General features: G+C 40.0%; 3 protein-coding genes and 1 long non-coding RNA gene across 24 annotated transcripts in view; 3 read left to right on the forward strand and 1 right to left on the reverse strand.

Moving 5' to 3' along the window:
- Positions 1-532: 532 nt before the first annotated feature.
- LOC146761560 (uncharacterized) lies at positions 533-1,332 on the forward strand. The gene is made up of 2 exons (XR_014944249.1): positions 533-652; positions 1,178-1,332. It is a non-coding gene; the product is annotated as an uncharacterized LOC146761560 (long non-coding RNA).
- Positions 1,333-4,115: 2,783 nt separating this feature from the next.
- On the reverse strand, positions 4,116-14,560 carry E2F6 (E2F transcription factor 6). 6 transcript variants are annotated; one of them, XR_001554438.3, is made up of 8 exons: positions 14,287-14,560; positions 11,625-11,673; positions 10,458-10,674; positions 8,227-8,475; positions 7,750-7,865; positions 7,028-7,177; positions 5,554-5,701; positions 4,116-4,810 (listed from the first exon to the last, which is right to left on the reverse strand). XR_001554438.3 is itself a non-coding variant. In XM_085542178.1 (7 exons), exons 1-7 carry the CDS (start codon positions 14,350-14,352, stop codon positions 4,806-4,808), a joined length of 759 nt encoding a protein of 252 aa, XP_085398304.1. In that variant the 5' UTR covers positions 14,353-14,560; the 3' UTR covers positions 4,116-4,805. The 6 variants fall into 6 exon arrangements, 2 of the variants coding, with proteins under 2 accessions (XP_085398304.1, XP_085398303.1); XR_014944245.1 differs by having other exon boundaries at positions 7,013-7,177; XR_014944246.1 differs by lacking the exon at positions 8,227-8,475.
- Positions 14,561-21,056: 6,496 nt separating this feature from the next.
- On the forward strand, positions 21,057-93,769 carry GREB1 (growth regulating estrogen receptor binding 1). Of its 6 annotated transcripts, XM_015859465.3 has the most exons (34): positions 21,089-21,294; positions 36,918-37,163; positions 46,373-46,529; positions 48,217-48,336; positions 49,078-49,254; positions 56,261-56,443; positions 56,734-56,865; positions 57,470-57,595; positions 58,367-58,489; positions 59,322-59,459; positions 59,639-59,824; positions 60,474-60,824; positions 61,325-61,453; positions 62,907-63,032; positions 63,484-63,681; positions 63,773-63,953; positions 65,207-65,399; positions 65,969-66,105; positions 67,204-67,543; positions 68,934-69,049; positions 69,733-69,932; positions 70,905-70,994; positions 74,990-75,606; positions 81,941-82,043; positions 82,200-82,358; positions 83,775-83,917; positions 84,251-84,412; positions 85,404-85,608; positions 86,229-86,403; positions 86,937-87,155; positions 88,705-88,840; positions 89,309-89,509; positions 91,077-91,215; positions 91,975-93,769. In XM_015859465.3, the coding sequence occupies exons 3-34, from the start codon at positions 46,373-46,375 to the stop codon at positions 92,136-92,138; spliced, it is 5,826 nt and encodes a 1,941-aa protein (XP_015714951.2). In that variant the 5' UTR covers positions 21,089-21,294; positions 36,918-37,163; the 3' UTR covers positions 92,139-93,769. The 6 variants fall into 6 exon arrangements, 5 of the variants coding, with proteins under 5 accessions (XP_015714949.2, XP_015714951.2, XP_032299581.2 ...); XM_015859463.3 differs by lacking the exon at positions 36,918-37,163 and having other exon boundaries at positions 21,057-21,294; XM_032443690.2 differs by lacking the exon at positions 36,918-37,163 and having other exon boundaries at positions 21,148-21,294; positions 48,220-48,336.
- Positions 93,770-99,318: 5,549 nt separating this feature from the next.
- LPIN1 (lipin 1) overlaps positions 99,319-144,179 on the forward strand; it is a 64,355-nt gene continuing 19,494 nt past the window's right edge. For 2 of the 11 annotated variants that reach the window (XM_015859437.3, XM_015859438.3), the window contains exons 1-13: positions 99,319-99,634; positions 113,234-113,290; positions 129,385-129,585; positions 130,921-131,016; positions 131,441-131,775; positions 132,163-132,282; positions 133,168-133,275; positions 137,125-137,251; positions 138,909-139,218; positions 139,804-139,897; positions 141,119-141,306; positions 142,405-142,498; positions 143,407-143,476. In XM_015859437.3, the coding sequence (XP_015714923.1) occupies positions 99,554-99,634; positions 113,234-113,290; positions 129,385-129,585; positions 130,921-131,016; positions 131,441-131,775; positions 132,163-132,282; positions 133,168-133,275; positions 137,125-137,251; positions 138,909-139,218; positions 139,804-139,897; positions 141,119-141,306; positions 142,405-142,498; positions 143,407-143,476 (1,881 nt within the window). In that variant the 5' untranslated portion in view covers positions 99,319-99,553. Of the gene's footprint in view, positions 99,635-113,233; positions 113,291-115,505; positions 115,616-123,595; positions 123,675-129,384; positions 129,586-130,920; positions 131,017-131,440; positions 131,776-132,162; positions 132,283-133,167; positions 133,276-137,124; positions 137,252-138,908; positions 139,219-139,803; positions 139,898-141,118; positions 141,307-142,404; positions 142,499-143,406; positions 143,477-144,179 lie in introns of those variants that run through there. The other 9 variants (XM_015859440.3, XM_015859443.3, XM_015859444.2 and 6 more) reach the window with 6 other exon arrangements.

Genomic DNA, 144,179 nt, shown 5'->3' on the forward strand with positions numbered 1-144,179 from the left:
CCATTACATCCATTATTTAAGTGAGAATTACCTGCACAAAATCCAGAAGTACAACAATTCAATTCCATGTGTAGTGTATACAGCTGACTTGTATCCAGTTAAAGCCATCACCACTTGCTGGTAGTGCAGCCATGTGCTGAATGAGCATTTCTGGACAGAAGCCATGAATTAAGTGAACAGATATCAGCTTGATTAGGTTTTGCTTTCAAATGTGGACTTGGAACTAGATGATCTTTGAGTTCCTTTCCAACCCAAGCTTTTCTATGAAAAGCTTTTCAGGTGTTATTGAGATTTAGGGTATTTTTTTTTTTCCATGTACAGCCATACTATTTTCTCTCCAAAACATCGCTGCAGTTTTGCAGCCTTCCCTCTTTATGCTGCAAAAAATAGCTCCCACTTGTCACTTTTCGCAGTGGCCCAGTGATGGTGGGCACGGAGCCAGCTGAGGGAGCATAACTCCATGGGAAGTTTATGGGCAACCTCTGTGTAAACAGTTGTTGTCTTGTTTTCATTTCCAGGCAACAGACTCTCAGCGAGACACACACATTCACAGGCTGCCTGGACAGCTGTTGGAGCCCGTCTGTTCCAGCTGTAACAGCCCGTCTTTCCTCCGGGTATAAAGGAACAGTGTTTTACAGCTTGGAAGTGAAAGGTATTTTCATTTGGAAGACACTTGTTTTTAATACTCCGCTAAGTGGTTTGTTAATGTCACCAGTTTCACTGAAAAGAAGTACGATTCCAGAGCTTAAATCTGCTGTAGATTTTTAGAGCAGTCTGGAGATTTTCAGATGGAAGAAACAAAGAAGTAGGCAGTAACTGTACAGTCATCTCCAATTCTCTTTTCTGCTACTCACTGGCCCAGGGCTGTCACTGCTTAGAGCAGTTTCCAAATACATAAAATCCACTGATCCGTGCACTGTGACTGCCGACATACATGCAATTGAAACACTGCATTTATTCCTTTGCTTTTCAAAATTGCATTGTGCCATGGTTCCAGACACAGGACTGCAATTTTACTGTGTTTCCTCTATTAGCAATACTCAATGGGATGCATTTCATTGAGGTTCAAGTTCAAGAGCTTCTGATAAGAAAACAAGGGGGTGGTAAACTGCCCGTGAGCAGCTGCTGCTGCTGTGAACACCAAAGGGAAATTCTCCCTTTGCTGATGTTTCCACAGTTCGGGTTGAGTCCCAGCTGTCTCACTGCTGATTTGGTCGCGCTGTGTCTCAGCCAGGTAACTCGATCTTTACGGAAGTCTGTATCCAGCTTCAGCTTTTACTGTTAATAGCCGGTATAATAAACATGGGGCCTGCTGGCCTTGTTTTGCTCTGAGTTAGTAGGTATTTGCTTCTTAACTTGCTCTTAAAGGTTTGGGGCCATCTCTAATTCACGCTTGCCTTTAAAACTTTATTATCCCTATAAATTGTTGAGGGACATGGTTTAGTGGGAGCTATTAGTAATAGGTGAATAGTTGGACTGGATCATCTTTTAGGTCTTTTCCAACCCTGGTGATTCTATGATTCTATGATTCTAATTCTGAAATGATTTTTTTACTGACCTTTGAAGCTTTATTCTGAAGGATAACTTTTCACTTTTGGAAATGGACTCATTTAATGTTGAGGTTATTGTTTGTGCAGAGAAATATTATCTGAGATTTAGGAACCACGATGCCTCTTTAGAATTTGTGTGCCTTGCAATTAAAACACATGCAAAAAAGGGTTTTCACTTTCCCAGCTTGCTGAAACCTGGTATCTGATCTGACACGTTTCTGCTTTGCAAGAAAAACTGCATCTATTTTTATTTGATTTTTTCTGTGCCATTCATTTTGGCTGCATGTTGGAAAAGCAGCAGCAATCGCCATAACCTGCCTGTGATGTTTTGATGGCTATGGGTGAAAAAAGAGGCCCTTAGGAAACAGCAGCCATACTACCAAAATTGCTTCTCTGTCTGGGAGCGAATATCGCATTATCTAAAATCAGTTCTGCACGGGATTTGCATCCGAACCTGTGAAAGACTGAAAGCAAAGCTGCGCCACGAATTTCAAGAGCTTCTTGCACATTTTTAGATTCCTCCAGTATTCATTTGAAGTGCTAATGCTGAGTCTTCCTTTTGAAGAAGGATGCCATAAAATATGAGAGGCCTACAACATCAATAAAAGGTTAATGGTGTCCTGAGCTTTCATCTGTTGGATTTGCTGCTACAACTTCTCGGATTTAATGAGTGTCTCCTACAGCCTCATCACTTCATGCAGGGGTGATTACAGCCACCGCCGTACTCACAGAGCATGCAGTGAGAAGCTACTGCACAGCCGCGTGCTGACAGCCCATCAGCAGAGTGCAGTAAGAGCCACGTGTGCCATACATTTTAGTTTCTTTATAAACGAGCATCACAATCCTTTAGAAAACGTGGGCGAGAAAAGCCTTGTGTGGATTTCCACAGACCACACACGAGGTACGATGTGATTTAGCCTCAATGCAATTCTCTCAAATGCCTGTTAACAGAGCAGAACTGGAACCAAAACCAGCAGATGAACACTTAGTCCATTCCTTCTGTCCCAGCCCTGTGCAGAGTCCATGTAGCAAGGCAATGAAATCCACAATAGCTTGAAGCCTGCAGTGATCTCCACTGAAAGTTCCAAGAGCTGAACTGATTTTTGAGATGAGTGTAATTTAACTATGCTTCTATGAGGCTCTTCACACACAACACAAACTGATTCAAAGTGAAGGCATCTGCCGTCTTTTAAGTACTTTCCAGTGTACGCTACTAATTGAAAGTATTCTTCTCTCTTCTTTACAAGTCACACTATTTAGAAACTCCAGTTCACATCTGAAAACTCCAAGGAGTGATTCAGACCAAATAAGGTCTCAACTGGCAGCTTGTGGAGTTTGTTCCAATTACGGTGTCAGCCAAAGCAGGCCATTTTATAATTACAGATCTGGGCTGTTGTTCTTGCTGATTAATGCCTTTGGGTGCTCAGCCGTTCCTACAGAAGGAAAAGACAAAAGCGTTCTAGGAGCCTTCTCATTTATTACAGTCCTCAAACGGCCGACGGAAATGCCTACACATAAATGGGCTGAAAATAGACATACAGCCTCAACACCACTTTAATCTTAAGAACCTTTCAGACAAAAATCACACATTACACGTCTTCAGAGTGAGGTTCCACCACTTTTACTTTAAGTGAGCTTCGTAACTTGTATTAAAGGTCAGCATCACTCAGCTTTTCTGAGTCCAAGTCTAATCTTCCCAGTGAGTTAACTGGCCTTAAAATGAATTCTACAGCTAGAAAACCTGCATAGAGGAGGGAGGAAAAACAGAATCACTACAAATGTTGAAAGCAAAAAATCCCTTATGTCCCAATTAATTAAAGCACCTTCTTTCAAAAGCAGCTTTTCTTAACATCTGTAAGGTGGTTACCTTGCAAAAGCAGAGTTCCTTACTCTGCAGTTCAAAGCGCTGTATTGTCAGCTAATAAAACCCCAACCCTGCTTCACTGGAGGAGCATCTTCCTCACTTTGACCAACGTACAAAACATCTTTTCCGTTTGCTGTAGTGTCAACTGCCCTACCTAGTTCCATTTGTTGGTAGGAGACATTTAGACGTCTGTCAATTCAGCTGTCGAGATGCTGGCTGAAACGTGGAGGATTTTATTTGATGGGCTGTTGTTGATAGCACGTCATCAGGAGAAACATGCATCGGAGTCCTGGTATTTTAAAAGCGCCACACTTAGAAAATTATGGGATGTGCTTTTCAAACCTGTAGTGAAACGAGCACGGCACCTGTAGTTACAGTTAATTCATGTAGAAGAATGGTGAGTTGATCTTGGTGTGCTCCCCGTGCCTCTCACTCATTCCATCTCCTCAGCAAGAGTGAAAGTTAGAAAACAACCTGTGGGTAGGGATAGGGCCAAGGAGATCACTCATGGTCCAAGCAGCTGCTCCCCCAGCCCTGCTGCTCCACTGCAGGCTGCTGTCCATGGGCTGCACTCTCCCCTGGGTGCAGCTTCTTTCAGAGCACATCCAGTTGCTCCAGTGCAGGGTTCATAGTTACCCAGTGAATTTTAACATTTCAAAGTCAAATCATTGTGCTTTTTAATTATAGACTGACCACTCGAAGCTTTTATAAAGTTTACTTCTTTGCTGTACAGAGTCAGAAATGTAAACCATCTCATTAAATCGACATCAGTAACTGCCCAGACATGATACAGATATACAAAAAGCCATTATTTAAACTTCAGTGTTGGTATCACATTTAAGGCAGAACTGGATGCAAATAATGCAAACAGCATCTACACAGTGGCAGGCATAAATCTCATACTATTTACATCTTCTTCCTCATAACGAAGGCTTCTGATACATCAGTTCTTTCTTCATCTGTATTTAATATTCCTTTTTCATAGTAGTGCAGCCTCAGAACTGAAAAGTGCATTTTCTTTATTATATACATTTTCAGGTTTACAGATTGTTCCAGAAACAGTTCCTAAAAGCCTCCATTTTTCAAATTCCTTTACTGAAGGCGTTTTCCATCAATTAAAATTACTTTATAAACTAAAACCACCATTTCCCCAAAGCTCCATAGATCACATGCTATTATAAAATCAAAGCTCCTAATACCAAACCTAGGAGCCATTGCCTTCCGACTTGGGAAGATTAAATATTCCTGTGAAAGCGCTCAATCCGCTGCTGTTTTAAATGTAAAATACTGTGGAGCAATTCAGGTTGGCAAATGTGCAGTTCCAAACAGCTTTGGAAGAGCTCTACAACTCAGATATTTACACTGTGTGTTAGACTGGGTTGTAGTTCCTCTCACTCTGAAAATGAAGCAAAAGAAGAATCCAGTTACTGTTATTGTAGGGAACTTAGAGTCATTTCACAAGCAAAATAGTTAAAAAACAAAACAAGATTAAATAATCAGCTCTTCCTCTCTTCTACAAAGTAAAGTTGCTAAAAACTAAAGTACCTTTCATCTTCTAAGCTACTGCAATTCCTGTCACATTTATTTTTAAACCACAACAACCACAACATCCTGCAGCACTGGAGATCTTGACAGACTGAATCCAAGCCAATCTTGTTTTAGCAGATTAAAATACTCTGTTTCACCTCCTGTCTGCTCTCCTATAGATAAGGCAGCGATGAGTAACAGCAGCATCGGGTCTTGTTTGAAACACATCTTAACTCCCATGGCAACTAGTTTGTCAGCGAGCCGCTGGACTGTAGGTTGAGAACTCACACAGTGCTCCATGAGCAGAGCGCACAACGGTCAGCTCTGACAGAAAGCCAGTAATGAGCAGAGGAAGGAAGAGGGTCAAAGAACAAGAGCAGCTTGCTATGACTGCATGAGCCTGGCCCTTTGCACTCCTGTTGCCATGAAGGAATGCAACAGCATAAACACAACTTTCAGCTACATCCTATGCTCCCGCACACCTTAGCGCACTTAAACTATTTCCTGGGGTGAAAACTTACGCTGTTGTGTTGAAGTTGAAAACTCTAAGACAGTCTTTAAAAGAAATAAATAAAATTACACAAGGATAAAAACATAAATGGGAGATGTTACCTTCATCGGGAGGAACTGATGGCTCAGTTTCAGAAGTGACAGCTTCCTTATCTTCAGAAGTTTTGTCTCCTGGCTTCTCTTGTTCCACCTCACACAGATACACATCAATGGGTCCTTTTGTGCTCTTTACGTGTACTTTGATGCAATCCTGTAAAATAGGGACTTGCATATTAAGACAAAACTTACATATCAGTTATGTATTTCTGCACATATTTTAATCCCAACAGCCTAAGAACAGAACTAATACAAGAATGACATGACTATTTCAAGTTGTGCTACTAGTTCTATGTAAGTTAGGACTTGATTTTCAGGCTAATTGTTAAGTAACACTAAGCTAACAAGGTTTCACTTCTGACTGGCAACATACCTAATGAATCTGTTTAATCTCTTTACTGACCTGATAAATGGCCAAGGTTTATCATATGCTTAATAAGAAGAACAAAAGAACTCAGCAGTCAATGCCATGGACCAGAAAACAAATCAGAGCACATCAGTTTTTTATAATACAGCAAAACAAACTCTAGTACTGTTTTGCTTTAGCGGATGTCACATTGCAAGGCACAGACTAATTCAAATTCAATGGCTAGATTGAATGGCTAGATGAGATGGCTAGAACAGCATTCTCTCTAAAGGAAGGCCTTTCAAAGCCTGCTGCTTTTTGCTTCAGGGAGCCTCTGGAATCTTATTTTTCTCACCAGCATAGGATGAGACCCGTCTTCTTTTGCCTGTGAAATCCACTAGATATGGTGGATTTAAGTCTTCTGTTTTTACTGATCTGCATCTTCTTTTCCTAGGACAGGAATAGGTGTGCCATACCACGAGGAAGGGACAGCCTCCATAAAGAATACCTCTGGACTACCAGAGCACCAGAACTACTTCTTCTGTTGATCATATTGTATGTTTCATCCTTCAGAACTGCTCATCAGGCAGTAAAACAGCATTTACTTGCTGTTAAGAGTAATCAGATTATGCTGATATTGTTTAAATTTGCAGCTTGTAGAGATTTTACTGAACAAATGCTGGTTTCATTATCCTAATAATGACCAAACACACTGATACTGGAAATGAGAAACATTTATTACAGCCACTCCATTATTTCCAGTAAAACTAATGCAGTAAGGAAAGTTCACACATGTTTATTGCTTAATAATTTAAGCAAAACAAAAATCCTAGAAATAATTTTCTTAAGACTACTATAGCTACAGCACTATGTAGTGAAACAGAAAATCAATCAAGTACCAATATATATAGAATCACAGAATCACCAAGGTTGGAAAAGACCTGAAAGATCATCCAGTCCAACTGTTCACCTTCTACCAATAGCTCCCACTAAACCATCTCCCTCAACATCCAATTTGCTATACACGGCAGGGAAACTCCAAGTCAGTTAATAATTGATACTGCAAAAGTACTAAAAATAAAATCTAACAACTTTTTTTCCATTAAGAAGAAAACTTACTTCTTTAAAACTTACTTCTTTAGGAATCGGTATTTCCAGTCTGGTTTCTTCCGGAGCTTTGATTGCAATCACAATCTGCTTTTGAAATGCCTGAATGCTGCGGATATCTTGGTACGTCACATAAGCTAGTGTATACATTGGTCAAGGATTCTGTACAGTTATTTGCTAATGGGCAAAAGCAAAGAGCATGATGTTAAGATACGCTGAGCAGAACACCAATGGAAGAAAAGTGGTAAATAGTTCAGCTGATATTACTTTAACATTAGCTTTGTAAAACTAATTATTAGCTGACAGCTAGAATTTCTTTTTTCTTCAAAAAATCTTTCATGGAAATCAAGACATTCAATACTATGAACTCCATATCTGACAAGACAGTTCTCATAAATACTGTCCTAAGCAGTCTATACAGCAGAGTGAAAACTGTCTTGAAGAAATCACTTCTTTCATTTGGTATTAACAATACACAGAAATAATCTCCTGGAGAACTGGAGAATTACTTTCTTAACCCCAGAGCAGGTAAACCATAATGAAAGGTTTATCTGATATCATGCAGGAAATGGACAGGTTTCACATCATTTGAGCATATGCCTTTTAACATTCTACCAGGCACCAGAGCTCAGCCTTATTTTATTGTACCCAAAGTCAAAATACAATGTATATGTCCTATTAAAGTTACTAAATAAGTCCCACCCTTATTATCAAACCACACCTGAAAGATTAGGACATGATCAACGTACCATTATATCTTCATGGCAAAAGGCCACTGTCAGTCTGTTTTGGGTCCTCTTTCTCATCTCAGTAAGCAACTCAATCTCATTGGTAGGTCAAGATCTGCCCCTGAGACAACTTTTCTCTACAGTGGAGAGAACAAGGTGATGGTCAGGATTCTAAGACTACTGTCCCACTTCAATATTCCTGTTCCTTGTTACTACTGTCAGTAATTCCTTATTTCAGTAATACACCATTCCTCACCCTCACTGTCACCAGGATACTCTGCTTTCCTTTCCATGGCAAAGTGCCAGAGGAATAAAGAATAAACAGCCCAACTCCTGTTCTTCCCAATCTTTTTTCTCTCAATATTCTCCAGTGGAAACATCACACAAGTAGCACTTTCCCAAAGATCAGTCACATTGTACCTGATCCTATAGACCACGTGCCTATTATATACTAATACAAAATAACCGATTATCTCATTACACAATATTACTTCATACCTGTGATATGAGTCTAAATCTTCTGCAAGAACACCTGAGCACCAGCAACAAAAACCACGTGCTAAAGTAATGCAAGAGTTAAAAGGATATTTTGCATTTTCTTTGTCATCTGTTAGATCAAATAACTGATGAGCACAATCCTTGATTAATTCATCCAGAGCTTCTTCCATGGCTGACAAGTCAGAAAGTTCATCTTTAAGGTTTTGCCGTTGTGCTGCCACTTCAACAATTCGGTCAAGATCAGTACCTCTAAAAGAATATGAAAGTTGTCTAATATGCTGATAAAAAGAAAAGCCTGGTTATTGAATACAGAAAGGGTACTAATAGGAAACAACCAGGAAGTCTGGTATCCTTCACTCAGCTGAAACACGATGCAATGCTCTTTTTCATTTGATACTTTTTAAAGTAGTGTGTTATTCAGACAGCCTGAGGATAAAGGCTTTAAAGCACTTCCACAGAATCACAGAATCACAGAATGACCCGGGTTGGAAGGGACCTCAAGGATCATGTAGTTCCAACCCCCCTGCCTGGCAGGGCCACCAAACATACACCTTTACTAGATCAGGTTGCCCAGGGCCCCGTCCAACCTGGCCTTGAACACCTCCAAGGACGGGGCATCCACAACCTCACTGGGCAGCCTGTTCCAGGACCTAACCACTCTTCTAGTAAAGAACTTTCCCCTAACATCCAACCTAAATCTTCCCTCCTTCAACTTAAAACCATTTCCCCGTGTCCTGCTATTATCAGCCCTTTCCAAGAGTTTACTCCCCTCCTGGGAGTAAGTTCCCTTCAGGTACTGAAAGGCTGCAATGAGGTCACCCCGCAACCTTCTCTTCTCCAGGCTGAACAAACCCAACTCCCTCAGCCTGTCCTCATAGGGGAGGTGCTCCAGCCCCCTGATCATCTTTGTGGCCCTCCTCTGGACCCTTTCCAAAATCTCCATGTCTTTTTTGTACTGAGGGCTCCACACCTGGACACAGTACAACAGATGGGGCCTCACAAGAGCAGAGTAGAGAGGGACGATCACCTCCCTATCCCTGCTGACCACCCCTCTCCTGATGGAGCCCAGGATCCCATTTGCTTTCCGGGCTGCCAGAGCGCACTGCTGGCTCATGTTAAGTTTCTCATCTATCAGGACCCCTAGGTCTTTTTCTGCCGAGCTGCTCTCAAGTACCACTCCTCCCAGCCTGTACAGGTGCCTGGGGTTCTTCCGGCCCAAGTGCAAAACCTTGCACTTTGCCGTGTTGAACCTCATTAGGTTCACCCGAGCCCAGCTTTCCAGCCTGTCAAGGTCCCTCTGAATGGCATCCGTTCCCTCCACCGTATCGACTGCACCACTCAGCTTGGTGTCATCAGCAAACTTGCTGAGGGTGCACTCCATTCCCTCATCGATGTCATTAATAAAGATGTTAAAGAGCACCGGTCCCAAGACAGACCCTTGAGGGACACCGCTCGTTACCGGCCTCCACCTGGACATAGAGCCATTGACCACCACCCTCTGTCTGCGGCCTTTCAACCAATTGCTTATCCATCTAGTTGTCCACCCATCAAATCCACCTCCCTCCAATTTGGAGATGAGGATGTGATGGGGGACCATGTCAAAGGCCTTGCTCAGGTCCAGGTAAATGACATCGGTCGCCTTCCCTTCATCCACCAACGCCGTCACTCCATCATAGAAGGCCACAAGATTAGTTAAGCATGACCTTCCCCTGGTGAAGCCATGCTGGCTGTCTCGGATCACATGCTCGTTCTTTATGTGATCAAGCATGTTGTCCAGGAGGATCTGTTCCATAATCTTCCCAGGCACAGAGGTGAGACTCACCGGCCTGTAGTTACCCGGGTCCTCCCTGCTCCCCTTCTTGTAAATGGGAGTGACGTGACCCTTCCTCCAATCATCCGGGACCTAAGGCATCACCAAGCCGGCCATCCGCCGCCTGGCGCGGCACGGCGGCATCAAGCGCATCTCGGGGCTGATCTACGAGGAGACGCGCGGCGTGCTCAAGGTGTTCCTGGAGAACGTCATCCGCGACGCCATCACCTACACCGAGCACGCCAAGAGGAAGACGGTCACGGCCATGGACGTGGTCTACGCGCTCAAGCGCCAGGGACGCACCCTCTACGGCTTCGGCGGCTAAACTCCCATTGCTTAGTTAAACACTTCCAAAGCTATTGCTACCGAACATCGTTGCATTTTATTGTTTCAGAAATTACAAGTTTTCAAGCCAACTTACACCCACTGGATGTGATTCTTTGATCTTTTCTGAATTAAGTTGATCCCATCCAACACGCTGGTGATGTCATACACTCTTCGTTTCTGTACTCCAAGAGCTATTGCTACGTCGTTTAAATCAAGGACGCCATCTGGAGCATTTTTGACAAGATCCATGAATTTTCGAGTCAAATAAACCAAGGATACATCAAATCGAGGCCTTTTGACCTTCAGAGTTTCTGTAATGGTTTTGATAGAATATTTAGGGTACATCACTACAGTAAAATGAAATGTCTCTTAGAAAACAAGTGATCAAGTAGCAATGAATGTAAGTCTGAAAGAATGCAATTATTTACATCATAAAGTCCTTTAACAAGATGCAGCGTTTTTATCAAAATAGAAAACTCACACCTTCCAACGCTTATAGCTAATGTGTAATAATAGCTGCATCACCACATGATTTGTAGGACACAAGCTCTGACTATTAAATCAATATCAACAAAAACTCAGGCTAACTACAGGTAGTGTCAGGGCAGAGAACTGCAGCTGTAATACTTACTCCCAGACACCGCTAAAACAGTTCTTTACACCTTCTTGTCTCACACCATCCTGCATGTCTCCCATATAATTCTCAGGCATAATTTAGGAGTTAGCTTGCCTCCAGGGACTATTTCAGTCCACTTGGTTCCAGAGTCTAAGAATGTAATGTCTGAACACACTTAACTTGCACTGTTCTGTTTAGTCTTGGAGACTAATAACTGGTGAAGCTGCTGTTTAATTTATTATATGACAAAGATCTACAAATCAAGAGATACCAGTGTATAGTCTGAGAGCAGAAAAGGCACTCAACAGCTTGGTTAATGTTAGACTGTTATTTATGTACACCTGACCACTCCTTCATTTTAAAGCCCCAAAGTAGTTATGGCAAACACGCTCTCATATAAAAATCTCTGATGCTGGTCAATAAAAGACTGCAAAACATCACTGTTACTTGTGCCTTGTACTGCAAAGTATTTCATATCTTATCAGACTTTACCACTAAGTAATATTCCGGCCTAATGCTTCAACAGAACTATATTAGGTATGTTACAATTTCCCATTTGTTTACAGCATGCATCACCACTGTAAAAAAACACAACAAAAGAACATGAAATACTTCAAGGGTAACGCATGGAATGCAGCCACTTACTTTTTACAACTGGTACGTCATCATCTAAACTCAAGTCAAGCATTGGTGTCTGAGGAAAAAAAAAATCAAGGTGTAAGTAATGCCAGATGCAAACAGTAACAGGAGAACTGACAGCTCAACAGAGCAATGTGAAGGAATCTCACTCAGTAGAAGAACAGTAGTTGCAATTAGTCGTGGGTTGCTGTGGCTTAAAATGCTCCTTCAGTTACGTGTCTTAACACATGTGCCACTTTTGACAGATGGCTGATGGCTGCACTCAAGTTTATCACCATCCTTCCTGTATCGGTCAGTCCCAAATGAGACACAGCACTCCAGAATCACAGAATTGGTTGGAAGGGACCTCTAGAGATCATCAAGTCCAACCCCCCTGCCAAAGCAGGCTCCCTACACCATGTCACACAGGTAGGCATGCAGGCGGGTCTTAAATATCTCCAGAGAAGGAGACTCCACCACCTCCCTGGGCAGCCTGTTCCAGTGCTCCATCACCTGCACTGTAAAGAAGTTCTTCCACACATTCGTGCGGAACTTCCTATGCTGTACTTTCATCCCATTACCCCTAGTCCTATCCCCATGCACTGCTGAAAAGAGACCAGCCTCACCACTATGGCTCCCACACCCACAGAAGCAAATACTTGACAAGCAAAGGAGAACTGCATACACCTCAGTGCAGGATATACCGATATCTCATGTTTAGCCCACTGTCCATACAGATTCTCAGGTCAGGACAGGACTCTTCAGCAGGATAATTCCATAACATCTCACTTCCCAGCCTTTACCACATCAAGTTACACTTCCAGGTATAGGATTCAGACTTAATTTTCAAATTCCTTGTTCAAGTTGATCATCTCCTTGATGATCCATCCCTCCAGCCTATTCCCAGAGGTTTCTAACATCTCCAGCCTTATCTGTGTCTGCTTTCACTAAACCACTTCTTCCCCTTAGCAGCAAATTCACATTTTCCTTCACTCACCCTTCCTTGGCAGTTAAAAAGCTCCAGTCACCCTCGATGATGTCCTTACAGGCCTCCACCCCTTCATCTTTCCAAGCTGCCTCTCCCAATATTTCAGTGATGTGTTGCCTGAATAAGCTGAGTCCCGAAGTCTGCTCTCCCAAAGTCCCAAAGCACGTGCTGTGCCAGGGGAGGTTCAAGTTCAATACCAGAAAATGTTTGTTTTTTTTCTTGGAAAGAGTGGTGATCCATTGGAAAAGGCTACCAAGGGAGGTGGTACAGTCACCATCCAGCACAGCCACTCAGCCCTTCCTCACACCTTTCACCCAGGCCCCCACAGCACAATGCAGACATTCAAGCAGGCGGAGATCATACTGCATACTTCAAGGACAGCACAGGAGCAGACCTGAGCTAGATGACCAGGTTAACTTGGTGCTTAACATCACCAGAGTCTGATGAGAGGCTGATTGCAAATAGTGCACTCAGGTCTGAGAAAATACCTGAGAGGGAGAGAGCCCTGGACAACAGGGCACTGTAAAGAGTCTCTGTTGCCCTATGGTGTCCTGGGAGCACCCTATAGAATCTATAGGGCCCCAATTCCTCCGTTACAGCATTTACGGGATCTCTATGGGAAATGGTTTTAAGTTAAAAGAAGGAAGATTTAGGTTGGATGTTAGGGGGAAGTTCTTCACTAGGAGAGTGGTTAGGTCCTGGAACAGGCTGCCCAGGGAGGTTGTGGATGCCCCGTCCTTGGAGGTGTTCAAGACCAGGTTGGACGGGGCCCTGGGCAACCTGATCTAGTAAAGGTGTATGTTTGGCGGCCCTGCCAGGCAGGGGGGTTGGAACTACATGATCCTTGAGGTCCCTTCCAACCTGGGTCATTCTGTGATTCTGTGTGATTCTATGCTCCTATACTCCTGAATGCTCCCCCCACAAAGGCTCTAGAAGGCCCTGGGATCCCCCCTACAGGGCCCAGAACACAAACCCAACCCACAAGGCCTATAACACCTCTATAAGCCTCACGAGGCCACTCTGCCTCACAGCTCCCCATAGGCCTCGGCTGCCGATGCCACTTTCCGACCATCCTTCGCTGCCTTCCCAGCTTCGGTCCCAGCTTCACCACCTCCTCCTTGTCCTTCCCAATGGCCCCCAGCAGCTCTGTCTCCTCTTTCTAGTTCTGCATTTTTTGTTTTTGGCACCGTGTCAACTTGTTCTTTGTAAAGAGACAGAACCGAAACTGTTTTCTCTTTTAAAACAGCTTTTTAAGGGATTACATTTCATCACGTTCCAGATTTTAGCGCTTAAAATGTACTGGGTCTCTATTAAGTCCACCACTCAACTCTCTGCAGTCATATGTACCCATTAATTAGAAGCACTGGTGGTGAAGCACTCCTATTTTGGCTGGGAAACCAAGTTTTAAATCAAACCTCTCCACTCTACCCGTAAAGAGACAGGGGGGTTGGAACTACATGATCCTTGAGGTCCCTTCCAACCCGGCTCATTCTGTGATTCTGTGTGATTCTATAAAGAGCTACATTAGAAAAGCTCTATCCTGACGTCCTCCCGCTCCCAGCAACCCGCAGCGCCGTCCCTCCCCACACACCCCTCCCTCCCTCCGCAGCAGGATCCAAGCCCCAACCCAGCCCATCCCAGCCCCGCCCTCTGGCCGTTCCCAGGCTGTATTTCCATCCCTATTCCCCGCCCGCTCCGTACCGCGCTCAGACGCAGCGTGTCCGGCCGCAGCGGCCTCAGGCGCTCCCACTTGGAGGCGGCGGCCATGTTGGCGCGCCCCCTCCTCTTCCTCCTTCACGCCGGCGGCGGACTTCGATGAGACGGCAGAGCACTCAAAACCCTACCCGATGTTGCTGGGGGCCCGTGCGGGATAAAGGCGCCTCCATCCCCGCCCCACCTCCGGGTGGAGGGGGTGCCGGGGCCGCCTGGGCTCAGCGCTGCGGCCGCTCCTACCCTCCCCCACCTGTGGGCGGCCGGGCGGCGGATGGAGCGTTTGCGCATGCGCGCACCTGGCCAAGGTGACGCAAAGGCCGAGCACCAATCCGGTGCCGCGGGGATTTCCCGCTCTCTCGCAGCGGAAGCGCCGTGTGCATCGTTACCTCAGTGCCCTCATCACTGAGCGCTGTGTGGGGGTCAATGGAACAGGCTGCACAGGGGGATGGACGAAAGACTCAACATGAGCCAGCAGTGCGCTCTGGGAGCCCGGAAAGCAAATGGGATCCTGGGCTCCATCAGGAGAGGGGTGGTCAGCAGGGATAAGGAGGTGATTGTCCCTCTCTACTCGGCTCTTGTGAGGCCCCATCTGTTGTACTGTGTCCAGGTGTGGAGCCCTCAGTACAAGAAAGACATGGAGATTTTGTTAAGGGTCCAGAGGAGGGCCACAAAGATGATCAGGGGGCTCCAGCACCTCCCCTATGAGGACAGGCTGAGGGAGTTGGGTTTGTTCAGCCTGGAGAAGAGAAGGTTGCGGGGTGACCTCATTGCAGCCTTTCAATACCTGAAGGGAACTTACTCCCAGGAGGGGAGTAAACTCTTGGAAAGGGCTGATAATAGCAGGACACGGGGAAATGGTTTTAAGTTAAAAGAGGGAAGATTTAGGTTGGATGTTAGGGGGAAGTTCTTCACTAGGAGAGTGGTTAGGCCCTGGAACAGGCTGCCCAGTGAGGTTGTGGATGCCCCGTCCTTGGAGGTGTTCAAGGCCAGGTTGGACGGGGCCCTGGGCAACCTGATCTAGTAAAGGTGTATGTTTGGTGGCCCTGCCAGGCAGGGGGGTTGGAACTACATGATCCTTGAGGTCCCTTCCAACCCGGGTCATTCTGTGATTCTGTGTGCTTCTGTGACACATCACTGATACCTAAAAACACACACTTTCTTACGGGCAACATAATGCTCTCTAAGTATTCAATAGCAGAAAGTACAGTCCAATAAGGAATGAAGATTATCCTCTTGCTGTTATACTCAACTGGAGGCATATCTTCTCCAATTGGATCGATTTTCGACCCACCACCAGAGGGCGGTCATTCCATTTGCTGAATGGGATGTTTTAACATTCATATAACCTACAACAATGATTTCGTTAAAATTTTCTGGTTTCAAATGCAGTCTCCCCTTAAATGAAATCTTGCAGCTGGGCTTTCCTGTAGATGCATGTGTGCAATTGCAAAGATGAGCCAAAGCTAATATTGTCCTGAAAAAGTGAATAAGTATGAAAGCATTAAAGACAAATTATACATGTAAGTATCATATGGATGCAAGTATCTGTCTATATTTTTGTATATCACAGAATCACACAGAATCACAGAATGACCCGGGTTGGAAGGGACCTCAAGAATCATGTAGTTCCAACCCCCCTGCCTGGCAGGGCCACCAAACATACACCTTTACTAGATCAGGTTGCCCAGGGCCCCGTCCAACCTGATCTTGAACACCTCCAAGGACGGGGCATCCACAACCTCCCTGGGCAGCCTGTTCCACTCTCCTAATTTAATCTCCTATATTAATATGTCTGCTTGTTTAAACTTCCTTATCTCATTCAAATCCTGTTAAAGTTCTGACCTCTACATAATGATTATATATAAAGAATTTAAATGCTACCAAGTGATTTTTTACACTGTAAAATGTAAGAATTAAAATGTGTTTCTGGTAATAGTGCTTTCTTTCTTGTCCTCAGCTTAATATGGCTGGAAAAAGAAAGATGATGAAGGGCCTGGAGCATCTCCCATATGAGGAAAGGCTGAGTAACATGGGTCTGGAGAAAAGAAGACTGAGATCGAGGTTTATTTGCAGGGGGCACATGGATGAGCTCAGACTCTTTGCAGTGATGTGTAGTGATAGGACAAGGAGCAGTGTCCAAAAACTGGAACAAATGAAGTTCCACACAAATATGCAGAATGACTTCTTTACAGTGAGGGTGGCAGCAATGGAACAGGCTGCGCAGAGAGGCTGTGGAGTCTCCTTCTTTGGAGATATTCAAGACCCATCTTGATGCCCACCTGTGTGACCTATTGGAGAGTACCTGCTTTAGCAGGGGTTTGGATTCAGTGATCTCTTGAGGTGCATTCCAACCCCTGCAAGTCTGTGATTCTGTGAAGAAGGAGTGCCTTAACATTATGGGAAACTGAAAGGGAATTAAAATTATGGGAAATTATGGGATGTGATTATTTTCCCATTCTTGCAGCTACCAAAATATCTATTGATGGAAACATGTCCCCACTTACCCTTTCTTTGTCTGTGAAGGATATTATGGGTAATTAATATTTTTCCTTTTAGGCAGTCGAGTTTATTATTACCTTAGGTCATGCTTATAACATGAGTGACAGAGAATTTTTCTGCTATGTTATTAAAAGGCTTAAGAAGATTGAAGAGCCGGTCAGATACAAATAGAAACAAATAGTTAATAGGCACCTAAAATGGTTGCTTAAGATCAATAATGCAAAATAAATATTGACCTCCATCAGAAGGTGGATTCTTGAAGGCGGACTTGCCTTTTATTTGATCATTTCAGTCGCAATGTATCTGTAACATTTTCCATAAAGCAGGAGAACACTGTGGCCTAGTGATTATACCTGAATCAAAACCCTATGCTCATATTGATACCTTAACTGGAATGGTATGGCTGGCTCCTGGTGCTGGGCATGTAAAGTAGGCACTTGCAGTTCATGCAGAGAATCAGTCTTCTGGAGTAGCTCAGAATTTCATGGCTGCCATGACAACCCCTGGGCTATTCCACAGATCTATGGGCTCTGCTCAGAAACATGGGCTTCTGACACAGGTATGACTCTGCTTTGTAAGCTGGAAAGGCAATCACTGTCTTGTGCTTCTGGAATTTATAGTGAAGCTTTTCTAGTAAAGTTAAGGAGCTGTTTTGGTGTCCTGTCACGAGGAGTTGGGAGGAACTCAGATAAGAGGGAGAACATCAATTATTTGCTAATTTGACTCCACTGAGAGCTTAAATACTTTTGATCTAGGACCATGTTAGTGCCTTTTATTCTATCTTTGCAGTGGTGTATGATGTACATATAGTCTATGAAGAAGCAGTGAGAATTGTTAAGTGTGTCCTTAGTACAAGATTTGTGCTAAATATTGCTGACGAAAGTCCATAAATAAAGTTTTTCTGTTGTGACTACTTCAATATATAATAAAAGTGACTACATGATTGTATCTTTAACTGTGATGCAGTGTATTGTCTTAAAACAATTAACATCTTTGTGAAAGGCCTATGCTGCTGCTCAGTTATAGCACTGATGCTGTGTGAAGGTGAAAATTTCTCTTCTTACTCATAATAAAAACAATAGAACTGTGTTTTAATAAAAGGACACGGGAAAGCCTGCAAAAATCTTTGCTTTCTAAGAATATGAGATACTGAAATGAAATACTGAGATGCTGAGGGAGTTGGGTTTGTTTAGCCTAGAGAAGAGAAGAGAAGGTTGCGGGGTGACCTCATTGCAGCCTTTCAATACCTGAAGGGAACTTACTCCCAGGAGGGGAGTAAACTCTTGGAAAGGGCTGACAATAGCAGGACACGGGGAAATGGTTTTAAGTTAAAAGAGGGAAGATTTAGGTTGGATGTTAGGGGGAAGTTCTTCACTAGGAGAGTGGTTAGGCCCTGGAACAGGCTGCCCAGGGAGGTTGTGGATGCCCCGTCCTTGGAGGTGTTCGAGACGAGGTTGGACGGGGTCCTGGGCAACCTGATCTAGTAAAGGTGTATGTTTGGTGGCCCTGCCAGGCAGGGGGTTGGAACTACATGATCCTTGAGGTCCCTTCCAACCCGGGTCATTCTGTGATTCTGTGATATTCTGTCTGTGGTAATGGTCAGTAGGAACAGTCAGTTTCTGGAAGAGTTCAAGAGCAGAGATGTAAAGTAGTTCCCTCTCTGGAGTATCCAATTGTAACAGATGTTTTGGAAAATTAATGTACTGTATCAGCACTGCCCATTTAAGGATCTCCATGGAGTATCCGTGTATGAGGGCTGCTCCAAAAGTAATGCCTCCTATTTTGTTCTGCAGATTTGAGCATGTTTTCATGCCCATTTCTGAGCAATGAATGTTAGTACCTGGTACATTTTGTCCTGTTTAAACCAGATGCCAAGAGGTGCTCTTGCTTTCACAAAGAGAGGGGATATAACTCTATGCTACGATATGGATCTTATTGCAGAAGAGAAGGTGAAAGAACCTGATTTTTGTGTATCACATAATGAGTGTATGTAAGTAATGATTATATATATGTATTACTTACATCAATGCCATGATGTAAGAAAGTAATGATTTAGTAAGTCTGGATTAATTTTTTCTTAAATATTCCTTACTGGGCAAAATAATTGAGATGATTATGGCCAAGTAACTAAACTAATCATGTAATTACTTACATTTCAGTCTTTCAGGTTATACTTTTTTTGTGCTTGATCAAATCTGTATTAGTTACACTAGTTACTTAGCTTGTCCTAGCACTGAATGAAGGCGAAAAATCCGTTCTGATTCTTTTCACATTTATCAGATGTTCTACTAAGTTTGATGAGTTTGTTTTGATGTAGTAGATGCATTTATGCACAGTCTCCTTAGAAAGTGTTTCTCCAGCCTGTGAGATGATGCATGGATTACAAGCAGTGGTTTTGCTGTCTCATCGACCACCTTCAAATCACGAATGGATTGTGCCTGCTATTTACCAAATGAGACCACCCACACTGAGAAAACATGGACTAAGATAACCAGAGCTTCAAAGCAACTTGCAATTACTACATCTTTGTTGTACCAACTTGGTCTTACACTAAATAATTTGCTGGGTTTTTGCTTATATTTTTAAGGTATCTGCTGTGAAATTGCCAGGTCACAGACTGAAGAAATGGCTGACCTCCTGGTGAGAAGGTGTGGCTAATCCAGGGAGCTCAGGTGCAAGCAATACAGCAGAGTAACCAGAAGAGGTGGAGCCTGGAGCCACCTCTTCTCACCCTCATTTAAGGGTTAACAGCTGGGGGAGTAGTACCTCTCTGGACAGAGATTATAGATTCACAAGGTTGGAATGGACCTACAAGGTTGTCTAATTTAATCTTCCTATTACCACTGCTACCACAAGCCACTAAACCAGATCTTGTAGCTTCTCATACAGACGCCTCTTGAACACTGCTAGGGGTGGTGACTCCACCACCTCCCTGGGCAGCCATTCCAGTGCCTGACCACTCTCTGAGAGAAAAAGTTTTTCCTTATGTCTAATCTAAACCTCCTCTGGTACAATCTGCAGCCATTACTTTGAGTCCTGTTTGTTACCTGGGAGAAGAAGCCAAGCCCCTCCTCATCACAGCCTCCCTTCAGGAAGTTGTAGAGTGCAATGAGGTCTCCTCTGAGACTGTGTTTCTCTTGGACCATTACCAGTTGTTGGAAGGAGTAAGCTAATTTTTCTTCTTAATTACTGGTTATTGCTCTGTAGTACCAGTATCCTATTTGAAGGTACTGCTATCATCTTCTTTTGCCATATTGTACCCAGTTAAATCCAACATCGTGAAATGCCTAAAGCATCCTTACACATCACTAGGATGAGTCAGGTACTGCTCAAAACCTCCAGAGGGAGACCCTGCTCGCTTAACTTTTAAAGTTTAGCGTTATCAGACAAGATCTTTTAGAAGTCGTCAGCGTCACCTTACCTCTCTTCTTAGTCTCTGTAACAGAAATGCTTTAGAAGGACTGGCCAATTAGGTGTCTAAAATTAGGTCTTGAAAAAGAAAATGTAAGCTAGTAATAATTTTATGTACTGCTCAAGAGCCTTGTGCTGGTCACCTGAATGTGCTGTAGCCAACATAGTGAATGAAAGTGAAAAACAACAATTTGAATGCATATCGTCCAAGCTGAGAAGTCAGAGGGCTTATTACTGTGCTTTCAGTGATCTCAAAGGCAGTTATTGCACAGCTCCTCATCTTTAAGGAATGCCACCGGTTGTGTTTTCACTAATAGCTGTTGCATCATCAGATTATACTGAAATCTGGCTTTAGCAGGGAAAAAAAATTGGAAGCCCCTTTAAAATACTATTTATAATAAAGGCAGTGAAACAAAGAACGCAAGCAGTAGGCAAACTAGATTTGGGAGATAATTAGCAGCTTAGGGGGAACCCTTCTTTAATTTGTATAGATTTTTAAAACTAATCTCGTAGTGGCAGGCTTCAGCTGCTGTGGCTAGATTTCTTTCACACACAAATACAACCCCAAAGTTTCCAGTTTCTCCCAAAGACCTCCTCTTTCCCTTCATGTGGTATAAAGATGTTTATCAAATATCTTCTGTTTCATAACTATTTTTTATTTTATTTTATTTTCTCTCCTGGGGCTGCTGAAATTGTCTGTGCTTTAAACCCTGCAGCTAAATAAGGGGAAATAGTTGGGAAGATACCATATTCCGTGGGAAGCAGGGGTGAGGATGCATGAGGCTGGAGAGGAAAAGGCAGGGGGGGAGGGTGAGGGGTTCGTATTCTTGACCTTAGGTGGCTGGTACTGAGAGGTAGCGTATTGTGTTGAAGCACAGACAGAACTAGAGTTTGTGGCTGGGAAGGAGGGCGGAGGGAGGAGGAAGCTGGGACAGCGAGGGGGGAGGAGGAGAGAGCAGCATCTCTATCTATCTTTCTTTGCAGACCACGCTGCTAAACAGCCAGAGGAGGCTCATGCTTCCCTAATATCCATCACTCCCTGCTTCCAGCGTGGTCACAGACAGAACAACAAAGAGGGTCTCAGAGGTAAGATCCTTACAACTTGCAAAACTGTAGCATCTGCCAAAAGGAGGAAAAGGTTCAGCAACAATGCAAGAAAAAAGAAAAAAGATTATCAGCACCTGAGAATGCTGAAAAGGGGCAGGAGGGTAGCTGGAAACTCAGGTCCTCAGTGCGGTAAGGAAGTGTGAGCAGTAGCAGCAAGAACAGAGTAAAGAGGGGGTGGCGGGGCAGATTGAATTCTAGGGGATCGGAAGAGCAGCTAGTTATACTCAGCAGTGTGCAGTTTGTGTCCCAACTGTCTGTGTGGGAAGAGGAGAAAGATGGTAGAAAAGCTATGTGAGTGAATGCTTCAATACCTGAAATATAGGGCTAAATAAAGCTTAACAAAATATATGAATGGATAATTTATTTACTGAATGCGTACTTCTGGAGTGAACAAAACACTCCATTAATTTATGCATGAAAAAAAATGTAAATGAAATGCAGAGCTTAAGTCTAATATTGATTGAATTCTGTGAAAGTTGAAGTTTAGGGCTGTATTCAGTAGCAAAAAGGTGAAACAAGAAAAAATAACCAGACAAAGAAACCAACTGCCCAAATGAAGCATTTTTTATTGGGTCAAATGCAATATGCTGTTTGACAATTAGCGTAACAAAATACATGTGATAAATACACTTTGAGCTGAGAAATTCTTTTCCATTTCATCAAGGAAAGAAAAAAAACAAACAAAAATACCCACAAAAACATATTCTTTTTACTGTCCTAAAATGAAATTCATAATTATGTTTGATTTGTCCGCTCAGCCTAAAAATCAGTTTGAATAGGCTTAGAAAGTGAACAGTCTTAGTTTCTGGTTCTGAAAGTTTAGATGAAAGAGACAGAAATTACAGCATCTCTACGTTAGAGAAAATGTTGCTTGCTTCTTCTACTGTGTTTTGTTTCATTTACTTTGTTTTTTGAGGTATGAGTTGCCTTGATTTTGATCTAAAGCTTTATAGACCTTTCTGAAAAAGATTAGCTAATAATGGCAATGATGTCAATTTTATTAAAGATATTGAGACAACTACAAAGGGAATTAACAACCTTGTATATCTTATGACAAAGATCCTTCAAGTCTTTCCCCCCCCCCCCCTCCCCCCCCACTCTGGAACACTGAAATCAGTCTCCTGAGGTGAACATTCTGGAATATTTGTGCCTAATTGCAAGTTTCTGTGTGTTCATCTCCACACTGAGTAGCTAAAATAGCTGTAGTGAGTTGACCTGTTGTGTGAGTGAGGAAGTTAGAGCCACCATTGTCTGCTGCCTTGGGGAACTTGGTGATTGTGGACCTGATTAGGATTTGCTTATTTATCAGTATAAATTTCCTGGTATAAGTGTACATGGGTTTGATATTGATTTCTGTACTTCACGATTGTCCCATTTTTTTTCTAATAAAAAAAAGAGATACATAGTTCACATAAAAGGGCTTTTCTTTCACCACTTTTACAATGTTGTTAATTGCTGTTTCAAGGCTTAGACTTACATTATTACTTTTAAACAATAGCTGTCTGAGTTTGGCCCTTAAGTGGTATCATAGCCCCTGGAAACTTTCTTGTCTTTGCTGATGTGTGTACAAGAATACCTTTAATTTTTATTTTTTAATTTAAGGTTTGGGTGTTTTGGGTTTCTTTTTGGTGTTGCACTATTGTTATTTTCTGTGGCTTCTACTACAGAAATGGAATGTTCTCACTTTGGGAAGGTTTATTTGTGGTATGCACATAGAAAGCAGTAGCAAAACATCAAACAGTAGGAACCTAACAAGTCTACCTCAGCAGGTAAGTTTTGTTTGAAGCGAGTGTTTTTTTCCTCTCAGATAGTGGATATTGTTCTCTTAAAACAACCTTCTAGGAGTTGTATTGTTCTTTAAGTTTATAGGGGCTGGAAGCAAAGCTCCCTGAAGTCAGGAGGAGACATTCCAGTGACTTCAAATGGCTTTGGATCAGGCCTGTCACGTGAGATTAGCTCCTGACAGAGGATGCTATGGGCACAGGAGCAGAACAGAATGATTTAGGGCTGGAATTTCACTTGTGCTCTGACCATCTTTCCTTTGTGAATATCTGTTAGATACAATCTTATGAAGCAATATTACATTTATTTCATATTAAAAATGTCTGCATTGCTTTGTGTTGTGAATATATGGTTTTACAGAAATAGTTTTCTTACTTACGTTTTACAACTACTATCTATTTGTGTCTCTATTTCTTGTCTTCTGTTGAAGGATTCTCTTTGTATACAAGAGTTCAGAATCTCTTAGGAGAGATTTTATAATCTCAATAATGCTCTGAGTGATATACATAGTTAAGGGAGGTATTCTCTAATGTGAAACAGCAAGTTAAAAACAACTGTTTGAATTCTGCTTTTCTTGTTAAGGAGCGGGTTCTATACAAGAAACTAGAGGCTTCCAAAGCTTCCCTTAAAAAAAGAAAGAAACATCATATATTCATTCCCTCTAAAATCAGAGGAGATTGCTTCATGATTTGTGAAAAATTGCAGCCAGTTTGACATGTGCAGTTGATTTGCATTTGAAATTCATGTGTCTTACACACATTGAAAGTAACCACAAGAAAACCCGTGTAGTTTTGTAGAACTAAATGAAATACAAGCATTTTACAGCACTTCTTTGGTAAGGCTGAATTTGACTAGGAAGCTGTAAACTTTCAAAGGTGATTGTGTTCATAAATGAAAGCCTATCAGACTCTTAAACACTCCAGTGATGCTGGGCGTCATTATCTTCACGGAAAAATTGCCTTTGGTTCTTATTGATTGTGGCTCTTCTAATGAATACAAAGTCTGTGTGGTGAATGATAAGTGATGTGTCTGTCACTCCTTCCTCAACCTCATACAAAATAAGGCATTTACTCTCAGCTGGGATCAGGCACAACCTTGGGTTTGTTTTAAAAGGCACCACAAAGGGGCAAAAAGGAGGCTGGTGTAACTATCAGCCACCACCATGTGCATGCAAACATTCCTACTTACACAGACATGATTGCATCCATATATTACACACATACACAGGTTAAGCACCACATCCTTTACTTGAACTGAAAAAACTTTGCCTTTTTCTATTTAGATTATGGTTAATGATTCAGTCATCTGCAAGTCTAACTCATCCAAACTTCTCTTAGACTCTGGAATGGGATACTTTTATTTGCAAAGTAAATTTAAGTATGTCATTTATGCTTATGTTGTATAGATTTGTAGAGCATTTACACAAAAGGATTGCAAAGAACACTGACTTGATTTTTCAATTTGCCTTAATTTGCCATTATCCATGTGTTGCCTTTTGTGCTTAAATATTTACATGTGGAATAGAGGAAGCCTTAGAAGTGATCTAGCCAGTGGTATATTTCTGAGGAAGCAGAAAATTGCAATTTAGACATTGGATAACTTAGGAAAAAGAAATGCTGTAAAACAGAAATACTGAATGTCATATGAAGAAAACTTTTTTTCCCTAGCTAAACAGCATAACAGTCCTTTATGTAGTAAAAGGAATCTGTAATGTTGGAGGAATATCTTGAGTAAATTTGCTGTAAATAGAAATGCAAAATCGTAAAAAGTATATTTACATTGCAGTCATAAAAACAAACAGTACCGACGAGGAATTGTCATCAAAGATGTTTTCATAGGTTTAAGAATTCACCCTGATGCTTTGCTTACTGACTGTTTTCGATGTTAATCCTTATGGTATTGCTGTATGTGATTGCCTGCAAAATGTGTCCTTGTATACCTAGCTGTCTTCATTTAGAGTTTTATGGTAGGAAAATGTGGGTCTACATCTTCTGCTTTTTATGAATAGGAGAAACTGTGTAGGATTTTATTTCTACCACCTTCTTATCTTTTTTTTTTTATGAGGTTAAATATTTATTTAAAATCAAGGTAACGAACTGTTCCCATTGTGTGATGTTTTAGTTTCATTATGTAGTGCTTTGAAATTCAGTAGTTTCCAAGAATTATATCAAAACTGTTATTGCGATTTTGTTGTGCAGGTAATTGTGGGATAAATGTATTGTCTCCAAAAGGGTTCGAATGCTTTATAGACAGGATTAAAACACAGTTTTTTCTTCTATCAACTAGAAGTGTCATATGGTCTTCTACTGATTTGGAACCACATTTTCATGTTTTCAAAATCTCTGTGTTCCCAATTTATCTATGAATGAAAGATTAAATTAGCAAACAATACCTCACACAGAGAACAGTGGAGAAGGCCTTCAGTATCACTGCTGTAATAATTCAAAGTGTTACTTGTAATTGTGAAAATATTTTTGGATGGAAGAATGATTTTGAAGTTAATGAAAAGTTCTAAAGATTATTTCGTCCTCGTCTAACAGCTGTTTTCATTATGTTCACCCCAGAGGTAATGAAATGGCTAATTTATTATGTAAGTGTGTTTGTTTTCAAAGAAAACACTTGTGACTTGCTTGACTGCAACATGACTCTGGTTAAGTGAGCGAGCCAGATCTCAGCGGTGTTCTTGCACAGATGGAACTGTAAGTGATTTGTGCCCTAATTGTTCAAAGCACATGCAGGAGTATGTTGTGGACATAAGCACAGACATAAGTATATAAATCAGACTCAGTCTTTCCAGCCATCCATGAAAAAGTCACTTGTCACTCTCTTTTTGAGGAGGAAATGCATCTCATCACCTGTCTACTACTTTAATAAGTAGTTTCCAGTTTTATCATTTTATTTAATTAAAAATCTATCAACAGATATTTGCTATACCCTTCACTGATTCCCCCTTTGTTCTTCAATTCTTCCACATTTTTTTGTCACTTCATCTTTTGTACATAGGTGTTCAAATTGATGATAATTATGTCTGTGCTGCTCAGGAAGTCCATGGAATCCTAGAAGCATTGAAATTGGAAAAAATCGCTAAGATATTCTAAACAACCATGAAGCAAAATAGCATTAAACAGAAAAGAGATAAGTGTTCAGCACAAGACATTTGATACAATATCCAGCTTCACTGCTGTGAGGGTGGCTGAGCAAAGATTGACTTAACTGTGCACATTTTGTATCGAGAAGAGCTCACAATGACCTGCAAAATATCCCTTGAATTCTGTGAAACAAATTTGTCTGCTGAATCAGAGAGATGGTGTTTGGTAACCAGTGGTCTTCCACCAGTACTACAGTCTGTTCTCTAGGGACAAGCAGGGCCCTGCAATGCAGAATGAGGATGTGGCTCCACAGAGTGCTGGCTATAGTCATAATGCTGTTGCTGTAATATTGTGCATTTACTGTCTCACACAGTCTGAGTTGATTAGAATGTGTTGTGTCTTTAAAACATTGTTTCAAAAGTTATTTTTATGAATGAGTTGAAAATTGCAGGGCAGTAAAATCAATCTCCTTATGTTAGGCACCATTCATAAGATCACTTTGCTTGTTTGGTTGATCTGCCAAGGTTACCCATAACTACAGCCTTTAGTCTGTGAGGCTTCAATACAGAAGGCAATGTTACTTTGCAACAAGACTTTACCACAGTCAACAAAGTACAAATTGGATGACACAATTGCTTATTACTTTCTTAATCCCATATGTTTTTCTAATAATATTTCAGAAGGCCTAGTATCCTCTGGGTAATGTGATGCATCATCTTGGTTCATTTACCACATACTTCCAGTTCTATGACAAAAAAACATTTCTCAGCTGAAAAGTGTGCTACAGCTTCTGTAATAACTGAAGAGGTTACTGCTCCCAGTTCATCATTAGGGCACTTGTGCCAGGGTTTATCATAGCTGGCTGCCAGCTGAGCTGCTCACATGTGTGGTTCTTAATCTATTTCTCTTAAAATTAATGGAGATTATGAAGATTATTTATCATTTAAATATATAATTTTTTTTTTTTTTTAGTAAAGAGGATCAAGTGTTGCTCACAGGAGCAACTATGTAACTAAAACAGGCAGAGAAATGTATTCCATCAGACCAATATAGACCTCTATAAAAATGACTGTAATTTTATCAGATGATGCTGGCAGGACTAGAACATTTATTCATGGCCGGTGTGCATTGAATTTGCATCACTGATTGTTTAGTCTTTTCATATTGCGATACAGATAAGCCTTAGGCTGGTGCATAGATTGTTTCTTGGGTGTAGTTTATTATTCATAGGCAGGATTCAGTTAAAAGAAAATATAACATTTACAGACTTGTTGTTCAGTGGAGCTTTCCTTTAACCCTGATTTAAATATCAGCTTTACATTCATACTGGTTCTGCTTTGAGCACTCTATACTGAATCTGAATTTCGTTCAATCTGAAGACATGAAATTTATTTTTATAATATCAACTATTTATTTTAAAATAACTGCCCCAAAAAACCCCTCTGTTTTGGTTTAGAATCCGTTAAACCCAGTAGGATAAATTCTAATGCCCTTTGTAAGGCTCCCATCAGCATTTTGTCTGAGCACTGTATAAATTCTAACGCTTGTGTTTTTTCCCCCACTCTTCTACTTGCTTGTGTTTGCTTTATTATTTAAGGTAATGATTTAATATAATGAGAGTTTCTCAAAGCTGCAAGATTCGTGGTCATTCTAATGGTACACCGTTCCTTTTGTGAGTTGAGTTTTGTTATTACAGGCATCCAAATTTAAGAAAATAAACATTGAGTTAAGTAGATGATAGCAGGTGATTTAGAATTGGTGTTAAATCAAGCATTAACGATCCAAGTGCTTGCATGATAAGTTATGGATTGTTTTATTTTTAAAATGCTAAAAGAGGAATATAGGGGAAAAATAAGCATCACAATGCCAGTTTGGAAAACAAACCAACACAAAACAAACCAACTCAGTGCTTAACAGTTTACCATTTGATCATAGATTTTATTCAAGTTAGTGTAAAATAACATAAACTTCCAAATTTTCTACCCTATTTTGTCCTCATTCACATGAATTGTACTTCATGGGGGGCAGTAGAGTGTGTTAAAAGGTGATTGTCAAAGTACAGGGGGTGGAATATAGACACAGTAATTAGTTTGAACTCAAGTTTTGTGCATACTTACAGTTATAGATTACGGAACTCCCAGGAATGGCACAAAGCTGCGTCAAGAAAGGTTCAGACCAGACATTATGAATTGCTTCACTGTGAGGGTTATCAAACACTGGAATAGGTTCCTTATAGATGTGGCTGATGATCTGTACCTGTCAGTGTTCAAGTGGCACTTGGGTAATGTCCTCATTAACATGCTTCAGCTTTTACTTAGCACTGAAGAGGTCAGGCAGTTGGACGAGATTTGTAGGTCTCGCCACTGAACTACTATTGCATTCCATTCCGATCATCAATAAGTTTGTCTTTTAAAGTTTTTAAACATGTGATTTCATACGTATATATCTAGAGTGGGATTTCAGCAGGACTTCCTTTAGATGCGTGTATTAATTCGTGTGTGTAACTAAGAACTTCAGGAAGGGGAAGAAGGGTGCTTCTCTAGGAGTTTTCCCGGCTGATTGTGCAGAAAATATTGTTTGAGTGATGCAGGGAATGTATTGCGTTGTTAACTATATTAGGGGACTCCTACTGTTTTAAGCTTCTATTGGACCATTTTGTTCAATTTTAAGGGGGAAAATCATTAAAAGTACCCATGATCTCAGATTATTTCTGTGGAAACTGTTTCCTGTAAAACATTCAGGAAGAGAATGGGAAAATAATCCAATTATCAATCATAGCGTATAAGGAAGAAAAAATCAAAAGCCATTAAAATTATATTTCTTTCTATAGTTTAAATAAAAATATAGAAATTGATATAAATCTCTATAGTGTGCACACCATTTAAAATGTGTTCGTTTATTGAGTGAAGTTACATCAGCGAGCTCATGTATCTCAAAGTGGACTTCTGTGTAATGCTGACTAGGTAGAAATACTGTATGTGAGCACAGTGGGGTGTCATCAAGAAGCTTTAGACAGAGTGGTTTGTTAAGATAAAGAAGATGTTTGAGAACAGTTTCAAAAACAGAAAATTGAAGCAATTTCTTTTTTTTTCCTCATTGGCATTTTTTCTTCCCTTTTTTCTTCGTAAAAATCTTTTTAGTGTCCCCACTGGTACATTAGGACACAAAGTAATTATGAAAAGCACAAGAAATCCTGAGTTTATTGGCTAAATTTGGATAGAATTTTTGACATGGCCGACCATCCTTCAGATAAGATCTTTGTGTCAGAGTGCAGAGGTCAGGGTATAGAAGCCTTGGGATATCAAAAGGTGGTGAGAAGAATGGCTGGGATTTCCAGCAGCCTAAGAGTGCTCTTTTGTCTCTGGTGGTCAGTTGTCGAGGATGATGCCTGTGTACATCAAAGAAATGTCTAAACAGTGTTATCTAGGCCTGTCCTTTGCCCCCTGCCATGTAATGGGCCTCTTTTCAGGAAAACATTGGGAAAGCTGAGAAAGCGAGTTGTCCTATGCTAGTGCTATTAATTCAGCAAGGAAGCAGATCAATAATGTTTGCGCTAACCAGGAAAACAATCTGTTAGTTTATAAAAATTCAGATTAGCCAATCCTTTTTTTGTCAGTTGTATGAAAAACAAAACAAAATGTTAGCTGAGGCCGCATTCCTTAAAGAATTCAATTTCTGCCTGCTTTGATAATTATGGAGAATTATTCTGAAGAAAAAAAAACAGAAACCAACCAACCAAACAAAATAAGTGTAAAAAGAGCTGATATTTTGTGGTATTCAGACTTAAAATACTGAAAGAGTGATACCATCGTTTTCAAGAAGGATGTGCTTTCGTGATCAACAAATGAGTTGCAATAACAAAACAAAGCTTGTACCTAATATATACAACCCCTGTGTTGCCTTCTATTGAAGGAACAACAGCTGATTGTGTTTCCTTTGTGCTAAATGCAGTACAGAAATCTATTCTGAAAATGTTGCGAGGAAAGAAATTATGACTATTATGAATGTTTCCTATTTTTGCCCATGTGCAAATGGAGAGCACATGAATTGGCTCCTTTTTACTTATTTATTTTTGAGTGTATAAACCCTTTAAAACCTCACTTTTACAGACAGACACTGGCTACTGTGAGTTTTAGCGGTGAGCAGCCAGGGCAATAATCTGGGGCCCCAGCCAAGTGGGAGCTCATTAGTCTGAGGTGGGTGGTTATAGGGAGGAAGTCAGTCTAGAAATGAACTGGTACTTCTGGTTCCTGGCTTTTTTGTCATTTCACAACAAATGGTAGTACTTATATCAGTATGTTACGCCACTGTCATTCTTGAATTTAGTGGGGCAGTGTAAAAAGTTGAGACTTTGCAGATCTGAGGGATAGTGCAGCGGAATTTACAAATTTTGTTTGGAGATCCCTTTTTAGGAATATTTAATAAAACCAAGATTTAATTAAAAATAAAAGGATCCATGGCTGCCCACATCTTGCTAACTGTATTACAATATACTGCGAGTCTTAACTAATTGCAAATATCTCCATCCATTACTTTATTGAGGAGAATAGAACAAATGAATGGAGAAGGACAAAATCTATACAGAATGAGAGAGTTTTCTGAAGTGAAATCCAATTCTTTAGCTCAGTTGTGAATGAATTCAGAATGAATCTGAATTCCTATTGAAAGTGATTAATGTCTGCAAGTATCTAATTTCAGTAATGGCTTAGTTAACAGACACCTACTACTGATTAGGTCACTGCTAGCATAAAGCGATATTCAGTTATGTCATGAATGTATAATTTGTAAATAATAATATAGAAATCAAGGAAGCAAATAAAAATATAATTTCTCTCAGAAAGATTCACAGGCTGTCTCTGATGTTTACAGAGTTGCTTCTTTATTTACCTGTACTGGACACTGAGAACTTGCTGTGATGTAAATTCACAGTAGTGGTGGTAGTCTTCCCATATCACCATTTAGAAATCTACTTTAAAAATATAATTGAAGATATTAGAAATGTATATACATACATATATATATAATTTTTTTTTCTGTTGTAACCTTCTGCTAAGTTTTTCCGTAGACTGGAAGCTTTTAAAACTAAGTTTGCTTTTACATTTTGTTTTGCCCAGTTTCTGGTAGGAGAGTTGAACCTCACTCTGTAATGCAGTGACACCTCTTCCCTAATGTCGGGTTTAAGACAGAGTGGCCTTATGAGGAGGACTTTGTGAGACACTTGGGTTCAGGGAGCAGGACACAATGTCCCCCTGAAGCCTGTGGTTTTACCTTGATTTTGTTGTGAAAGTGTTTCAAATAAATGGCAGATAGCATTGCACGCTTTGTGAAACTTGCTGATAACTTATGTCAAAAAAAGAAGTCAAAAGCTTGAAGAGTTTCTGAAAGGAATTGGACAAATTCATAGAAGAAACATCTGTGAATACCAGTTAACCATCAGGATGAGGTATAAACTGCACTTCAGATCAGGTGACTACCAAAACAGCCTTCCTTTCTTGTGCTTCTTCCTGAAAGCTACTTGAAGCCACAATGGGAAGCAAGTGATCTTGTGGGACTTTATTATGTGATACAGCTCCAGTATTTCCATGCGCTAGGTTTTAAGTGAACAGCAGAATTCTAATAGGGGTAGGTTTGTAATACTAGTTGTCCCTCCCTTATTATGGGCTATAACAAATGAGGATACTCTTAAGCCTCCCATGTCAGATGTACACTGACAAAGACATGGGAGATAGGTGCCCTGTGAAGGATATGTACATTATGCCATGTCACAAAGCTATATTTTTCTGAAAGAGCTTTTATCAAATGTCTGGGAAGAAGTCTTTGTAAGAAGTTTTTTTCTTACTACTATTGGTCAAGTAATGTGTGTGTGTAAAATATCCCTGGTGCATAATTAGATCCTGGTAAATATAAGACAGTCAGCCCTTAAAGTAAAGAATTTTGCTCTTACACAAATTATGGGATAAATGGATGCTTGGAATAAGAAGAGTAAGCCCTTAAAGGCAAGAATTTTGCTGTTACATAACAGCTTGTTCCTAACATGTTGATTGGTACAATATGTCCAGTTGTGCTGTTTTAGAAATACCATTTTGTACTGTTCATGCTGTCTGTTAAGAGTGCTACTCCATTCTTATCTCAATCACATGAACTCTGTTCTTTTTTGACTTTCTTGATCATAAGAGTCTGTTCTCTTCTGCAGTAGTGAAGTACAGTGAGTTAGATTAAAATGTGGGAGCAGTGCCTAGGTTATTTTAAAAATGCCAAGAGCTACAAACTGACTGAATAATGGCTCTAAAGATATATAAATGAGTGTCTTAATTTTTGTACTGGGAGAGTAAGCAGTTTCTCCTTGTGTGCTGTTGATGTGCCAGTCATCATTTTGTTAGACTTCTAGTGGATGCCTTTCAGTCAGTTTTTATGTTCTGAAGGATCCCAGTCCATTGAAGTCTGCTAATTCTTTTGGTCTCCTTTCTTGTATTTCAGTGAGTCTTTTCAAGTTCTACTATGTTCTTTTTGACAAAATGGGCCTAAAATGCATGCAGTGCACTCCAGTATAAGAAGATAATAGATTCATCCAGTAGCACAGTAACATTTTCTGGTCTGCCTTCGGCTCCTTTCCTCTTAACTCTTAAAATCTGATTTACTTTTGTTGTTGTTGTTTGATTGTTTGCTAATGAAAGCAAAACAAAACATAAAACTTTGTTAGAATTTACTAATAAGGCCACTTGTTATTGAGTTATTGCTCAATATTGCATGCTACTGAGTTTACTTTTCTCAGTGAAGGAATTAACATTTCAGGTAATTTTTTTACTACAGGAGTCTATTGAGAATATAATTTCTAGTGCAAATATCTTGGATGATTGTGGTTTCAAATTTAAATACTATATTTAGTAGGACTATACAGTGTGCATTCGTACTTGACAGAAGGTATGTGGCAGTCATTATGAGGTATATAGCTGTGTCACGGGTTAAAACGTGGAGCACAAATGATATGAGGATGAGAAGCTTAGGGAACTGGGATTGTTCAGTTGGCAGAAAAGGAGGCTCAGGGGAGACCTTATGTCTTTCTGTAACTGCCCGAAAGGTGGTGAGTTGGTCTCTTCTACTATGTAAACAGCAATAGGATGAGATGGAATGGCCTTAAGTAGCACCATGGGAGGTTTAGGTTGGGGATTAAGAAAAATTTCTTCTCCCAAAGAGTGGTCAGGAGCTGGAATGGGATGCCCAGGAAGGTGGTGGAGTCACCGTCCCTGGAGGTGTTCAAGAAACATTTAGATGTGGTACTAAGGGACAGGGTTTAGCGGGGAAATATTGGTGGTGGTTAGGTGATTGAGCTAGATGATCTTGGAGGTCTTTTCCAACCATGGAGGTTCTGTGTTTCTTTGAAAATGGGAATGGAAATTATGTAATAACTGTAATAGTTTGCAGTGGTACAGCAGCATCACTATCTTTGAAGTTAAACGGTAAACAAAAGTGTATCGGAACACATACAGAACATGCATTAGTTTGACTTTGTATTGGCAACAGAATATAATGTGCCTGTTCCACAGCTGTGAGACGGTGCCACATCTTGTCTCCTGACCCAATGTACTATCCAGAATCCTGCATCACATGGTCTGATATATGAAGTCTTTCACAAGGACAGTGAAGAAAGCTGAGAGTTCTTCAGAGGTGTTTTTCTGAGCACTCAAGTGGATGTTACTCAGCCAGGAGTTTCTAAGGTTTTTGGTTTTTTTTTTTACCCCAGGATGACAATTTCAAGGGATGAAGGAACACTCTGAAGGAAGCGTTTTGAACAGTTAGAGCTGTTAATAACTAGGAAAGAACCAGTCAGGCTGTATCTTTAAGTTTTTAAGAAATAGTCTTTGAACGTTCGTTTGAGATTTTTACACAGGTACAGCATGACTGAACAAATAGCACTTCTGTGAGGTGCACGAATAACAGTGAAATGTGAATGAGATACGAAAGCAGCAACAGTTTCTTTTACAGGTAAGAGTGGTGTGGAAACAGTTGTGACGTTCTACAATACTCCTGTTGTGCACTGAGAAAAGTAAGGCTTTTTCTGGCAGAAATTTTATCTGTCATAAAACAGTGTGTCAGATTAATAATGCATTCTATTGAGAAGGAATGGGAGGTTTGCTTAGGCATGATTCATCGTTGTCTGGTGCAGTAATTAAGTCTGTTGCTTGCTTTAGGGTCAGCGTGACCCTGTTTGTTTTAATTTTTCAGTTCTGTGCAGTGGATGTTTAAGGAGGAATTATCAAGAGATAGCGATTTATTGGTTCCTGTAGATTTTGGCAAGTGTGTATTTATTACCCTTCGTTATTTTCTTTTTTTTTTTCCCTTCTCATTCATTATTGAAGTACTGATAACACCTAACTGGCCTTTTATTTTACTCTTTAATTACATTTTTTTTTCCCCTTAGAGATTTTAAAAAACATATTATCATGATTTGGATCCTTGTCAGTTCAGTGATGGGAAGAACTTATTCAGTAATAGGAAATACTTGTGTGACTTTAAATACAAAGCAATATTTAAGAAGATTCTTAGGTTCTTTAAAACATTTTCACATGAAAGATAATTCTGTTCCACCTACCCTCGTGCTTCATATGAAGGAAGCAGTTCACTATACTTGCTTCCCCAGTTTCCTTTACATTTGTTAAGTTTTTCACAGTGGATGCCTACATGTTATTTTGCTTTTCTCTTTAGTATCTTTTTATAAATCCTGTTTGTTTAATATCTAAAAAAATAATGAAGTGTAGTTTCCTGACATGCTTTTCCTGGGAACACTATTGGCGTAGCTCACAATCATGAGTATAACTGCTCTCCATGCATTAGAGAAGTGATGTTGTCCCCAGCATATAGCCGAGCAGTGGAAGGACATTAGGGGCACAGAACAATGACAAAACTTAATAAGTGGGTGAAAAGATTCAGAAAAAATTATACAGAATATTCCAAACTGAAATATGCTGAACCCTGATCAGCTCTTGCAACTCCAGGTGAACTCAGTGCCATCTTTCTGGACATGCAACTGCATAGAGGTCTTCATGTAGATATCTACAGCTGCAGCTCTTACTAGGAATGGACGTACAGTCAGTGTGATCTATGGAGCCAGGTGAATGATATAGCTAATGCTGAAGTAAAGCAACGGTAGTGGTTGGTCAGCTGAATAACTGCTCCATTGATCTTATTGAGTAGAGTGAAAAATTCTGCCTAGTGAACCAGTGCATATCCGTGGGCTGATTCCATTGCCTAAATAGTTATCCAGTTGCATCTGAGGTTCTGTGGTTTACTTGAGATGTTCACTGTTGGATATGACTGATGACCTGCCTCAGACAGTGGCAAATCAGACAAGTAATCTTTGTTTGTTTTTCTGCTATAAAAGTATAACTTTCTGGGGGGAGTAACTGCATGATCAGCTCTTCCTTTACTGTTCTGTCAATTCATCGCTTAAATTACTGACTCATTTCACACAGATTTGGCAACTCATTTGGGCAGACAAACACACACTTTTGACATACGTTTTGTCAGCAGCTGCATACTGACCAACTCTCACTGACTCTGTATCTCTCATACATAATTTCCATGCTCATCAGGCACTCTTGGCATTCCTGCTGTGAATACTAATCAAATACAACAGGACCTTCAATACTTACTCTTCCTATTTCTCCCCTGGAACTTCTTTGCTTATATCCAGCAGTCAGGCTGCTTATATATTCTGCATTCCACTACTGAACTACAGAATAACATATTATTCTTCTACTTCTGCCCTCTATTAATGTTCTTTGAGTGGTGTGGTGCTTCCAGCGCAAAGGAAAGCTAGAGATAGGCACAGAAACACATTAGACTTCGTTTTAGGCAGCGCTCTATGCAGCATCCTAGAGAAATCTGGTTCATGACTGCACTACAGCTACAGAGCAAGAATGTCTGGCTGGCATTAATCAAGATACAAATACATGTTTTCTGGCTTGTGTTATTGTTGACCTGGTAAATTACTAGAATAAGCTTCCAAAAATTATGGGCATTCATACTCATGCACGTGTATTTCTTGCAGTGTTTGTTCTCTCTTTGTATTTCTCTTAACTTTGGCAATGCAGTCTTTTAAGTGTCATCTGGTGATGTTAATATGTGCAAGGTTCGTGTCTGTGCATTACTAACAGGAAGCCAGACATCACTGAACATTTTTAAGAGACGAAGTGTTTGTTAAATGTTCTGCAATATCTGTTCCCCTGTGTATATAGTAGTATATTGAACACAGTCTTTCAAATTTTGTTTTCATTTCCTATGCTTTTATTCAGAAGATTAGAGGCACAGTACCAACACAAAGGTAATGTTGCTACATACATAATTTCTGTTAATTCTTAGTTCTGTTAGCAGGATGGAGTATCCACAGTATACACGTTATGCTTTCTTTAGTGCTTTTATCAACTGAATGCAAAAGGCTCTCCTAGTTCTTTAAAAAACCCTACCTTCAATCCTTCCAAAACCTGTAACAAAACTGTTGACGTTAATAATGCTTCAGACTGACAGATTGATATGTGCCTGGACAGGAGCACCATGACCCAGCACAGCACTTCTGTATTAATAAGACATAAAGTCAGACCGTTTATCATTTAGAATAGCCAGCACACAAATCAGAGAACAGCTTGCCAGGTTATACTGTCGTCTAATTACTTTGTTTTTGCTGTAGCTGCAGAATAGATAGCTTTGAAACCTTCCTGTGTTCTACTGTCACAGGAGAGTGTTCGTGTCATGGCGACCCGACTGAGTTGTTCAGTTGTGTACAGTGCTGACTCAGGAGCTTTAAGTGTCCTAACCAATTCTTCAAGAAGCAGACTCTTCTAAATCAAAAGAAGGAAAACGCCATAAAGATATAATCACTGACAGTTACCACGGGTGTAAGATGTTCAGCAGTACGACGAGAATATGAAACTTTGGGAGCAGCTTGCTGGATGACCCCGAGGAGCTCATGCTTTCATCACGGTACAGTGTGCTTTTCATTACCAGGCTAGTGTTTCTGTGCTGAAAATTACTGCTTAATGAAAACATTCCTATAACAAAAGATGACAGACAGACTAATAGTTCCTTACATTTGTGGCATTCATACGTACATTCAAACGTTGCAGTTGGGAGATATTTTATAACATCCAATTCTCATGTTGTAAGTATGTGCATTTTTCTACAGTCACTCATTTGCTGTTTTTTGGGGGTGAGAGAGCAATCCCAAGAATAACTCGGAGGCCTTTTAAAAATACAGAAAACAATCATTTTTAATCCCTTAAAATAAACAGCTTAGATCTCAGAGTACCAAGTTCAGTTTCTTAAACGGACAAAACTTGAGCTTTGAAGTGGTTCTTTAACTAAAGATGCTCGCTTAAGGTTTTTGAATTGCATATTTATGTTTATGAATTTTTCTTAATTAATGAATTTTCAACATGCAGTGCGTGTTGATCTCCTGAGTATACCGTGATGCTTTGATTTTTTTTCAGTGTAATAAATTTACCTAAAGAAGAATTTGCTGTCTCTTATCATAACCCTAGAGATGGCTATATGCATTTTAGCCCGTTTCCATTGTACATCTGTTCATCTTTGTTATGTAGAAACTGTGACAGTTTTATCATAGCGTATTCATTTAGAAGAAATCACTAAGGCCTTTCTCTGTCAAAGAAGTAAAGGCTCTAAACCTGCACAGTCCACATGTATATAGTGAGGGAAAGGGAAAGATCTGAGACTGCCTATGCTTCTGGAGCTCTGAAGCAGACAGCTCTGAAGAGCTTTTACTTCACATCCTGCCCTTCCTGTGTGCATGCAATGCCCCACATTGCTGTACTGCTTTCCCTAATGAGCACAGCAGGTTAGACTCAGGTTAAGGAAAAATAAAAGTGGATGGATTGAAAGCCTTGACAGTCAGTATGGGATGACTGTAATTTTATGTCAGATTCTGAAAATGTTCTCAAAAATAGTCTCTAGCATCAGTAGGTAAAAATAGTAAGATATGTCCCATCCGGTGATTTCTTTAGAATTTTCTTTGGGAAGCATAGATTTAAAGATAATCTTTTTCCTTCTGACTTGCCAGTCTGTTTCCAACTGCTTTACTCTAAGATGTGAAGTGCTGCTGTACTCAGAGGTACAGAACTTGTGTGATAGACAGTTATTGAAAAGAGAGAGTTGTATTTCCGTCCTGGGTAATGCAGAGAAACCTTCTGCCCTTACTAAACTGGGAAAGGGAATGATCAAGACCTGTACAACTTAGGGAACATTTTAAACTAATTTTCCACTCTTCACTTTGATCATCATTTCCTAGCATTGATTTGTGGCACCTCCTCTCCTCCCTTTCTCCTCCCTCTACTTGGCTTCTTCCTGCTGCTTAACAGGCTCAATTGGTTTTATGTATGTAATTCTTTTTTTAAGTGAGTTTGAAGGTGGTCTCGAACAGAATTGCTTTCATCCAAAGCCTGGAGCTGATCAAAGCAACACACAAAAGCCGAATGGGAGCCAAGGCAGAGCTGCCTGACCAGCCATAGGGTCAGGGTTCTGTGCTGTAGAAGTAGTAAAGCATATCAGCTGAGCTATACTGGGGGCTGCTGATAAGGGATTTTCTCTACAGTAACACCTGCAAAGTTTAGGAGATCTCAAAGGAAAATCAAATAAATCTGCATCAGATTACATTGTTTCCTGCAGAGGAATGTAAATGCATTTACCGAATAAAGTGCAGTGCTTAAATGTATTTATTGCCATATCACAGATCAGGCTTATTCCACTTGATTACAGCACTGGACTTATCCAATTTATGCCTACTTTCAATGAATTAGGCCAGCTGTCAATTTATTAAGGAATGACATGCATGATTGTCAATGAAAAGAAGGATTACCTGAAATCAAAAAAGCAAGAACATGGAAATCAATGATAACATTGTCTGAAAATAGATTTCCTGTGAAAATTACTAAGAATTGAGCTAATAATGAGTATTCAGTCATCTATGCAAAGTCTGATTAAGATTTCTGCTCAATTGTTTTTGCAGACGTGGGTGTTTTTTGAGCATCAGTTGCAATTAATGATTATAATTCTCTTAAAATTAGATTAGCAATCGAGCATTTGACTTTTCACCAAAGACTTCCTACTATGACTAGCTTGAACTTTGTTCAGCATTTTTTCTCGTTATTAAGATAAGATAGAGAACCATTTCTAAAGAAGTTATTCCTAATTTCCTAGGAAAGTTCAACTCGTGTGTGAGCACAGTCATACAAGCTTTTAAGGTGAAGGATGTTTAAGTTTTCTGTAGTCATAAAGGAAGATTAAACTACATCTTAAAATCAAAACAACCTTTCATCTTTAAATAACTAAAGGAATTTGGTTGTTATTGGAGCTTCTGTTTGCTCAGAAAGCCACAATGCAGGCTGTTACAGTTTAGATTCCTTCCCCTCTAAATTGCCAACGTGCCTGAGTCCGGATCTTCAAGCCTAATGCATTGCTGTGTATTTTAATGGCTTTATGGCAAGTCAGAGTGCTCTGTTTTTAGAGGAGTTTTATTTTTTCTTTCAAAGTAAATTTGAATCTGTATGAGAAGCTTAAAAATGTGTAGACATAGTCTGTAAATTCTTTTTTTTCTTTGTCTGTAAAAAAATATTCATGAGTCACTTCTGCTTATATTCCCTGCATGAATTAAAGGATTTTCATTGAAAAATGAACATTTTCTCTTCAAAACTAATGAGTGCTGGTTTGCAGTTGAATACTTTCACCAAAATAGGAAAATAAGCTGAAATTCTTGTCTTTCCAATGGATGAAAAGAATGTGAAGTAGGTTTTTATTAAGGAAGATCCATTAGAGAGTTTGATTTGCTGTCTGCCTGAAGGGAAGAAAAGTAGTAAATAGGGTTTTTACTGAGAATGCTTACTTCTGATTTGTCCCAATCTGTTTTCATCCCATTGATATCAATCATTATATCTGCACAAAGGGCAGATTACAAATTGGGCTTGATTTTTCAGTAGATTGGATAAATGGCATACATTTGATTTTTTTGCAGAGGTATCTGTTTTAACCTTAACAGTGATTTCCTGATAGTGATGGCATCTCTCCCCCCCCCCTTTTTTTTTACTTGTGTATTGAGTGACAAAAATGATTCTGGTGATTAACAGAAGCAATTTGACATGGGATCTAATGCTGCCAAAAAGCTTGGTGACTTCTTCCCTTCTTCGTAGGGCACTTGAAAGCTTGGCACCTTTCAAACAGTGCTCTTGTTCCAAGCTCCTGTTGCTTGGAAACATGAGTCATTGGAAGAAATCATCTCACTGCTAATGCAGGAAAAATTTTGTGCTTGGGATCAGTCTAATTTTCAAAATCAAAATAAGATACCAGGTAACAGAAGAAAAAGGAAGTGGTATATTGACCTGAGTCACAGTATTCTTTCAGTGTATTCTCTCTATGGAAATGAGTGTATTAAGATGGTGGAATTATGTTCTCTGTGACCTGCCATCAACCTTAGTCACAGCCTCTGTGTTTAATCATGAGCTCATTACCAAAAGTAGAATTAATAGGAAACTATTAAATTTAGTCTGATCTGCTCTTCCCATAGCCTTTCTAATACAATTCCACTGGAGTTATATGAGCTTTAAGATCTGGCATCAGAAAAAGAGCTGGAATTTCTGGAAAAATATTGGTGGTTTAAGTTAAAGCTTTAATGTTACCCTTAAAACATAATGGCCAAATGTGGTCTGCTGAACAACCATGACTTTATTCATATATGAAAGAGTGATCAGCAAGAGACTTTTCAGTGATATACTAGTTTAACTGCAATGGAAAAAATTGCTTCACAGACGTGGATATAAATCAGAAGATCCAAGAGTGACTGCTGATAATATCCAATTAGCACTACAGAGTTGAGCTAAGCAGACGATAATCGTTTCTCCTTATCATAAGGACTAACCAAAAAAAGTCAGAACCTTTATCAAGACTTAGATGAGCATCATGTACATAGTAAAATATTGGTCTGGAAGTGGTCTCAAATGAAGACATGTATTTAAGTGTTTCCAGTAGTATGTATTTGCATCATAACCCTCAGTTTTCTGAGCTCTTTTTTTCTTTCTCCTACTGCCAACTTGCCAGAGAGCTATCTGCTTTTCCAGCACTCAGCTATGAACAAGTTATGAATTTCAATAGAGAATGCTTCCAGACAAGTATTAATAGATTATGATTTGGATACTTAAACAAAACCTCATCTTATGGAATTTTTGAACTTCCTCTTGCTATAGCAATAAAATTATTTTACATAATGAAGCTTAGGAAGTCTGGGATAGATTAGTTGACAGTGAGGTGGACTGAGAACTGGCTGACTAGCAGAGCTCAGAGGGTTCTGATCAGTGATGCAGAGTCTAGTTGGAGTCCTGTAGCTAGTGGTGTTCTCCAGGGGTTGGTACTGGGCCCAATCTTCATCAAGAAGCTGAGTGAAGGGATAGAGTCAAGTCTCAGCAAATTTGCTGATGATACAAACTGCGAGGATTGGCTAACACATCAGAAGACTGTGCTGTCATTCAGTGAGACCTCAATAGGCTGAGAGTAGGGCGGAGATGAACCTAATGAGGTTCAGCAAGGGCAAATGCTGAGTCCATGCCTGGGGAGGAATAACTACATGCATGAGTACAGGATAGGTCCTGATGTGCTGGAAAGGAGTTCTGAAAAGAAGGACCTGGGTGTCCTGGTGGCCAACAGGTTGACCATGAACCAAGTGTGCCCTTGTGGCCAAGAAGGCCAGTGGTATCCTGGGGTACATTAAAAAGAGCATGGCCAGAAGGTTGAGGGAGGTGATCTTCCCCCTCTAATCTGCCCTGGTAAGGCTTCACCTTGAGTACAGAGTTCAGTTCTGGGCTCCTCAATTAGAAAATATGGTGTCCTGCTGGAGAGAGTCCAATGGAGGGCCACAAAGATGATGAGAGGCCTGGAGCATCACCCTTATGAGGAATGGCTGAGAGACCTGAGACTGTTCAGCCTGGAGAAGAAAAGGCTGTGAGGGAATCTCATCACTGTTTATAAGTATCTAAAGGCTGGGACTTGATGGGCTTGCACAGACTTTCTGTTTCTGATAAAGCCAAGGGTTCTTTTAGCAGTCTTATTTCACTAGCAGTTGTATAAAGCCTTGAATTAATTTCTGTTCTCTGATATCTATTGTTTTCCTTAGGATACTTCCAGGGATCTTTTCCCATGAAGCTGTTCTTTGATTCTGAGACGCTCATCCTGCTCAAGGTGTAGAATAAATTATGTCTGGCGTTGCTATGCTAGTTCTTCAATCTCCACAAAACATTAATACTCTTTTACTATAGACTATTATAGTGCAGGTGATGGCCGTTGTCTTCAAAACCTGATGATTTCAACTGCAGTTGAACCTGAAGATGAGTCTGTAACCAACAGGCAAAACTGTTAACTCTGAATTTTATTCTGTATTTCCTAGTCAAGTAATTGCTGTTTACTACAGGAAGGACTTCAGTTCTAAACAAGGACAGTTCCTTGTCTGGAACTGGAGAGCTTTTCTTTTGCAGTTAATAGTTTTACTTTTTACTTTCCCCATATACTTTGTTTATTAGGCTGAATGCTCAGTAAACGTTTCTGGTTGCTTAGCTGTGCCGTGTAGATCTTCATTTCATAGACTATTCTATCAGAGAACTAAGAGCCAAAGCTAAAGCCGAATAACTAGGAAGCCCCAGGACTCCTAGCATCTTTTAGACTGACATACTACACATGCATTTTCAGGTGTCTGGCATCAATCTTTGGCAGCATTCATCTGTTTGTTTCTAATACATTGTCCTGACCCACTTCAGCTGTATCTGCAATTGTTTCTTAGTACTCTCTGTTCCACAGAGTGCTTTCATCGATCTTTTTTGTCATGGTTGTAAGCAGCTTTCCCAGGTCCAGGTCTTCCTTCCTGTTTTATTCCCCCCTTTGTATTGACTAGTATTTTTCTCTGCATGCTCTCCATGGAAACTGGCTGTGACAGTCACTTACTCTTTGATTTATCAGTAGTTGGGGTCGAGGGCTACCCTTCTGTTGCCCTGTGATTTTTTTATTTTTATTTTTTAATAGATCTGGTTGCCATCTATGTTCATGGCTTGGAATTTCACATGTATTTGAAACTTCAGCCTGCACCACCCACTTGTATCCAAGAGAGGCATAAATTTGGGCTGGGAACGCTGAGCTCATTGAAGCAGGAAAATAGGACTCAAAGCTTTTGCTTCCTGGTGCCGCAGAGTCAGCAGTTTACAATTCAGGTGCCACAGTCTCGGCAGCTTTGAAGAAAAGAGGCTGACAACCATCACAAGGCTTCTCCCCTGCTTGCTTCATGGAAATCATCTCTCCCACAGCAGAGAGAGAATTACTGGGGCTCTGAATGACACGGGCTGATGTTGGCGAATCTCATGCAGTGGATAATTTCTGTTTCCAGCATTGTGTGCTTGATGATGTGAAATGTCTCTAAAATATTGGCCGTGCCTCCTGAAGCACGTTCCTGTGCTTTATGGCTGTGTCTGACAGTGTGACAGCCCACAGGTACGCAAGAACTACTTACTGCATGTACAGTTCCAAAAGGTTTCTGTTTTGTTGCACAAATCCATCCATGTAATTAAACTGGAACTGTAGTGGAGGAAAAACCGTGCCTGTGTTGAATGTGTTAATGCCAAACTTATCATCTAGTGATGTTAATTTCTGGAATCATCAGCATTAGAGATAGGACTTCTGATGTGTCCACTAGCGGTCTCTATATAACAAGTATGAAAGGTGCCAGTAAATGTGGCATCTGTTGCTATTCTTAAGAAACAGTACAGAATAATAGCTGTCTGTACCAATGGGAGATAGTTTATATACTGAAACACTGCAGTATTTTCTCATTCATCACTAGCAGATGCAAATAGTGCTAATAAGCAAGTCAGCCTTCACGCCTCATTGCTTAAAGCAGTTCTGCATGTGTATTTATGTGTGTACAATGCTTTTGGGTCATCTCAAAATGTTGGGTCTCCCTCTAGTTGAATTTTAAATCTTCCTATTTTTCTTGTGCTCTATGGAAGGTTTTCAAGAAGTAAATCAGTAAGTTTGGAAATCAGGTAGACCAGATTTCTTTGGTCATGCTAAGAATTAGTAAAATCCAGCCCCTTGTAAAGCAATCCTCTGCAACTGCAGTCAAACTTCTGGATATTATCTGAGGGCTGTATCAGGAATTGTTAAGTACAGAAAATCTTTTGGATGTTATCCAGTCTTTTTCTTGTTGTGTCTCTCTCTTGAAATATAGTGATCTATGTGAAGTGCCTGATAGCTGAGTGGTGCTTCCAATCCAGAAGGTATGACATTGAGTACTACCACTCTGAGTGCTTGTTCCTTCTATTTTATTTCTCTTTGGTCCAGAATTTTGAGTCTGTGCAGAACTATACAGTTCCTGTCACCCAAAACTGTGGAGATGGGTCCCTGGCCACCAGATTCCTCCAAACTAACAAGATCAAATATTATTAATAATTCAGGGAGAGATTTTTAAAAAGAATGACATCTGTTAGGCATCTTGATAAATTATTTGTCTTTATTGCACGGATGTTGGCATATAGAGATCGAAGGATGGGTTAAAATTAGGACTAGAATTAGTGAGTTTGTTTAGAAACAGCATTTGAGCCCTAAAATTAATTATACCAATCATGGGTTTTGTGCATACACCTCCAATACATCCTTTTAAGGACAATAATGAAGACAGGATTTCCTCATTATCATCAGCTGGGTTTGGTATAGGTGAAACAGTAATTAAAATTCAAAGTGAGAAGAGCCAGAGGGAATTGTCTGCTGTTTCTATTGCAAGAGAGGATGCATCCTCACTTCCACATTAGCTCTGACCATAGCTAATGTGCTTCATTTCATTATTTTTTTAAACACTTCAGTGAATGGATTCATCAATGCTACACATAGCAATTTTTGTTTTATTTGCTTCTGTGTACATTCGGCTTTTTTTTTTCAGTCATGTGTATTTCCTTTCCTGACCGTGTCTGTAAACGCTGCATGCATTGAGATTCTGTTAATGCTGTATATAGCATGCAGTTAAGTATACGGTACTAAAATGGTACTAAGAAGTATACAGAGCTATGTTTTTATATGGCTATCAGGTGTGTAAATTCATACAAATATATCCAAATGGTCAAATTTGTGTGGTGTTTCTTTCACATTTGTGAAGCGCCCTATGTTATTTCCAAGTATCTTTCCTTTTGCTTGGCTTATTCCTGCAGGATGCTTCCCAACAGGCTCATTTCCCAGGCAGCTCCCAGCACCAAGGAGTGGCTGTTCAGTGTTTTGGAATTACTGCCACAAACAGGAAACGTTTCATGCTTTCTATTCACAGTGATGTGAGGAGGGAAAGGACATGGGGCCCAGGGCAAGAGCTACTTTGTAATAGAAAAAGAAAGCTGACATGGCTTTTGGCTATGGCAGGTCATTGTATTTGCGGGAAAGCAGCTGGTGGTAAAGGACGTGGGGAGGAAATGCTGAGATATTCAGCTGGAATGGGCTGGCTCCTCACTGACCGTCTGAGTGAATTATGCTGTTTCACTAAGATGCAAAATCAAAGAGATAATGGATATGTCTGTCTTTACAAAAAATACGCTTCTTCTCCTGGAAAAATATTGCTTGAGGTGAGAAGAAAAAGCCATCATTTTCCGCAACACGTGTTACAGCAGTGCTGTTCATGAGTCAAACCTCTAAAATATATGTTGACCTGCCTTAGCTGTGAGTTTTCAGCCATGATTGGGCCACGGAAAGGTAACTACACTGAACTGTGCTATTGCCCAAATCCTTTGCAATTTATTCTGTTCAAATCATACAAAACAGGCTGTTTTACAGGTGAGATTGTTGACTACTGAAAATGCATCTCCTCAATTGCTATACAAACCATGGAATTACTAGACTGAGATTTCTAGCCATGTCTTCAAGAAGGTGTCAAAGCTTTTCTACTGAATTTCAGAAAGCTGTTACTTGTAGATAACTTCCTGTAATTTACCAGCAGGATCAGCTCAGCCACTGCTGCAGTCGATGTTCCTTTCCCATGCCTTTCTCTGTGGACAATGGAGATTTTCCCTTTCATGAGAAATGTTGCTGTCTGACATCAACGTGCAGTCACTGAGTTCTAAGTACTAAAACTGAAATCCATTTTCTTTTTTCTCCTTTTCTTTTTGTTTGAAAAGATGGGAAATTCTTATGCCGGACAGCTCAAGACAACAAGGTTTGAAGAAGTGCTGCATAATTCTATCGAGGCCTCTCTCCGCTCAAACAACTTAGTTCCCAGGCCAATCTTCTCTCAGTTGTATTTGGAAGCTGAACAGCAGCTGTCATCGCTGGAAGGTAGGAATTTGTGGACTTTATATTTCTGCTCCAACACAATTCTGCTGTTTGCTCTCCTAGGGGTCAGCACAAACATTTAAAATAGGGATGCAGAAAAGCTGCAGTGTTCAAAGTCTTTCTTTGGATATATTACGATCTAAATATGTGTATAGTTATATTGGAATTTGATTAAAATGCACAATGCACTATCTTTTATTTTGACAAAAATAAGTTACCTGCTTGCTCAGATTTATATGCATGTATAAATTGAAGATTTGGAGAAATCTTTGGTGATTGAGAACATAGGTCTGTTATCTTACAATTTATCATACACTGCTGCAATTTATATAGTAAATGGCAATTAAAAAATGACAGGTTTTTGAATGAGATACACTTTAATTTTTGTTGTGAATAATAAGGTACAAAAAACTGTAGAAGATTATTAAGGATGCTTATGATACCTTTAGTTGTTCTGTTGTAAAGGTAAAGACAGGATACAAAGGCTGGTAAATCTTGTTCAAGTTGTTGTATAGCACACAGGACTTTCTCTTTTTAGAGAAGACCATTTCCTAAGTTTCATTTGCTCAGTTGTTTTTTCTCAGAAATAGTATAATTTAGATGAACTGTAGCCCTGACATTGTCTTGTTCATATACTTGGACTGTTCTTGGCCATAACTTCTTATTAGTCCTCAGTAGAGTAGGTTTTTCTATGGTGAGGCAGATGCGGTATAAATAATTTATACAAGGTAACATAGTCAAGATCAGTGCCAGAAACAAGTTAAACAAGTTGGACATTTCTCACCTAGACGGTACAATTTTCTGCAGAGTTCAAAACCAATTGTTTTCCAGTGACTACAGTTTTCCCATCTCTACATTTAAATTTGAAAAAAACCTCAAACATACTTATTGTAAGTGTATGCCTTTATGGTCACTTACACAAGCATAATTGCCTATAGAATTATTTGAAGCTATGTAAGACCTCTGTGCATTGTCTTCCAGACATGTGCCATTCCTTGGCATTGTGCAGAGAGCGGCAGCGTTTTGCTCAGAGCTCAGGTTCTAGTGGGAAATGGGCTGCATGAGAATCAGGTTTTCTTGCTCTGATATCAGCTGTGGTTGAACCTAGTTTCAAGAAGGAACTGTTTCTTCAGTCCACAGCACCAAGGACATGATCAGCACCTCATTGATAAAAACCTGGACTTGGACTACAGCCAGTGTGTTCTAAAGTAATGAATTTGTGTTTATTGCAGCTGTTAACATTATAAATAAAGGATACAGTTACACTGTTGTGATCAGCAAGAGCTCAGACACCATGAATTAGATCTCCAAACTCATGAAGTTATTTTAAAAATAGAGATTATTTTTTGAATAATAAATAAAGGCGTCTTTTTATTTGCCCCTTGGCTTTTTAGCTTCCTCAGGTGCACTTGTGTCATGCTTTTGATACTTTGTTTTATTTTTGAGGCAAGATCTAAGATATTCCTTTTTTAGTTTTAATCGAAGACATTCTGTTGTCAGTATAAAACTGCAAGTTGGAGCTTCACAGAAAGAACAAATAGCTTTAGAGCTGGTGATGTCAAATTCATTGTCAAGAGGAGAGAATCCAGTTTTCTGTAATACTTTCTGTAACTGGGTCACCTTGTTCATTCAGTGATTTGTTGCCAGCATTTTCTATTTTCTAAGACATTTATGCTATCACAATTTGTAGCAGGCAGCAGAGCAGATAATGAGGAAGAGGAAGAAGAAGAGGAAGAAGAAGGCTCGGAGTCAAGTAGTCCTGTTTCTTACCAGATGAAGCCTCCCCCGGAAGGATGTTGCACTACTGATGGTAAGAAGTGAGCTAAACATGCAATCAGAAGGCATTTTGTCTTGCTGAAATAGGTATGACTGGAGTCTTTCCCTATAACTCACCAGAACAAGATCATTTATATGTTGTGGAAATCCTAAGCATTCCACTGTTCATTATCTGTTAGACAAAGGCCCTTACTAAATGTGGTAGATAAGTTTTTGTGCTAGAACACCTGGCATAAGGACACAACAAGGCAAGGTTGAGTTCACAGGCATAACATTCACTATAACAAGTACGGTAATTCTCAGCTTTTATCATCAGTTTTTGCTACTTGAGATGCACCTAATTCAGTTTTGCTGTAAGAATTATTCAAAACAAAACAAAAACAAAAAACCAGGTAAACCAGTGAAGTTCACTAGGTACTTACAACTATTATATGCATTTTTGAAGATCTGACTGTAGTTACAATGACATTAGTAAGTAGCCCATGAATATCTGTGGCGTTGTGTGACATCATCATGAGAAGGTTCACTGTGGATTTTCAAATTTGAGCTTGTTTATTGTACTGATGGTATTTGTTTATGGTGACCAAAAGGCGGGGAAAAGAAAACATCTATATCTCCTAGTTTGCTCTTGGCCTTAGAAGATACCACTTTCCTTTTCAATAAAACTATTTGAAGATCTTTATTGATTACCTGTATTAAAGTGAAAAGTCTTGACTTAAAGTACACTGAATTGATGTTTATTTTTATTTATTTATTTATTTATTTATTTTCCTAGGTTTCTGCCAGGCTGGTAAAGATTTGAGACTGGTTTCGATTTCCAATGAACATATTGAGGTACCATCGGGGTTTTTACTCGTTGGTGCCAAGTCACCAAATTTACCTGATCATCTCTTAGTATGTGCTGTGGATAAAAGATTCCTTCCAGATGATAATGGGCGCAATGCCCTGTTGGGTAAGTGTTTGTGGTCTCATTAAGTGAACACTTCTGTGGTCTACAATTAATAGATAGTCTTTTTTTGCAGAGTGAGTTCAGCAGATGTTATTTCTCTTATGTCTGTACAGTAACTCTCATTGGTGATGGACAACAAGATAACAGCTCAGAGCTGGCTATGTTTACTTTGGAAAGACACAGAGTAAATCAGTTCATTAAAAATTCTTCATCATCTTCTGTCCATTAGCCCAAGAATTAAGTCACTGTCTGGTCTGTTTTTTGATCCAGTTGCTGGAGCTACACATCTGGTAACTGGAATTGAACTGCTCCCTATTTTAGTTTTCCAGATAGTAATGTAGTTGGACAGAGTGTAGATCTGTCAAAGTGAACCTTTCTGGCTGCATGATATATGTAAACAGTTTGACCATAGTTTGTACTGTAAAATATTAACATAGAATCATAGGCTTGGATTAGAAGGGACATCAAAGATCATCTGGTTTCAAACCCCTGCTCATGCATGGGGTTGCCAGCCTCTAAATCAAGCACTGGATCAGGTTGCCCAGATCCTTATCCACTACGACCATTTTCATTCATTCTTTTGGAGCAGGGATTGTATTCTCCACTATGTTTAAACAACAGAATGAATTCTGGATCCTAACCTATGAATTTTTGCTATTATCACAGTAAAAATAAATATGAAGTATTCCATGTTGAAATTTTTCCTTAATGTATAATCAAGTAATGCTGCGTTTGAATTCAGTCTTACAATGAATTCAGTCTTACAATGCATATTATTTTAAGAGAACAAATTGTGCAGAATACTTAAATGGACAAGAAGCAAGAAAATTTTAAGTGTCCAATTTCTGACATAAACTGAGACTTTCCATTTTCACTGTAGCCCTTATGATTGCCATTATCCACATCCAAATTAATACTACAATCAGGGCCAATCCACAACCATGTGAATGAATGAATGAACTAAATATTGAAGTTTGTAAAGTGGAATAGTTTATAAACTGGGACAAAAAGTATATAATGTAGAAGGAGAGCTCTTACTGAAGTCAGACATTCTTGGGTAATTATGTATTATTTTGTTCAAAAAATACCTTGTCATTTATCTATGTACCAGTCTGTGCTTTAGATAGCAGAAAGGAAGTATTTGTCATTGTGCCCTTTAACCATTTTCTTTCACAAACACTGAGGGATATGACGTGAACTCAGTTGTTATCTCATTTTGAGCCACTCTTCAAGGCATTTGGGATGACAGTATAGTGTGAAGGTGGATAATGTCATTCCGTGTACAGTAATTTCTTTCCTCACGTGATCTTGCAGAGTTGGATTGGTCACAGTAGATTTGACTAGTGATTGTAAAAGAGTTAGAAGGACTATAAATCACCCACGTGTTGTCATTTTAAAGATAAAGACAGGAATGTTGTACCACTCAAAGCATTCAGAGCTAGCACTCTTAACAGCTTAAGCTCCTCAGGCTGTTAGTGGAGAGGAAGTAGTGTACTTGTTAACTGCATGCTAAACACGAACAGAAAAAGGCAATGGGAGCATAACTGAGAGGTTTTGTACTACTTGTGTCCTCTGCTTGCTTATTTAATACTGTTTTCTTCTTCTAAACAACTTAGATCAACTTAGATGCTTATTTTTGGCTGATCTGCGTTTAAATTCTAGTGAATCGTGTTCTTCTGCAAGAAAAAAAAGTGATAATTTAGGATAAGCTTTGTGTATTCTATAACAAGATTAAATGTGAAAGGATTTGCATTTGGATCTTCAGGCTACAAAATCTTCATCTATAAATTGAAAAAGAAATTTCCCTGATGAAAAAAATGATAGATCTCATTGACATGAGGATGGAATGCTATTGGTAGAATAGACAATATTTTTATTCTGGTTTTCATACACTGATGCAAGTCAGATCCAGGTAAGTAGGATTAGGAGCAGACATCAATAGTCGCAGTTTCAGATGCAGTAAGTTAAAATACAGAGCTGCTCTTGTTTTAAATTCTCTGCTCTTTCGATTACACAGTTACCTGTCTTGTGCTAAATTTAAGATGAAAACTTTTTGTAGACTCCATGAAGTGTAGAAGCTCTTCTCGATACTTTTATTTTTAAAGATAAGGCAGAAGGCTTATTTTTATATTCTGAATTTAAGCCACGCTGCCCTCAGAGATCTTGGCCTTTCAGAACAATACAGGAAGTGATTCTTGAAGCTTTTCTGAATTGAATTCATTTTGAATTGAAATTAGATATCTCTGTGAGTCGGAGTACATCCCACACTTTTGTTAAGGTTTATTGGCAATTCTGGCACATCACTTCTAACCCTTGAACCATATTATTTCCTAAAAAAATCCTGTCCTTTTTTCCCTCTCCAGATATTGTGTTTTTGTAAAGCAGTTATTGCTGACTATTGTGGGATTATTTTATCCCCCAAAATAATTTCTTTGTATGGAACATACAGAAATTCCAGGAGAAAACAAAATGTCTCAGGAGTTTCTTGCCCAGCTTTTGATTTACGGCCTCATTCCCATGAGGGGCTGCTGATATTGTGCCAATTTATTGATCGTGATAATGAGTTGCTCCACCATCTAGAAATATGTGTTTGTAACATGAAAGCTGTCCCTGTTGAAGAGCAAGGTTGTTTTGTTTCTTTGTTTTTACAGTGTGTGTTTTATTACATGGAAAAGTTCTGTTTTCTGGAAAAAGCAATATTTTTGCTAAGGAAAACGCTTTTTGTATTTGAGGAGCCTGAGAGCATATTTTGTTTATCTCCACTCATCGAGTTAGATCCCAAGTTTTGCTACCCTGCAAAACAAATTCAGATGTGGGCTCTAGGAAACTGTTCCTTTTTGTTTTGTAGCCTGAAGGAATGCTTGACTGGAGGATGAGCTGCGATAGTGTGATATTTATGGTTTCCTATAAGTGCAGCTAATATGTATCACTCCCAAAGGTTTTTCTCTTTTTCATTTTTCCCTCCAATTCTTACTCATAAGGAGGGTCTCTCATGATAAACAAAGCAGCTATTCACTCATCATTTTCCTTCCCCAAAGACCTAACAGCTGCCCATTTTCCTATCAGGGAAAAAGAAATCCTTCCTTTTTTTTCTTTTCAGTGGGTCCCTGAGGTCAGGACAACAGAGGAAAAGATTAGTTTGCTTGCATTGTAAGCTGTGAGATGAAAAGATTGCAGTATAAAGTCTGTGGCACTTCTGGTAGAATATACACTGTTCAATTTGGCTTTTGTTATAGTTGTGAGTTCCTGTACAATGCAGTCTCAACATGAACATATTAATTTCATTTATTTTTTAAATAAAGGCCTTTGGTCTTCAAATGGAATGGTACTGAATGGGAGGGAGAAAAAGTGAAGCATTGTCAGTGTTTGTGTGCTTTTTGCTTGTGAACAGAACTGAAGAAATACTTTTGTTGAAGAGTTAAAACCATACTAATTCTTAGCGTTAAGCTAGTTGGAAACTTTCAAAGAAATCTTAACATTACATAAATATCAACGTTAATTAAAACCCCATTCATTTTTTAAAGAAAAAAAAAGGAAGAAAATTTTCAGCCAGGCCAACTGGTGATAGATATCCTTCCACCCTAAGTATTCCATTTATCCTTAGTGCAAGCTCACTGTTAATACAAAGGAACCACTGCCCAGTCATAGAGTAGATTGGGCTTCATATTCCTTTAGTCCAAGGTCCCGCTACTGACTGTGGGGCCCTTAGCATGGAAGTGCTTTTTAAATTATAGAATATCCTGAGTTGGAAGGGACCCACAAGGATTATTTGGATAATAGTTCACTGTGATGTGGGCAAATTCAAGCAAATGTATGTAATAAGATATAAGATGCAATTAAATGTCTTCTGATTAAACAATCTTCAGAGGGTAGCAGCCTTGAGTCGCTACTGAACAGAGTTGGGTTTGAACTGCTGACCTAAAGGTGAAAGGTTTTTAGCCCCAAAACTCTAGGCATTGATTTCTAATTCTCTTGTGAAATCAGTTGCATGACATAGATATATTGAGTCACCTTATGGCTGCCCCAGCTCCCCTGACCTTTGTCCTTTCTATAATATATGGAAGAATATTTAATGTGTCTTGTTTATAAAGCAAGCTCTCCTGTCTATCAGCTGTTAGCTCCAGCCATTGCATGTAAACAGGGCATGCACAGAATGAGGGTTGGTAGTGGGTCCAGCCTTGTTCAACATCATCAGTGACCTAGATGAAGAGAGAGTCCACTTTCATCAAGTTTACTGATGATACAAAGCTGGGATGAGTGGTTGACACCACAGAAGGCTGTGCTGCCATTTAGCAAGACCTGGAGAGTTGGGCAGAGAGGAACCTGGTGAGGTTTAATGAGAGCAAGTATCAAGTGTAGAGTCTACATCTAGGGAGGGATAACTGTATGTGTCAATACAATTTAGGGGCCAACCTGCTGGAAAGGAGCTCTGCAGAGAAGGACTTGGGTGTCCTGGTGGACAACAGGTTGACCATGAGCCAGCAGTGTGCCCTTTTGGCCAAGAAGGCCAATGGAATCCTGGGGAGCATTGAAAAGTGCATGGCCAGCAGGTTGAGGGAGGTGATCCTCCCCCTCTAATCTGCCCTAGTGAGGCCACGCTTGGAGTATTGAGTCCAGTTCTGGGTTCCTCAGGTAAAAAAGATTCCAGATAGGACCTCACAACAGCAGAACAGAGGGGCACAGTCACCTCCCTCTCCCTGCTGGCCATCCCTCTGTTTATTTAGCCCTGGATACCATTGGCCTTCCTGGCTGTAAGAACACTGCTGGCTCATGCCCAACTTTTCATTCACTAGGACCCCCAAGTCATTATGATGAACACTGTTCTCAGTCTTAATCCGTCTGCTGCAAGGATGGCAATGGACTCTTCAATCTGTAAAGCAGCCCTGGAAAGAATAATGATTGAACATCATACGGCACTGAAATTATAAAGTCATTCTATGTTGTATCTGTGGTGTCATCAGAGAATGTGTCAGTCAGAATGAAGGGGTTGAAATTCAGTGTTGGCAGGTGCTTTCTAGAAAGAACTCAGCTCAGGGGAGGTGGGAAGAACTGAGATGAGAGATGATAGTCTGACTTGAATGAAAAACTGAAAAATAAGCTTCTAAGTTATTTTCCAAAGAGTTTTCAAAACAAGCAGACTCTTCTGGTTTAATTCTTATTAAATCTCACTTGTATGCTAAAGCTGGTGAAAACTAATTCTCCAGTAGACCTTGAAGAGTAGACTCTGCCAAGCAGACAAAGTTAAAAATAGATGACTTAGGGCAAAAGGCTGTTTCAGGTACAAGGTACTTTTTATTAAATCTTTCTTAGTTTTCTGATGATTTACAAGAGTTATCAGTAGTGACTGGTGGTGTAGTGTCCACGTGAAAAGGTTTTGTGTCCATATTTGTGTCCATATTTTGTGTCCATATTCTGTTGCAGCAATATTTCCACGTGTGGCTTTTAAAAGCAGCTGGATACTTTCAGCAAAACAATAAAACCTGAAAAGGGTAAAAGTACTTCTGTTTAACTTTTGGAAATGGTCCCCTCATGTTTCCATTTGGAAAGGCCTTGTAAGTAGCAACGAGTACAGAACTGCAGTGCTGCTGCTCATGCTCATCATATTGCCAAGATGTACAGGAAGTTTTTGTTTGCTAGCAGGATTATTTTCTGTAGCTTCTTAATCTGCCTAAAATGCATGTAAATTCTACAGCCTTTACTGCATCCATTATAGTTTTGTTTCCCTTTGTTGCTTTTATTGCAGCAACTGAACGTTCTGTGATGTTAGACAGATGCTTTTGTGTTGATTGATACAACACAGAGGATTTAGCAGTCTTGACTTGTCCCAGTTTTAAGAGTCATAATGACCGTTATCATTTTACCTATCAGCCTCAGTGATATAATAGGCAGCTTTCAGTAGTTATTGTTCACTTATTACCATAGATACCAACTGAATGCCTCATAAACTTAGATTTCTAATGAATTCTTCTGAACAGTTTGAAAATTAATGAAAATACTCAGGTTGTACACTAAGAAACAGGTGTTAGAGGGAAAATTTCCATGGGGAACATTATCTTCTATATACACACTATATGATTTCCTTGCAAGAATTAAGTATTTTGAGATAATTGTTCAGATGCAGCACAAAATTTTCTCATGGAAGCACTTTGGAAAATGGAAAAATCAAGTTGTTTAAGAATAAAAAGCAGCTAAGTCTTAATTAGCTGTTCAAGGATTGTTCTTTATTTATGGTGATAATGGCATCACCATCATGAGCTCCTCTTTGAAGCTCAGATTTTATACCTCAGAATGAGAGGAAATGGCAGTATCCCTGGAAATGCCCCATTAAAGCCTGAGTACAATGAGCTTCTTTACGTGCGAGGATTGCATCTGTGTCGTGTTCTCTAAAGTTGCAGACATGTTCTGTTCGTAATCATAAATAGCTCGAAGTGTTGTGAAGCACTAACACAGTCCAGCCATATAATCTACTTGAGAAATCTACTTAAATCAATATCCTAAGAAGGCATTAGTATTTTTCTTCTCTAAGCAAACATCTATAGTAGAAGCTTGGTGCTTAAATGAACTTAGATCTTATTAAATATAGTAGATTAAATATACTTAATTTCCTGAGGCTTCCTTGAATGTTTAAGTTTCAATGCAAGCTTATGAAGAAGTAAAACTTTCTGTGGTGGTAAGCATGTGATTTAGCATAGTTCAGCCGGAAATATTTTGTTTTAATGCTTTGTGGGTACTGAATGAGTGGGTACTGTGATTGTTATTTCCAGTGGGAGAAAATGAAAGATGTGTCTTATTTTACATTTTCTGTTCATGTGGGGCTCTGTTTATGCAGTCTACAAGCCAAAGTGCAACAGAGAGGACTTGATGTACTGTTTTTTGGATTATAATGTTTATACAAAGTTAAATCTGTAAAACAAAACAAAACTGTTTTTTTCTGCAGGGAAGAGTCATGTTTTGAAATTATTAACAATCACCAACCTATCTTACTGGATTATATGTATTGTTTTATCAGGCTTCTCTGGCAATTGTGTTGGCTGTGGCAAGAAAGGTTTCTGCTACTTTACAGAATTCTCAAATCACATTAACCTTAAACTGACCACTCAGCCCAAGAAACAGAAACACTTAAAGTATTATCTGGTCAGGAATGCACAGGGAGCTCTGACGAAAGGATCTGTAATCTGCTGGAAAGGGGCAGGTAAGATAATGAAGCTGTCTTACTTGAGCTCTGGATTTTGTCATCCAAGCTTGGATATTACCGGGACTGGCGTCTGTGTAAAACCTAAGACGGATCAGTTGAAAGAAAGTCTTCTTAAAGTGCAGCTGTAAAAAGTAATTGACTGCCCTAATAAGAGGATGGCATGTGTGATGCCACCAGTTCTTCCCTTCCAAGTGCTGTAGCCTTTAAGTAATTCACATGTGAAATTACCGCAGAAAAAAGCAACTATCACTGTTGTCAGTGGATAAGAAGTCTCTTTTTTTCTTAAGAACTCAGAGGCCGGCAGTCCTCATCCAGCACCTGTTCAGGCACAGTGTGCCAGCTGCCAGAGAGCGCTGGCCTCTCCGGGAGCACCGCGAATGAGCCTCCTCCAAACCTTCTTCCTGGGACTCCACAAGCAGGTACCGTGCAGAAGGAGAACGCTCTGGGTTAATGTGTGCTTTTACTGCTCCCTGTGTGTGTATTTGTGTGTGTTTCTATGAATGGAAAGAAATAAATAAGGACATTACCACATGCAAAACAATAAATCAAATAGATTTAGAATATTGTATGAATAAAGGAAGGAATTCTCATGTCTTTTCACTGTCTATTCCTCCCCCCAGATTTATGAACAGAATTTTAGGAAATAATACAGTAGATAGGTGATGTGAAGCTTGTTCATAACCAAGGCAAACCTTATATTTAAGAGACATTTTGCATTATAACCAGAAGACTCGTTACTGCTGGGATTGCATGGACATCAGTGGAGAAAAGAAGCTTTAATATTAGAAGGCAAACTTTGTATTAACAATGATTTCTCAAACATTTACTTTTCCATTAACCTTACATAAATAAAAGGTGATCAATGGTTGTGGCTCAAGTGATCTCTCTGAGCTTCACAATGAATATTCTCATGTGACTCTTATGGATCCTGATGGCTCCATTAAAGTAAATGATCATTTTATTATGTCAATTAGGAATCTTGATCTAGAAGCATTTATTGTAAATACTTTTTTTTCTTGCCAGCTACAGCCATAGATCATATTCCACCCACAGCAACATTTGGCTCAGCAGCCTACAATGGCAAGGAATCTCCTAAACAACAGCTGGTGAAAAATAACCTGTCTGCTTTGACAAGACCATCGGTGCTAGGTATTTGGATTTGTTCTTTAATTAACACTAAGATCTGTATTGCATGGATTTGACAGAAACATCAAACAAATTATGCCATGTTATAATTAACTATATGAATAGGAATTTCTCTTCCTTTCCAAATCTTTTGTCACTGTAATCCTTCCTTTCCTTTTGAACGTTAATTTTCAGGTTAAAATTTAAGATTTTTTGCCATAGTTTTTTTTTGCAATTTCGATTATAAATTGAGGTTTTTCATTACATTTACAACTTTTTCTGTCAATTTACAACATTTTCTGTCAATACAGACTGGATTCTGAATCTAGTTTCTTCAGTATTCTATTTGCATCTGTCTCGAATAGGTTTTGTGGAGAGAAATAAGGAAGGTATCTAAGTAGAACAGATGGCTACATACTGCCCCCACATGGTACAAGTTTAAAAGTCATCTTTGAAAGCGTAGACATAAGATTGTTCTGCAGACGTAAGATATCCAGATGGGAGGATTCCTCGTTTACTTTTGACTTTAGTATCTTTTGTGAAAATAAAACAAAAATTAAAAAAAACAAAACAACGAAAATCTCAAAAACCCAACAAACAACATTTTCTTACAAGTTCTTACTCTTGTTTTGTCTTTTTTTTTTTTTTTTGCAAGTCTAACTATTTTACCAGGAGGTACAGACTTGCCAGTGTAAAGTAGTTACAGCTTTTACATATTATATTAATGTGTTGAATTATCATGCACAAAAATGAATGAAACATATTCTAATACTTTTCTGAAATATTGTTATTCAGGAACTTTGACAAATTCAGGGCCTCCAAAAAAACGCCATAAAGGTTGGTCACCAGAGTCTCCATCATCCACTGAAACATGGAACTCACCACTCAACCCACAGGCTCCAAATAGAATTAAAAATGGTAAGCTGTACACAGGGTATTGATGAAGTTTGTTTCATCATACAGAAAATAATGAGAGAAAAGTAGCAATATTTTAAAGACATACACAGATCCTCAGAAGAGTTTTGAGAGGCATTTGATACCTACATTTTCAGAATTATTTATGTTCATCAATTTTATTGATTCCTCTTCTAGTCACTGGACATAACTTTAATTAGAATTCACTCGTCAAGTCATTATTAATATACTGCAACAAGTGCTCGTGTCCATCTTTAGACACAGAAACACCTTTGGGAAATTATAGTGTCAGAACTCAGATACAAAGCTATCATCTCAATTCACTTATTTGTCACAGTGTTCTCGACCCTTTCTTGGATTTTATAGTCTAGGTACAGACTAGAGTGATGTGCACTGCAATAAACCAGCTTTCAGCAGAATGTTTTCTTTTCATATGCTACTGTTTAAGTTAAAATTACCACAAGAAATTAGTTTTGAACAAATGCTGAATCTTATTTTTTTATATATTCAAAAAATCTTAGAATCAGTAAAACTAATTATATCATACAAAGCCCCCAGATCATACCATGTATATCTCTATATTCATACATTCAGACCATGAGACGTTTACCTATAAATATTTCACAATCTTTGGATGCATGTTCAATGCTCAAAACAACTCTCGAGAGAATAAGCATAGCATGCGTTGTGGTAAAAGATCATTAAAGGTGTGGTGTCACCACTGGAAGTATGTAACACTTATACCAAATGTGTATGTAAGATGATGTTGATTAACTTATCACTGAAGAAACAATTACTAGATCTCACTCCAGAGGTATTATGTATAAACTTTTAGATGGAGGAAGCCTATCATCTCTACCACACTCTGCTTTGGTGGGGCCAGCCTCATCTCCAATGGTGGGCTCAGGAGAACCTGTCTCAGTTCCTGACAACCTGCTGAAAATCTGTAAAGCAAAGCCAGTTATTTTTAAAGGTAAAAAACCCACCCCCTCAACAAGATCTCAGGTCTTATTTTTTTGAGATATAAAAGAGATATAAAGATAAATCCAACTGCTAAACAATTCTAAAGCTCTCATTTTTTGAAATATCTACTATTAAAACTTTTGAAGTATGAAATGAATGTGATATGTACGAACGTTGTTTATTTCTAAGGTCATGGAAACTTCCCATATCTTTGCGGGAACATTAATGATGTGATAGTGAGTCCTCTGCTGTATACCTGTTACAGAAATTCACAGTCTTTATCTAGAGCATATGAACAGTATGGTGCCCCGACAATACAGCCTATTTCAGAAGAGATGCAGCTTTTGTTGACTGTCTACTACCTTGTTCAGCTAGGTAAGATGATTTTTTAAAACCATATATTAGTTGTTCCTGAAGACCAAACTTAGATTAAAATATAATGATACAAAGTTTGCACTTTCCTATAAGAGGGAATCTCAGCAAGTGAAAAAAAAAAATAAGAAAACAGCTGTAATTCATTGCTCTTTCATATAGACCATAGTTCATAGAATCATAGAATCACAAGGTTGGAAAGGGCCTACAAGATCATCTAGTCCAACTGTTCTCCTTTTACTGTACCTACAGAAAACCCCTAAACCAGATCTCCTAGCTCCCTTATCCAGACGCTTCTTGAACACTGCCAGGGATGGCAACTCCACCACCTCCCTGGGAGGCTATTCCAGTGCCTGACCACTCAGGTCATTAATAAATATTACTATATTGACATAAAACTCTTAAGTATCTTCTGATAACTGATAGTCAGGTTCCAATTACAGCAGCTGTATTTGAGTCTCGCAAAGACACTTCAAAATTGAAAGATATAGTTCACGTCTTCTAATGACCATAGCCATGCATGCATAAATCTGAAACACAACCATCTCTAAAAAGAACCACACTGTTTTTTTAAAAAGCCATTTTTAGCCCAACAGCTTTGTTGAATTTTCATAATATGAAGAATTTCCTCTTCGTTTTTTTTTTTTTTTAGCTTCAGACCAAGTCCCTCTGATTGAAGATCTGGAACAAATATTCATGCGCTCTTGGCGAGAATCACACCTCTCTGAAATCCGTCAGTACCAACAGATGATTCCACAGACCTTTCCTCAGGTGCCCAGCCAGATCGCTCCAGTGACCTCAGCCCAGCTCCCCTGGCTGGCAGGACTGGCAGCCAGCTCCTGTAATGACAGTGTCCACATCATTGAATGCAGCTACTCTCTGGCTGAAGGGCTTTCAGAAATGTTTAAGCTGCTCATTGAAGGAAAATTAATAAAGACAAACTACGTGGTGATCATCTGTGCTAGCAGAAATCGAGCCATTGATTCCTGCATTGTGATAACAGGTAAAATCTCAGGAGTTTCTCTAGGCAAAAGAGAGTCAGCCCATGCTATAAGGATTTTCAATAAGCTGCCTCAGGAGAAAAGAGCCGTGACCAAAAAGTAATGGGTTTTGATGAACCCAAGGTGCTGTTGCACAGCTGGATCTCCCCCCAGTAATCCTATTCTGCCTGTATTAGCTGTGACCTTACAAAGGCACTACTAGAAACAAAGAATAGAAAACTAACAGTGGACAGTGTGTAATGCTTTCCTGCTCTGTGTGACTGGGGTATTACTGTAAGCACAGGATTGAACATTTTCTCAGCTCTTATACAACGCTCTTTCAACCTTACTGGTTTCAGCTGACATGGTACGTGCTTGTATAAGAGAGAACAAAATCTCATCTTGGCCTTTGTTTTTTTTGGAGGGAGAGGATTCATTTAGCCAGGAGGTGTTTTGATTATGACTTATAATGTTTTTAGTGTAAGTTTGAAGTGCTTTCAAAATGATGGGTTTTGTCTTTTAGGAAAGTATCAGGCAAGAGTTCTGTCTGAGAGCATGCTCACTCCTTCAGACTACCAAAAAGAAGTAAACTATCAGCTGGTCACAGGCAAAGTGGAATCCCTGGGGTCCTTCTTCAGCACCCTCTGCCCAGGTACATAATGTGCTGTAAATATGCTTCTTTCCAAGTCTGTCAGTCTTTTTAGTGGGTGAAAGTAGCTGTGTTCACGCTTCCTTGAAGCAAGACATTATTACAAATGTATACAAAAAATGCAGGACAAAGTTGCGAAAGTACATTTGAATTGCATTTCCTCCTAGAAGCATCAGTTTCTAAATCCCTCAGGTTTATAAAAATATGCCAGCAAGAAGCTGAATGTGTTATTCTTAGCTATGCAAATCCATCTATATAATACACAAGCCCCTATATGCATATAAATCGATAAATTCTTTTGCCCCAAGCACATGATTAATTTGGACTGTGGTAGACCAGAATTATTTTACTGAAGGAAGGAAGTCGTACTGTGAACTTGATCTTGATGCATAGGAAAGAGAAGATAACTGCAGAGCCAGCTCTACAGGATCATTTTTAACTGAGTATATTGAAGATTACTGCAGGCAGGGTTTTCTGTGGATAGATCCAGCCATGTGAAAAATGTAACTGTATCACACTGCTAGAGCAAATGCAGCATGCTTGTCAGTGTTAATGCATTTCACAGTCCTCTTCACCATTCACATCGCGTCATGAAATCTGTACTGAGAAGGCAAGAATGCTTTCTGAATACGTGCTGATATTTTCACTAGTCCCTGAAGAGACACCTGTCTTCCTAGAGCCATCATGCAGTTATGCTGGTGTCTCTGTTCCTAGTATCTTTGAGTTATGATTCTCAAAATAACTCTTACTGCTGTTTGAGCACAACAAGTAAATGAACATCCTGAAAGGAGCTGCCATCTACATCCACTGGATTGCACTTCACAGAGCAGACCCTGCCACTCTAATATAGTTTACAGACATGCTCAAACATCTTTTCAACTGCTGAGAAAATATTAAGTACTCAGGACAGACACGCTGAATTTTCTGAATAGCTTTTGTCTGTAAGCAGGGTCCCTGCTAAACAGAACAGGATGTATTTGCAGATGTACTTAGCTCAGTACAACATACCTTGCTTGCTTTAATATTGTGTAAAAAAACCTCATTTTTTTCATCAGATTTTGAAAAGCTTCTTCTAATGCTTATCACTGAACAGTACAAATAGTTACAGAGGTCAGGACATACACAGGTTACGTTCAGGTTTTTGTCTTTGTTGATTTAGGTCACAACCTTCAAACTAGTTTTCTACTACATTCTCTAGTTGTCCTAAGCCACCAAAGTCTGCAGAGCCGATCTGTCGTTCCTTGGCCTGATGTGTACTTTATTAGTGATAAGCTGAAAAAAAAAATAATGCAATGGAAACTGATGATAGGATTAGTGTACAAAATATCCAGTAAGCCAAGGACAGGACAGCCACCTAGCATACACAAAACTCCTTGAGATCTACTAAAGGAAGTCAGCATGAAATGCAGATGTTATCAACCTGGATGTTTTTATCACTCTCATTTCTATCTGATAGAGGGTGACATCGATCTTTTGCTGGAGAAATTTTACCAGGAAAACCAAGGTCACATCTCTTCATCACTGTCTGCTTCAGCAAATAAATCAACAGCACTGAATGGAACAGGAGCAGCTGTGTGTACAAGTAAGGAGGATTTTCTGAAAAGGTAATAGAGTCGGATGCTTGAGAGTAGGTCTTTAGCTGTGCAGTTAGATGTACCTGGTTAGAGTCCTGGGCTCTTGAAGAATTCTGTTTTGAGGTGATCGTGAGCTCATGTCTTGGGATATCCAGATTTACACTGGTGTATGCTTAGCTTTATTCCATGAGAACTGTACTCCCTGAAGCTTTAAATCTTACTTCCTTGGTAGCAGAACGTTATCGCAAAAGTCCAGCTTTAGCTCTTAGATAGTTAAGAGACTTGCAGGAATAAAATGCCCAAGTGCATAAAGTTTTCTTAGCATGTTCTGTGTAGATTTTCTTAAAACAGAACTCTGACTCCTTAAAGAATAGACCAGTCATTCTTTTCCAGGCTGTACAGTTTTACATTGGATTAGACTTTTGGTATATATATATAAATAATTCTGTCTTTTTCTAGGTTATGAGATCGAGCGACATCAGATTCGACCATTCCAGCTGGCAGTAGCTCAGAAACTGCTGTCTCATATTTGTTCAATTGCTGACTCCAGCACTCAAAATCTTGATTTGGGTTCCTTTGAGAAAATTGATTTCTTGATTTGTGTTCCACCTTCTGAAGTGACTTATCAGCAGACTTTGTTTCATCTCTGGCATTCAGGTGCTCATTAGTTAGCATTATTAGCTAGATTTACAGGAAACTGTAAGCATTTGTATCTGGAAATCCTGACGTTTGATCCGTTTTTTTCCAGGTATTTTATTAGAACTTGGGTTGGAGAAGCAACATCTTACAAAGCAGAAGGTGGAACAGTATGTTCTAAAACTAGATGCAGAAGCCCAGATTAAATTCAAAGTCTTTCTGCAAAACTCTATGCAGAATCCACACACACTTTTTGTCCTAATCCACGATCATGCACACTGGGATCTAATGAGGTGAGAATACTAGAACTTGCTTTTTGAGAAATTATTTTTGTTCTTATTAACTTTTAAGATCGGATTTATGATTTGCCTTCCTTCATCTGACACCTTTGCTGACTCTGTCTTCCCATGCATTGGATAAACATGTTTCCTCTTAAGGCCCTTTATACTTATTCTACATATTAAGTTATGCAATACTGGAACACTGCAGTTCAAGTACTCCTTGCTCACTCCTCTCCTTTGAGCCACGGCTATTATTTTTCTGTCTCAGTGTCATCTGCTCAAAAGAAAGCTCCCTGTGGAAAAGCACAAAATTCATTATCCTCTGGGATAATATCAGTGTCCTCTGGGCTGTAGAACATGCAAAACCCTCCACAGAGTAGACAATCAGTGCTGATGTCTTTTAAAAGATTGGAAATTTCCCACTACCATAGTTGTTTGGTTTTTTTTCTGTTGAGAATCATGTCTCACATTGACTACGAACCCCGTTAGTTCCCCTGCTCAGCTCATTTCTTCCCTCACAGAGCACTGTTTCCTTGGCTTTTCAGCAGTCTGCAGAAAATTAGTTGCTTTTGCTTTCCAGCCCCTGGGGCACTGGAGAAATGGGAGAATATACTGCAGTCCAGAAACACCACCATATTCCTTCTATCTTTGGTATCATGATGGTGTTGTGTTTCTGAAACCAAAAACAGTTGAATTTTGCTTGCAAATGAAAGGACAAGGTTTTGGCTTTCACGCTGGTTAAGAACTTGTAGCTTTCAGCAAACCTTTATTTTTGCACATGTGAGGGTTTCCAGTTCAACTTCTCTAAATCTTAGACACTTACATGAATTATAACAACCTTTACAGCATTTATTCACGTTACATCCCTGAGTGGCAGGAATGTACCTATACAGCTACTTAGCTCTGATATTTTTTCCTTTTATTTAATAAAGATATGTAAGGGACAAATATTGAAGAGATTATTCTGTACAGGAGGATTCATATCCCCTCACTGATGTCAGTTAAATGAAGTGTCTATAATAGGAATTTAATTGCCTTGGATTGCCCACATAGCCACAGCAGAGATACAAGCGTTTCTGAAGGCTGAGAGGTCATGGGTAGGCACAAAGATTTCCTGCAGTTTCCTGCCTCTCTTTGTTGATGACAGCAACTTGCCGTGCTGAAGCTTGTAACTTAGTCCCTGCAGGTAAATGTGGGGGGATTTTAACCCAAATGAATTTTGAATGATGCGTTAAACTGGAGGGTTTGGGGTTTCTGTTTTGCAGTGCTATGCATAGCCTTTATCCTCAGACAGAACTGTCTACAGGACTTGTGGATAGACTGTTGAACTGCAGGGAGGTGAAAGAGGCACCCAACATTGTGACACTCCACGTGACTTCCTTCCCCTATGCGCTGCAGACACAGCACACTCACATCAGCCCTTACAATGAGATCCACTGGCCTTCTTCATACAGCAATGTAAGATGGATGCTTTGAGGTGATTTTGTGAGCTTTTCATGAGTTATTTTACATTTATATACTTGGTGAAACTCTGGAGGCCTGATCATTTTTGTGTAGGCTGAGTGAAGTTTGCATGGTATCCCTTATGTCAGTTTATGTCAAGTTCTTTCCCTTTGCTTCTCCTGTCATTTCTTGCTCATTTTATTTTATACCTTTTATATCTCCTATAACTCTAGAAACTTCAATAAACCTTTGAGCTACACAGCTAGAAATCATCTGAAAATCTGTTTCTAGTTCATTACTGCATGAATATAAATAGATATATGAATTTTCTTCACATATTTTTACCTACATAGATTTTCTGTCTGTATATTTATACAGGGAGAGAGGAGAGAAACAGAGAAAAATGGGGTATTCTTTTCTCTCCAAAAATCAACTTTTTTTTCTTTCTCTCTGTATATTATTATGTGCCTGAATATATGTATGCTTGTAATAGAATGTGACTATAGATACCGATGATCAATCAATTATAAATTAATAATTGATAGATTTTTACCTTCAAAATTGTATTGCTTCATTCCTCTTAGGGTGTAGATTTATATCATGAAAACAAGAAATACTTTGGACTGTCAGAATTTATTGAATCCACCCTCTCTGGGCATAGTATCCCACTGCTTCGGTATGACAGCTCTTTTGAAGCAATGGTCATGGCTTTAGGAAAGAGGTATGGTACAATCCTTAGTTTAATTAAGGAAATATGAAGAGCATATTTCAATGTCTTGAGTTACTAGCTAGAAATCTGATTGTTGGATGTTTGGTTTTTTTGTTTCACAAATTATTTCATTTGTCCTTATCTTATCCTCATTATTTTATATATATATATATATATATATTTGGCCTGTAATCTAATCAGTTCAGATAAAAAGACCACAAAGGGAAGGAGGTATATCACTATATTTTGTGTACTTAAATCAGTGGTAAAAATTTTAGAGGATCATCCCAGCTTGGAAATATATCAACAGCAATTATGGAGCCACTGCAAAAGAGTAATGACATACTATGTGAAGGCATGCAACTGTGAATGAAATCATTGAAATCTGTAAGAAGTTTAAGACAGGATGAGTAGAGTCTTGCAAATCTATTGCTGAGAGAATGAGCTTGTCCACACTTTGCTACTGGCATTTGCTACAGGGTGACGTGTAGCTCTGATCACACGCACCAGACACTTCTCTGAGCAGGCCATCGTTCCTCTTTGTACTGTGCACCTGGGTTTTATTTTTGTGAAAACCAGAGCAAAGGAAGCTGTTACATTTCCACTTCTCTCCCTCTCATAGAGTGGACAATAAGACAGGGTATACCTTGGTTTGGGAACTTGGAGTGCTCATTGAATACTGCCTAGATAGTCAGTCCTCTTGGAAAAAAAGAGCGAGTTGATTCACAGTGTTAGTAAGAATTCAATAGAAATAACCCTAATGCTAATGTCAGGAAGAGTACAGTTCGCATTGATAAGTGCATGCGTTTTGATTTATGATATTGCTGAGTTCATTAGCAGATAAGTTTTCTAACAGCAGCAAAGTATTGATAACTTGAAGTGATGTAACATTGCTGAACTACTTGCTTATTAAATCCTTATTGAGCAATAGAGAGACGACTTTGGTTCTGATTGTGAAATGATGTGTTATTGCAAGGACTATCAAACTCTAATTCTGGACAGTAAACGTGAAGGGTTCTTTACTGCAGAAAGTCCTGAGTTTACTATATTTTGGAGAACATTAGCTTTTTTACTTTAATACTTCACTATTTAATTCACCCTTTATTTCAGGTTTCCCAGATTACACAGTGCAGTGATAAGGACTTTTGTCCTCATACAGCACTACTCTGCAGCTATGATGGCAGTGTGTGGTCTTTCTCAGATGAAGAATTACACCTCAGTTGAAACTCTGGAAATCACCCAAAACCTAATAAACTCTTCAAGACAGTGTCCTAGTGGTCATGGCCTCATGGTAGTGTTGAGAATTCCATGTACCCCACTGGCTGCAGTGGCATATGAACGTCTGTATAATGTGAGGGAAAGACTAGCCCTTGAAGATAACTTTGAAATAATCTTGGGAAATCCTAATTCTGGAATCACTATAGGGAAGCACTTTGTGGAGCAACTAAAGGTAATTTGAAGAATGACATATAATGGGAAGCTTTGTTAGATGGGTAGATGGGGAGACTGGTCCTAAGTTGAAGTGTGGTTCTTACTAGAAAAAAAACCTCAAAACTACTGCAAGGAGTTCTGTGATTCCTTTACTGTCCTACCAATGGTTACTCAGCTGAATAGTAACCAATAGAGCTAGAGCTTGGCTTCCTGCAACATCCCTTCCAAACAGCTGCACTGCTTTTATGTATAGCTATAGGGAAAACAGACACACAGAGCTGTCACAATTTTCTCACAAAGTCATTGTTGCACAGATTTTCTGCAGTGAAGATTTATATTATTCTTCTCACCAGCAGATGGCATAAAGGCACCAAACTGGTGATGCTGGCTGTGGGTCTATAATTCACAGCCCCAGACTCAATTCTTTCTGGACCATGTGTTATTTCAAAGATTCATTTATACCCTGTAGGTCCAGAATCTCGAGTCATCTGTGTAACAAAAGGCTCTGATATTTCCTTACTCTTCATAACATTGCCATCCGTTTGCTAAAGTAAAAATGTATATTACACTGTTCTGTGCTTAATTTGATATGTTAGACAGTCATTTGATATCCATTAATTCTCACTGTACTGTGTCATGAATAACTTTTTCGGAAAAATCAGTATTCTAAATCACATCCTATTTGTCTTCCCAGACTTGCACAATAGTGGTAGTAAGTGTACAAATGGCAGAAGTGCTACTGTCATACTATTGTTCCTGCTGTGTATTCCTTATCTGTAGGTCAGTTTCACAGCAGAAAGTATTGGATGGTGCGAGTAATGCAGTATAACCTGATGCTAAACACTCAAATGACAGAACTAGTTATCAAATTTCTCATTATATTATTTGGAAAATTGACAACTTTTGTGGAGAGTAGGAGACTTCAGGGGGTATTGAGGACAGTGTAATGTGCATGTTCAAAGTTTCAATACTTCCAGCTTCCTTCTATTCCTCTAAGGTGAAACAGCCTCATTCCTTGCTCATTTCCCTTCTTGAACTCAAACACCTGTAATTTATGTACCACAAGAAGCAACCCCTTCTCTCCCAAGAAGCTCCTACTTGTCTTTATTGCCTGATGTACCATATCCACTGTACCCATGCATGCCTTGGCACTAGCGCTATGCTGCTGGGAGACAGGGAGACTTTTCAGGCCAGAACATACTGTCCTGATCTCCTTAGGTTTACATCAGGCAGACTGCTACCTATAACTCTTCAGGAACTGTGCAGTCTACCTGTGTTGAAATTGGCTCTGCCATGTAGCTTACTTTGGTGGAACATCCACCCAATGTATAAGTCAATTTAAAAAATGGATGATATAATGTATGTTCATTTGTGCCATATCAGTATATTCAATAGTCACTCTTGTGCAGGTCTGGCAGAAAATTGAAGATGTAGATTGGAGGCCACAGACCTACTTGGAACTGGAAGGTTTACCCTGTATATTAATATTCAGTGGTATGGATCCACAAGGGGAGTCATTACCACGGTAAGTAGGTCTGGTGTTTTCTCAGTGGGCGTTTTTTTGTCCATTGCTTATTGAATGGCTAAAAATTAACTGTTTAGGTACTTGCTGGAAAGAAAACATTTCAGTGTCAAGATGATTCTTTTCCATTTTATTTTTATTTTTTAATTTTTATATTACAAATAAATAAAAAAAAAACATTGTTAGTAACAATCTCCTGCTTATAGCAAGATACGAGCACCTTAAAAATATTATGAGTTGTCATGCTATAAGGGTATGTAAAAAAAGAAATATCGATAGCTACTTTGGATACATCAAGTTAGCTGAGATATCTGCAGGATACTGCTGTATATCCAGCAGTATATGTGGAGAGGTCTGTGCCTTCTGGAGTTGAAGCTGGAAGGCAAACAAGATGCCCTTGTACCACTAAAATAGCACCATTTGGATTCAGTTGAATCCAAAATGATAACTTTTTTTCCTGTGTTGATGCTAACGTTCAATGCACCTGATTAAACTGCTTAACTGGATTAAGAATAATAAAACTGTATGCACCATAATGGAAAACTTGTTAAACACCAAAGATCTACCAGCTTCTATCTCATACATAGCTTAAGCAGATTGTAAAAAAAAGTATTCCCCTTTGGCTGTGTCTGGAAAAGAAATAGAGTACAGTGAGTTTTCATATTATGTCATCTGTTTCTCTTCAGATCGCTGAGATACTGTGACCTACGTTTAATAAATTCATCTTCTTTAGTAAGGACGACCTTGGAGCAAGAGCTTGGTTTGGCAGCATACTTTGTGAGCTCAGAAATTCACACCGAGAAAGCAGTTGTGAATGATGTGTTAGAAAGTGATCCAGAGAAACTAAGCAGCACAGATAACGAAGATGAAGAAATAGCAACAGAAGGTACTGCTACCACTGACAGTAAGAGGTGTAAAGAGATTGAGTTGTATTGGAAAAATGCACGTGATATATTAGAAAAAATGTGAAATAGTAGAAAATTAGGAACAGGTTTCAAGTTTTCCTGTGTATTGTCTGTCTTTGGACTCACTGAAATGGTAGAGTTGGTGAGGATATTTCTTGAGTGGCCTGCCTTAGGTGTGATGAGTATTTCTGTCCATTTAGCCGAAGTAAGTTGGTGTAATTTGAGGCAAAGTTGAACTGAGGTTAGTCATCTGAGTTATAAGGCTGCTCTCCTGGTCTCTGAAGTATGGTATGCTCCTGTGGAGTCCAATTTAGAACATTAGCTAAGATGATAGGCTTAGTGCAGTGCTTTTTGCCTATGCTTATTATTGGTAAACTGCATGGAAAAAAAAAACATTTTGGCACACAAGCCTAAGTTAGGAACCTCAGGCAAATTCCTCTGAGGGACTGTCATCATCAAAAGCTGAGATATAATTTGTCCACAAATCAGTTAAGTAATGGGTAGGAGGTAGTTCATAACACACCGACAAAATAGCGCTCTTTGTCAATTGGTTTCACTGACACTGGATGAGTATGAAAGGTAAAACACGGTTGTGACCAGTCAGCTCCTGTCAGCAGAATTTATTTTGTAAGTTTACTGCAGTTCAGCATAATTGGATTATATTATATGTTGATCCAATGCTGCACGGTAGGAACACATTGAATGCAGTATCAGAAGGAGGACACAATCCAGACAAACCATAGACTTGTGGCTTAGATCGGAAGGAACCTTAAAGACCAACCAGTTCCAACCCCCTGCCATGGGCAGGTTTGCCACACACCAGACCTGAATGCCCAGGGTCCCATCCAAACTTGTGTGCTCTTCTTTATAACAACAGTAAAGCCATTGCTTCTTACAGTATTATTTTAATTATGCTTTGTTTTTGGTTTCCTCTACTACTATTCATGAAACAGGTTCTACTTCAGAAAAGAGAAGTCCTATGAAAAGAGAAAGATCTCATTCCCATGACTCTGCATCTTCATCTCTCTCTTCAAAAGCTTCCAGTAAGTCCTTAAGTTTATCTCTATTAAGCTATAAGGACAGGGTACCTAAAACAGGCACTCCTTTAACGTGTGACACTTAGGTTTGAATCCTCTGTTAGTACTGAGTGTTCATTGAAGCTATGGCAATTTAACAGTTTTAAATAATCCTTAGGAAATCCATAGGAAGAAAAGAATTCTCAGTCTTGTGTTTTTCTCTTTTTTGTTTTGCTCTGGAATGTTCACTCATTAAGTCTGCACTGTTTGGAAGCTACTTTGGAGGTGGATCTTTTTTCTTAAATCTTTGTTTCCTTTTTAATCTACATATTGATGCATGTGGCAATGTTTATTTGCATGTTTTTCAATGCAGATAATATTAGGGGGAGAGTTGACTGAAAGTTCAGAAGACAAACTGTTATGTAGGTGTTGCAGTGTCACAGAATCACACAGAATCACAGAATCACAGAATTACCCGGGTTGGAAGGGACCTCAAGGATCATGTAGCTCCAACCCCCCTGCCCAGCAGGGCCACCAAACATACACATTTACTAGATCAGGTTGCCCAGGGCCCCGTCCAACCTGGCCTTGAACACCTCCAAGGACGGGGCATCCACAACCTCACTGGGCAGCCTGTTCCAGGGCCTAACCACTCTTCTAGTAAAGAACTTTCCCCTAACATCCAACCTAAATCTTCCCTCCTTCAACTTAAAACCATTTCCCCGTGTCCTGCTGTTATCAGCCCTTTCGAAGAGTTTACTCCCTTCCTGGGAGTAAGTTCCCTTCAGGTACTGAAAGGCTGCAATGAGGTCACCCCGCAACCTTCTCTTCTCCAAGCTGAACAAACCCAACTCCCTGAGCCTGTCCTCATAGGGGAGGTGCTCCAGCCCCCTGATCATCTTTGTGGCCCTCCTCTGGACCCTTTCCAAAATCTCCATATCTTTTTTGTACTGAGGGCTCCACACCTGGACACAGTACTCCAGATGGGGCCTCACAAGAGCAGAGTAGAGAGGGACGATCACCTCCCTATCCCTGCTGACCACCCCTCTCCTGATGGAGCCCAGGATCCCATTTGCTTTCCGGGCTGCCAGAGCGCACTGCTGGCTCATGTTAAGTTTCTCATCTATCAGGACCCCTAGGTCTTTTTCTGCCAAGCTGCTCTCAAGGACAACTCCTCCCAGGCTGTACAGGTGCCTGGGGTTCTTCCGGCCCAAGTGCAAAACCTTGCACTTTGCCGTGTTGAACCTCATTAGGTTCACCCGAGCCCAGCTTTCCAGCCTGTCAAGGTCCCTCTGAATGGCATCCGTTCCCTCCACCGTATCGACTGCACCACTCAGCTTGGTGTCATCAGCAAACTTGCTGAGGGTGCACTCCATTCCCTCATCGATGTCATTAATAAAGATGTTAAAGAGCACCGGTCCCAAGACAGACCCTTGAGGGACACCGCTCGTTACCGGCCTCCACCTGGACATAGAGCCATTGACCACCACCCTCTGTCTGCGGCCTTTCAACCAATTGCTTATCCATCTAGTTGTCCACCCATCAAATCCACCTCCCTCCAATTTGGAGATGAGGATGTGATGGGGGACCATGTCAAAGGCCTTGCTCAGGTCCAGGTAAATGACATCGGTCGCCTTCCCTTCGTCCACCAACGCCGTCACTCCATCATAGAAGGCCACAAGATTAGTTAAGCATGACCTTCCCCTGGTGAAGCCATGCTGGCTGTCTCGGATCACATGCTCGTTCTTTATGTGATCAAGCATGTTGTCCAGGAGGATCTGTTCCATAATCTTCCCAGGCACGGAGGTGAGACTCACCGGCCTGTAGTTCCCTGGGTCCTCCCTGCTCCCCTTCTTGTAAATGGGAGTGACGTGACCCTTCCTCCAATCATCCGGGACCTCACCTGACAGCCATGACTTCTCAAATATGATGGAGAGCGGCTCAGCAACCACCTCAGCCAGCTCCTTCAGGACCCTGGGATGCACGCCATCTGGCCCCATAGACTTATACTCATTCAGTCTAAGGAGGCACTCTCGGACTTGCTCTACCCTTACAGTGGGGAGGGATTTACCTCCTTGGTCCCCACATGGAGGTATGGGGGTGCAAGACTTAGGGACGTGAAAAAGACTAGAATCCTGGCCACCAGTGAAGACCGAGGTGAAGAACTCATTCAGCACCTCAGCTTTCTCTTCATCTGTTGAAGCCATTTCTCCTTTTAAATTTACCAGAGTAGGTACGCCCATTTTGGCCTGTCTCTTCTGGCCAATGTACCTGTAGAAAGTTTTCTTATTGTTTTTCACGTCCCTCGCCAAGTTCAGTTCTGCCTGCGCCTTGGCTTTCCTGATCCCACGTCTGCAAGTTCGGACGGCATCCCTGTATTCTTCCCGGGTGACACAGCCTTGTTTCCAGAGCTTGTACACCCCTTTCTTCACCCTCAGTTCTCTTAGCAGGTCCTTGCTGAGCCATGCCGGTTTTCTACCTCTCCTGCCCACTTTCTTATTCAGGGGAATGGAGACCTCTTGTGCTGCCAGGAGGGCATCCTTGAACAGTAGCCAGCTCTCCTCAACATCCTTATCTTTGAGGGCAGCGCGCCAGGGGATCTTGGCCAGCATTCCATTGAGAAGCTTGAAGTCAGCTGAAGTGTCCTGCAGCTTCAAATCCTATTGCTTCATTTCAGTCACAATACCTTCTTTTTGACCTGCTTGTAGTTTTCACCATGCTGACATGCATATTTAGCCATGGTTTCTTCTCTACAGGAAAGAAAAAGACAAGATTTGAAGACATTTTTTGTAAGATTTTTAACCACTTGAATATTAAAAAACGTCTTTTCTTCTTTAGAGTTTGTTCTTCAATTCTGCAGGATCCCTATGGCCTGCATGTGGCTGTGTGGCCTGAATTTGCCTCTTTTTTTCCCCTGCTTTTTTCCTTGTGCTCTGGGATACTGATATTCTGCAGGATGTTACAGTGGTTTCTTGAAATCATTCATACTGCTGCTCAGTTCTTCGTTGCAAACATCGTTTGGTGGCCGCTTTAGATTAACATCTGCAACTAGGATCTCTTGCCATTTCTTGAGACCAAGAGAAACTACAGACTGTCTTATTAGTTCAAAATTTGTTTGTTGCTATTTTTTGTTTGTTTGTTTGAGAAAACATAATTTTCTATTCAATAGGAATGTAAAGCTGCTTTTTTCTGTGTCTAGCTTCAGACAGACGTTCTTGTTGACAATAGGGGACTGATTCCTGAGCCAGCTTTCAGACTGCTCCGAGGGCTGCACAGTCTTTGCATCTCCTTTTTGGAAGTTATTGAGATTAAAGATGTTCAGAGCCACTTAAAACAAAGCCTTAAACTCTCAAGAAACCATATAGTTCAAATATATAAATAAAAGTACACAATTTTTCAGATAATTAGCAAAGAGCTGTGAGCTGTGTCTATGTGATGGTCAAAGCCAGTCTTGATGAGCTCAGTTTCTGAGCTGACCAAAGGCTGTGTAGATGGGTTCATAGCACCAATGTCTTGAGAGCTGGGTTATATTATGTCAGGCTAGGTGTTCCAGAATCACAAACATGAGTGTGGAACCAGAGCTGACTCAGAGCTTAGGACTGTTTCTGTGTGGACATTTCTGTAGTTTTATGGGATAGGAGCCCACAAGTACTAATTGACTTTCACCCTTTTAAACAAACGTTTACAGAATTTTATAGTGGTCTGGAGCGATTAAGGTATCTGATGAACTTCTGACTCAAAAAGGGAATGGATGAGGAAAGGACAGGTCGATCACACCTTTCCTATGAACATAAGTTCTTGGAAAAGCACTTGCTGTGTTGAGACAAATACTCCCAACTAATCCCATTAAGACTTTCTGTATGAGTAAGCTGAAAGATAGCAGGAACAGGGGTGGGGTTGCATTATTCAGCAGGTACTGTATCTAAGCCTTTTTTCTGTGTTCCACCATGTCATTGACTAGCTGGGATTATTGCACTTATATTGAAATATTATATTATATTGAAATACAATTTTTCTTTTAGTTACAGCATTCTGCAGTGAGCCATCTCCTCCTTTAGTAACAGCAGGAGACAGAGCAAAATCCCCCCACCAAGTCCTGAGTAACAGCACTGAAGAAACCACAAATAACCATGAAAGGCAGAAGCAGACGGTAGACAAGGGGGCACAAACAGCAACCAGCAAACACTTATCATCAGGAAGTGAACAACTTGATACAAAACAAAACATAAAAAGTGCCCAAATTTCCATCACCTCCTCAACCTCCTCACCTTTCTCTTCCTCTTCTTCCTCCTCTGCACCTACTCATAACTCCTTCATCTTACAGACCTCTCAATGCTCCATGACTAAATCATCAAAACAGCCTCCCATAGTTTTCCTGCCCAAACTGGTTTATGACCTTATTACCTCTACGGACAGCAGTGGACTTCCCAAATCATCTTCCCTCCTGCCTTACCACTCTGTGATGTGGGCAAGTTCTTTTCGTCCTCTTATGAGTAAGATGATGACTTGCACGGAGCAGTCTCTATACTACCGCCAATGGACAGTGCCCAAGCCAATCCATATGGACTACAATAATAGAAACGAGGGCAGAATGGACACCTTTCACCCAAGGAGGCTGCTGCTGAGCGGGCCACCACAGGTGTGTAATAAGACCAAGGTATTATCATCCATTTATGTTATTCAGTTTTATCATAAACTACAAAAATAGAGTATTCGTTATTATTCGTACTCGAAACACTTTTTAAATGGAGAGTAAGCTGCTTATATTTTATTTCTTTATTTCCCAACTTCCTCCTAATAAAATGATCTTTCATTCTTTACTGTTAGTTTGAGTTCAAAGGCAATGAATCTGGAGCAGTATTCATTTTCTGTCAGTCTTTTTCCATTAAAATGCTTTTAAAAATCTGCCTGAGCTTGCTCAGGAGATAGATTTCATGGATCATTTCTGTTTGTCAAAGATGAATAAGCATTTACATTTTAAATAAAGATCAAAGATCAAAACCACTTTCCCAGGATCAATCTAAAGATAGCTGGAAGTTTGCAATTGAGGTACTTTCTGTTTCCTCCACATGACAGACAGAAATATAGAAGCTGTTGTAAATAGCACAGGACTTCTTGCATGTTCAACATTAACAGAGATTTATTTACAAGGTGAATACCAGCCAAGGGTTTGTAAATTATTTTAAAACATGCATGAAAATGGGTATTGTCCTCTAAAGTCCCTTGTTTGTCCTTTAAGTTCTCTGAATAAGTCATCTCCTAGTTCAGTACGCATGTTACATACTTAGTCTGATACTGCGCCTCTAGGGTTCAGCTGAAGTACCAAGCAATGAGTACAAATGCCTATGAGCACATTTATATCACAGGAACATCAGAAGTCAGAAAGGATAAATCAAATGAAAGCAAAGACTCATGTTTCCTGTTTTAGCATCAACAAAAAATTCATCTAAAGATAGTTACCTGCCGTTACTTGCTGTATGATCCATCTATTTCTGCTTATCGACTGAAGAAGGAAACTATATATTGCTATTTATCAAATAATTTTCCATAATACAGAGCATAACTGGGCTTTTCATATTGAAACTTCCTTCAAGTGTTACTGTAATGTGCAAAGAATTCCAAAATGTTCTCTGATTAGAAGTTATATGATACTCTCAATTCCTTTGATATAAATTGCCCATGTTTGGGCAGGTTGTTGACATCCATGTCTAAGAAAAACATAAGCTGTGACAATTTTCTTGTAGAATTTTGTCTGTATACATATCACAGCTCCCAAAGACACCCTAAATATTCAGATTTACTGATATGTAAATACTGCTTTAGTATTCATTTGATTGTAAAACATACGGTTTAGGGTCTCAGATGTAAACCTGTGTTTCTCAGAATAGTCATTCAGAGACCTCTGAGAGCACACTACATATCCATCAGAAGGATTTGTTGTTTAACACATGATGTGACATTTAGCTAATTATATCGAGACAAGCAGCTTGTTTATTCATTAGCTCCCTACCACGGTATATGATATTCACCACCTTTAACTATCAAATGGAACCCTTTTTCAACTATGGAACAGGGCTCTTGCGGGGCCCTCTGTAGAGCAGTGAATCTCACCTTTAATGTCACTTTCTTTATGAAATTCCATCCTCTCTGCAGTTATCTGAAGAAGCTGGCAGCCCATGTCTTAATCAGGTACACTCTTTGCTGGATGAAGAACTGGATGGAAGGCTGAGACTAGAAAGTGGTGATGAATGGAGTTAAATCTAGCTAGCTACTCGTCCCCAAGGGTCAGAATTTGGGCCTGTCTTGTTTAAATACTAATGATCTGGATGATGGCATTTAGTGCATCCCCTGTAAGTTAGCAGACAATTCCAAGATGTGGGGAAGTGTAGGAAGGCCATTCTGAGGGATCTGGACAGGTTGGATTGATGGTCTGAGGCCAATGGGATGAAATTCAATAAGACAATCTATTGGGCCCTGCATTTTTGTCGCAACACCAGACAACGCTACAGGCTTGGATCAGAGTGACTGGAAAGCTGCACAGAGGAAAAGGATATGGAATTGCTGGTCAGTGCTAGGCCAAACATGAGTCAGCAGTGCTAAAAAGGCCAATGGCATCCTGTCTTGTATCAGAAATAGTGCAGTCAGCAGGAGCAGGAAAGTAATCCCTGTGTACGGAGCTCTGAGGAGGCCTCATCTCAAGTATTGCATTCAGTTTTGGGCCTCTTGCCATGAGAAGGACATAAATGCCCTGCAGTGTGTCCTGAGAAGGGCAACAAATCTGTTGAGGGCTCTGCACAAGTTTAATGAGAAGTGGCTGAAGGAATTGTGATTGTTCAGTCTGGAGAGGAGGAGGCTCAGAGGAGACCTTATTGGTTTCTACAGCTCCCTGAATGGAGGTTGTGGTGAGGTGGGAGTCAAGCTCTTTTCTCACTTAACCAGTTACAGGACTTGAGGGAATGGCCTCAAGTTATGCCAGGGAAGTTCAGGTTGGATATTAGGAAGAATTTCTTCTCAGAAAGAGAGGTCGGGCACTGAAATGGGCTGCCCAAGGTGGTGGTTGAATCACTGTCCCTGGAGGTGTTTAAGGAAATGGTAGATGTGGTTTAGTGGGCAGTATCACTGGTAAGTGGATGGTTGAACTAGATAATCTTAGAGGCCTTTTCTATATGATTCTATCGTTTTATATCCCCAGTGTGGGTTATTTCCTAGTGTTGCATTGGATCATGCAGCTAAGACATTGCTTAGTGAGTATGAATGAGTATCATAGCTATGAGTAGAAATGTACAACACTGAACAAAATGCCTATCAGGAATTGTAAACTCACTGAAATGTTTTTCTTCTGTTGTTTTTTTACCTGAATATTGTAGAGCTAGAACCAGACTTTCCATAGGTAGGGAAGTTGCTTGTAGTCTGTAAGTGACTGCACATTCCTGATCCTAGAAGTTCTCTAGGGGAATGAAAATCATCTTAAGACATTTCCTGAGAAATAAAAGTGCTGCCCATACTGTTTGGGTCTCTTCTCCTTTTACTAAAATTTTACTACAGTGGGCTTAAATGCCATTCTTCTTTTGTAATAAAGGTACTAGGGAAATTTTTAATATATCTTTTGTTAGCTGTCTTTTAGCAGAACATAGCAAGTGGAAACAAGAAGACTCAGCACCACTTGACCAACTGTCTGTGGACCATCTGAATATTTTCTATGAATCAACACTGGTTCGCAGACCACAGTCTGAAAACCACTGCTGTGGTATGTGAAGAACTATCTCCCTTGGAAATTAAAGTATAAAAGCCTTATGGAATTATTTCCCCTTTTGCCATATTACTCCAAATGCAAAGATTGTTATCAGGTGGTACTTTCTAGAAACACGCGAGAATAATAAAGTCCTTCTAGTGTTCCTCATGTCTAATGACTGGAACAAGTTAAAAATGAAAAGTCATTTCTCTTAGACCTGCTACAACAGCACCTTTGGATGACCTTTTTATGCATAAGCATGAAGACACGCATCTAATTTTTCTGACTGGATTCTCTCAGTCTCCAGTTCTTAGTTTGTTTTCAGTTTATTATAGATATCTATGGAAAATACAATTCAGCAATCAAAATCTTTTAACAGCCTCAACTCCCATAGGCACCGTGGGACTTTGACACAAAAGATGAACCTTTGTCCTCAGGAATTTTCTGTGGGAAGAATTTAAATTCATGTTCTGTCTTCTTGCTCTTGTAATCTTCAGTCTTCATGAATGAAGACCTGCAGAGTAAGCACGTTCTTAGTATCTCACAAAATCATGCCTTGCATTTAGGATGAAAATAGAAACCAAAATGCTAAATCTTTAAAGGATCCACATTCCTCAATTATTGGAAGTTTTCTCAAAATATGAGATTTTTGCAACTTAGTCTTCTGTGATGTCCTCCTTCAAATTCGAATTCATCAGTCTTCTGTCTTTCAAATTCAGATACCCAGAGACAAATTAGAGTAATACTTCAATTATTTGACAAGGTATGACCCCCTGGTGACTTATCCTGCTTGCAGCATCTCTTTGCGGATGCCCCAGAAAACTGATCCAAAAGAAGGGTGTTAACATATGAGACAAGAACTCTTTGGAGAGATCTGGCAACTGTGTGAAAAGACTTTCAAGCAAACAAAGACACTCCATGCATTTTCATCTGGTCAAGCAATGGTACATAAAAAACAATATTAGAACCATAGAATTATATCATTGAGTTTAAAGGCACATTTAAGTGTACTATAAATGCAGATTTTCAAGTTTCTTCCCTTCTGGAGCAAACATTGATTGTTAAGTAGAAGTCATTTTTTCTATTATCTTTTGCTCTCTACGTGAACTGAGAAAAGAGTTCTGTATTTCACCAACTTATTTCTTCAGCAGAAAATGCAGGCAAATACATGAGTAAGGGGAGTCAAAGTAAGAATGCTGTCAAGTGTTCAATCAGGGTTTTCTGCCTGCAGAGAAGCAGTCTGAAAATGAGATATTTCTGCCTGCTCCCACCAGCATTTTCCATACGGTGCTGCTAATACCTAGCAGTTCGTAAAGCTCAGTACTATATTGTACAGTTTTCAGGTGACAGATAATGAGATTAGGTATGATGTGATGCCTGGAATATCAAAAGTACTTATGTTTTAGTTTCCTGGTCAGGGACCAATATTTTTAATCCTGTAGTTTCCAGCATTTTCAATTTGTGACCCTACTGCTTTGTATATTTGAATTAATAGACAATTGCTACCTTTCATCTAAGTCCAATTTAGGGTTACTCTGCTGACCCCAGATGTATTGTTGAAAACCATTGGTAGAAACCTGTTTCCTGAGCTAACAAAAAATGATTTTTGATAGAGCAAGTTTTAGATGGTTTCTGAAGGGGAAAAGTAAGGCTTTCAGCCTGTTGACAATTCTAAGAATACATTTCAAACAGGTTAGGAATGACAGCTCAGTATTTTTGACAATCTCTCTCTCGTTTGTTCAAAATTACGGAGCTCTTAATCTATCAGGCCACCTAATGTTTAATCAAAGGATGGTGGCAGGCATGTAAAAAGAGTGCATTCATAATGGCATAGAAATGTAATCTCAGCTATGAGAAAAAAATGTAGAAAATACATTCTAATAAAACAAAGTAGCATCAAAATTGCCACCAATGTGGAGAATAAAGAAGTTTTGCCTTGCTTACCAATAAACAACTATTTAATTGAAGTTTAGAGCTATGTTCCAAGGTTTGTAGAAAGATTCTCATGAGTCTCAATGGATTTTATATGAAAACTCAGACTGGGAACTAGAAACATCTTGCCCGTGTGTCTATGCTCCAATGGAAAGTAACTTCTTCCTGTATTACCCCTGGACAACGTGGAGTTGTGTGCTAACACAAGGGCTACAAACTTATTTTACCCTCAGCAGGGAAAAGGAAAACCTTTTCTACCTTTGCCAAACACTCATTCAAGTGCAGTCTGATTTACTGAAAGTAACGGGGATGAACTTTGACAAAAACAGATGTTTACTTGCTCTTGTTCCATCTTCAGAGACTCAAGTGTTGAAAGAAAACGAAAAAGCTACTTGAAGTATGGGAAGTATTAAGTCCAGCACTATTTGTAATTGTTCAGTTGCAGAAGGAGAGCATGCTGCCACTGATCTATCAGTTGACTTCACTCTCTATTCTGTCAGAATGAAATGGGTTTGCAGATCTCTTTTTTTCTCATTGAAACCCTTTCTGTACTGCTTCCTTTTAAAGTGTAACAGCATCATTTCCTCATATGATCAATAAACTTTATACAGAAGACACTGAGCAATTAACTGAGTAAAACACTGGCTGTGGCTGAAAAAGCTACAAAAGGATAACAAAACAATTGGGTGTAAGGAAGAGAAAATACATGTTTTGTGTTGGTGGGGTAGAAACAGAAGTTCAAAGTAGCAAACAAAGTAATTTTAAAACAAGCTTTTAACAAGTATTTGAGAACACTGGAAGTAAAATAATACCTTGTCAGCAAAAGAGGTAGAACAGTGCGTTATCATGTATGCCATGTCCTCTGGCAGTGGATGTGGCTTGGACAAGTTCTCTAGTAAAGGTTTGTCACTTCTTCCTTCAGGGTACTTCAACAGCCCTCAGTGTGCTGATGAACTGTGCAAATACAAAAGGGTTGAAATAATTCTTTTGTTGTTTTACATCACGTGGATTGTTCTTAGAACATTTTATGAGTTTATATGGATTTTTAAATGTTCGCTGCCAACTTAGCAAAAGAGAAAATTCAAGTTTGCTGACTTATGATTAGACCTGTGATACAAAATGCATTTTCCAAAGTAAATTCCTGCATGAAGAGCATGAAGACATCACGCACTTGAGCATAAAATTTGTGGTTAGGAATAGGAAAGTATAGAGATATGCAAACAACTAAATATTAATATTTGGTTTCACTTCAGCTGCAATTTCCAGATGAAAATGAAAGTTTTGTATTTTCTGATTTGTATATTTACAGATAGGGAAAACAGGTGCCTATCTGCAGTTCCTCAGTATTTTGTCCAGAATGCTGATCAGGCTGACAGAAGTGGATGTTTATGATGAGGAAGAAATCAACATTAGTAAGTTCTTGTTATAAATAATATAAACAAACACAGATATAATTTGCTTCTGGAGCATTTATAGGCTTGTTTGTCATTGCAAAACATTCTATAGTAATGAAAGGAATATTTGCAATTGTAATTCCATTAATTTTTATTTTTTCAATAATTTTGTAGGCATAAAAGAAGAATCAGATCAATGCTACCATCAGCCTCGAGATACATGGCCAGATTTGGAGACGTTAAAGAAGATCCCATTTGACTATACTATCCATGACCCAAAATATGAAGATGCAAGTCTGATTTGTTCCAAACTTCAGACTGTGAACAGTGAAGGTTAGAATCTGAAAAATCTAGAACGTTACACATACATGCATTCATTTGGTTTTAACACCTGAATTGTGTTGACTTTTAAACAGCGTAAAACCATCAGAATTGCAGTTGACTAAATAATAATTGAAAAAAGATTTGTAGTTTGTTGGATGAAACCCTAGATTACGAGCCTTATTAATATTTTATGGCATATTAAAGAGATAGTTTCATTAAAAACACTCTGATCCCATAAAAAGTGAGTATTTTAATGTTTTCTATTGTAAACTTGTTCAATTTATAGCAATTAAGTGACTTATCTGTTATTTACGTACTTTATGTTCTTAGAGATCTTTACAAGTTTATTTGGTTTAGGTTTGGAAACGGTGATATTTATCTGCTCAGATTTAATTTCTATAGTATTAAGGTGTAAATTAGTCCTCTAGACTCCTTTAATAATTCTTCATTAGAAATAAGCACTTCTAAAGTAAACTTTATCTAAAGTATGCATTTATATTAGGGCATGTGGATTTCAGGCTAGATGTGTTTGTCTCTCTGTGGGCTGTAACACTCATCTAGCTTACAGGCAAATAATAAATGAAAACGGCCAGGTGAAACTGTCTTATCTTACTGTGGTCCCATATATAAGCCAGCTGGACATACATAGGACTGGGTGGGATGCATCCAAGCATGCCAAGAGAGCTCACCAACGTCACACCTTTAAAAGGCAACGACAATGGTTGGAGATTCCTGGTGATTGAAAAAAGGCAAATATCATTGCCTTTCTTTTTCAGGAAAAGAAGGAAGTCAAAGCAATTATTGCCTATCCAGCCTACTCTCAGTCCACAAAACAATTATGGATCCAACCCTCCTGCAAATCATGTCCTGGGCCATAAAGAACAGGACAGTGACTGAGAACAGCTAGCATGGAACTATCATACGCAAATAATGACTGGCAAACCTAATTGCCTTTTATCATGAGATGACTGGCAGGATGGACAAAGGAAGATCAATGGTTTTATCTTGACTTCAGCGAGGTTTTTGTCAGTGTCTTTTGTAATATCTTTATAGTCAAAGTTCTCCAACTTTGAGAGAGAGAGTGTTTGGACAGGTCAATTGTGAAGTGCATAGGAACTGATTCAGATATTATGTGGCACAAAGTCTGACTGACATCTACTTATGCATGGCAATACTTAGGGGCTGATAGTGGGGAAAATGCTTTTTAAGATTGCCTATAATAATCCAATCAAAGGGAAACACTGCAACCTCAGCAAGTTCATGGACTTACCTCTACAATGCTCAGAATGAAATTATACTTTGTTTTGCCTGTATTTAATCTTGCCATCATTCCATAATTTAATTAAAGTGACAGAAACGATTTGTCACAAGGGACATTTGGGCCTTGAATATATATTACATATATTTTGTTTCTGTTTTTAATAGACAGACCCATTACCAGAAGGCAGGAGGATATGTATACCCACCGTCAAACAACTAGAATGAGATTATCCAAATATGCAGCGTACAACACCTACCATCACTGTGAACAGTGTCATCAGTATATGGGTTTCAATCCCAGATACCAGGTAAAGATTTCCAGACGTTAATATTTAGATCAAAAATTGAAGCAGACAAAACACAAACACAGTTTTGTGTTTATTCACTGTAGCTAAATTGACATACAGGTTGTTTGTATGGATTAAAGAAAGAGCTGATTGATGGGTTTTATTTTGTCTTGAGGTTTGCCTGCCTTGACTAGACATCAGACCTGGGGACTATAGAGTTTCTATTCCTTATATAATCTGGGGGCTTCAGAGGGATGTTATGTTTTTGGTAATGTTATGAATACATATTCATCATGGTGAGGAAATAATTTTGATGCTAACCACTGGAATAATCCTATTTTTTCCCATCCTCAGCTTTACGAGTCCACTCTGCATGCATTTGCCTTTTCCTATTCCATGCTGGGAGAAGAGATCCAGCTTCATTTTATCATTCCAAAGTCAAAGGAGCATCATTTTGTCTTCAGCCAACCGGGAAGACAATTGGAAAGCATGAGGCTACCACTAGTCACAGATAAGGTAGATGAATTATTATATTTGTGGCCATATATAGAAGAGAGACATGACCTACTTTAAGATTGATTGTAGGATTCTTTACATTTCTGATCATGCTGTCAAGAGATGATAAGGACCTGATGCTAAGCTTGTATTTTCTCCCAGAAAGAGAGACATGAAACAAAATTGCCAAGCTGCTAATAAGCTTTTACTTTTTCTCATTACCAGGGCTGTTTTTTTTTTTTTTTTCCACATTTACATTCTTATCTGAGGTTAAAGTTCTTTGGTTATGGGTTTAAAGTGTTAAAGCGAGAACAGTTTCAGCAATTGGCCTCTGAGATGTGGTTTTGTTTATTTCCTTTTTCTTCTTTATCTGTTCATCCACTCTAAAATGGTGCCTGCAGCCTTAATACAAGCTTGAAAAGTGCGGTGAGATATAAACCTAGATTATAAAACTACTATAAAATATTTATCTCAATATACTTTAATTAAATTTGTAGAACTTTACAGGAATTAAACCCATCATATTGTGCTTTGACATTTTTAATTGTAGTGTGTAATTGTGAGGGCTGTGAAGAGGCATACTTTCATTTTGGGTCCCTAGGAACCTTGGTAGGCATCAGGCTGAAATCAATTCCTCAGACTGGAATAGTCCTGGATGTTTGTAGAAACAGGGCACTATGGAGATATACTATCAAACTTGGAATTACCTAATGAGTTTAAATGCATTCAGGATGGGATGATAGCCAGTCAGAAGACTTGCATTACAGTTTTGGACTAATACGTTTCTTACCATGTTCTGTCATATGGATCTGAACCTTTTCTGGATATAGCCTCAAGGTCCATGCATAGTGGGCAGTCAAAATTAGCAGTCCTATCCAATTCACCACTCTAAGATGATTTAAAATGTAGCAATGTAGTGGAGCTTAAACCAATTTACTCTGTTGATGGACCTGGTTGTTCTTCAAACATTATTCAGCTTAATACAGAAACTTACTCCTCTGTTTATTTACAGAGTGAAGATTTCATAAAAAGCCCCACTTTTACTCCCACCACTGGGCGTCACGAACATGGGCTTTTCAATTTGTATCATGCAATGGATGGAGCCAGTCATTTGCATGTTTTAGTTGTCAAGGAATACGAAATGGCCATATATAAGAAGTACTGGCCCAACCATATTATGCTTGTTCTTCCAAGCATTTTCAACAGTGCAGGAGTAGGTAAGTGTGACATAAAAATACATGGACATGTGACTTTGGCAGTTGAGGTGGTGCTATTCATCAGTGAAATGTAGCCCTCTAATACAGCTTCAGATGTGTGTGGGGGGAAAATGAGATGGGTAAAGATTAATGAACCTACCAATGAGGTACATCTCTTAGGTAGATTCTGTTAATATATTATATGTGAAATATTCAGCAGCTTGCATTAGTGATGCAATTTGTAGACAGTGGTAGTGACAAGCACTGAGGATAGAGAGTCAAGAGAAATTGCTCCCATGGTATTCAGTTAATGTTAATCCACATTTCTAGATGTTTACAATAAGAGATGATAGCAGAGGCACTATCTGTTAGGTTAAAATGATCAGTCACTCAACCCTTCAGATACTAAGAAATCTTTACCATGGAAATCAGGCTACATTTTGCATGCTTTCCAGTGGGGTTCTGTCAGTCATTACTTTGGCCAGAGATGCATTATGTTGGCTCTGGGGAGTGTTAGGGCATTGAAGTCTTCAGAGTGAGTCATACCCTGGAGTCCAGAAATTTTCCATTCAAAAGGATTCCAAGTTAAAAACAATTTCCTCCCCTACTTTTCATCCTATGGATTATATTCTTGGTTTCAGGTGCGGCACACTTCCTGATAAAAGAGCTGTCTTATCATAACTTGGAGCTAGAACGAAATCGGCAGGAGGAGCTGGGTATAAAGCCCCAGGATATTTGGCCTTTCATTGTCATTTCAGATGACTCCTGTGTTATGTGGAATGCAGTAGAAGTTGATTGTTCAGGAGACAGGAAAAGGTAAATAGAAGACCACATGCTTTTTCAGCTGATCTCTTTTAAGCTTACACTGCATACCAGTTTAAAAACAACATGTTTCATATTCCACTTTTACCCTGTGCGAGCAGAGCATAATATTTGCCATTTGAAAAATCGCTTTCTATTATGCTTAGTCCCTGAGGATTTAAGTGCTCTGCAGCCTTTGCTGTATAGTTTGACTCTGGTTCAAACCAGAACTGCAGATTTCAAGTTCTGTAAACAGTCTTTCATACACTGAGCAAACACAGACATTCACGTGTACAAATCCGGGTAACTTTAAAAGTCTGGAAATCTGAGTGAATAATTTGGAAGATCTGAGGTAAATTTCTGACCTGACATATCAGTCCCCACAACATAAGCACCAATTACTCTTAAATTTTGAGTCTACCCTGTAACAAGAGTTGAAAAGTTGCAGTAAAGTCATACATCATTGAAGCCATCTACCTGGTAACTACTATGGACTGTTGATTCTTATTATTCTCTCTGTATTTCAACACATTTTCTAATTGCTGTAGTGACTATACATGGACCGAAAGGAATGTTTCCTTGAAGCACATTCTGCAGCGTATCGAAGCAACTCCTAATGTCACTCACTATGCCTTAATTGGGATGAGGAAATGGTCCAGTAAAACAAACACTGCTGAGATCAAGGAACCGTTCTCCTGTTGCCATGTACATGATTTCATTATGCTAAATGTTGATCTGACACAGAATGTTCAATACAATCAGAACAGGTAAGTGAATCTGTAACATCTTTCAAAAGAGCGTTTTAAATTTGCTCCCATTCATCTTCTGGTACAGAATGGTGCTCTCAGGCAGCCTAGTGGTATTATCTTATGAAGCATTATGAATTCCTAATGAAGAAAATGACAGTGCAATAAAATAAAATGATATGAGCATGGGCAGCAATGCTGAAAGGTCAGGAATGCCAGACCACATCATCCATTTCCTGCCTGTGTCTTTAATCAATATTGCTGTATGTGGGTGCTGTTGATGTTGAAGCATTACATGACAGTCCAAGCTTGAGCTGGCAAAGAAAAAGGTATGTTTTAAAACACAGAGACACTAGGAGTCAGGGATAACAGGCATCCAAATAAATATTGCTGAAATCAAAGAGGGTTTTCAAAACATATAATAAAATATCATTTTTCTTATGGATATCTAATGTTGAAGTAAGTACTTGGCTGATTTAAATCCAAGCCTTGGATGTTAATCCCACAGTTCTGCACATTATCCTGTTTGCTGTACAAATCTGTGTTCCAAATGGAGAACAGGCTGAATTCTCCAAAGGCCAGAGGATTTGAATGTTATCAGCTTTAGAAGTTTACCTTCTGTTCCATCTTAGTGTTGAAATAGGTCAAATTTAGCTTAAGGATATTTGGCCTCATTCTGCTTACTTTATTCCTCTGTCTCAGCAGTTCTGTTGGATTAAGAAAAGAGTCTTTGTCTTCAAATAATTTTTTTCTCTACTGTAAAATTGCATTATTTCTGTAGGGGAATATACAACAAAATTACTGGATATCACAGAATCATAGAACTGCAGGGATTGAAGGAGGCATCTAGAGACCATTGAGTCCAACCTCCTGCTATAGCAGGTTTCCTACAGTAGGTTACACAGGAAAGCATCCAGAAGGTTCTTCAGTATCCCCAGAGAAGGACACTGTCTGTGCAGCCTATTCCAGTGCTCTGTCACTGTCACAGCAAAGGTTTTCCTCAAGTTTACATGGAACTTCCTGTGTTCTAGTTTGTGCCCATTGCCCTTTGTTCTACTGTCAACAACAGATATTTGTATTCTGAAGGAAAAATGATTAGGCAGACTTCTTTGCATTTGACAGATCAAATGTAGGATATTTTCCATTTCCTTGGAAGTCAAGGGAATTAATTTCACTGACCTTATTTTGGTCAAGGAAATCTGTATATATATTTTCTCCATGACTGAATTATTGTACTGAGAGGCAAAGAAATGCTTTAACTCCTGTGTCGTTTCCCTGGCATTTTGCTACCTTCCTCTTTCCATTTCCCCCTGTGTTTCTGGTTGTTTCACTCCCCAATAGTTCCCTCCCTCATTCTGATATTCCTGAACTCATTCTGATCATTGCCTCTGGTCTCACTTATTATTACAAAGCTGAAGTCTCTTTCTCTGACTGATTACTACTAAATGAAGTGTTGGTATGTTTGACAGCTCTCCTTTATATGGTACTGATCAAAGACCCTGAGTGCTTGTACTTGTTAGTCTGTGATGAAAAGCCTTCCTCTGAAGTGCTGTGATTTTATTCTTCCTAGATTTACCTGTGATGATGTTGACTTCAACTTGCGTGTCCACAGTGCTGGCCTTCTCATTTGTCGGTTCAATCACTTCAGCGTCATGAAAAAGCAAATCACAGTAGGAGGACAAAGATCCTTCCACATTAAATCTAAGGTGGGAACAGACACCTCTTCTTCCTTGTTAACGTTTTGTTTTCCATTTTGTACCCTGTAACCAGGAGAGCTGAGATATTAATGGTTCATCATTCCGTTGCCATTAATGGGGTATGTTTGGTTCTTTTTTTCCCTAAAATCCAATTTTCAAAATTACCCAAAATATCACTTTACAGTATAGACAACCATTCACTGTAAGCTTGTAGTACTGATTACTCATCTTCAACTGATTTCATCTTCTGGAGTACTTTGGTATCAAAGAAGAAACCTCTAAGTCTCTATGAATATAAATACAGTTATTTGAATCTCTCAACATCTTTAGTAGCAGATACGTTTGTCTAAATGACTTTTCTTCTTACATAAGTCTTAGATTTTTGGATTGAGATGTGTTTTGTACAAACCAGAATTCAGATAAATGCAGGATGATTGATCAGGATTAATCTGTGCCAGAAATATTTTTTCCTCATAGGTATCTGACATTCCAGTTTCAATCTCACCTGCTCAATACATTTGTGCTCCTGACAGCAAGCACACCTTCTTGGCAGCACCTGCTCAGTTACTCCTAGAAAAATACCTCCAGTATCACAGCCATCGCTTCTTCCCACTCTCACTGAAGAATTATAGACATCCAGTGCTCTCTGTGGACTGTTACCTCAACTTAGGACCGCAGGTATGAAACAAACTAATCTTTAATTAGCTTTAGTTTGTTAATGGATGCCTTCACAACACAGCCTTCAAATAAACAGATATTAGAACCCTATGATGTTAAATTCCTGGTCTTGTAGAGATATTGGGTGAAACTACAAATAAAGTACATGGAAAGTAATATCGGATTTGTCTAATAGAGTCTGTGAGCGGTATTAGATTTTTAACTATCATGCAACACTTTTTATTTTAAAAGGAGTGTTTTCCCAGTCTACTGTAATTTGGTCCTTCCTGCATCAAACATCTTCCACAAGAGTTTAACAAATATTAGCTAGTCCTTAGAAAGCACTTCAAAGTACAAAAGTTTTAGTCCACTTTTGACTGACAAGCTGAGTCAGAGAAGCAAATACCAAAATACACAGTCAAACTGGAAGAGGCTGACATTAGCATTCAAGAGCTATTGGCTTTCCCCAGTGGCTTTGGACCTAAAGCCAAGGTTATATTTAAATACAGATGTAGGTCATGTAGCAGTGCAACAGTAAGGGGCTGATTTTCACTAATCTATTTTTATCTTTTCACTTAAGTACTTAATGAAAATCAGTCTTGTTGCATTTACTAACTTAACTTCTTTGCCAAAACAGCTGTGTAATGACCTTCCAATCTGTGCTGCTCCCAGAACATTATGATCTGTCTCTTCCAGTCCTTTCTGGCTGAGCTTCTGCAGGATCCCACCATACCTAGAAAAACAAAGTCCATGGAAGGGCACTGTGCTGTTGGTATCTTCATCCACTGCATACTTTCAGCTCTAAACCATTCAGCACATGAAATAAGTGAAATTAAGTTCTGGAATTGTTATCTGATCTAGTATATGATACAGTAGGGCTGAAGGAATTATTGAATCTATATTATGCATAGAGACCCCTTGTTCCAGTTTCTCTTGCTGTGGGTCAATCTTCCTCCACTGAATCATGCTGACTTCTGCTGGATGTGGTTCTGCCCCAAGTTAGTAGAAAAGTTGCTTAGGAAGCCCAGTCATATGTAGAGTGTTCCTTAACTTCAAATTTACAAAACCTGAAAGGATGCTATATATGTTCCTAGCTCCCACTGGAGTAGGGGATTAGTAATGGAAAAAGTAATTAGACAGTAGGAAACTTCATGCAATTATGTAGATGCACAACTATACTGATTTTTTTATCCTATTGTGATGTAAATGGCATTAGACCTTTCTATAGGGTTCTTCTTGTGTTGGACTGTGCAGTTACTGTATTTATGCTTGTGTACATAAACTGTGCTGCACCTGACACAGAGTTATGGCTGCAGGGAACCATCGTTACTGCAGCTTTCAAACCTTTCATACCTCAACCTCATGATTATAGTAGTAATGAGTAATTATGACTAATGAATAGTTACAGATACTGCTTTTAGATTGCTTTTTAATAAGGAGAGGAATTGTTACAAAGGAACAATAAGGATCATGATGTTTGGAGTTGGAAAGCAAGTCTGAGGGTGGATCAGGTGCAAATACTGTCGGGTTGATATGAAGAAACCTGAAGAAAGCTAATCTCTATGTCTCTGACCCCTCTCCCAATCAGATTGCAGTTTGCTATGTGAGTTCACGGCCTCACTCTCTGAATATCAGTTCCTCTGGCTTGACGTTCAGTGGTCTCCTGCTGTACCTCTGTGACTCCTTTGTTGTAGCTAGCTTTCTGAAGAAGTTCCACTTTCTTAAAGGTGAGCCTTAACAGTTTTATTACATGGAAGTACATGACACGGTCTCTGGAAATCTGAGGGGAAAAAAAGGGAAAAGTACCATTGAGTTTACATTTTATGTGAAAAATTGTGCATGTAAATGTGTATATCTATATTTGTGTTTATATGCCCTACCATCTCTGATATTTGATGGTTGATCTATAGCAATGTTAAGAGTTTTGCAGATAGGGAATCAATGTTTGGTCCATATTGCTATGCATAGTGTATACACATAATCATGTGTGTATGCTGAAATGGCATCAGCATGCCAGTCAAAACAGTTCATATTAGGTCATTTCTGGTCAGCAGAGCAGACAGATCTTAATTAGCCATGGTGGGGATTGGCTTGTGGTGTGTTTTGTTGAGTGAGGGTTTCACTTAATAAAGTAATGATCAGTAGGGCTAGAACAGTAATGGATGTAAGGCATTGCCTTGTTTTCTGTCACCACCTTCTTCGACTTGGTAGATTTGACTTTTCTTAGTCCAGAGAGAAGGAATGTATTGATAGTTCTGCATATTAGATGAATACTAGATATCTCAGGTTACGGAAGAAAATCCTGATCAACAGGGAGCTGAAGATAGCTCTCCAAAAACCCTAAATGTCTTAGTTTTCACACAAGAGTATCTGTAGCTCCTGTTTTGGAAGTGGTGGAAATTCATCTTGCTAAGAGGCGGTGGAAGATGAGTGATTTGAGAACAAGGGTGATACTCACATGGGTTTCTTATTGACTGTTTACTTAGGTGCCACCCTGTGTGTTATTTGTCAAGATCGGAATTCTCTTCGCCAGACTGTTGTCCGGCTGGAGCTGGAAGATGAATGGCAGTTTCGACTGAGGGATGAATTCCAGACTGCCAATGCAAAAGAGGACAGACCGCTTTTCTTCCTGACTGGACGACATATTTAATAGAAACTAGACACTTTTCCTGAATAACTAAGGGGAAAAAAAAGAAAAAAGAATGATACAGGAGACTAATTGCCACCATCTCATAAAATGGCTTTTGAGAGGCTCTGCCTTCTGAGAAACAGGACTTCTCGCCATTGTCTATTAGAATCAATTTATCCTCTTATTTCCAAACACTGAAAGTGAATTTTCTAATTTAATGGTCTGATGGAAGTAATTCTTGATTCCTGGGAAAGACACAGAAACTCATTATTCCTCCTGGAAGCAAAAAATTTTGATCAGAATGGAAATCAGTGAATGCAATTTCTTCTGGTGCAAAAAAAAAAACCACCCCACGTGCAAGTTGATAAGCAAGAGGTTTAGAAAAGTTGCTGTTCATTCCAGAAATAGGAAATGTAAATGTAGGAACAGATTTTGATTTTGTTTTACAAATCTTATTTATCTAACAGTTAGCACAAGGCAACAGGAATTGTTACAGTCTTGTAGTATATTGCTCTTGATTGATCCAGGTAGGCTTTTTAATGAAGATATGTAAAGTATAATTCTTAAAGAATGGGAGCCCAGTTGGAGTCTAATTTTTTTTAACAGGTGCCAACTGGGTAGTTTTAGTATATGGGAATCTTGGGATGGAAGCATAATCATGTCTGATTTTTATAGCATAAAGAAGAGTCAACAAAGTAGATTTAACAATTAAATCGGAACATTTAAACATAAAAATGAAATTGCCTGGCACAGCTGAGAACACCAAATGGCGAGATTTACCTGCAAGTGATTTTTACACCTAGATTACATTGATGTTTTTTGGTTTCTGACTAAATTGTTGCACTGCCTACAAATCTCAAGCTAGGTCCAGTGCATTCAGGACAGCAGATCAGATGGTTCTGAAACCCTCATAATACACTTACTGGGGATATTTTCTTGCCAAAGAACATTAAAAAAAGTGAGAAAGTAGAGACTATGTCTCTGAGGAATTTAGGTGACTATATAAAAGCATGTTCTTGAAAGGCACCAGGCATCACAGTATTTTTGTGTGCACTAAACATGAAGTCATTGATCACAATCCTTGTTCAGGTTTTTGGAAGTATTCTCTAAGTTTCAGATTTTGTGTTTATTTTTATAGAATCTGTGTAAACTTCATTCAGTCTGGATGCAAGAAGGGTAAGTATAGACAATGCCAGAAAGTGTCTGATATTTGGACAGTCTATCTTGCTGGATACACCAATGAGAGCATCATTGATTTTATATTGATGAAATGCCATTAAGTACCTGAAGCCTTTACAGTATCAATCTTGAAATGATGACATGAATATGACTGTGTCAAAGAGCAAACTTTGTAATGTTTACAAGGAAAAGGTAATTTCAGTAACTATGAGAGACTTGACTGCTATTTACAAGAGACAGACCGCTATTTACAAGATAACTGATAGAAATCAGTGCGCTTATGTATTTCATTGTTTTTCTTTCAGAGTGAGGTTGGCTTTCTTTAAGTTTTGGGAAGGAAGATGGACATTGTCATATGTAAATAGCATCACCTGTGCAGTTTTCACTTGTTGGTTAGTTAATTTAAACTTTTTAAAGGAATGTGACATTCGTGTCCATACCATCCTTTATAAATAAAGTCAATACTGCATGGATATCTGTCTTGATGGTGTACAGCATTGGAGGGTTGGAAGAGGAAAAAGGTTGGTTGAGAGGAGCTAACATGATGAAAGAATTTCCCGAACTGACCAAGAGAAAATACAGTGTCTTTTAATGGTCTAAAGCATAACATAGCCTCGAAGGTACATGAGTCTTTAAAAGAACTGTGGACTAAAGACAGAAGTTTGAAATCTCCTTTCTTGCAACCAAATGCTCCAACTATTTCTGCCAAATGTCTGTAAACTTTTCTTATCTTTTAGATGTGAGATGTTTTGTTTTGCAAGTCCTTAGACAAGCATTTTCTCCATGAATCAACCTGTCCAATGAAAAAAAGGCCTAAAGTATTTATTGAAACAAGAAACTTTAAAGTTCTGCTTTCAGAGAAGGGGGCTTTGCACAGCAAAATTTCTGATTATTCACTGTAGTCTTAAGAATTTATTTCAGAGAAAATATATGTGGGGTTTATTGTTGTAAAGAAAGTGGTAGAGAAATATGGTAGTGTCCAGCATATTCATAACTAAATTCTTGCTTTTCTAATAACATTTTAATATATTCAGTTTGTGGAAATGTTAGGAAGGAGAAACAGAAAGAAGTAACTGGAAATTCAAACCTTTACAGCACTGCAAACCTTTACAGCACCGCAAAAGCTTGAGTGTGCTTTGACTCTGTCTTCATGGAATTATCCAGCATTCACCCATGTCCCATGCTGTTCTACTTGTGTTCAGCTCTACTAGCAGTGGGTAAACCTTTTGAAATGATCACAAGCTCAAAGATTTTCACTAAATATCTGCAAGTTAAAAACAAAAAATAATAAAAATCATTTAAACTTCTAGTTTGGACAGGTAGGTTTTTAGTTTTTGGTTTTGTTTGCTTGTTTGTTATGAAACAATTCCCTGCAGTAATTAGAGTAGTTGGTGGCATTTTGGCATTCTAGGTTCTGTACCTTGATTTGAACAGATCATTTGTAGTCTGAAACAGAGGTAAGTTCACCGGAGGTGTCTGAACATCATTTATTAGGTTTACTTGTTCAGATTTAAGGTGCTGACATTCAGAGGCAGAAACATTATGAAAATGCACAACACTGTAACTGTGCTTATTTAAAGGTTTTCTGTGTGGAAAAGATCACTCCTTTTCAACTAAGTCATCTAAGTCAACTAAGAGCAGACATTCAACTCCTTGTGTGACCAGAACGCAGTTGCTTCCCGTCGTAGGGAAGATGGGCGCACAATATGGCAAAAGAGCACAGCATTTTGTTAACATGGTGCTGAGTGGTGGTGGTGGATGAGTCAGGGAGTACAGCTCTCCAGAGCTCATCCAAAAGTTTCTTCATTCTTGGTACAGTTTACATGCTAAACTCCCTCAGACTGTCAGCTATTGAGCACAGAGATTTTGTGTCCAACCTGGACTCTGAGGTGACACAGTAATGCAGATAAACAAGACAAATAACATCCTGTCTGATTGAGTGGGACTGGCATCCTTTGACATACACATGGTAGTAACATTTTTGTGCTGTGTGTTTTTACCACAGGTGCATTTGGAGGGTTGAGAACCCAAGTCCCAGCTCCGCTCTTGTCTTACCTTTGGGAGAGGGAATTATTTACTTTCCATCACAGTCACCTTTGTGAGAAAAATTGGCATGTACTCATTAAGCAAACAGATCATTTAGTCTTTCTGGCTTTGTATGTGGCAAGAAGACAGAGCTCTCCTTCACATGTATTGATGTGATAATGTTGTAGGAAACAAAAGGCAAAAGGGAAGTGGCAGTGTGCTTTTGCTGACCTTTATCCAGCCTCTACCTTCTTCTCAAGTGCCTCCCATGCTTGCTGTCTCAGTCAGCCACTGTTATCACAGACAGTACTGTAATCATGTTCTGTACTGTGTGTCAGAGGGTGAAGCATTCTGTGATTCAGCTTTGCAACAGGCAGTATCCAAATATAGAGAAGGTTACCGGGAAGGTGACATTATATTCCTTTCTAACCATCCTCTCTCCACTATCAAAGCATACTTCACAAGCGCTTGGGCACTGATGTCTGGCATTTGAATAGCATGGGCATTACAGATGACATGAACACTACAGGATGTAAGGGATTTCAGCATTCTTCCCCTAATAAGCACCTCCTGGTGTGATGGGGAATGTACAGATCTCAGCTCCCACACTGCATCTCACAGCAGCAGCTGAATATATCAAAGGCAGATCTGTGATACTCTGTGGTGATGTGTGATGGTCATACATAGTGAATGAAGTACAAGAGAAACAGACTCAATCTGTAAGGCTCGGGGTTACAGAGGTTCACAAGGTGGAGAAGTGGGCATGTTTTGCATTTTCTTCGTTCTATAAGCAGAAGGAAATGTCTTCCTACTTGTTGCATCACTGATGTGTTGACTGAGCACTTAAACTCTGAACATATTAACAAGGATTGTTTTGGCAAAGTGCACACTGATGTCTTATAGAAAAGGTTTAGCAGCATTGTTAACAGCAGCTTAACAATTTCCTTTTTTTCTTAGAAACAACAGTGATATGATATGAAAGTGAGTTTGGACTTGTTACTGCCTGTAAGGAGCCAGTAGGGACTTAGTAACTGCTTTGAGAACAGCGTATTGCAGTTACCACAGGATTCCGTTCCACACAATACTTAAGCAGCAGGTCATTTTGCAATTGCACAGAATCTGGGTTTGGTGATGGGGTCATTTCTTTCTATTTGAATTTTATTTTCATAAATGCCCGTGATGTATCAGATGTAAATCTCAGATCTGTCCTACACAAAATGGTGCCCGTGCTGGGACACATTAGCAGCCCTGTGTGCCACTCTAAAGTTCCCTGCTGGGGATGTGTTTGGGCCAAATATGCAGCACCTTGCATCCTACCTTTGTCACGTGTCTTTTATTGCTTGTTCTCATTGGCATCTATATAATTAAAAAATTCCAAGTTCTATTGCTATATATTACTCAATCTCCTTTTCTTTCCCTTGCAAGAGCTCCTTCCAGAGGAAGTTTTCATTCTGTGGGCTCTGGGGAGCCTCATATAAACCTCCTGATGTCCCTGTTTGGTGAGATCACACCAGGTGTTGTGAGATGTGTTAGATCTGGTAGGTTGTGGTTCTGCAGAGGAGTAGCAGCACAGGGCTGCAGTGATAAGAGAGAGATTAAAGACATAGAGATTTTGGAAAGGGTCCAGATGAGGGCCACGAAGATGATCAAGGGGCTGGAGCACCTCCACTATGAGGACAGGCTGAGGGAGTTGGGTTTGTTCAGCCTGGAGAAGGTTGCGGGGTGACCTCATTGCAGCCTTTCAATACCTGAAGGGAACTTACACCCAGGAGGGGAGTAAACTCTTCGAAAGGGCTGATAATAGCAGGACACGGGGAAATGGTTTTAAGTTGAAAGAGGGAAGATTTAGGTTGGATGTTAGGGGGAAGTTCTTCACTAGGAGAGTGGTGAGGCCCTGGAACAGGCTGCCCAGGGAGGTTGTGGATGCCCCGTCCTTGGAGGTGTTCAAGACCAGGTTGGACGGGGCCCTGGGCAACCTGATCTAGTAAAGGTGTATGTTTGGTGGCCCTGCCAGGCAGGGGGGTTGGAACTACATGATCCTTGAGGTCCCTTCCAACCCGAGTCATTCTGTGATTCTGTGATGCCTTTTGATGTGGTGCAGCATGGTCCTGGGGCTCCTTACCTGTGTGAGCCCAGAGGCACAAAGCTGAGGGCTTTCTTCATACAGTCTGTTTCAGGGGTTTATTAATTGGCTTCCATGAGATAATGTTTCCATTTTAATTATCTTCTCATGACAGAGCACTTGCAGATGCTATTTATAAAACAAAATTGGCTCCTGTTTACCCTGTGTCCTCATGTAATGAAATCATTGGGCCACGTTTAACATTGTCACAAGATTTCTGTCTGCATTTCATGATTATCCAACAAAGCTTTTTGCTACAGGATTTCACAGAGCTGAGAATCCAAAAGTGGCTGTGAGCTTTATGTGAACCTGAGTCTGAGCAGTCACCAGGTCCATCTGCTGCACAGTAGAAATGCATGTAGCTGTTGTGGCTTCCTATGGAAGGAAAGCTCCCAGAGCTGTACAGTGCTCAATATGACAAAGGCTTCAGATATGCAGTCTGCTGGGAGAGATGTCCAGCTGCTTCTTGAAGGATTTTTTAAATCATATTACTATATATTATAATTATTTATATTATATAGTATTATAACAGTGATTGAAACAGTTTCTGATAGACTGTTATCACAGCTTGAAAGTAAACATAACAGAAGAGTTGGGTGGTACAGTGGAAAAATACTCCAGCAAACAGTGATTCCCATCTTTCAAATGCAGTGAATAAACACTTCAGTGGGGGCAGGAATGCCATTGAAATACTGTAGGTGTGGCATTTCCCTGCTTAGCTGCACTGAGGAGAATTGTATTAAATTTCCTTCCCCAAATCTGTTCCAGAAAGAAAATGCGATGTGCCAGATACCTAATAAATGGGTTACTGTGCTGACAGTCTTACCATTTGCTGTTCAACAGAAGCAAGTAACTTGAGCATCCTGGTAACTTAAGTGCTGTTCTCTTATCTCTGGGAAAAGTTGGCCTGCCGTATTAAAGTGACCCGGCTACTTGACCGCCTTAGATTCAAAGTTTCTGATGTGAATTTTCTTTTCTCATTGCTTATTGCTTTTCCTACTTAGTGAGTCTACATGTAGCTCAAGGTGAAATATCAAATGTAGCCGGGTGCACTTGTTGATTTGATGATCATTGTCAACTCAGAGCTAATGCTGGGTCTCTCATGCAGTAGCTTGATATAAATAGCATATTTCATTCTTGAGCACAGTAGAGAGATTGAGAAGCCTTTGCCTGAAGTCAGGGATTTTTAATAAGAGTTTTATTTCACCAGCAAATGCAAGTGGATGGGTGACTAGAGGAGGAATTAATGAAACTGAAGCCAAAGGTTATGAATTTGAACACGTAACAGAGCTGTGAATTACTGGTCAGCTCAACAGCAAAGCCTCTCTGGGTTTCATCTGGGATTCCATTCAGATCAGCTGCCAGAGGTGATTTTAGGACGCTGAGTTCTGTAGTTCTCTTAGAGACAGGGCAGTCCCACAGGTATCTGGTCTCATCCGTCTGAAGTTACATTGGACAACATTTATAATAATTGTATTTACACTCTGGCACATATATGAAAGGAAATATAAGACCAAAAGAAATAAATGGAAAAGAAAGTGTCCTCTTTCAAGTTCTTTATTGCACAGAAGGAGGAATCTGTGCTGTCTGCACAGTTACGATCTGTTAGAACTGTACAACTGTGCAGGAAGGCAGAATTAGATTCTGACATTAAGAGCCGGCCTTGAAAACAAAATGAAACCATTGAAATCCATTCTAAATATGATTAGTGATGGTGATAAAATGTGGGCAGGGTGAGAATTCCTTATATTCTGTTCCCAGAATGTAATACTCAACAGGTTGTCTGAGCATAAAATCTCATACAGAGGTACGATGGATACTGACTGTTTGGAAGTTAATTTGTTCGCCCAGCTCTAATTTTTCACTGAACCTTATGACTTAATTAGGATACTTGAGGAGTCAGTTGCAAGGAAAATGTGCTCTGCTTTACGGTGCTCATGTTTCTTTCTCTGACTGTGCTTCCAAGAACTTCAGCAGGTAAAATTAGCAAGCAAACGCGATCACTGGGAAATTATATTCTCTGGAGCTTTGTTGTCAACAGCTAAAACCTGAAGGCAGCATTTTTGTATATGGCCAAAACCAAGGCTAGTTTTAGTAGCCTGTGCGAAGAATGGGGGAAAACGATCACTTCAAGATGTCGTCTGAGGATGAAGAACAGCCTGAGAGCCCTCCTGGCTCCCCTTGGTCTTGGGTAAGATCTTATGCCTTAAGGTTGCATAAATAACTGTAGGAAAAAGTAAGAGACTGTGCTGCATGAACCTGAATAAAACCAGCTTTCTTAACCTCCTGGCAAAGTTTGCTGCTCTAATGATTAGATTTTCTGCTTTAGCTTTACCTGTAGATGTTTTGAAAACACTCGAATGGGGTTAAACCTTTTCCTTCTGTTGTGTATGTCAGGTGCTGCAAGAAAACCCGACTGATTCCATACTACTTGCTTTGCTGTCTTACTGGCTGTGTAAAGCAGCACTGTGAAAATGTACCTTTTAGATGTAATAGAGGGAAAGTCATTTAGTCAACAGTGTAAACCTTTGCTCTAAGCGAATGTGTTAAGAAGAGGGTCAGTGAGACCTCTATTGCAAACAGAGGAACGCATTGCTATCGTTTTTTCACAGAATCACAGAATGTGATTTATGTTTTTATAAACATATGCATCTATGATTTTTGTGGAGACGTCAGTGTTTGAAATGCTTTCTGGTTATTGGGGGTCTGGCACGTGTGTGTAAGCACGGAACTGACATTTCATGCAGATATTCGAGGAGTTATCAAAGAGTTATCAGCTGTTCTCAGTGCCGCTCCACGGGGCTGCTGACCTGAACAACAGGATTAGTGTGTAGGTGAATATCTATTTTTGATGTGTAGGAAAACAATTTATAGATGTTGATGTTTTAATGAAATGAAGGCTCTATTTTCAGCTAGGATCCCATGCAGACTGATCAGAACGGAGTCTGGGTGTGCACTGAACAATTAGCAGGTGGTTAGAGCTCTAAGAAACTTCTACACTGCTGGTATGGTAGTAAAGGTTGAACCTTCCTGCCAATATCCCATTACGTGTTGTTGCTGTGTGACAGATGGCAGCAGAGGGGCACTGTGACACAATGGCATCTGACATGGAAATGCCTGTGAAGCGAAGGTGTGTCAGTGTATTCTGTGAGGAAACAATGGCACCCACTGACATTCATCAACACATGGTGAGGATGGTGCAGATAATTCAGACGTGAAACAGAAAGATACTTTGTGCCTTACTTTGTAAGGCAGTTTTGTGGTAATTATATACTAGATTAGGCAGAAGGAGAAGTTTTACCTTAAAAACCTGCACAACCAGTTCAATTTCTTATCCTTCTTTTTTTAACCACTCACTTGTAATGTGTCAGCAGATGAAGTTTCAGTATAAAACTGTGGCTAATCTGTGTGGCTGGAAACAGGACTGTTAGGAAAAGAGGATGCTGCCGGAGCAGTGCGACCTGCAGCCCAAGTTGCTGGTGGCTTACATTGATTGTGTTATGCTTGTGTATCTGCCTTTCTAGACCTCTTGTGAAGGTAAGATACACTGTACCTAAAACCCGTGGCTTTTGCCTACACAACACCAAATGTCAGCAGGCCACGTATCACCACAGGTTGCTGGGGTCATGATGGGTGTGTGCCAGGCACGCAAACCTGACTGCCCTTTTGTGACCTGCACTTGTGAGGGGGGTGTGGCAGGAGCTTCCCCTTGATTGATTTATTTGGATTCAGCTTTTTTTGTGTTTTCATCAGTTCATCTGAGGGTTGTTTACTTTGTTTTGAAGGATGTGCTTGAAATCCTCGTGCTTTGGGTTGGACAGTCCCCCTTTTCTTCAGGGCAGATTGTTGGAGGTCAGCGATCACTCTGTATCTGGGGATCATGTCTCACAGAGTCTGCCCTGTCTTAATATAGACTTGAAAGTTCACAAGCACCAAAGGATGTGAGGGCAATAGCTGGTAGGCAAACAATATCAAAGCTATTGGCCGCCTTATTTTCCAGTTCCTTCCTGTCTCCTACACCACCACCAGGCTTCTTTTTTGCAGGATGAGTAAGCTTTAATAACAACGAATGTTTCCATAAATGCAGAGAGTGTTAATCTCCCTGTTGCCAGTGCTCCTTGTAGTGGTCGTTGACAAGTGACTCGCTTGCAACAGGATTTTGTATCATTTCAAGGTACAACCTTCAGGAGCCACATTCAAATGACTGAACAAAACCTATACCAAGCTCTGGGCTGCAAAACTCTATAAAATGGATATATACATATATATTGTGAGAATGGCTGTTTCACGATGGCTGACTGAAGTGATTTGCTAGTATCCTCTGGAGCCCTTCTGAGCAGCTGAATACCATAAAACGAAATCTTTTCAATGAATTGCTATGAACAAGTTTGCAGACTCCAGCTGTAGGAGTTGGACAGGCTGTATTGGCTGCCTAAAACCTTGAATGCTGAGGATTTCTAAGGCACAAGTGACCTCCAGTGGTCACAGACATTAGTCATGGCTGATGCCTACTATTGTTCTTTCCCTCGTTAGAAAAGAGGCAATGTGATAATTCTCAACCTGTGCTTTTCTAGCACTGCCTCCTATGCCGTCATGGTTGATTAAACTATTCCTTACTTCCAGGTGTTCTGTATACCTATGGGCTTGTTAACCAGAATGAAAGTTTCTCATTACTTTACCTTCTCATCAGTGTGGTACACCTCAGGAATGTTTTTTTTCTGTGTTATTGGGCTCTATCTGCCCCATAATCTTCCCACTGTAGAGTTCAAAGATCATCTTTCAGCTTAAATGTATGAACACCTCCAACCCCCCAGCTTTTGCTTAGAGGTTTTTACAAGACATCAGCTGGAGAGCTTTCATGCAGAGGAATGGTTAAGAAATTCAATAGAAATACGCTCTTTAATCAAGAAATGGCTAAAATTATTTGTATGAAGAACTTGAAGAAGAGTTTTCCCACTGGTGTTTAATTATTCTGCATCTTTACATCCTCAGACTGGTTTCACTGGCCAAGCCCCAGCATTTTTGGCAGGTCAGTGGAAATGCAAGTCATTGCAATTTGAACTGATTTAAAGAAATACAGACGTGACCTGTGATAAAAATGTTTGGATATTCATAAATCCCTTCCCTTGGGAATTTTATTTTGCATGTGCAACAGAAGCAGTGACTTCAGTGTAAGCCAATTAAGACTTCTGTCTAAGATTGAGAAACAAAAGGCAGCTCTTGGCCTAGGCCCTGTGGGGCTGGCCCAACACAGGGTGACAAAGCAACTTTCCCCAGTGCTTCTGGATGAAGTTCAGCAAAGGGCTGCAACTTTCTCAGTTACTCCATCTGCTAAAAGGGGATTATGCTAATAGCGTCTTTTGTAACACGCTTTGAGATTCATGGCGGCAGTTCTTTATGTAACAGGGGGATTGAATAAATAGATTGTAAACATACTAATGCTTTTATTTTCTTCCTATGAAAAAAGTTACCTAACAGATGAGAGTTAAAATGATGGAAGAAGGAGGATTGCTTTTTTCTCTCTCCCTTCTGGTTCCCTCCAGCAGCTTTGTTATGTTTGTAAAGTAGGAGCTGATGAAGATGTTCATAACATCTCTGCAGGAACAAATTTGGATATAAACTGTGTCATAAAGCTTAAGTTTTGCTCCAAATTAATATTTCTTCTCTCTCTCTTCCTCCTTGCCCTTCCAGGGTGATACTTGTGCACAGCCAGGCCTTAGTGCTACAGATGAGAATGCGTACTTTCCTGTGACACTTTTTTATGTGACAAGCCCACTGACCTCTATCTGTCATCTTCCTCCTCTTTATCAGCAATGCACAGATCTCAGTAGATTAGGGAATGGTACAGAAATCTGTGTTATTCCTGAGGATCTGTGCAGCACTGACAATGAATAGCAGCAGGGGGATAGGCCTTATCTTGGCCTAGCACCGCAGCAACAAACAAAAAGGTTGTTTATTAATAGGTGTTTGGCAGACATACTAATCCCAACACTTTATGACTGATATAAACAAGACGGAGGCAGGTGTCTAATTTCTTGCTGGCAGTTTGTGCCTAATGGATGACAGGTTAGTGCCATGGCAGAGGCCAAGTTTCTGACTCGGTTTTCTCAGCATTACTGGACATCATGGTAAGAGGGGGAGGTTTCTGTGCCAGATGTGAAAAAGTTATGAAATAAGTGTTAACCCAGCACTGAGGTATTTAGCGTTCATACAGATAGGCACTTTCCTTCTGAAGAAGGTGTATGTAACAGCTGGGCCGCATCCAGCCCAGCAAAGATCTCCCTCAGCCTTTGGCAGAAGCCTCCAGGGGAGGGCTGCCAAAGGCCAGAGCCACAAGCCTGCAGCCCTTCCTCACGTGGTGGCTGGGACTCTGCTTCCTCGTGACCCTGCCTCTCACTTTCCCATGGATTCATTTCAACTGCACCCATGTCAGAGGGAGGCAGAGGCTGTTGCGTGGGTTTTGATTACATTTGGGCTCGGTGGAAATAGATCAGTGCACCCCCTGCGGGGTTCGTGTTCAAGGTAAACCCTTTGGAATAAATCAGTCCTTGAAATCATCTCTGCTTCTCCACTGCCTACAGAGAACAGTCAGCTCTCTTAGACTTTGACCAATGTTATGGAAGATGCCGATAGCTGGGAATCTGCATGACACTGCCATGCTAGAGTGATTCCTCACTTTCATCCCTCACTGTCAGCAGGCATTGAAGGATTGACCAGACTTTTGAATCACGGTATCACAGAACCATAGAATCATTAAGATTGGAAAAGATTGCTAAGATCATCTAGTCCAGCCATCGACCCACTACCACGACCACAAAACCATGTTCCTAAGTTAAATACTACTTCAGGAAACCCCCCCTGTTCTGTGATTAAGGAGGACTGCACAAAAGAGAGATTCTGGCACAAACTTTTTGTTTTGTCCTTCTACAATCTGTAAGATAGTGGACCACAAATAAAGCAGATGAGCTTTGGTGAAAGCAAGCAAACAGTAGTAAAAAAAGTGAGTCTTAGTGCATGTTCTCCTTCTCTGTAAACCCTGGGATAACTTAATGCTGATAAAAATGAGGCAGTTTTGACTGCTGTGCTGATTTTCAGCATGAATTTATGTCTGTTTTCATTTCTCCATTACCCGTGAGAGTTTGCTTAAGAAAAGCTGATTTCATTTCATGGAGCTGCAGCCCGTGCTGGAAGCAGTGTGCTTTAAGCACAGTACAAAGGTAGACATGTCACAAGGGAAAAAAAAAACAGTGAAAAATGGTGAAGGAGAAAGAACAGCAAGCTGCTATGGAAAGTGCTTTCCTATGGCAGACCAGAGGGCTATTTATGTGACATTTTAGGGTAGGCCATTTGGGTCGTGCTCTAATAAATCTGCTTCTTCCTGTTGGTTAGAAAGGGAATCCTGACATAACCATCTTCATTATGGATGTCCAAGGTAAGTGGGGCAGCCTTAGGTTCTGATCTCACTGAAGAAAGGTGGCCCTGAAGTCAGGGGAACCATTCTCTGTCCTGTCATCTTCTGCTCACTTCCTGATCTGTGAAGTTAATAACAAAAATGGATCCTGCTAGCCTGGAGTATCTATGACATCCTTGACTGATCATGTCACTGGATATTGGAAGAGATTTATGGCACAAATCTCACAGAATCACAGAATGGCCTAAGTTGAAAAGGGCCATAATGATCATCTAGTTTCAACCCCCGTGCTACGGACAGGGCTGTCAACCACTAGACCAGGCTGCCCAGAGCCACATCTCACCGTATAATTCTTAAACTGTGAATCCAGACAAGAGGGAGCCTCAGATCATTCTTGAGGGCAGGTGCTTGTTGCTGGTTTGATCCTGCATGTCTTCACTACCAGCATAGCAGCAACAGCAGCTCCACCAGCGTAGAAGAAATGACTGTAAAGAACACTGTGAGCTGTTGTTTATTCCCAGGGTCAGCCAGCCCCACAAGGAGCATATGCTGGCAATATAAACTGTATGTTGTACAGCAGGGGCATCCATGTAGCTTCACTCATAGCTTGGAGAAAAGTGATATCACTTTTAATAACAAAAGAGAGTGCTCGATGCCAGGATGCTTTAAGCAAAATTCTGTGGAGGAGAGGCAAAAGGGACCTGTAATGATATAATTTGGTTGCATGTTGGAACAATTTCAAAGCCAACCCAATTATTTAAATGTTAAGTAAAGCTCATTAAGCCGAAATGACTGTTAATGCGATTTAAAATATTTCTAAAGGTTCTTAAAGCTTTGCATATAAACAAGTATTAAACTTGCAGCACAGAAATAAATCACTTCTGCCCTGCTGCACTCTGCGATGTTCCTGCCCAAGAATGTGAGTCAAAAACTTCCTCTTGTTCTGCACGTGCTGTTTTTCTACTACTCAGCACTCTTGTGGTCTATTCTGATTGGTTTCTATGACCTCCTCCTTCTTCCTAGAATCAGTCCTGAACGGCATGTAGCGTTAGTGAGAAAAACAAATCTCACACAACGCAAAGCACACTTAGGCTCCCCTCCTCCCTATTTTCTGACTCCTGGACAAAATCCAGTAGGGAACGGCTTCCAAAGTCTATTTCTGAACTTGTATTTACTTTTATGTGTACGTAGTCTTTGCTACGTATGAACCCTATGTTGTGACACAAGGAACTGGGAACCTTTTGTTAACAACAAGACATACAGTTCCATGACAGAAGGCTGAGGTTAGCTGGGTTGCTCACAAGTTTCCAAACTTTGTGGCTCACCAAAAGATCATACAATCATAGAAAGGCCTGGGTTGAAAAGGACCACAATGATCATCCAGTTCCAACCCCCTGCTATGTGCAGGGTCGCCAACCACCAGACCAGGCTGCCCAAAGCCACATCTAGCCTGGCCTTGAATGCCTCCAGGGATGGGGCATCCACAACCTCCCTGGGCAACCTGTTCCAGTGTGTCACCACCCTCTGAGTGAAAAGATGTAGGATCTATTTTTAAGCTATTTTTTAAATTGTTGTTGTTTCGCCAAATGGACAATCAGATGAACTATAATTCACTTGCAGTTTCTTAAAGGCTTGTTATCCCTTTTACATGGAGCCTTATTTTGAATGAACACATTACTTCCTTGGTACAGTTGCTGACTCTTAGTACATAGATGTCATCTCTGGACTCTACATCACAAACTGAAGTTTGTGGCAAAATTTAATCATCTCTGAATACTCTGCACTCTGATGGGAGGCTCACTTCAAATTAGTGGGCAAAGGGTTTGGAAGCATCAAGCTTTGATAAGTTGCATGTGAACTATGGCATAACTTACCAGCAACTGAAAACACCCACAGCCTGTGCCTGTATTAATTGAGCAGCACACAGCAGTACTGCACTTCCAGCAGTTTTTTCTCTGATTTACTTCTGGATGCTGTGGAACATGGGGATTCAGCATGTGTCACAAACCCAGTTTCTCAAGCCTGTAAACAAGATTTCTCTGGTTTGAGCTCTGCTGTTGTACCTGTTTGGCCAGAACGTGTCTGATCTAAGCCAACAGCTTCCTAATAGCTCCACCCTTTTCTCTTCCTGAGGGTCCTGCATACGTGACTAAACGTGTATCCGGTGTTGCAGCATGAAAGCCAATAGGGAAGGCATACATTCAGTCTGTTGTCTATTTATTGTGAATAACCAAATGTTCCCAGACTCTTCATGGGTGTAAATCTCACTTTCTTCTGATATTCAGATCCAGCTCTGAAACCCTTGGCCTCAGATTTAACAGTGAGTGTCCGGACAACCCAGAGTTGGCTACCAGGCTGAGACCAACATGCAAGGACACATATGGAGCAATTACCACCACTGGGCAACTGTTCCATTCACCATCTTTTTGCCCCTCACTGTGAGGATGAGGAAGTCATGCTTCTCACTGTAACCTTCCTCTCATGAAAGGTGTTTGTGGGATTTCTGTGTGGTTTGGTGGTGAGCTGCACCTGGTAGCTGCCATTTCCAGGCATGACCACAAAGGTGCCCTGGGCAGGAGAAGGCAAAGGGGCTGTAGGCTTTGGAAAGGCAGTGATGGTGTGATGATCAGGTGATGTTTCCACATCACCTCATGAAACACCTTTTGGTAGCCTGGGGTAGTGCCTAAAAGGAGCACAGCCAGGTGCAGCATTAACTGCAGTGATTAGAATGTCTGTCAAAAGCAAGCAGAAGGCGTGACAGTGGGGCCACTCTGCCAGCCAATGGAGGCAGCGCTCAGACATGCTCCTTCAGCAGAATGGCGTGGTGAAGATGAGGAAATGGTCTTGATCAGATATCATAAGCTTTCAGATAAACAACTTATCATTTTATCTGCAGGTGACTAATGTGAGGTTAAAAAAAGGGAGGAAGCTCAGGAGAAGGAATTCAGATGCAGCTAAGGCTGGATGTGCATATAGGACAAGTGCATTTCTAGCACTGGCCCCATTATCTCACACTTTAACCTTGTGCTGGGATGAATTCAGTGAAGTGTCTACCATAATAATTTACTGGCTGTGTAGCATTCCTCCTCCAGTCTTTGTTTCTACCTTTACCTGAAAGTTACTTTCAAATGTGGTTAGAAAACTGCCATGCCTGGGCTTTGCTGCAGGTCAGAGCAATCTAACTGCTCCTCTTCTCCCACAGCAAGAAGACTGGAGCTGTAGAACAAAAATGCAAAACCTTTTCTAGCTTAGAGACTGGAGTACTGCAGAACATGGCAACTCAGGGTGCTCCAACTCATTTGGGATCTTCCTGCCCTGTAACCATGCCTGTAATTCAATGGGACCTTGCAGCTACTGAAAAGCTTGAGGATAATGGCTCTTTTTGCTGGGGACAGATGTTGAAGGTCGAATGAGGCAAAAGAGCAGAAAGAGTTTCTTGTTGGGCCTCGTCAACTTCACACAATGCAGCTTGACTATGATTTTCATATTACAAAGGACACAGATGATGCTTTAGACCCACATGTGACCTCCTACAGACCCGCGGCTGCATTTTGTAGGCTTTTTGTAGAAATGTAGATGGTAATACTTTGACTCTAGTGAACGAAGTTCAGACCTTTTAACTTTAACTTCTAATTTATGCAGGTTCTGACAGAGCTCTCTGTAGTTGTATTTCTGACATCGTTTCTGAGAATATTAACACATTAGGGTTAGGCTCCCCAGGGAGGTGGTTGAATCGCCATCCCTGGTTGTGTTTAAGAGCTGTTTGGATGTGGTACTCAGGGATATGATTTAGTGTAGGTTTTTTAGAGTTAGGGCTCTGGTTAGGCTGCAGTTGGACTTGATGATCTTCAAGGTCTTTTCCAACCTGGGTAATTCTATGATTCTATGATTCTTTGAATCACTTATTGGTGAACTAAGCTTCACCTGACTCTAGCCACGCCTCTCCAGGAAAGCTTAATCTTGTCTGTCAAACTTGACTATTCCAGATACTATAAAATGGTTTTATTTCCATACCAGGAAATGATAATTTAGAAAGGAATTTGGCCATGCACTGAATCTAGGATTGTCATCTTATCTCACACGAGGTCATTCCTTCTCTGCTGTTCAGAAGAGACTCTGTAGTGGAGATACCATCACCTTATCTAAGATACTAGCTCTGCTTATCTATGAAAGAATAGATCTGCTGCTCAGAGCTATGCATCCACACTACAGAGAAAATGTAAGTCACCTCCGGGCATCAGAGGTGGGTCTTACAATCATTTTTTTAAAATCAGATGCCCTTCAGGGGAAGAAATAGGATGTCTCTCTCTGGTACTGGCAGGAAGGAAAAGAAGACATACACTGTGCACTTAACTACATTAGGAGGCATTATTACTGCAAGAACCAGATTTAAATGAGGTGAGTAATTCACGACTGAGTAACTTTGTTTACAATGTCTGCTGCAATCAGCATGATGAGTTAATCAGTGGTCAGGTGATGTCACGCAACCGAGTTGGAAGTTTGAGACAGAAGGACTTTGTAGATGACCTGTCCTGTTCCTGGGTTATTCTGCCTTTGTTCCCTACAGTTTGTGCCTGCTCTATTTTCTCAATCGGATTCAAAGCACCTCATGTGACAGGGTTTCATTTCTGAATTTTTCCACTGTGAGATTTCATTAATAGGAAAGAGCTCCTGAAAATGCAGCCTCATCCTGCTGTGTCATGTTATCACAAAACAACAGAATACAAAGCTGGAAGATACTTAATGATCGTCTGGTTCATTTCTGTGCCTAAAGGCAAATTCAACAAGAATGACAACATTTCTAACAAATGTGTGTTTACCCTGCTCTGAAAGATCTGAGCTTCTTCCTGCAATCCATTCCAGATATTATTATCCCCATATTATAATTTTCCTAATGGCTAAATGCTTCCTGTTGCATTTCATCCCCTCTACATCTCCCTATCTCTCCAAGGGGACAAGGATTACAGTGGCCACATTTTCATTTTCCTTCTAATTTTTTACACATACTAGTGATGGGATGAAGCACAGACCATTTTTTTTCTCCTGCAAGTGTCATGTCATAACGTGTTATCTCTGAATCTTCTCATCTTCTATGAGCTGTAAGAATTTTTCATCCTCTGATTCTTAAACTTACCATATTTAGCTGGGAAAAGTACACCACAGATTTGGCTTTGCATCAAGTTCCAGTTTTCTCATGAATATTAAGTACTTTTCCTTAACAGCCGGGGACAATATTATCCCTGTTCAACAGCAGGAGAACTGACAGTGTTTGTGGTACACCCATAAGCCTGGGAGAAAGCTCAGGTAGCTCTGAGACCTGAGCCTTTGGCTATATGGCTGCGAGTCATCTGAGCAGTGATAGGGTTTGGATGCTTTGTGGCATGATGTAGTCACCTCCATGTTATTTCAGACCCCAAAACTCTCTGGCCCTTTTCCAATGGCCTGTTGGAAATGCCCTGTTCTCATGGCTGAGGCTGCACTGGGGCTACAGCTGTGCCAGGCACTGGTCTGGTCTACCAGTGTCAGGGCAGAGATGAAGCTGTTCCAGCAGCTCCGCCTGTGTCCTGCCTCTGTTCAGTTTTCTGCTACAGGAATAGCCTTGTGTCCTATTTCACTGGCTTAAGCACAAGGTCATCTTCTCCCTGCGTTAGCTTTGTTCCCTGGGGTCAGCAGATGCTAGCAGAGCTGAAGGAAGGATTTAATGCATTGTACATCTACATTAAAACAATTTTAAATCATGTCAGTTTGCATTTCCAAGCCTGTTAAATAGGAAATGGAGATAGTTGATTTGTAACAGTCAACTTGAAAAACAAGATGCACTAAACAATGAACAAAAATCCTCCAATAAAAACCATTTTTTTCCCCCTTTGATTACAGGCCTAAATAAAAAGTGTTTTTCAAATGCAAGCAATAACAGAGACTAAAGAACTCTAAAGATCAAATACTTAACAGCAACATTAACTGTACTTCTAAACAGCTGGCAGGGATCCTGGAGAGTCCCGTGGTTGTTACAGCAGCGCACAAGGAATGTTTCACAGGACTGTCTCTGATCAGTGTTTTTCAGAGGGACTGAATACGAAGGCAGCAACGCTATTGTACAATTACCAACTTGTTGCAACACACTGTTGACTTCTCTGCTAATGAAACGTACTGTTTTCTTGTGGCAGTTCCTAGTATTGTGTAGCTGAGATTTATTGATTTAATCTTGGATGTGGTTTATGGGGAACTTTGTTATTAAGAAAGGCAGAAAGACAGCAGGAAATGAAGAATAGGAGAGAAGGAGGCAACAAAACAAAGGAGAGAAAGAAAAGGAAAGAAAGAATAGTCAGTGTAATCCTTTCATGAAAACAGCTCTACTCATCTGAGCTATTTTATATCTGTGTGGTGTGTTGATTAGACAGCAAAACTTAGGGGAAGTGGAAGAAGGAATGAATTAATACAGAAAACCCTTCACAGCTGATCCTTCCCATCTCCAAAGCAGATCTCCTGGAGCCAGCGGTGTGAAGAAGTAGCAGACTGCTACCCCAGGGGGTTCTGCACCTCACAGGTGATTTCCTGTGGGAAATCCTGAGGCTGCAGCCAATTGTAGGGCAGGCATGTTGTAGTTCCCCAAACACTGCATCTATCTACAGCTCTTTGAAAGGGTAGATAGAGCAGAACTAAGGGAAATGTTTTTTAGTTGAAGGAAGGAAGGCTTAGGCTGGATATCAGGAGGAAGTTCTTTACTATGAGAGTGGTGAGGTGCAGGAACAGGCTGCCCAGAGAAGTTGTGGTTGCCCTGTCCCTGAAGGTGTTCAAGGTCATGTTGGATGGGGTCCTGGGCAGCCTGGTCTAGTATTAAATGTGGAGGTTGATGGTGGCCCTGCTGCAGGGGGTCAAGATTCATGACCCTTGAGGTCCCTTCCAACCCAAGCCATTATATGATTCTATGATATGATTCTATGATGTGACAAATCTGGGTTTGCTTTTAACATGGTCAAGACAAAGATGGGGCTGATACCTCTCTCTGGGAGGTGGAAATGCTCCTAGAATTCAAGAAGTTACAAAGACAAAAGACATACGGGTCTTAAATACTCACAGGTCAGACTGAGTGAATAGAATGGAACCTGCCCTAGGAAAATACATCACACATACAACATATGCATCTTATGTGCACCAGACATACAGTCATCAAACATATAAACACTTAGTGTGAATTCAATCTCCTATTTCATGTTCTATATACTTTGTGTTAACACTGAGCAATTAACTGCCGTGATATCTTCAAGCCACCACCATGGTTACCAAAGCAACAAGATTCATCTTGAACCCAAAGAGGCATGTGCAATTGGAAAATGTAATTATATTAAACCCTACCTTTGAATACAACAGGCACCTGCATTTCAATTAATAATTTAGCTTGTGAAAATGTTTCTGTTCATTTCCTAATTGGTGCAACAATATCATCATTTTTGTTCTACTTCTGAGAACAGTCTTGTTAAAATAATGGCAGATGGAAGGAGATCTGTTTCTAATTCTGTTGCTAGACTTCCTTTGTAACCCAAAATAAGTCATTTATTCAGGGTGTATCTCAGTTTCTTCATTTGGAAAATGGAATTATTAGTACTTCCTGGCACATAAGGTTGTTTAGGGACTCAGTAAATTGTGTTTGAATAGCATGGTGCAATCCTTAATGGAAGGTTCTGAGTGCAAGATATTATCATCCAAGTAGACACCAGTGACAAGTGGTGTTCCTCTGGGATCAGTGTTGGTACCGGTACTATTTAACATCTTTGTAAGAGACATGGACTGTGGGATCAAGTGCACCCTCAGTATCTTTGCAGATAACACCAAGCTGAGCGGTACAGTTCACACATCCAAGGAAGGGGATGCTATTCGGAGGGACCTGGACAGGCCTGAGAGGTGGGCCCGTGACAGCTTATGAAGTTCAACAAGGCCAAGTGCACATGCTTTGAGGCAATCCCAAGCACAAATATAGTCTGGCTGGAGAATGGCTTGAGAGTAGCCTTGAGGAGAAGGATTTGGCAGTGCTGACTTATTAAAGACTCAACATGAGCCAGCAATGTGCTCTTGCAAGCCCATAAGACCAACTGTATGAAGTGTGAGCAGGTTGAGGGAGGTGATCCTGCTCCCCTGCTCTGTGAGACCCCACCCAGAGTACTGTATACAGTTCTGGGGCCTCCAACATGAGGAGGACATGGAGTTGTTGGAATGGGTCCAGTAGAGAGCCATGAAGATGATCAGGGGGCTGAAGCACCTCCCATACCAGGACAGGCTGAGAGAACTCAAGCTTTTCAACCTGGAGATGAGAGGCCTGGATACATTAACTTCTGTGCATAGTTAATTAACTGCATTGTTCATCGTTATTCTTTCTTTCAGATTCTACTGATGAAAGATCCTGCTTGGATTCGAAATGTCTGGACTCGCAATCTAAACGTAAGCAATACGGTTCTCTCTGATTTTCACCTCTAGTGCCTTACAGCAGGCCTAGCTCAGAGCCAGGCAGGTCCTTGGGAAAAAGGGACAGGGAAAGATTAGTGTTGTTGGGCTGCCTCCCAGTACTGAGCAGTGCATGTACCAGAGTCATCCTTTGGACACTGTTACCCTATGTACCTTGGGATACTACTATTGCTGGGAGAGGTTGGGAGGCTGTGAAACCGTGGCTCTCACATGGGCTGGTACTGGCAGGATAAAATTCGAAACATCAAAAGAAAGGAAAGAATAAGAAAAGAACAGAAAAAAAAAAGAAGAAATCTGGCATTTGGCTTGGGCAATAAGAACAGAACAAGAAAAGCTGTGTCACATGTTATGAGAGACACATACAAAGACAATATACCCAGATGGTCCTGTTGCTGCTCTCCTGGAAGGTACATCTGTGAGGCAGTGCTCTTGGGACGCAGTTATACATTGGACTAAAGGACTTCCTGGGGAGCTTGTTGCTCCTGAGAAGAAAAAGCCATTTCCCACCTCATATAGAGAGCTGCCATCACTGAGCGATTTGTGAAGAGGGAAAAAGGCAGCAGAGTTAGGAAAGAACCTGCTGACCTCCTATGTGGCTTTGGATCAGCAGTGACCTACTTGTACAGTGATCATGGGGCAGAATAGTTGGAGGCTGATGTGTTTGAAAACATGTGGGACCACAGCATTTTTACCTAGTACCAAACAGTGCCACACAAACACATCCGTTTCACTGAATGACTGCAAAAGTCACTGCAGATTTCTGTGTGGTTTCACAGATGTGTTAGCCTGGGTGGATTGTCATGCTAGCATAGCTATATTGCTATCTCATGTAGATCCTGCTCAGGTGCTTCCACACTGCCTATATTGGTGCAGCGTAGGAGATATGCTATGATTTATGGAGGAACCTTCCTGATGTAGGAGTCTTTGGGTGACTCATGTGTAGCTCCTCTGCTGGGTAGAGCCTGGCAACTTTTCATTTCGGGTCTGACAGATGAAGGTTAATATTTCCATGGAGCTATGCCAACACAAATTAAGGATCTAATCCATACGATGAGTTTGATGTTAGCAATGTCACGTAAACTAGATGGGAAGTCTGAAATGAAGGTGAGGTTGGCTGTTGTTTGCCTGGGTTAGGTTTGTATGTCAGTTTCAGCTGCTGAGCTACACAGACAGAAAGATTCTTGGGAATTCCAAATGCAAATAAAACTAACAGAGAAGGAGCCCCAGTTAGCAAAGGAAACACAAAATAAAGACAGTGTGTCTTGTGAACTTGTATAGAAGTTTGAAAGAAGTGAAGATAATGCCTTCTTGCAGTAAGATTATACTTCAAGAAGTATCGGTTTATGCTCGGCCCTGGGAAGAGGCTACTGAGGGGAGGCCTCATGGCAGATTCCATGGTCTGACAGGGAGCGCTGAGTTCTGCTATCTGTGACAGTGACGGCCTGAGGGAACGGCATGGAGCTGTCAAGGGAGGGGTATATGGGGTTAGGGACAGGCTGTGCACCAGGGTATGGTGGGCATGGAACAGGCTGCCCATGGCTGTGGGCATGGCCCTGAGTGCCAGAGTTCAAGAAACACTTGGACACTGCTCTCAGACACAGGGCTTGGATTTTGGATGGACATTGTGGAGCTGGAGGTTGGACTCTATGATCTTGTGAATCCCTTCCAACTCAGGATACTCTGTAGTTCTATGTTGTATTTGGGCAAAATTCATTTTTATAGCTCATTATTATGCACTTTTCCCTGCGCTACACATAATGTAGCATGGAAATACCAAAAGAAGATGGGGAAAAACAGTTCCGTAACATAGATGTGCAATATTTAAAACGTACTACAGGGAGGGGAACTCAAGGGAAATTAGTGAATCACTAGAATTTAGAATATAGAAAGGCTATTGTAAACAAATGACATGCTTGGACTAAACTGTACTTAAGTCTGTGTGCAATTCTGCAGCCCAAGGTATGAAACAGAAAGTGAGAAAACTACATCAAACAGAATCTGGCACAGGAAACAAAATTACATAGGCTAAATTACATCTGATCAGGACAAGGTAGGTGATCAACAAGAATGATCCCATCCGTGTACAAGCAACATGCAAAAACATACACCATGACCGAGCTGGGCTGTCACCGAAGGCTTCAGGGGAGGGGCATCTGATAGCAGCGGGATGACTACACAGGCAGGCTTTTTTGTTTGTGCCCAAATTGCAGGGTGTGGGTGGGCATGGGGAAAAACAGGGTGTCTGAGGAGGCCAGATCAGAAGCAGAAATGTACCTTGATGTGACTCTGAGCTACCTGTGGGTATGACTTTGATTTTTTTTTTTTAATCTCTTAACTAGAATTATTTTCAGTGTTTTCTGACCAGGCTTGTGTCTGCTTCTTGTATTGCTGCAGAGCTTTGTGCTAAATACCATCTGCTTGCCTAGATTTGCTTTTAAAAGTAAAACAACTCACCTGTTTCAAACAATGAGCGAGACCCCTCACTTGTTTAAATCTACAGAGGTCACTGGCTTGAACGGGATTATATCGCTCTGTGTGAACTGAGTGCTGGGCCTGAGTTCTTTTTGTGCATGATCTGCTGAGCACAAAGCTGCTAACCTGCAAATAATAGTCAAATGAGCTTATGTTGCTTTTGTAGGGAGAAGCTGCTAGGTTTGAGATTGTTCATGGTCTGTAGATTTGTCTGCAGGCAATAAACTGTAGGGTAAACTGTAACAAGGGTAGCAGGTCTGGGGTAAAGTCTCTGACAAATTCTCAGGTTTGCATAACAGAATATGTAAAGCATATGGGCTGCCAGGACAAAGGCTTTCTGTTCAGGATGTGCTAGACCTAATGATATGGATTTCACTAATTTCACTGAAGCAAATGATTTCCATGGAAGTATGTAAAATGCTTGTATGTAGGAAACGCGGATGACAAATTTAGGGAGCTGGGATAAATAATTTTGACAGTGTGCTAATTATATCTATTATTAATACATCTATTTTACAAAAAAAGCCCTAAAATATGATTGAATTAAATAAATAAAATAAGTTAATGTTTGTAAATGCCAGTGCTTTGTAAGCTTTTGTCTTACTGTGAACAGAGCTAAATGGAGATGACCTTCACTACCTTTTATATAAGGGTGGACTCTAGAGAATGGTAGTAGGGCAGAGAGTTGATTAGGGTTTCTTTTGCAGTATTTTAATACTTGACCAGCTAGAATTGTTTCAGGTTTTTCAGTTCAACGCTGAGTTAGATTTCCTTACAAGGGATTTTTGCCTCCTGAGAATCATTCAAATACATCACACTTTTTGGCCACGTTATGTACCCTTAATGACTTCACTTGCAAAAAGCTTGTGTGTTTTATACTTAGATTCATTTATGTGTCAAAGTCTTTGTTTATATGTTAATATTTAGACAGTGAAATTAGGGTAAAATTTCAGTTTTTGCTTAGCTTTCAGTAAAACAGGAACAATCAGGAAAACGCTTTAAGTAATGCAGGTTGCAGTTCCTGAATTCAACACTTCCCTTTCCAAATTCAGATTGGCTGATGTATTCTATGTCCCACCAAACCTAAGTTTAGTTTTCTCAATAATTATTATTATCAGTATAATTTATCAGTATAATACTGATAGAAATTAAGTTCTGCTTCATTACGGCTCTAATATAACACTCAAGAGCATGTTTGGAGATCGCTTTGCCATGACACCTTTGGAGAGACTACACTTATTTTGACATCAAGAATATGTGAAGGGAAGCATTTACTACTGAGTTATCAAGGGCACCTCACCTGTTCATGGAAATTTGAATATTAATACTGAAATAAAACACTTTCATGATTTGGAAAGCTAATAATATACACTAACTGTTTAAGTACTCCAGATGCGGAAACTGTAAGTGAATCCTTTTCCTTGCAAAATGATCCATAAATACATGCATGTTCTCACATATGTAAAGAAATTTAGCAGGTACCAATCCAAAATAACTCACAGTGTTCCTGCTTTAAAGTGCTTGACTCAGAGGCACCAGTGAGAGTTTTACATATGCCCTGAGCCCAAACCAGGAGAGTGAACGTGCTTAAATAGGAGAAAGATTGCAGTAAACAACTTTATATACCGATTAACTACTTGGACTTGATGCAAGTAATTAAAGAGCATTTATTGCCTATTACTGTATTTAACTTTATGTCTCAACTTGTTTATAGGACTTCAGTAGCACCTTGGTTATTATCTTTATCAGTAACAATAGGATTTTGAGAATAAATGATCCTGGAAGCAGTGTGGTTAAGATAGCTCTGACAGTACAACCAAAAGATTGTTTAAACACAATATATTCTTTAAACGTTGTTATGCTACAGGCATGCTAAGGATGACTACACTTCAAATCCAGAACAAATACACACTTGTCATAAACTGTAATCATTAAAATCCCAAGAGGAGCAGTGCAAAGAAAATGCCACTGAGATGGGTTATCCCTCAGAACAGTATCTCACCCCTCCCTCCAAACCCCCTGATATTTATTCAGAGGCTAAAGATCAGAGAGATTGAAAACCTGTGCTGCCAGGTGCTGCTGCCAGGCTAAGGCCTCACAGCATGTGGGAGCAAATGAAAAGACAATGTGGAAAGACCTGAGGGCCACAGCTGTTGATCAGACTTGGACTCTCCTTTCTTTCTTGCTGCTACAGAAATCTCTGCAGAGGGAAAGATGAAACATTTCAGCTGGAGGTGCAGGATCCAAACCTGCTGTGCAGGCTGAATTGGGAAAAGTGAAAAAGAGCCTTATTAAGAAACACAAGTTCTTTTAAAAATGCTGTAACCTGGCTACAATCTACCATTTCAAATATTCAAGAATCAGAGAACCACAAGACTTTAGGGGCTGGAAGGGAACTCTGGAGATGATTGATCCAACCCCCTGCTAAGGCAGGTTCCCTACAGGTTACACAGGAAGGCATCCAGGAGGGTGCTGAATATTCCCAGAGAAGGAAGACCCCACAACCTCTCTGGGCAGCCTGTTCCAATGCTCTGTCACCCTCACAGTAAAGAACTTCTTTCTCACATTCAGATAGATCTTCTTTTATTGTAGTTGAGTCTTGCTGAAAGAAAAGCAAGTACTTCTCCAAGCAGTAGCTTTCCCAACCTGTTTAGTAAGATAATTCAGTATTCCTAGGCAATCTGATGTAGACATAAGTATGAAGAAAGCAATGATCTTCCCAACAGAAGGAATTGGTTTCTGAATAGCTTTTTAGGAGTCAGTTCACCGCTTTAAGATAACTGTTGTAGTTTGCAAAAGGTACAGAAACAGCAAAGAAAAGATTACACTCTGAGAAATACAGCAGCTTTGTTTGGAGTTCTCAAAGCACATTTTGTAATATTTTGTTCCAAACAAACAAAATCTTGCTTGTCATTTGCTGTGCTTTGAGAACAGTGTTTTGGGTGAAAGCTCTTAGCCATGCAGAGTACTGGGCTGAAGAAAATGTAGCTTTTGGGCTGGAAAGCATTTCAATCCAAAGCAGAGTGGAGGGTATTCCTCTGGAGGTGTATATAATCATTCTGGAGGTGTATGTAGTCATTCCTTTCTTGTATGCAGGTATATTTAAACAAAAATATGTATTTTGCCTGAACAGTGCACAGTCTTTTGTTTGAACACGTCTACTTGGAAACTCTGGGCTTTGGCTAAGGAAAGAGCACGTTGATGACTTCACTGTTATCTCTGTAATCTCATACAATCTGATTGCTTTGATTTACCAGCACTCCTGATTTTCTAAGATTTCTAAGATTATATTTAGAGAGATTAAGATGAAGATTTGGAGATAAATTACTTTGTAATGAGACTAGAAAGGCACAAGTAGACCTCCATGAGAGTTGATAGATATATTTAGCCTCCCTTGTTTGTCACTTGAATATTCCTCTCCTCTTTTGTTTCGGCCATGTTTGCATCATAGGAGTCAATGCATGGCACTGTTTCTCAATAGCCTGGTATTTTGACTATGGAAGGATATGGGATATGAAGGAAGCTCTGAGGTTTTCATGGTTTTCATGGCTTTGTGTGGATCTAAAGAAAGGCTCATTTAAGAACGTTCATTATCAAGTCATTATATTCTGAGGAGAAAAAAAACCAACCCACTTATTGAGTAGTTCATTGGCTGCAGATCTCCTTTTTGGGAGTATTTTTTAGTGAGGAGTAGGTAGAAAACCGTGTATCACAAAACTAAGTCCAAAAGTAGTTGGTCCAAAAGTAGTTGGTCCAAAATCAAATTTGGTTATGCAATGCAAGCCCTGATGGCATGGCAGCTGATAAATGTGTTTGTCTGAGAGATGAACATTTTGGTAAATAATTAGTACCTCCTGCCCTGCCTCAAATTTCATTTGTAGTTCCTGGAAAACTGCAATCCTACACTTGACAAAATAATCCCCAGTTTCCCTTTTCACCCGTCACTCCACCTTCTCAATGACTTAGACTTTATAGTCCTTTTGAAGACCTTGTAATCCTCCTGAGATGATGTCATTGCTCACCTCTTACCAGTGAGAACAAAGAAGGAAGATAAGAAATGATGTCAGCACGGTGTTGTGTAACACCTTTGTGACTGGCGGTGTCAGCAGGCGATTACAGTACTGGGAATTGTGACCATATGGAAAGCAGAATCCAAAACCTGAAGTTGGCAAAGGGCAAGGAGCTCAGGTAGGGTAGATTTTGCAGCTGATGCAAGCAAGAAGCATCAGCTTAAATTTGACACGCTCAACACACTGACAAAAGCAAGACAGTTTTATATGGAATAAAGAATAAAATGTCCTGCATGGCTTTATGCTGGATAAGGACAGCACTCTAACCCTTTTTGAGGTTGTGTTCTACTGAGATCTTCAAGAGCCTCGCACTGATAGAGTGGGAACAGTCCATCCCAGAAACAGACAAAGGAAAGCCAGCAGGACAGATAAAGGTTTTATAAATCTCTGCAACTAAGTAACTTCTACATACATCTATGTGCTACAATAACGACCATTACTGTGCCTTCAAATGAAAGGAAAAGTGAATTGGCAGGCAACTGAAGGAAAATAAAAAGGAAAAAATATGATGGAGATGGAAGATTCAGTAGATCATTAAAGGCACTGTAGGTAATGTATAAAATACTTACTTACATTAGGAGAATTACTATTAAGATGATGAGACGTTTAATTAGATAATTGTCGAGCCAGAGGTTTTAATGCTTACACTGGAATAAAACTAGATCAACTCTTATACTGCTTGTACAACTTATACAGCTTGAGGTACTGAGTTTATTATCAGGATGGTCAGCACCAGATTCCAGAGCTATATTTGCTTATGAATACATTATAAATTAGCTAAAAGCTCAAGTTCTGCATTTATTGAATCATTTTTACATGGACATTGTGTAAGCACTGACAATTGCAGTCATTCATAACCCAGGCACTATAAGCCTGAAGATACATTCCCTATTTAGTGTGCGATTAGAGGCATGAGAGATAATGCGTTAAATAACTTTCTGGTCTGAGTGGTTGTTTGGCTGAATGGCCAACACACTTGCCAGGAAAATCTAATGCCTCAAGAACTGCCCAGGGAGGTGGTGGAGTCACCGACCCTGGGGGTGTTCAAGGAATGACTGGATGTTGTGTTGAGGGACATGGTTTAGTGGGAGCTATTAGTAATAGGTGAACGGTTGGACTGGATGATCTTTTAGGTCTTTTCCAACCTTGGTGATTCTATGATTCTATAACTGAAACCTTTTTTTTTTTTTTTTTTCTTTTTCTTTTTCTCTTTCTTCTTTTTTCTTCTGCATAAACGTATGTACTAAATTCTAGTAACCTATGCTTGACTTTTATTAAACCTTTCTTCTTTTTGACTTTTTCAAAGCCAGTTTTATTAATCACCAGAAGACTCCACAGGTCAAATTTCTTGCAACCTGTCTTTTCATAGTAACTATGAAACTGCGTCCTCGGTTAGAAGCACTGTGCCAAAGCCATATGCACACAAGCTGAACTGATAAGTGTTCTTTGGGGCAGGAATCAAGTGTTAAATGAGTCATAATGGGTGGATACAGATCAGAGAAGGAATGGAAAGAACAAACTTCCATGAGCAGGTCCTTTGAAAGTCTGTGGGCAGTTGTGGAGTCCAAACTTAGGAAATAAACTTGTTTTGCCTAAACATGCCTCCAGAAACCTGGCAAAGGAGAGAATGACCTGAAATTCAAAACTTCTTCATACCATGGATTATTCTCTTACAAGGGCATCACATACATCCTGACCATATGGAGCAACTCCCTCAGACACATTACTTCAGTCTGCCCCATAGTCTTGTATGGTCTGTGGCCACATTATCCTCCAAACTATGCCCAGGCATGGGACTGAGCCAAACCCACATCCATGACCACGCTAAAGCTTGTGTGGTGCAGAAGATTCTGTGCTAATGCTTGGTTCTCTAAACAGATGTCAATGATGAGAACAGTTGAGCTGATGTATGTTGAGCACCGAAGAGTAAGGATTTCAGAATCAATTGACAAAAGTCATTCTGAGAAGAAATTTGAGGAACACTGTCCTCAGTGACGATTGTCACAACATCAGCAAGAACATCAGGACTAAGCAGAAGGACTAAGATGGTGTCATGCTGCTAGCAGAATCTTATAGTTGCTGAGCAAGCATTTGGCTCTCTCCTCAGCATCCTACTTCTATCATGGCTATATTTGCACTGCAGCATAGAAAGAGAAAATGTAACCTAGCACATCAAACCCTTGAAAATGTAGAACATTATTTGTGGGCTGTTTCATCAAGCAGCAGATGGCTGGACATGGTAAATAAGTGAACACAACTTTCCAACAGTGAGGCACTCATTGCTGGATTTCTGAGAGCAGCGGAGAGGAGTGGGTGGTGTTGAGGCTGTGAAAAGATAGTGACTTTCATTCAGTGTGTTACAATTATGTTATTATATAAATACAGTAGTGAAAGCCCGTAGTGGAACAGTGCATTAAAGCAGTCCTGAACTGTGAGGGCTGGAGGATACCACTCACTCAAAGGGGAACACAATACAGAACTGCATTCCACATGAATGCAGCAGAGAGCTGGGCAGGATCCGTTGCTGGCACAGGCAGAGCTTCTTGTATTTACATCAGGGGTGGGACTATTCACCAGCACATCTCAGTGCCTGTAAAAACAAGAAATTATATGGGAAATGAAAGCGCAGTGCAGGTATTCTTGGGTCAAGTTGCACATTGTTTTTTTGGGGGGAATAAATGAACACCCATATTTGTTGTAGGCCTGCAGAAACTGCTTTCACTGAATTTTTGTTCTAAAGCAGATGTGAAATTGTTTATGTAGCTCTGTAACTGGAAATGGAGAACAGCCAACAGGAATTTGAGCTTGTGAGAGTGTATCAGGCTCATCATCTAGCAGTTCTAGGCTGCAAAAGCCTTAGCTAAGAGAGTTTGAACTGCAGAAAGAACTGCTGAAGAGAAACCCTGCAAAGAATCACAAGTAGGTGAAGGATGAGGGGAGACTGCAAGGAGCTCCTTTTACAGTATGACTGGAAAGTTAGTAGAAAATAGAAGACTTAATTGCTGATTGCTCAACAAGGAACTCTCCCTGGGCTTCTGCTGCGCTATATGGTGGGGATCAGAACATGTAGGCACACGAAAAACACTTTGGAAAATCCTGTTTTAATGCTTACATTGTTTGTCTGTATCCTGTACAAGGTTTGTCTGTATCTTGTTACTAAAGCTGGTTGGTTCTTTTCCAGCTCATTTATGAGCTTTGATCCTTCTTTGTGCATGTTCTCTGCCCTCTTTTTATTCCTGTGTTTTACTGTTTCCTGATCATTTGTTTGGCACTTAGCTCCGTCCCCTTCTACTTGCTGTGAGAGATCCAGCTATCTGATGCATTTAGCAATGCACACCCATGTCCCTATTTAGCTACACCCCGGGCTATCTCTGTTCTTGTCACTGCAAGCTTCAAACAATGACTTTAAGTGGAACCAGCAGACAGCCCCTCACAGAAAGGGGGAGCAACAAACACTGGGGCAGCTATGTGAGCGACCTGTCCTCATCTCCTAGTTCGGCCTTTAGTACAGAGCGCTCTGGGACTGAACTGGAATGGAGTGAGTCCGTGCTGTTTGCCGGCGCCTCCTCCATCCCTTCGATCGGCGGAACAACGACGGTCCGCCCCCACGTCACACCACCACCACCAGGTCGGGAGGCGGCTCCTCCCCGGAGCCCGATCGGGGCAGGGCCGTCACGGGGAGCCCTTCACACCGCCCCGCTGCGGTCCCTCCTCCGGGGCGGCACCGGGTTGTGCAGCCGTGGCAAAGGCGGCGGGGAACGGAGCGGAGCAACCCGAGGCGGTCCGGGTCCGGTGGATGCTGCCGGGAGGCGGCGGAGGTGGGAGCCGGGGGTTGGGGTCGTGCGGGTGGGTTAAGGGAGGGCTCGGGCTCCGAGATGCCTGGGTGGGCTGCCCGGGGCATCACCCGGTGGCAGCTCGTTTTCTTTGCTGTGATTCGCCGCCGTTTAACAGGCGCTGCTCGGAGGTGGCATGATGAACGAGTCATAGGCAGGGCCTGATCGGCATGTGCCTTCTGAATGTGTAAAGCTGAACTTGGGTGTCGGAACTCTCTATTCTGTCATTATTCTCTGTTTTGATTCGCTGGATTTTTTTAATTTTATTTATTTATTTATTTATTGTGTGCGTGCTTTGTTTATTTTGTTTTCTCTGTGTCTGTGCTGTCTCAAGACAGCGACTTCTGGCAAACGTTCAGTGTCTGTGGGTTGGGTTTTGTTATCGTCCTTGTGTCAGTTAGAAGCCAGATGCTCCTGTTACAGTGAAAGGAGCCTATTGCCATGAAAGGAACTGGAGGAGAAGTATAATAATAATGTAATAATAGCAGGAAGGTTCAATAATGCGATGATTTTAGACATAATGACATAAAAATAGCTACTGATGGTTTTAAATACTTTCTGGTAGCCCATGTCACTTATCAGTGTCCTGCTTACCTGGCTCACTGTGGTCTGGTTGTGAGGGAGCTGGGTAAGTTTCAGTTGTTGGCCCTTTTTCATACCTACAGATGTGCAGGTGTACATGTTTATTTATCTGTTCAGCACACGTACGCTCAGCAATTATTAAAAACACATTGAATGCAGAAAGTTCTTACCTTAAGCTCTGAAAATACAGCGTTATAGTTGGAAAGATATTTTAATTTCCAGTCCCACTGAAAGAGGGGATGCCAGTCATGTGAGGAGTCAGCACAGAATAGAGCTACAGCTGTGCCTCCTCTCTCATTTGTGTTCCTGCTCTGACACTGGAACAATAGCCCAGGGCAGCACGGGATGTGATCTATGATATATTCGCCAGTTGATTCCAAAGCTCTTAGTTTCAAACACTACTCTGTAGTTTCAGTTTGTCGTAAAGTTTGATCGTATTTGTGCAGTGCCGATTCAAGTGGGTGTCAGACCAGTCTGTGTTGCTTTAGTGGTCCCTACTAGGCAAGCTGGGACTGTGCATTTGGGAGGTTGGTGTGGGACTACAGTTGGCTTAAGCTGATCATGAAGTAGTTCACTTGGACTCAGATATGCTGACTGTGGGACAAGAGGCCAGACTTGTCCTCCCTCTGAATACCAGGATTCAGTACAGACATGTTTGTAGTCTTCACTTTAAATCAATTATTTCAGCTTTTTTTTCAATGAAATATGCTGTTATTTATGGGAACTTGCTCAAGTATATGAGAATTACAGTATTTCAGATGGGAGAGATTGTGGTAAAATCTCGGCAATAACAAGTAGGATAGTCATCAGATAGTCAAAGGCTCTATCTGTGAGCAAGCAGGTTCTGGGAATGACTTGCAGCTTGGAGAATAACTTTGACACTTGATCTGTTTGACTCTGTGGACATCATAAGAAGTTACAGCCCTTGGCTAACTCCAAATAGGAGTCAAATAGCTCCTAATAGAATTAAGCCCAGAATAATCCCAACCTGAAAGTATTTCTGCTGGCAGGAAAACTTACTCTGGTGTTGAGCCAACCACATGCAGCATGTTCCTTTCTAGTTTGGGATGAGCAAGTGACTTGTATCTATTCCCAGCTGACCAGAAGCAATGTCAAATCACCTGCAGGAATGCAGTCTGTCTCATACTGCTGTGACTATGGAGAGATGTGGAAAGACTGCATAATCAGGTTTGGTCTAGAGTTTGCTATCCTATTAGTGAAACAAACAGAATTTCACTGTTCAGCGTACAGCTTCCCTCACAACTTGTCCATATCAGAAATGTGGCTGCTTATGGCTTCCTTCAAGCTTGTGTGTCCAGGTTCCCTTTCCTACCCGGGGAAAAAAGAAGTATGTCTTAGCAAGGTTTGTCTGTATCTTGCTACTTTATAATGTAGCCATGTGGACAGACCCCACTTGAAACCAGTGGGAGTTAAACACAATCTAGATCCCAACCTTAGTAACTTGGACAAAATGATATATGGATTTTGTTGCAAAATAGAGACCTAAACCTAGGTTTGCTACAAACCTACACAGTGTCTATGCAATGGGGTTCATAGCCATGACCCTGGGTTGGTTTGATGTAGGAGCCAGCAAGAAGGTTTTCAAAAGCTATTAATGATTTTCAGAGTCCAACCAGAGATGTGTTAAAACTTAGGGGGTTTGGATGGAATGGTGACTCAGCATTAATGACTTTGCAAGATGTTGATCATTTACTAATAGATAGAAATACCTCTTTTAAAACAGTAGAAAATTGGATTTTATGAGCTTTTGTAGTTGCTTTATTGAAGTGAAGGGTTTATCTTAATTTTGAGGGGAAAAAAATCTCTCCAGAGAATGTTACTGGAAGAACTTCATTATCAATGTTTTTAGACTTTAAGCTCCGATACAATGGAAGAATTCTATTAATTGCTGTAGAGGGGATTGGTGTTCAATACTGCAAACAGAACTGAGTTATTTCAGAGTCAAGAAAATAAGTGTTTGGCACATAATAAAATGACAGCAGTCAGTGCTTACCTCTCTTAAATGTTGCTGATGACTCTGCTGTGTGTGAGGAATAATTCCCTTGGAGGAGAAACAGTTTGATCCTCAGATGTGGTCCAGTCTCTCTCAAGCTTTGCATCTCCATAACAGAAGCCAAGCAGATGATTCAGGTGATGGTGCATTTGAAATAGGTGGGGGGCATCCAGTAGAGCTGAAACTTCAGGAAGGCCTGAAGATGATGTTGCTAAAGCTACTCTTGGATAAGTAATTAAGTAATAAGGTAGCACCCAGTGCTTTATTTTTCACAAAATGATAAATTCTGAAGAGTGATGGCTGTCCTAATATAGGTTGGAGTTGTTCTCTGGCAGGGGATGCCAGTTAATTTGACATTAAAAATGATGCTAGAAAATACTTTTAATTTCATAATGGATGAATCATTTGGGGGCTGTGCAGCGTTTCAGACCATTTGAGAATAATGGCAGAAGCATTATGGGCTGCTCTAAATGCTGAAAGCTTGGATCAAAAGGATCTTGAGCTTTCCCAGCAGCAAAAAATACTTTATGCTCTACTAGTTTGATTCCATGGTATGAGAAACAAGCTTTGCTAAATCTAGCATAATTAACAAGCAGGCGGTGGGTTTTAGCCATGGCGTAAACCCTGTGCTTATTGCTGAAGTCACAGCTGCCTGGTTAGTGTGTGAAAGATGTCTGGGAGCTGCCAGAGTGAAATGTTGCACTAAAACCACACACAGCCTCTCTGGGGTTTGAGGAATGTTGGTTTCCTGGAGTGCTGACACAGTGTTGCCTGACTGTAGGTTGGCAAAATAAACTTAAAAACTTAGCATGTAAACAGTCTCAGTTTTGACAGGCAATTGCAAAAGCTAAGACAAGGGGCCTGTATCTCTCAGAGTCCCATTTCTGAACCATATCCCTGTTAGAACTCCCTTTTGTTGCCCATGTTTATGATATAGAACCATTTTTATGTGATTCCTATGGGATTAATCTGTCATTCTCTTAATTCTGCAGTGTTTTTTTCAGCATGGGCCTGGTTCAGCCCAGTCTGGACTGAATGTCTGCCACTAGCTGACTATTTGAATGTGGTTATTTGATTTGATTTTATTATTTTTATAGGGATAATAGGCTTGCACTGTGTGAAAGCAAGCTGTGCTGTTCCACTTGGCCACAGAGCTTGAGGATAATGTCTGACTTTTAATTCACCAGCATAGAAATGATGTGCGTCCAAAGACAGGACAGGCAGTATGGTCACATTTGCTTATGGCTTACAGGGAGAGACTGGGAAAGCTAGTTCTGCTGAATCTTTAGGGCAGTCGGCAACCTGCTGGGAGTACAGAGGAAATGTCCAAGATTTGCTCAGAGGTGCAGAGTGATAAAACAGGAGGCAACAGGCTCAAACTGTGGGAAATTCTAATTAGATTCTGGGTAGAAGATCCTCACTATGGGGATGTGGCAACAAGTGCATGGTGAAGCTGTGAAATCTCCATCCTTGAATGCAGTGAGAGCTTGATTGGTGTTCCAGGCCAAGATGACCCTGCCTTATGCAGAGTTGTGGTACAGGGGGCTCTAGAAGCCCCTTTCAGGCTGATGTTCCAACAATTATGACGCAGCACAAGCTGCATCATGAGGTTTAAAGCTCTCAGTGTAACAGCTCTCAGCTGGATGTACATTCATGAAAAGTATGTTACTAACGTGCTTATTGTAGGAGCCCAGGATGCTGCTGCCAGTTGAATACTGGAGAATTGAATATAATGACTCTTTATCAAGTTCATTCATGCTGACTTGTCAGTGGCACTTCCTAGGTGCCTGAATTTGTGGATTTCAGCAGTTAATGTATTATGTCGTGCCAAATCCTTTGAAGTAGACAGGTCAGTTTTCACGGCGTTCTTTTAATAGTTTTGTTTGTTTGTTTGCTTCTGAGTATAAACCACTGTTAAAAAATCAGAGCTATTTTTTGAATCGTTTCACACCTGCATCATTTTGTTGTTACCAAGAGGACAGAGCTGAAAGAAGCCTGTGTTGGAACTGCTGTTTAAGGCGTGCTGTGCAGCTCAGTGTGGTGACTGTCTCAGACTGAGCTCAATTCTGTTCTCATCAGCACTGTGTTTTACCATTGCCTGCCCTCTCTGTTGATGTCTGGGTGATGTGCAGCCCTGCAGAAGACTTGTATGCCAGGCATTCTAAGCACACATACTGAGCCTACAAGGATATTCTTGACATCACTATCTCAGAATCTGCAAGAGGTACTGGAAGAAAAACAAAAACAAAGGAACTAATACAGTCCCTGAAGTTTCTAATGTTCTGTAGAATATCTACTTAAGTTCCTTCATATTTTGTGAGCCTTTTAAAGACTTGTTGGATTTATGAGTGTCTAAGTATATACATGCTGTCTTGTGTAGGGACTGTTTTTTTAATGAGAATATGTATTAAGAAGGGAGAAACTGTACTAATTGGGAGAGGAGGGGAAATAAAGCCAATCTTAGCCATAAACACGTGCCTCATTTTTAATAAACCTGCTTGTACCAAAAAGATATTTTTAGAGTATAGTAGAGTTGCATTTAGGTAGCACTCCAAAGTTCAGAAGCTCTGGAGTACCAAACCATTTGTATCTTTTGCACGTGTGCCTTACAGTAGTCTTTTAACAGCAGAAATCTCAGCTGAGTGGGAGAATAGTCTTTGTCTTTAATGGAGTGGAAAAGGAGATCTGCTTAGAACCATCCCTTGCCCTGCCCTTAAAAGCTCATAGAAATATATGAGAAAATTATATTCCATTTTGAGAGCTCAATAAATGATAGAAGATGTTTTGTTCTGCAGCAATGCTTTTCTTTCAGCAATAAAGTAGAAACTGCAGTTTGAAACTCTGACTATGGTTTTGAATGCAAGTAATATTACAAACTTTTGAAAGTTGTTACAATTCCGAGAGTTAAAAGGTTTCATTTTTGCTTTTTAATAGGTCTCTATGCCTATGTCAGTTCTAAATAAAGTAGTTGAGAAGTCCTGATTTTGTGTGAAGTTATTAATTAATGAAACAAGAGAATAACACTTGCTGGAATCTCAAATGTCTTTAAAATATAAAGCAGAGCACCAAACCTAATCTGTTTAGTCTGTTGCTTTTCAGGTCCAAACCATGAACTACGTTGGACAGTTAGCAGGGCAAGTGTTTGTAACCGTGAAGGAGCTCTATAAAGGACTGAACCCAGCCACGCTGTCAGGATGTATCGATATAATTGTTGTACGTCAGCCAGATGGAAATCTTCAGTGTTCTCCATTCCATGTGCGCTTTGGAAAAATGGGAGTTCTGCGTTCCAGGGAGAAAGTGGTGAGAACTGACACTTTGGATGTATTCTGTCTGTGATTTGGCTCCAGTGGTGTGAAATCTAATAGATACTCTGTATGCCAGTCAAGGTTTAGTTTGGGCATTCTTTATAAAGTGATCAAATTGAAGCAAGTTTCACTTAAAACAGTTACGCTTAGAAGTGTGGTAATCTCTAATAATTTATAAGACACTGGCTGTAATAATAAAAAGGAACCTTGAAATCTTTAGTGTTTATTTTTTACAGAGCAAAAGTTTGAATGTGCCAGTTTGGGCATATTCTCAATTTCATTAGTGACTACGTTGTAAGATCGCTTCTTTTTAACATGTGCATTGGTATTTATAAATAGGGATTTACAATGAGGTGATGTTTTTCAGGTAATGAATATTAAGATAAAGCTAGAAAAAGTGGTGAGGACTTTAGATAAATGTAATCAAGCTGAAAGATCTGGCCGTATGGTATTAGACAAGAGGTTGACAGTGACTAATTCATGACAGATTATTTTAGGAATTAATTATTAAAAACATGCATTATTTTAGGAATTAATTCATAAGGACATGCAGTCTGAGCTGAGAGTGTATCTGTAACTATTCAGCAGAAAAATTCCAATGTCATCATTCTTTAAACTTTACCTGAATCAAAAAGGAGCACAAACATTTACAATGGATAACAGTTGAAATTGTTACTATGCCCAAATCATATAATTTCTAGTAAAGTAAATGTAGGGTTGTCCAACTCCACCTCTGTAAAAGTGGAAAAGCTGTTAGTGGCAAAAATGATTATAAGCAAAGAAGAGAACTCTTCCTGACAAGAAATGGGAATGGTTGGTGATGTACTGAGTGCTGAGATAAATGTGTGGGAGAAATCAATATGTGGATCGTGTAGAGAATAAAAATCAATTTTTGTTTTAGCTTCTCATAGTACCCGTTTAATTAATTTGAAAGGCAGGATGTTAGAAATTTACATATGGAAGCACTTTCTGTACTCTGAAAAATTAGGTTGTGAATTAAAAGGGAGAAAAGATTTATGTGGTGAATGAAGCATCTAGAGTTTCAATTGAAAAGATTCAGGGCTTTATATAATGGCTGTAAACCTTCCTGGGGAGCTAGACAATGATGAGCTGAACAAGTTAGGACATCATCCTGAAAACTGATGGCCTTGTGAAGGGCAAGAAAAATCCCCTGTCCCTTCACAAGCATAGTGGATTATTTTTTGTTTATGAGGAGGCTTCCTACACTTCACTGAGAAGTATTTGTCCAGTGACAGTGTTAGGATAGCTGAACAGAAACTGTATCTAAAACAATGTTATTTTAATTTATTTAAATGTTACTGACTTCCAGGTTGACATAGAAATTAACGGAGAGGCTGTAGATTTGCACATGAAACTGGGAGACAATGGAGAAGCCTTTTTTGTCCAGGAGATGGATAATGATCAGGTAAGAATCAAAATTCCAGCTTGTTAAAACACAGTGTTTACTCTTCTAAGTCAGTTCTGAGTTTAGAGATTTTTGTTGAAAAATGTATTTTTATTCATTCTGTAAATTTGAAAGTTTCTGGATGTTTTTCTGCTATTGGAACTCGGTACTAAGCATTTTCTTGGTTGCTGAGGTTGGAGAAAATCTAAAGGAAGTCATCACATAACTAAAAATTATGGGCTTATATGCATGTCAGTGTGTGAACAGAAATAACATACACAGTTCATGTGATCTAAGGATGTGTACAGCAGAGGATGGTATTATCACAACTTTTTTTCTCTCAGAAATCTTGACTTTGAACACATACACTGAGCAGACTGATTTCTACTTTGTGACTGACAGAAGGACTAACTTTTTTTCATGGTTTGGATTTCATATTTCTCAGGAGGTAATTCCTTATCATCTGTCTACATCCCCCATTTTGTCTGAGGGAACTGCTTTAATGGAAGCTCAGCTGAAGAGGAACTCAATTGACAGGATAAGAAACCTGGACAACAGTGTATCCTCGCAAGTACCACCCCAAGCTCATGGTTCTCAGCCTGGTACTGAAACATCTGCAGTCTGTAGCTCTGTGAAAAAGAGGAGGAAAAAGAGGAGGAAGTCTACCCACAAAATAGACAGCTTAAAAAGAGAAGACGTTGGAGATACATCAGAAGATGAAGACATGTTTCCTATAGAGATTAGCTCAGAGGAAGAAAAGGAACCTTTGGACAGTCCAAGGTATCACAGTGGAATGGAGATTTATAATGGAAGCCTAGTGCAGGGTTAATGTTCTGTTCTGTACCATCTGACAGTGATTTTGAAGCTGGTACACATGGCTGATAAACATGTTTCTCTAAGAAAGCTTTTGGTTAGAAAGCTATAAGAAATACTACTAACAAATAATGGAAATGGCACTTAAAATAACTATAGTCTTCAGTCATGCTGTGGACTAGGAAGGTGTGAATCAGATGACATGTCTATATGTCAGTACTCCAAGTATTGACATAGCAGTAGGTGTTTTTACCCCCTTTCCCCCCCGACACCCGCCCCCCCACAATTTTTTGTGGTATATAACAGTTGAGTAATCAAATATATATATATATTTAATGCCATGTCTTTTCCTAGGATTCTTGTTCCAGATGTGTTTGTTGATGAAGTATCTGATATAAAGGCTCCTACTGTTTCTACTTATTCTCAGTCTTCATCTTACCCTCGTTCAGATGGAGAATGGTCACCTATTCAAAGGTAAGTTTTTGATGGTACGGTTCTAGATATAGATCTCTTTTCATTAATTTCTTATATGCTAGTGCTATATGAAGTCTTATTAACATTTTGCTATCAAATGTGGTCACTGTCAATTGCTCGATGAAATTAGATAGTGTAGAACAACTTCAGGTTAACTCTTGATTCAACAAACACGTGCATAGAAATCCAGGCCCACAGATCCTAAAGAATACTTAAATACAAACAATGGTATTAGCAGATGAATATACTTCAAAGAGAATGCATGTGTTGTCAAAGGTGTTTACCTGATGCACACTCTTTCTAAGGACTTCACTGACTGCAGACATGTAAAACCTTGAGCACTTTAAGTACACTCCTTTTTAAAAAATGAATGTTTATGTCCATTTCCATTTTGGAAATACTGTCAAAAACTGATAACTTTTCACTTGTTGTCAGTTGCATTCATTAAAATAAGAATGAAGTGTGTGTGTGTATGTCTATGTGGCTGTACGCATCTCAAAGTGGAGTAGTATCAGTAAGACTATGGCATGTCTTATCTCAACGAACTGCCTCTATGGGTTAGGAATGGAAGAAAGAAGAGCAAGGAAGTGTTCTTAGTGGCTTAATTTAGATGTTTTATATGGCATTCTATAATAAACTTTCTCCACTGACTACAGCTTAATGAGGTTAGCTGGTGAGAGTGTGTGTCAATACCCTGCCTCCTCAGTGCCTTTTTTGTACTGTATGTTCTGCTTGTTTCTGGATTGCAATATTCTGTATTTCGAAAACTCTAGATGTGAATTCGTCATTCATGTAGCTAATACACAAAGAGCTTGTGTTAATCAGTACTAGTTGTGAATAATGACACTGTTTTATTTCTTTTTTTCTTACCAATGTGTTGTCCAGTAAGCCTATAGATTGCACAGGGCAATCCTCTCTTCTCACTGTTCCAGCAGATGGAGGCCTATCTAACTCTTGTCCTCATCAGTCTTCTCACTTTTCTCCTCCAGACAGGTAGAACAGTTGTTCTCCCGCTTTTCTGTGCTACTCTTTAATCCTTTTAACACATTAACATGCACTTGGCACATTAATTGGACATGAACTTTGCTGTATTTATAACTGTACTCACTACTAACCCAGGCACTTTTAAAGAAAGTGACTTTGAAAACCACTTCCTCTCTTCTTTGTGAGCATTGACTGAAGGTAGGTTGCAATGAATCACACTTCGAATGAAGGTAGCTAATATATTCATAAAATCAGGCTACTGAAGACCTAGTTTAAAACTAAGTTAAGATGATAACAAAAAAAAGAGGAAGAACTTTGTTGAGTAAAGTCTTGCAGTCCTCTGATGACTGGCCTTTCGAAGTGTCTTTTTACCATCAATGTATATTTAAATGCCATTTTTATCCAGTGTTTTTCCTGAGGAGTTTGCTTTTGCTGGAGATGAAAAAGTGAAAGCAAAACATGGCCTTCAAAAGTGAGAAATAAAGAAAGCAAAATTGGTAACGGGAGGAGCCAAATGTCAAAACAGAACCTCTTTTCTCTCGTTGCTTGATTTGAAATACACTCTGCGTGTTGGATTGGAATGGGGTGCATCTTAGGAGGAAAGATGGCACTACAGGTAGAGCATCGTGCCTAAAGATAGAGACCCACAGCTATGCCTTTGCTGTAGTGTGGGCCACCTCTGGCCCTGGACTCTTACAAATCTGAAAGTGGGTATAGATATTTGTTGATACCTTCTTCAAGGTGTCTCAAGGTTCTGCAACCAGGCCCATTTTTTTTTTTCAGTCAGAAGCGATGTTACAGCAATTAAGTTAAACCTTCTAAAGTATGTGTCTGAATATGATCTCCTCAGATCTCCTTTAAGGCTGGGGAAGCTTTGAGTAGTGAATCAGCTAAATTGCTCACTGCTTATCTCAGCATACGCACCATGCTAGATACCTTAGGCGGTACTAAAAACTGATAATGTTGATGCTTTCACAGCTTGGAGATCTATTCTTTTTAGCCTAATCATGTTGCAACAGCTAGCCTGTGTGAAATCCTGGGACAGTCAGGGATGTCCACAGTATTTGTCTTGGGAAGGTAGGGCATGTGCACAAGTAGGGCTTGAATGAATAACATGCCCTTTATGGCTCCATCAAATTCGATCTGGACCTTAGCTGTCCTGCAGTTGAGACACGCAGCTAAGGTACCATAGTGACTGGTTTGGATAAGGCCTTCTCTGTGTCTGCAATTCCTTTCCTCTGTATGAGATCAGAAATGCTACTGTGACCACAGTTATTCTGGAATGTAAATGAGGCACCTCCCTTTCCTTCTGCCTATCTTTTTGCAGCTTATTTGACTTCTGTCGAGACAGGACATTTTTGCAGATCACACTGCTGCTTCCTTGGGCTTTTCTTACTTTCATTAGGAAGCGTTTCTTAGATAAGTGTTGTTTCCTACTGTGGAGCAGCTAGCCACAGCCCAAGTTCCTAATTCTTTGACATCAGACTACACTTGGTGCATGCACAGCTTGTACGAAGAAATGTGTAGGTCTGGGACACCAGCATTCAATGTTTATGGGTTGTAGACTGGACATGCTAATCTAAATGGTTGAGCAGACTTTGCCATTCTTATTCAGTGCTGATAGGACCGGTAGCTCTAGTTTGATCTGCAGTATCTTCAACAGCCTGTAGAAGGAGGTAGAAATTCAGCTGGGTTGGGTCAATGCCTGACTTGAGGACAGAATTGTATGAAAGGCAGTGTATAGTTTGGCCTGTGTTACAAATGTCTTGATGGTGTAAGAAATAAAAATCCTTTGGAGTCCTTTATTTGGGGATTTGTTTCTGGGTTACTGTCACTGAATTACAAATCCTGCGAGATCTTGCAGTTCAGCTTTATTGATCTCCCTTGTGCAAGTGTGACACTAATTTGAGGTTTGATTTCATATAGTATTTTCAGTCTCTTTTTCCTCTGTAACTTGCAATAGGACTAGAGGGAATGGCCTCAAGTTGCATGGGGGGAGATTCAGGACAGACATTAGGAAATGCTTCTCTGAAAGAGCGGTCAGGTGCTGAAATAGGCTGCTGAGAGAGGTGGTTGAATCACTGACCCTGAAGGTGTTTAAGGAATGTTTAGATGTTGTACTGAAGGACATGGTTTACTGTTTAATGTTGGTGTTAGGTAGATGGTTGGACTGGATGATTCTTTTCCAACCTTGGTGATTCTATGATTCTGTAATAGTGGAGCCAAAAAAAAAAAGTGGTTGTGAGCTTTATTAGTCTGCAGTATGAAGTTACTTTGATAGCAGTATTCTGAAGGAAATAGCAGCTAAAATAGTCCTTGCACAGATAAAGGAGACAAATCTGCCATCACGTACATGGAGGCAGAGCTATGCAAACAGACAGTAAACAAGCAAGACTATGGTTTGCATAACTGCCTTCTGCACACATAAACTACAGAGATTACTGTTGCTGTTCCAGAAGGGTATCATGTGGGGGGAGAGTAGCTACTGAGTGTTAAACAAGATAGCATATGAAGTAAGAAGAAGGGTGTTTCCATTCTCTCTAATGGAAAAACAGCTCTCACTGGGTGGTCTCTAACTCCATGCTAATGTTTCACAATGGCTTGGAAAACCCCAGTTTATATTCTAGGTTATATAAAATATAATAATGTTTTAGTATTCTTTTTTTTATAAACAAGACTGTAATTTATTCTCTTTACCTTGTAGATACATGTTGACAGCCTGATTTGATATCAAACCTTTTACGCTGAGATACCATTGTAGTAATAATTACAGTCTGCTCTGAGATCGTGTTAGTATTTGTACCGTATCAAATGGAATTGTACTTGTGTTGAAAGTTCAGGAGATTGTGTTTGCTCTGTTTTAGGAGAGTGGGCAGCCTTTTGGTCTGCATTCTCACTGCAAAATGGGCTTGCTAGTCCAAACTGAATTAATGCCTGTATTCTCTTATGCTGTCTGGCTGAGTAAGGAGAGAACTTGAGCTGAATACACCCCAAAGCCTGGACAGAGTATTTTATTGAAGTAAACAGTAGGTTTTTTTGTTTGTTTGTTTTGGAAGTTAAAATATTTGTAATGCACAGATTGATTTGTGTGGTGATAATGCTTCCTTAAAGTTAGATTTTTGGAATTTCAAGTTACGGTAAAAGCATTATTGTTAGCTAAGACTAACTTCACATTGTTGAGTTCACATTAAAAATGTGCTATGTAACTGATAATCTCCTGATGAATAAATTATTTTATATTCCGGTACACACAAAAAAAGAAGAGTTAAATATTTTTTCTGCTGGGAACAACCAAATTTTTTGTGTGCTGCTCCTGCAGTTTTCCCTATAGACATGTATATGGAGATAGAATTGAACTAGACAGTAAAAAGAAGTAATAAACTGAACACTTTCAGATTAATTTATTATTTAGTCAGGGTAAGGTTTCTTGTTGATCCGAATGAATCACTTCTATACTTCATGTCCATTCTAACAACACTAACATCCCTTCTACTGCTTCTGGTGCCATCTCCATTCACAATTCTTCTTTTCTACGCACACACAAATCTTCCTGAAGTGTTCAGGTCTGGTGCTCATCTCATTCTTTTCATCTTCTCAAAGACTACTTCTGTGATGGCAGTCACTAAAAATGGCAGGTGATGAGGGCACTGAGTGCTAATGTTAAGAAGATCCTGAACTGTTTGAAATGTGTTTCCGTGCTTTCATACTCTCTCATTTGGCAGATAATAATCATAAAACTTTCCATACTTTGGACTGGTGCATGTCAGTTTGTAAAGTGCTTACTGTGTCATGGTTTTTTTTTTTGGTTTTGTAGTATTTCTGTAATAAGTACTACTTTTTCTGTTTATTTCTCTTCAGCTCATCAGGCTCACGTCCTCCTACTCCTCAAAGTGATTCAGAATTAGTCAGTAAACCTACAGACAGGAGTGGACTAAAGAATCCTCACATGCACTGGGCCTGGGGAGAGCTACCACAGGCTAAAAAGGTATGTGGTGTGATCAGTTTAATTCCTTACTGGCATCAGTTGTGCTTTGTTTGGGCAAATGTGCTTATTTTACTGCAGGTTCCTGAAAGGGGAAGAAATCCCATTTTTATGTAAAATTGTAAAATTTTATGTAGGAAAATTGCAATTTGTTCCTAAAGAGCCTTAGATTCAAAGCAGGTGCTTGGTGTTAGCAACTTGATTCACAAAAAATTGAAAGTGGCTGTTTTAGTGCATATGTATCCAGAAACACCTGCAGTTGTCCACTAATCTTCACATGCCCAGATGTGCTTTCTTGGATGACCTGACTCAACTGGCTTGGTGCCTGTGTCCAGCCTGAGGCTGTCTGGCTTTTCTGAGGGCCCTTCTAGATGGCAGGATCTGTGTTGTGCTGGCAGCATTGTCTGCCAAGCTGCACAGAAACCATGTGCGGCTGAGTATGCTGCAGGTCAGGCGTGTCTGTCTCTGGGAGCTGCTGAGTCAGAGAATTCATTCAGGACAAGAGTTTAAGGACTTGCACCTGCCTGTGGGCAAGAGAAACAAAGATGATAAAATCGTTAAGGTTGGGACAGATCTCTTAAGATCATCTAGTCCTGTTGTCCACCAAACCATGTCCCTAAGTATTACATCTACACTTTCCTTAAATGCTTCCATGGATGGTGACTCCACCACCTCCCTGGGCAGCCTGTTCTAATACCTCATGCCTCTTGCTGGGAAGAAATTACTCCTAATATCAATCTGAACTTCTCTGGTGCAATTTAGGGCCATTCTCTCTTGTCCTATTGTTAGTTACAAGGATGTGTTGCAACTATGGGGGTATTGAGGGTGCAATTTTTATTTCCTCCTTCTTAAGGCTGGCTTTTCTGCAGAAAGGACTGTGGGAGTGATGGGGACAGGCACAGAATAAAGGGACAGAACCCAGGCTATGCATGTCAGCGAAGCAGGCCTTGCAATCTTTCTCCTGGATGTTCTTCCATTTGCAGTCCCTGTCTATGTCCCTAACAAAGCTATTCTGAATTTATCTGGCCATGTCTGAACTGGGAGTTATGCTTTGGATACTGCTTATCACTTTGTAAATGTTAGCTTGCGCTGCCACGAAGGTTATAGCAGCCATACAGCTGCTGCTGTAGGACTACAGCTCTCTTCAGTAAGAGCACCACATGTCTTGTACTCTGGGGAGATCTAGAATTATGCCTACAGAGTGTAGAAAAATCTTAACCTGGAGTACTGATGAGTGACAGCAAGCGACATCCTGTTCCCTGAGAGAATCCTGATTGTAATGAGGACTCTAGTCAACAATGTTTGTCAGGGTTACTTTCTAAGGCAAAGCTGGGGTTTGTGCTGAAAGAGAGGAGGTCAGGTGGGAGCTGTGATGTGCTCTCACACAGATGTGTGGGAAATTAGGACTGCAGAACATGTCATAGAACAAAATCTTCCTGGACCCAGGATGCAGCTGCATTATGCTGTATCTGTACATATGAGATATACTTACAAGTAAGTAGCAAAGTGAAGGGCTTTTGCATGTTGTAGCATCAAACTCAGTTATTTGTTGCTTGCTAACCTTGAGTATCTTGCATTGAACAGAGCAGGTGAAAGTACTGCATTTTTTAAGAGCTTTTCTGTATAGCAGCCTGGTTTTTTTGTTTGTTTTTTCTTATAGGCGAGTTCCTTGATCAAAGCTAAGGAACCTAACACAATAGATGTAAATCCTTCAGAAAGCACTCACTTTCGGGTCATCCAGAGTGATCCTATAGAGGAGTTTAATGGTGCATCTCCTCTGCCTGCCCTTGGACATGCAGATGCAGCAGCTGCTGATGAAACTGAGCCCTTGCCAGCTGAGACAAATAAACCAGAGACAGAATCTGCAGGAGCAGCTGTACCATCGTTGCCTGCCAATGAGGAAATAAAACAAGCTGCATCTTGCTCAGCCCAGGCAGTTGGCAAGACAGATTCCCCTTCCAGAAAGAAAGGTAAAACTGTTGATCCTTCATATTTACATGTATGATTTTTGTCTTTAAAGTTCATGGTGATAAAGCACCTCATTGCCATATAAATTAATCTGTGCCCTTAGGACACTTTCAAACCTGGAAAGGAATAAGCTTTACAAAGAACACTCAAAACCTGACTTGCTCATGGTGTCAAAACGTAGAAGTTTTCCTTCATTAGGTATTTATGACAAGGCTGCAAAGTTTACCCCAAATTCATCAAATGTGTATGAATTCAGAGATTTTGGTTTTGGCACACACCCATTATAGATCTCCTGTAGTGACCAGTAGTTTGTAATTCCCAGTGGTTTCCTTTGAAAGAGGAAAGCTGCAGCATGTCTCAGGATTAGTCCTCTGTTTTCCCATTTGTGCGTTCCAAGTGTGAGCAATGTATACAAGCACCTTGTTTTGAAACATTAGGCAGTACCATTTTATGCAACTGTGGTTCACAAACTGTTACGACTTGTCTTCTTTCTCAATCCTAAAATGAACAGCTAAATAGCAATAACAGTTTGGACTTCTTACTCAGAAAATACTTGTTAATAGGCTTATTTCTACCATCCCTTACAGACAAACGAAGCCGGCATCTTGGTGCTGATGGTGTCTATTTAGATGACCTTACTGACATGGATCCAGAAGTTGCTGCACTTTATTTCCCCAAAAAGTATAAGTTGTTTGATTATATCTCTGCTGTTTGTATAGCTTTCTTTCTTTTGCATTGAGATCAAATTGTTCACGCCAACCAGATGAGGCCTCTTCAAAATTTTCCTTCTGTCTTCACCTCAGTTTGCAGAAATGTTGGGGCTTTTAGGTGACTTGATATTTGGGCCTAGGAGCTGTGCTTAAAATTCATGTTCCATTTTGGTCTACCAAGCATCATATATTGTTTGCGGGTTGTTATGTAATGTACACTGATGTTTGTGGGTGTTACTCACATGCCCTGGGAGAACAGTTGGCCATGGGATATATATATCCCCTTGGCCTTGCTCATTACTGAGAATGTAGCTTACTTTTAACAGCATAAAACTATTACTCTTATGTTGTTCTGCTGTGAGTGATCACCTATAAATAATATGTTTGAAGATCATTTTTTAATGGTGCATGGTAGGCTTTCTTATAAAAGTAGCCCATCCCAAACAAACAAATTGAAGCCTTTTTCAATCTTCATCAGAATCTCTTAATGTTTCTCATCTTCTGTCCCATCGCATTCTAGTCATTTGACTAAATTGAGCAACAATTAAATTGGCTTCTATTTCTGATTTATTTTCTGTTTGCTTAAAATCAGCTGTTGTAATATTAGTGTTTCAACAGAACAGAGAAAGATTAGTGATATGAAAGGTTGGATTGCAAATTCCATTCTCAAATGCATTCATGTAAATCTGGAATGGAAAAGCAACTTGATGAGCCTGCGTTTCTTTATAATGATCTCATCTATATACATTTGATTTTAAGAAAAAATACATAACAGTATCCCCTTAAAATGTTCAAGTCCTAATAGCTTGTATATACTTATATATGCATATTCAATATGTAAAAGATTTATATACATATCTGGCAGATATTCAATATTTGGGAATAATTCTCCTAGTGTAAATTTTGATTATAGCAGTCTTAGTTTATCTGCAAAGTTTTTACTGTATATTATTTTCCCTTTCTCTTGTAAATAAACTGTAATTATACATGAGTAGTTTATGAAATTTAGTAGAGGCAGTCTAATTCTTAAGGACAATGGATATCTGCTAGTTTGTTTAAATTTCATAGCAAAAGCCAGCAAATATATTTCTCTTTATTCTTAAGCGTGCATCTGATCTAAGCAGTATACATTAAAGGGAGAAAATTTGGGAATGGATATGTGAGGATTGAATGTCTGGTCTTTCTTTTTCAGTGGGGATAACATACAAAACAGAAACACAAATGACACAGGGCCACGGTCTGCCACTCATTCTCCGCAGTCTTTTGGGAGCTCAGGTGCTGACAGTGGTGTTGAAAGCACCTCAGATGGAACCAGAGATTTGCCCTCCATTGCCATTTCTCTCTGTGGAGGCCTTACGGACAACAAAGAGATAACCAAAGGTAAAGATTGACCCCGTGATGCGGGCTTGTGCTCTCAACCAAGTTTGAACATCCTTGATCAAGGGAGCAGTGCCCTCCTGTGGCTGTACCTAGGAATGTATTTAGAAAATGCTTCCTGAAATGACAAATTTCCTATTTCCATCTCCCTACCCCCATAATTAGATGGTCTTTATCATTTCACTATTTTAATACCTTTTAGTAATTGTCTATATGCTATATTCTTAAAAATGTGCATGTATGCATTTCCTGATAATACTGATTTTATATCCTAGTGGTGTAAATGGTACTTTTGTCACCTGGTGTAACTTATAGCCAAGAAGTACTATGCTGTCCATGCCAGGAATTAAAGGATGGTCTTGTCTGTAAATGGCAACAGCTGCTGTACCTTTCATTTCTTGTGTGACTCATGAGATAAATTATTTAAGACTGTTCTTTGCTTTAAACTTTCAGCTGCATATGGTGAAGATAAATGGTTTAAGACATGCAAATTCTGCAGTGACATGGAGTCATAAACCCATGAGCCTGATGTTACGCTGATTGCTGTTCAGAAGCTAGTTATTATGCATTTTTATTATATTGTAATCTGAGTTATGCTTATTATTCAGATCACCTGTAAACTATGGGGACTTTGAAGGAGCTGCAGGTAGTGGAAAAGGTGTTTTATTCATAGGTGGTTTTTATTTCACTGTAAGCTGTACAAGTGGTCATCAAGCTTTGCTTATGGATTTATGCATATGTAAGCCCACCAGTTCCTATTCCTAATTTGCACAAAGGGTCAATAAAAGGCATAAGGAAATATTTCCCTACTTGTCTTAGGAGCCTAGTTTTCCTCCTTGCAGTTCTATCCTTAAGCTTTCACTTAGCTTGTATTTTGAAGGGGAAAATACCCAGCCCCGCACAAAGAAACTCTCAGTATCTTCTGAAATTGGAATTTCTGAACATCTTGCTTCTATATTACTATTGATCTCAGTACTTTAGTAGTCAAGGGCAAACTCTGAGTGTGAAAGCAATATGTTTTTGTTTAGACTGGCCCATCCCACGGGGGATCTGTAAAGGCATGACTTGCATTTGCTTTTTTTTCTTGTTTTTCCCCAACAGAAGAATTCTTAGAACATGCAGTAACATATCAGCAGTTTGTGGACAATCCTGCTATCATTGATGACCCTAACCTTGTAGTTAAGATTGGGAATAAGTAAGTATATTTCCATGGTGTAAGTAAGGAGAAATGGTTCTTACTGTTGCAACAAAAGCTCTGCGGTGGTACTTCATAGTGTTAGATCAACATGTTCTGCTTGCAAACCCTCCATATGTAGTACATTGTGTTTATAAAGCTGAATAATTTTGCTAATATGCCTCTATAGAAGCATCATCCTTTCCAGATCTGTCAGAATTTACCCAAAGAGACTTCCGTTTCTGGAAGGCTAAAGATATTTCATACATTTGTGTTGCTGAGCAGTACAGCATTATGGTGTATGCCAGATGCAGCTATTTGGAGGATATTTTAATGTTATAGCCCCTTTCATCTAACCTTTTCTGTTTAGAGTAGAAGAGAGATGATGGCTTTGTGCTGCAGTTAGAATTTAAGCTACCCTTAGTTAAAGAAATTGATGGTATAAATCTGCTGTACTTAGTGCATCCTTATGCAATAGTTTTTAATCGCATATGGTATTGAGTGTGTGATGACCTCATGTCCTCCATCAGAGAGGGGACAAGGAGAGTCATTTATTTCTCCTCTGCCATATATCTCTCATTTTTGTAGGTAACATTTACCTGCCTACCAATGATCTAGGAAGAGAGGATGATACTTCTCTATTCATACTACAGTCTATGGCAATAGCTGAGCTGAGTTCAGCACATCATAGTAAAAGTCTGATATCCTACAGACTGTTTCCTAACTCTTGTGTGGTGACTTGATGCAAAACCAGTGAAAACTGTCTGTTTAAGAAAAAACACGTAAAACTGAGCTCCCTTGATAATGAGGTATTAAGTATCTGTGCTAAAGGAGCTTCACAGGTTTAGCTTACTCTATGATAAATACTAGATTGTGTATTGGAACTTTGGGATGACAAAATAAAGGAATTGTCTTTCTTAAATACCTAGGTACTACAACTGGACAACAGCTGGTCCCCTTCTGTTGGCAATGCAAGCATTCCAGAAACCTTTGCCAAAGGTAAGATTAAATATGAAGGTTGATCAGAGTGGAAGCTATGATGTTTTGCTGTTTGTTAAGTCATATCATTAACTAAGGTGGAGAAAAGGGGTTGTGTTATAAAGGCATCTGTATTCACACTAAATCGTTCCCTTAGTCTTACTTATTTAGCTCTCAGTATAAGCTAGATTTGTCCTGTGAATAGTATTTACTTTCTAAGCTAAGACTGTTACAAGTATTTTGAACTTAATCGCTTTTTCTTCTCCTGTTTTCCTGCATTAATATGGATTGTAAACATAAATTAGATCGACTCACTTTAGTGTTTACTGTATCTGAACACTGATAACTTGTTTCATTTTATCTGTGTATGGCATATGTTAGCAAATAAAAATTGAAGTCAAGACTTTTGACCTTACTTGAATATGACTTAAATACTCAACAGGAAAGGTTTATAGCTTGTTAGCTTTCCATTTCTCACTTGATTGGTCATAACCAACCCAGGTAGGCAGTGATAGCTATGACTGTGACAGCTGTATGGTTGTTTATATCAAACACACTGATGTACTTAGTCCAATTACATGTGACCTAGTGCCACCGAGGTGATCAGGACAGAAATACATGTCACTGTGACTATTTATAAAGAGTAACTATCAGTGTTGGTCTAATTTGTACCCTAGTTGGCTATGGATTCAGTACCCTTTGTAAACTAAATTTTGCTTCTGTC

This window comes from Coturnix japonica, chromosome 3 (assembly GCF_054131305.1).
Source record: "Coturnix japonica strain WE chromosome 3, WE-NBRP24, whole genome shotgun sequence".
Taxonomy (NCBI): domain Eukaryota; kingdom Metazoa; phylum Chordata; class Aves; order Galliformes; family Phasianidae; genus Coturnix; species Coturnix japonica.

What these genes read in the sequence shown, in the direction of transcription:
- E2F6 (XM_085542177.1), bottom strand. Translation starts at nt 14,352, where the DNA reads ATGGCCGCCGCCTCCAAGTGGGAGCGCCTGAGGCCGCTGCGGCCGGAC. An exon ending in TGACGTACCAGTTGTAAAAA is followed by an intron (nt 10,675 to 11,624) that starts GTAAGTGGCTGC and finishes AAACCATTACAG; the next exon opens with AAACTCTGAAGGTCAAAAGG. An exon ending in ATGACAAAGAAAATGCAAAA is followed by an intron (nt 7,142 to 8,315) that starts TATCCTTTTAAC and finishes CCAATGTATACA; the next exon opens with CTAGCTTATGTGACGTACCA.
- GREB1 (XM_015859463.3), top strand. Translation starts at nt 46,373, where the DNA reads ATGGGAAATTCTTATGCCGGACAGCTCAAGACAACAAGGTTTGAAGAA. An exon ending in GACAAGACCATCGGTGCTAG is followed by an intron (nt 57,596 to 58,366) that starts GTATTTGGATTT and finishes ATTGTTATTCAG; the next exon opens with GAACTTTGACAAATTCAGGG. An exon ending in TTCCTGCATTGTGATAACAG is followed by an intron (nt 60,825 to 61,324) that starts GTAAAATCTCAG and finishes TTTGTCTTTTAG; the next exon opens with GAAAGTATCAGGCAAGAGTT.